This window comes from Mobula hypostoma, chromosome X1 (genome assembly GCF_963921235.1).
Source record: "Mobula hypostoma chromosome X1, sMobHyp1.1, whole genome shotgun sequence".
Lineage (NCBI taxonomy): Eukaryota > Metazoa > Chordata > Chondrichthyes > Myliobatiformes > Myliobatidae > Mobula > Mobula hypostoma.
This window is the reverse complement of record NC_086128.1, coordinates 39,165,540-39,289,244: the sequence shown is the minus strand read 5'-3', so window position 1 is coordinate 39,289,244 and position 123,705 is coordinate 39,165,540. Positions and strand designations below refer to the sequence as shown.

Here is a 123,705-nt window from a genome sequence, read left to right as displayed (position 1 = left end):
TTGATAGTTTCTAAAATAAGTGAAGAGAGAGGTGTGAATTTTTTAAAGCAGAAGCTGTGAAATGCTTCATTGAAGGAATAGTTGAAGGAAAAGGAATAAATATTTGAATTCAGCAGAAAATATAATTCATGGAGAGAGAAAGTGGGATGGGATGCATTTTGGGTGTCATTAAGTAGGGCAACACAGGCAGAGTGGGCCTAATGGCCTTCTCCTGTAAAATGTTGTTGCTCGCTTCTATTGTTTACATGATTTGTGTATTTTTCTCTGTCTCTGTGCATTGGGCATTGTTCTAACAATGCCCAGTTTAACAGTACCCTTCAACATTGCAAAATGTCACAGGAAGAGTTATCAAACTTTGATAGCAAGGGACACAAGGAGGAAACGGGAAAGGTGATAGAATCACAGAAAAATAATGGCACAGGAGACATTTCTGTAACTTTATGAGCTCATTAATTCCCCTATCTTGAGCAAAAGCCTACAGAAACGGTAGGCTTTAAACAGAATCATAAAGGAGATGAGAGAAACCAAGAGGTGAAGAGGTCTAGGAAAGGAATTCATGAAGTAAGGTAATTCACTAACAACTGGTAGAATGACTAATTCATGCACCACGTGACCTCTCAGTTTACCTCACCATTTAATAAGGTCATGGCTGATCCAACCGCCTATGATCAAATCTTTGCCATTGCCTTTCTGGATCTCCCATAATACTCGATTTCCCTGTATTCAGCTTTCAATACATTCAGTAACTTAGTTCCTACAATTCAGTGGAATAAGGGAATCCAAAGACCAACAACCCTGAGTCTAATGCAAGAACTGCTGGCTGAAACTGACCACCTCTCATGTGGAAGCAAGTCTTTGTGGTGGGTGTGCTTGGATGGAAGTGGGCAGAGATGGGGTACTGGAGGAGAAAAGAAATAGTAGAAACATTAAAGATTTTAAATCAAAGAGAAGCATTTTAAGATCTGAGTCATAGAGCCATACAGCATGGAAAAGGGGCCTTCAGCCCAACTGGTCCAAGTTAGCTAAGATTTGTTTTATTCAGAGCTACAGCATGGAATAGGCCCTTCAAGCTGCACATCCCAACAACCGCGATTTAACCCTAACCTAATCACAGGACAATTTACAATGACCAATTAACCTACTCGGTACGTCTTTGGACTGTGGGAAGAAATCGGTGGACCTGGAGAAAAGCCATCTATTCCATGGGGAGTTTGTATAGTTTGTATTAAACTCTGAACTCCAACCCCTCCCCCGAGCTGTAATAGCGTCGTGGTTAAGCTGCTAGTTCCACTTGCCCATGTTTGACGCATATCCCTCTAAATATTTCCTATCCATGTACCCGTCCAAATGTTGTTATTGTACCTACCTCAACCATATCTTCTGTCAGCCCCTACTGACCACTCTCTGTGTGGAAATAAAATTGTCTCTTGATTTCCTATGAAATCATTCCCCTCTCACCCTAACTCTATGCGCCTTAGTTCTTGATTCCCCAACCATTCGCCTTATCTATATGCCTCATGTTTTACACATCTTTATAGGATCACTCTTCACTCTCCTACACTGCAATGAATAGTCCTAGCTTCCCCAACCTCTCTCTATAAGCCAATCCCGTGAGTCTTGGACAGGGGTGCAATGCTGCCGGAGCTCACCAGAGTAAAAAAAAGTCAACATAAACAAGCAGGGAATTTAACAGCGGCCACATATTAAATAGAGGGAATTTTATGGAAGCGGGGTTTGGGGAGAGGAAGTGGTGGCTGGTGGGGTAAACATTAGGATATTTGATCGTTTTTGGTGAAATCCTGGAGCTGTGACTGTTTGTTATTTAGGTATTTGTGAAATTCCTCCTTGCTCGACCTGTTGTCCCAGCGTACCCTGCTGCAGCCTCCCGCAATTTCACAGATCCTCAGTCTCTCTCCAGCACTCGTTGTTTGTGCATTGTTCACCGAGAAAATAAAAACCTTAGATCGTTTGAAAAGTGGCATGTCGCTTGCCGAAGTGGGCCATAAGGTCGGTAAGATCACTGCATGGACTGAAAGAGCAACCTGGTACAAAAACTCTAGAAGCTCAAGAGGCAGTTGAAAAGGGGAAGTTTGGAGAAATTACCTTAACAAGCAACAACAAAATTGTCTCCATTAATTAGCTACAGTTTCTTACTAGTCTTATAAACAATTTGCAGCACTGTATGTTCATGGCAACATCCTTGAAAGGTTTTCAAACTTCTAAACCTCAAAGTATGTTTAAATCCCTGCTAAATGAAATGTGTGTCCTTGATAAAGATAACTGGCCTGGTGAAATACCGCCTAATTATAGAGAAACTGCAATATCACCTCCCTGTAAGAGGTTTAAGCTTTCTTCTTGCTCTATAATAAATGCCTTCGGAGATTATGTGGAGGATCGTGGATGTCGCATCCCCCAAGATTTATGCCCATTACTGAGATGTTCCTATTAGTACCGCTGACTATGAGAGAGGATTCAGTCACATGAACTTGATAATAACAACAACACAGTCAAGAATTCTCATAAATCATGTATCAGCACTTATGTTGTTAAACAACATGGACCTCCTCTAGTTCAGTGGAACCCTGAGCCGTATGTCACATCATGGCTGCGGTACCACAGATCAGCAGATGACACCAGGACAAGAGTTGCTTCAGACCCCCGAACACATATTATGCCTGATCCTTTGTGGAAATTATTGTGAAACTTCTCATTGGTGGCATTTGGAAAGTAGGTAATTACTTTTAAATTGGTAAAATACATGATTACCATCTTTTTCTTTACTTGCTTGATAATTATATTTAATAATTAGTGAGTGCAACCATGCAATAGTTTGTCATATTATTAAATTAAGTATTATATGTTTTATTGTACCAGTTATAGACTGAAATGTAGTGATAGGCTATAATCTTGTTAATGTCTTAAGTATCAGTATATTTCTGTGGAGCTCTGGAATTCATATATTTCTTTCATCTTGGTTTAGTGCTTGACATTATAAGAAGCCCTATTCAGATACATATGTCATACCCAATTTGTGTACCTGCTCATTACATAAATGGGGCAAGGAAGTTGCCCAGTACGTGAAATGAGCAGGTACACAAATTGATTGTGACATATATAGAGAGAGGATATAGGAAATAGCATTTTGTCAGCTCCGGCACCTAAACAATTAGCACTGCACCCCTGGTCTTGGAACATCATCGAGTTATTGCCATCCAAGGTCAGTGAGTATAGGGGTGAGAGGAAACGTTGTGATTTTGGAATTGGGGAGCACGTGAGCCATTCATCCCGGGATAACGAAATCACGTACGAAGTTCTTAACAGCAGTTCGGCTGAGGAAGGCGTAGAGACACACACATCCTTTCTGAGGTGCACTTCCATGCCCATCCTAAAACCACTAGGAGCCTAATCATCCAGGAACGTAAACAAGCACAGAGATCCCCGCCCTTTTCCACTGACACTATCAGTCGGAAACATCCAAATGGCATTCTCCTCCTCCCTTGGTGGCCACGCCACAAAGTTTGTTACGTTCTTGAAGGGGTTGCATAGAGCTTCGGTGTGTGGCGAATGTAGAGCTGAACGCCCGGCGGTTGGAGCGGGCTGCTGCAGCCTCGCATTTTCATTAGATGTAGTCCGTGGGATTGGTATGTGTGGCCTGCGCGCGTGTGTGTGTGGGTGACTGCGAGGGAAAGGCGTTGTTGTTGTGGCTGGCAAAGGCTGATTATCTCTTTTGGTATTTCTTTTCTTCCCCCGCCCCCAACCCTCTCTCTCGCCCATCCTTTGTATCTGACAGCGGGAGGTGCAGGAAGTTTGACAGCGGTAGGATTGCAAACAACATTTGTGGAAAATAAACCATCTCCCTGCGTGCAGCCTGTTCGGGAGCAACGCTGTCCCTAGTGCGACCAGCAGCAGCCACGGACCATGTCAGAGCACCGGCTGATGGTAGAGGAACTCAACGAGCTTCTAGCAAACGACAGTGGCTTTTACAGCCTCCCAGCGCAGCACTGCAATGAAGTTTACTCCAGAATATATGTGGGCAATGCGTAAGTATTTTATTTACTGCTTGCTGCACATTTGAGGCATCGCAACCACTCTCCCTCCCACTCTTAGTTTTCTCATTAGTAAATCGATTGTAGGTTCCATTGATCTGAATGAGATTGCTGATCACGCTTGCCGGCTGTTTTTTAAGCTTCTTTAAAACATCGTTTCTAGCCTTTGAGATATTAGTTGATTACTGGTAGTTGATAATTGATCCCAACGATTTGCTTACATTTTATCTGCTGTGTCTGTGGCCCTGTGAAATATGCGTGCGAATCTGTGTACGTATACAAAATACATTATATATGTACCATGCCTAGTAATTACGTAAATAAAAATGTGCATTAGATATAAATTATTGTAATTCTTTTAAAACGTGGTGTTAGAATTTTTAAAGTGCACGTAACCTTTTTTTCTGGATATCGAAGCTTCGACTTACCTCTGTGAAATGGATTTCTGGATTATACGAGAGGAGCAAAATTGTACGTCGTGTTTAGTTTACAGCCTGCCCTGTTGCTATCGAGGAACGGATGAAAGTTGCAACAATGTTGATTTTTTTTATACATATAATGAAGGTGTCAACTGATTTCACAGTCTAAATGCAGCCTCAGGCGAAGGTCCACCTGCAACCTTCAAATGCTATATTGCAAATAAAATGGCTGTGCAGTGAAACACAAGTTATCTAGTATGGTGAAGTCTTTACTAACTTTATTATGATCTTTTCAAAAAGGTGGTAGACGGCTAAGTCCAGGTCTATGTTCATTTCTCTGACCTGATGTTGACGCTATCGTTTTTCTCTCTTTCTTGGGTGATGTTCTTTGGGAGAAGAGAGGTTGTAAGGGGAGGTTGGTGATGGGATTGGTGTGCCTGGGCAGACCTGATTATTACTTGATGACCCTTTGAGAAAATATAGAGTGGTGGACTGAACACAGCCAGAACAGTCAAGTAACCTAGTCATTTATTGTAATGGTCCCGCTGGACTTCTAAAGGAAAAAGCAAGGTAATATTAGAACATTAATTCAACAAATCATAAATTTAATTGTGCACCTTGGCCTCAATACAGCTCTTGTTATGTGCACTACAAGTGAGGTTTTGGCTTGAAGTGTGCTTGCTAAGTGCAGATACAACATTTAGAATGTGCCACAGTAGCATAGCAGTCAGCATGGTGTGATTACAGCTCTGGGCATTCTGGAGTTCAGAGTTCAATTCTGGTGCTGTCTGTAAGGAGTTTGCAAGTTCTCCCTTGACCGCGCGTTTCCTCCGGGTGCTCCGGTTTCCTTAGACAGTCCAAAGATGTATCGGTTAGTAGGTTAATTGGTCACCGTGATTAAGCTAGTGTTAAATAGGCGTGTTGCTGGATGGTGCGGCTCGTTGGGCCGGAAAGGCCTGTTCTGCACTGTATCTCTAAATAAATCAATAAGGCTTTTGGAGAGGAATTCAGATTGGAAAAGTATCGGGGTATAGACCTGTTGCAAGCAAGTAGGATTAGCATAGATAGACATCATGGTTGGCATGAACGAGGCGGACCTAACGTCCTGTTTCTGTGCTGTGCTATGAGGGACATTCTCTCACAGTTTTCCATGTCCTGCGTTTGAACAACGGGTGAGAAAACCACACTGGGTTGACCTTGGGAAGAAGTTCATGAAGATCTGTCTATAAAGTACCCACTCTTTGGCCAAAACAGTATTTTCAAAAATGCCACAGGATTTGCATCAAAATAAGCACCATGCAGTGTTCTGTAAATTTTGTGACTTCTTTTGCAGTAATGGTTTTAAATAATAAAATAAACACAAGGTCAGTAACATGATTCTTGACCATTTAAGTGGGTAGTCTCTCAGCCGAGGTGTTATCTTCAGGAAGGACTGATGAAGTAAGCACAGTAACCACGTAATGATGTCAGATTATATTTAGCACACATAGAAGCAGTGTTAAAACAACTTTATTTTCCAAGTGCAAACAGTGTTCTTTTCTCATGCATTTCCTTAAGAAGATTTTTTTTGCCTATGAAACAGTTGTGAATTTGTCATCATTACTCATGCATTAAATCAATTTCTTTCAGAAGGTGCTTGGAATTTTGGTGATGTACTATATTTAATATATAGTCTAACAAGTTCCTGTGAGGATAGTGAAGAACTTCCAATTGAAATTGCTTTCAAGGTCTTAACAAGGTTAACATATGACAAACGTTTGGCAGCTTTGGGCCTGTACTTACTGGAATTTAGTGTGGGGATCTCAGACATCCCACCCCTCCCGGATGTTCTGGGAGTCTCCCGCATATTGATAGTGGCTCCCTGATGCCTGTAAGCTATATACAATATCCCGGAAATCGATTTTTGCAAGAGAGAGAGAGAGTGTGCGAGAGCACGCCATGGCAGAATGTTCCAAAAAAAGAAAATATAAAATGTACGTCACCCCAGACTACACTAAAGTGTACCCCTGCCTAATAGGAGTCAAAAATAACGACAGTGTTGCTCACTGCACTATTTGCAACAGTGACTTTTCTATTGCCCATGGTGGGTTAAGACTGTAAAAGACATGTTGAGGTGAATTTAACAGGTGTCATTTGTTCATTAGCATAGCTAACGTTATTTAAGCTAGCTGCTAAGGAGCTACTCTATTGCAGACATCCCACCTCTCCCGGAAGTTCCCGGAGTCTCCCGCAAACTGATGGCGTTACCTCCCTGAAATGAATTTTTGCAGGATAGGATGTCTGGGATCTTATTGAAACCTACTGAATGTTAAAAGGACTCGATAAAGTGGATGTGGAGAGGATGTTTCCTCTGGTGGGGGTACGGAAGATTTTTTTTTTAGCCAGAGAGTGGTGAATCTATGGAATGGTCTCCCACAGACTCTGGTGGAGGCCAAGTCCGTGGGTATATTTAAAGTGAAAATTGATAGTTTCCTGATTTGGTCAGGGCATCAAAGGTTATGGTGAGAAGGCAGATGTATAGAGTTGAATGGGATCCGGAATTAGCCATGATAGAATGGCAGAGCAGACTCGATGGGCTGAATGGCCTAATTCTGCTCCTATGTCTTTTGGTCTTAAGTGGTTGAATTTTCAGATAATTGCATAAAATTCGGCTCTGCCAATGGAAATCAAAGGCTTTCATAGAGTAAATGAAAATAAACCATTTCTTCTGGCTGGAGAATATGAAACAAAGGGGCAAATTATTAGCTCATTGTAATTGAGAAGCCATAGTGTCTGAACACAGAGTCAACACCAAGAAGTTCAAGTTCATTGTCATTTCAACTGTTTACACATATACTGTCAAATGAAGCAATGTTCCTCTGGACCAAGGTGCACAAAATAGTACTTAAGACTCACACACAACACATAAGGTAATATTACCACAAATAAATTAACAAATAATAAATATGTTCCAGAAGATTGACATTTAGCATCAGGTACATTTATGACACAAGTTAAAAAAGTAGGCAGTACTACTACTGGCGCTTCATACGTAATGAGAGGTAGTTGGTGGCAGAGAGTTCAGTAGTCTCATGGACTGGGGGAAGAAGCTGTTTCCCAGTTCTTGCCCTAATGCTGTGGTACCTCCTGCTTGATGGTAGGGGGTCAAAGAGATTGTAGGACAGATGGGAGGGATCCTTGACAATGCATACGCAGCGCTCCTGATAAATACCTTGAGTAAGTGGAAGGGAGAAAACAGAAAATACGTTTTTACACAGTGCTAAGTGGAAACCTGGAACCTTGTCCACAACATGCCATAGATGCTGTGTCAGTTGTAATCTGTGAAGGTGAAATAGGCACGTGGACAGATTTCTATAATGAGAGTGTAGCAAGGATTACGCATCGCAGGTGGAGTCATGATCTGATTGTAGAGTGGAGCAAATGAAAGAGTATAATTTATTTCAACAGAAAGTAACTCGTGTTAGTTTTGTGTGCAATTTATAACTCACAATACCATTTAATTTTGGATTTTGAGGTAAAACAAGACACTGGAGGGGACGTCGGTACATAGGAGACAAAATGTGTACAGATTGCAATTTATTTTAGCTGTAGCACAGCTGAATTACTGTGTCGGGTCGTCTTTCACAGAATAAAAATAGGCCCAAATGTCCTGGCGTCTGCAAATTATGTATAGGCATCTTCACACTATCTCTGACATTGGAGAAAAGCTGATATGAGGAATAACGGATAGTGACCGTTGTGAAAAGTTCCCCACCAGATTTCTTCATCAGAAACATTAATTGTGGTTGATATGGTGCGTCTGTCATTTACCTAGCCATGTTCTAACTCACTTTTGTATGTTACGGCATCATTGTTAATGAAGGATAGAATGAGATCTAAATAATCACATTTGCGCAGAAATTCTTTTGCCTCTGATAAAATACCAAAAAACTAGTTTACTTCGAAAACCCTATATTAATAGAATTCTGTCAGTAAACAGGTTTCACCTTTGGATCTTTCCATATACATACATTGGTTTGAGCTACAAATAATTATGTATTAAGGTGACTTGGTGACTTAATTACATACAGTGGAAAGTTAGAAGACAATAGAAGAATAGTTAGAAGAAATCTGTTCTTCATGAAGACTGGAAAACATAGATACAGAGCTTGAAGAACTTGTCTGCTTTCAACAAACTGATTTGGAGGGTATTATTGGTTGCTTGTTTGAGTTGGGTATGCATAGTTCATCACAAAGTGAGTCCAGTAGCTTGACCTTTGCTTTATCCCATAAACAGTAGCCTGTTTGATATGTACAAATGAATCCTTGGCATGTTTTTTCTAGGGCTCTTTATATCACACATAAAATCAGAAAATGAAAATGAGGGTTGGAACATGATTCTTGATGCCAATCAGTGTGATTCTGGAACTCTCAGTCCATTGGTGACCCGCATTCACTTCATTTCCCACAACCTGTGGGAAGGTGGCTTTCATTGACCGGGTTGCTGTTTATTCAAAAGGACATGCTGGATGAGTGGGTTACAGGCAAGAGTCTTTCATCTCACAACTTCTTCACAGAACTTAGCCTTAGCTTAAGAAACATGTTTCACCCTTGCACTTTTAAGTGACTTGGATAGTCAAACTTCTCATTGGAGAATGATACTTAGTGTACACTTCAAGGGGAAATAGAGATAGATTCACTGCTACAAAATTTTAATTGGTAAAATCAATGAAAACTGGCACTTTGAGGCAACGAGTCACAGAGAGGTACAGCATTGAAACAGCCCTTCAGCCCTTCGAGTGTATGCTTGAAATCTTTTGCTGCTGTAGCTGATCCACTTCAAGTTTTGACGTGTGTTCAGTGATGCTCTTCTGCACACCACTGTTGTAACGTGTGGTTATTTGAGTTACTGTCACCTTCTTGTCAGCTTGAACCAGTCTGGGCCATTCTCCTCTGACCTTTCTCATGAACAAGGCATTTTCGGCCAAAGAACTGCTGCTAACTGGACGTTCATACTCTTGTAGTTTTGCACAATTTTGTACAATATACAAACATAAACCTTTGGTAAAAGTCTCCAGAGACTGTTGTGCATGAAAATCCCAGAAGATCAGCAGTTTCTGAGATATTCAAACCACCCCTTCTGGCACCAACAATAATTCCACAGTCAAAGTCACTTAGATTACATTTCCTTCCCCATCCTGATGTTTGGTCTGAAATATAACTGAACCTCTTGACCATGACTGCATGCTTTTATGCCTTGAGTCGCTGCCACATGATTGGCTGATTAGATATTTCAAAGCAAATTTATTATCAAAGTACATTAACAAGCATTTACATTTCAAGCAGGTGTACAGGTGTACCTAATAAAGTGGCCACTGAATGTATACTGACCTTCAACCACCCATTTACACTAATGTAATTTCTTTATGTGGCAAGTAATCATTCTCGGATGCCTTGCTGAGATGGAACTCATAAACAAGAAGATTATTTCTGATGCTTTTTAAGTCATTTTATTTTTAGGACCACCTAAGAGTATTTGCATGTTGAAATATTCCTTTCAAGGTCATATGGTTTATTCTGCTCTTTATTACAATGATTTCAACATGAATTCATGTTTGTATGTATATCTTCTTTAGTACTGTTGCATTTATTACAGCTGAAATTTACTTCAAATTAAACAGTTCATTAGAAAGGAATGTAGTAGGATTTTAAAGTGTGGTCAGATTCATTTACTTATTAATAACAGTAATATGGCCCAAGTGAAATGCTACATCTGCCGGGAACATACACAGCTAATTATAGAAATCACGTCAGTTCACAGTGGCAGACAGCTGCTGGTTTGCTGCACTGTTTGTGAGAGCGCAGACCACTTGGTGAGCAGGCAGATCATCTCTGGAGAGGCTGTTAAACATGCCTGACTTTTCCGGACTCTTGCAGTTTTGCACAATTTTGTACAATTTGCAAATGTAAACCTTTGGAAAAAGTCTTGAAAAACATTGAATAATCACTCAGCATGTCACATTGCAGAGTAGTCCAGGGAAAAGCTGAGGTATGCTGTCATCAGACAGACTTCAGGCACCTCCTACCGTCTCAGAATCCAATGATTTTTAGAAAAAAAAATTCAAAAAAAATTTCACTTGCTGTTTGTCCTTATTGTACTTTTTAGTTATTGAAACAAAAGTAAGCTCCCTGTTAATGCAAGTGTAGAATGCTGCCTGTTGTATATTTGATCGAATGTGATCAGCTAAGACTGGCCACTCTGTTACTGTCTGTATCTTATATTTCCTCACAAAGCCATTGGGCCCATTGAGTCTGTGCCAGTTCACTAACCAATCCCATTTCCCCACTAGTTTTCACTGTAATCTATTTCTATAACAGAGTCAGAATCAGGTATATTATCACTGACATATGTTGTGAGTGTTTTGTGGTTGCAGTACAGTGCAAGACATGTAGCAAAAATTACTGTAAGTTAGAAAAAAATAAATAGTGCAAAAGAGGTAGTGTTTGTGGATCACTCAGAAATCTAATGGCATAGGGAAGGAAGCTGTTCCTAAAATGTTGAGTGTGGATCTTCAGGCTCTTGTCTCCTGATGATAGTAATGAGAAGAGGGCATGTCCAGTATGGTGATGTTCCTTAATGATGGAAGCCACCTCTGGAGAGGGTTGAGGCCATGAAACTGCTAAGCCAAGAACCCTCTTTTGATCCTGCACATTGTAGGCTCCATACCAGGCGGTGATGCAACCAGTCAGAATGGCTGTTTCACCATACATGCAAGAGTCCTCGGTGACATAACAGATCTCTCAAAACTCCGAATGAGGTACAGCTGCTGACGTGCTTTTCTCGTGATTCCATCAACGTATTCGGCCCAAGATAGATCCTCTGAGCTGTTGACCTCCCCCCCCCCCCCCCGCCTCCAGAACTTGAAACTTGAAGCTGCTCACCTTGCCACCTCTGACTCCTCAGTGAGGACTGGTGTGCATTCTCCTGGTTCCTCCTTCTTGAAATTCACATGCAATTTCTTGACTATGCTGACATTGAATGCAAAATTGTTATTGCACACCATTCAACTAGCTGATCTGTCTGTCTCACTCTTGTGTGCCTCCACATCACCGTCTGAGAGTCTGACAATAATAACGGTGTCATTTGGTGAACTTAGATGGCATTTGAACTGTAGTTAGTCACAAGTCATGAGTGCAGAGAGAGTAGAGTGGTGGGCTAAGCATGCACCCTGGATGTGTGCCTGTGTTGATTGTCGTCAAGAAGATGCTATTACTGATCTGCACTGACTGATCTCCCACCATCCACTTAGTAAGTGGTATTTTACAGTAGCTATATGAATAACTAGCATGCACTTCTTTGGGCTGTGGGAGGAAATTGAAGGACCCTTCAGAGTAAACATGCAGACTCCACGTAGACAGCACCAGCAATCAGGATGGAACTCAGGTGGCTGGAGCTGTGAAATAGCAGCTCTGGTAACTGCACCACTCTGCTGTCCTAACTTGAGGAGGTTGATAATTAATACTTTGCTTTTGTTTGCTTGCTTTGTGGCTGCCTGTAAGCAAATAAATCTCAAGGTGTATAATTTATACATTCTTTGAAAATAAATATACTTGAATCTTGAATCTTTTAATCTTCAAGCTCGTGTAGATGATAAGACCACGAGATATAGGAGCAGAATTAGGCCATTTAGCCCGTCGAGTCTGCTCTGTCATTTCATCATGGCTGATCCATTTCCCTCTTAGCCCCAATCTCCTGCTTTCTCCCCATTTCCCTTCATGCCCTGACTAATGAAGAATCTTATCAGTTTCTGCCTTAAATATACCCAATGTCTTGGCCTCCACAGTTGCCTGTGGCAATGAATTCCACAGATTGACCATTCTCTGGCTAAAGAAATTCCTCATCTCTGTTCTAACTGGACATCCCTCTATTCTGAGGCTGTGCCCTTCGCCATTATACTGCCCCAACATAAGAAACATCCTCTCCACCTCCATTCTATCGAGGCCTTGCAACACTCAAATGAGATTCCCCCCTAATTCTTCTGAATTCTATTGAGTACAGCTCAGAGCCATCAAACACTCCTCATGTGATAAGCCTTTCAATCTCAGAATCATTTTTGTGAACCTCCTTTGAACTCTTTCCAACCTTGGCACATCCTTTCTTAGATAAGGGGCCCAAAACTGCTCACAGTACTCGAAATGAGGCCTCACCAGTGCCTTATAAAGCCTCAACATTACATTCTTTCATTTATATTCTAGTCCTCTCGAAATGAATGCTAACATTGCACCTGCCTTCCTCACCACTAACTGAACCTGTAAATTAACTTTTAGAGAATCCTGCATGAGGACTCACAAGTCCTCAGGTTTTTGAATTTTCTTCTCCATTTAGAAAATAGTCTACGCTTTTATTTCTTCTACCAGAGCGCATAACCATACACTTCCCAACACTGTATTCTATCTGCCATTTCTTTGCCCATTCTCTTAATCTGTCTAAGTCCTTTCTGTAGTTTCTCTACTTCCTCAACACACCTGCCCCTCCACGTATCTTCATATTGTCCGCAGACTTGGCCACAGTGCAATCAAATCCGTCATCCAAATCATTGACATATAACTCAAAAAGAAGTTGTCCCAACACAAACCCCTGTGGAACACCACTAGTCACCGACAGCCAACCAGAAAAGGCCCCCTTTATTCCCACTCTTTGCCTCCCAATCAGCCAATGCTCTATCCAGGCTAATATCTTCCCGGTAACACTATGGGCTCTTAACTTGTTAAGGAGCCTCATGTGGCACTTTGTCAAAGGCCTTCTGAAAAACAAAGTACACAACATTCACTGATTCTCCCTTGTCTATCCTGCTTGTTATTTCTTCAAAGAATTCCAACAGATTTACCAGGCAAGATTTCCCCTGAAGGAAACCCATGCTGACTTTGGCCTATTTTATCATGTGCCTCCAAGTACCCTGAAACCACATCCTTAATAATTGACTCCAACATCTTCCCAACCACAGAGATTAGACTAACTGCCTTATAATTTCCTTTCTTTTGCCTCTTTCCCTTCTTGAAAAGTGGAGTGACATTTGAAATTTTCCTGTCCTCCAGATGAAGCCTCCTTTTGTTCACTACCAACAGAAAGAAAAGGCTCACACAGAAAATGCTGGAGAAACTCAGCAGGTCAGACAGCATCTATGGAGGGGAATAAACGGCCGATGCTGTGGCTCGGCCCGAAATGTCGACTGTTTATTCCCCTCCATAAATGCTGCCTGACCTGCTGGGTTTCTCCAGCTTTTTGTGTGTATTGCTTTGGATTTCCAGCATCTGCAGATTCTCTTGTGTTTAAGAAAAAAGCTCACTTTGGACTGAGAGATTGAAGACCTTCTGATGTCCTTGGTCTGTGTGTAAGCATAAGGTACTACCTGAAGAGGAGAAAGTTAAGGGACAAGAAAGTAGATGTACTAAGTAAATTCAGCATTACCATGGCTGAGTCCTCACCATCAAAGTCCTAGTGGTCACCATTAACCAACATCTTACCTGGATGAACCACATAAATACTGTGGTTAAAGAGCAAATCAGAAATCTGGAATCCTGTGGAAAGTGATTCACCTCCTGACACCCCAGTGTTTTTCCACCATTTGCACTCAACAAGTTAGAGTGTGATGAAAAGTGTTCCACTTGCCTGAATGAATTCAGTGGGGATAAAACTGAAGAAGCTCCACATTTCCAGGACATAGCAGCCCACCTCATTCACCACCCTGAATATTCATTCCCTCCGCCACTGAAGCAGAGTGGCTGTGGCATGTGCCAGTTACAAGACACATTTCAGCGACTCACCCAGACAACTTTAACAGCACCTCCCAAAACCTGCACCCTTCATCACCAAGGACTCGGGCAGATGACAGCACTACCATCTACATCTTGGTAAGTTGGTTTATTATTGTTGCATGTTCTGAGGTACAGTGAAAACTTAGGTTTGCATTCCGTCCTTGCAGATCATTTTATTACAACAGTGCATTGAGATAGTATAAGGGAAAAACAAAAGCAGAATAAAATGTTACAGTTACAGAGCATGTGCAGTGCTGGCAGACAATATAGTGCAAGGCCATAATGAGGTGAGGTCAAGAGTCCAGCTTATCACAATGGAGACTGGAGGCCATATACCATCTTGACTCAGAAATACAGTATGTTGACATTCCTTTATCTTATAAGGTCTAAATCCTGTAACCCCCATCTCAGAAGCACCATGAAGGACAGCAATAGTTCACCCCCATCCTTTCAAGGGCGTTTAGGCCTAGGCCAGAAGTGCCTAGGTCCTGAATAATCCGCAAGTTTAAAAAAAGACAAAGATTTATATTTGTTTCATACTTTTTAAAAACTATGGATTAGTTATTACCGAAATAGTCATGAAGGAGTTACATTCAATTTCTGTGGCGAATGTGTACAAATTATAGATTTATAATCAGGGATTCATATAAGTTACAATAGAAATCTTATACAAGGTGAAAAGTGAATGTAATAATTAAGATGTATTAATTAAAGGTAATAGTTGATACTGCAGAACTGAGCAAGTGATGTGCAGTATTTTTGATGATCTGCCTCTTCTGGGTGTACTTGTACTACTGGTTTAGTCAGTGGATCTTTTTACAGTTTGACTAATATGGTCATACTTAATTACCCTCCTTTTAATTGATAGGGTAAAATAATCTGAATTTCATGCTTTCATTTGGCAACAAAAGCTGTGATCGCTTGTCTGGGGAATATAAGGGCAGGGACAAGTTTGGTCAGTTCTCTGTTTTGCTTCCTGTGATGTTAAAGAAAAATCAGCATTATCAAAGTTCTAGCAAAGTTTGCCAAAATACTGTGTGTCTCTGGCATTTTGCTTTTATTATCAAGGTCTCACAAAAGGTTATCGGCCTGAAACACTGGCTGTTTCTTTTTCGACAGGTGCCGCCTAACATACTGAGTACAGTATTTCCAGAATCTGCTTTATATCTCAGGTTTTCAGCATCTGCAATTGTTTGCTTTTCAATTCTAGTTGAAACTCTGCCAAAGAGTAAAACCAAAATGAATGCATTTGAAGGGTTGGATTGATGCTGCAAACTGGGGAAATAATTATCCCAAGTTTACTTTGGTACTTCACTTTAGCTAACACACCATTTAGTAACTCTGTCCAAATTTTCCTGTCTCCCCCTACCCCCCCCCCCACTGCCCTTCAAAATTCCAAAGGGATCACTTCTGCTTGGACATTTTAGCTTTTTCATTACTACTGACACCCACTCTTGTTTCCCGTGGCACCTTTCTCCACAAATGCAGGAAATGTAAAATCTGGCTTTTACCTCTTCCTTTCCTGTCATCCAGGGCTACATTATAATGCTTTAAGGTGAGGCAGTGGTTCCTTGCTCCTATTAGGTAATGAGCTGCATTCAGCAGTCTTAAGTGGAGACAGAGATATATTTATTTAGCAATACAATGCAGAATAGGCCCTTCTGGCCCTCTGAGCCATGCCCAGCAACCCCCAACAAACCCGATTAGCCTTAACCAAATCAGAGACAATTTACAATGACCAATTAACCGACCCTGTACACCTTTGGAGTGTGGGCGGAAACTGGAGGACCCAGAGAAACCTATGCATTCCTTGGGGAGGATGTACAGACACTCCTCAGAATGGTGTCGGAATTGAACTCCAGACTTCGGTAAGCCCTGAGCTGTAATAGCATCGTGTTAACCACTACGCTATTGTAGCGCCAGAGGTAAAGTTGATGAAATTGATGAGCTCAGCAAGAGTGCCTGATGCAACGCCAATGCAGTCGTCAATGCAGCATAGAAAGAGTTGGGGAGCATTACTAGGGAAGTGGTACTCCATCTCTTGCCTTAACTCTGCAACGTAACCTTGTTTTCCTTCCAACCTTGCCCGGTTTTAATGAAATGTCATTGACTTTAAAGCTGTTTTACTTGCTGCAGATGCAGCCTGATATGTTGAATATTTGATTTGGCTTCAGATGTCTTGCATCTATAGTATTTGAATTAAAAAGCAAAAAGTTACAGATGTTATACCTGTGAAATAAACTCAGAAAATGTTCAAACTACTCTAAGCATTGGGCAGCATCAATGGAGAATGAGACTGAGTTAACGTTTCAAAATGATGGCCTTTTGAATGCACTGGGAAAACAGGCTTGCTTTAGGTTGCATTGAAGGGGGAAAGGGTCAGGTGAACAAAGAGAAATGTCTGTGATAGGTGGGGGAGCAATAAAAATATAATTCACTCATATTAGTGTCAAATGAGAGAGGGTGATGTTGGTTTGCTAAAGATTGCAAACAAGTTCAGAGAGAGAGAAAATAAAAGACGATGAAAATGCATTATACCAAATACCACTTCCTGAGAATCTCTAATTAAAGGAAATGCTGAGGATTCCAGCAAGTCATTAGGTGTTTTTTACCCCCCTCTCTCCATTTGGTCCTCTGAATGTTTCTAGTATTGTTTGCTTTTAGTAGTATTTTGGTTCTGTTTGTAATTCATCTTTACTTATTCCTGTAAATACTTGAGGCAGTAGAGTAAAATCTAGAGATACTGTTCAATGGTCTCTTGCTTCCAGCTGTTCCATCTTCTGCCCTATACAGTTGTCTGCTTAAAACATTCATCCCCACAACACAGGCCAGTTGGAGAGCCAAAGGACTCATTTCACAACTGGACGGTAATTGACTCTCGGTTAAACAGTACTTTCACATTTCTGCCATATTTTTTATAGCTAATTCTACGATGGGATTGTATAGGGCAAAAGGGAATGATTTCTATTATTGTAACTCTGGCAAATTCAATTAACTCCACTTCCATGCTCTTTACCCACAGCCCTGCAAATTTCTCCGTTTTAAGTGTTTATTCATTTCTCTTTCAAAAGTTTTTTTAAAAAAAGCAAAATGTAAACTGAATGGATTGTAAGTACCTAGCAGGTCAGGCAGCATCTGAGGATAGAGTTAACCTCAGGTCTTATCAGGAAGCCTTATGGAAGTTGCTCCTTTCACCCTTTCAAAACACATGGAAATAAAAATATTCCAAATGGGAAACACAATTTCAGTTAATGCTGCTATTATGGCAATTTGGAGTAAATTTTAATTAGTGTAGAATCCAATCCAGTGCAGTGGAATTAGCAAACATATGAGGCGGATATTTTGACTGTGGGGCAATTTTGTTTCACCTGTTAAGCCTGTCAGTAAATAATTTTTAAAGACAAAGTACTGTAGATTGGAACATGTACAACAAAACCAGAAAACTTTAGAATCTTTGCTGATCAAGTAGAAAAGACAACAACTTGCAGCAGTTCTGGAGCTTTGAGCAGGGGCCAATCAGTGCTTGGGCTTGATTGACAAGAACAAATTAAAGTAAGGCTGGAAAAGCAGAGTGGGCATTGTTGGAGTGGACAGAGTTAGAGTGGAGATTTTGAGGCTTCAGCTCTTTGAGGATTCAGTCAGAGATGGCAAAAAAAAAGCTGTAGGTGGAGGTTCTCTCCCCTCCCCTTTTTTACACTTGCTCAGTTAGAACAGCAGAGATGCCAGGCAGGGTAGTGGAATGCTCCTCTTGCAGGATGTAGGAAAACAGGGAGACCTCCAGTGTCTCCCTGCCTTCCTGTGAGAAGTGCATCCAGCTGCAGCTTCTAACACTCCACATTAAGGAGTTGGAGCTGGAACTGGATAAACTCCAGATCATTCGGGAGGCTGAGGGAGTGACAGATAGGACATATAGGAAGGTAGTTACACTGAAGGTGCAGGACACAGGAAACTGAGAGACAGTCAGAAAGGGGAAAGGGTTTAACAGCCATTGCAGAGTAACCCTGTGCCATCCCCCTCAACAACAGGTGCATCACTTTGAATACTGTCGGGGGGATGACCTAACAGGGGAAAGTCACAGCGGTCAGGTCTCTGGTACTGAATTTGACTTTGTGATTCAAAAGAGAAAGAAGGAGAAAAGGTGAGTTGTGGTGATAGGGGATTTTGTAGTTAAGGTGGGCAAGAACAAGATTCCTGGATGGTATGTTGCCTCCCGGATGCCAGGGTCCAGTATATTTTGGATCAAGTCTTCAGCATTCTTAAGTGGGAGGGTGAACAGCCAGAGGTCGTGGTCTGTGTAGGTACCAATGATATGGGTAGGACGAGTGACAAGGTTCTGCAAAGGAAGTTCCGGGAGTTAGGTGCTAAGTTAAAGGGCAGGACCTCCGCGGTTGTCATCTCAGGATTGCTACCCATGCCACGTGCTAGTGAGGCCAGAAATGGGAAGTTTACACTGTTTAACACATGGCTAAGGAGTTGGGGTAGGAGGGAGGGCATAGGATCTTTGGATCATTGGGGTCTCTTCCAGGGAAGGTGAGATCTGTACGGACATGATTGTTTACACCTAAACAGGAAGGTTTGCTAGTGCTGCACGATGGGATTTAAACTAGAGTTGTAGGGGGACGGGAACCAGAGTGCCAGAACAGTTCATGGAGAGGTTGTGGAGACAGATGCTGGTAAGACCCCCTGACAAAGTCAAGAATCAAAAGATTGAGCATGGTGTGGCTAGTATCCTGAGGTGCATGTATTTCAATTCAAAAAGTATCATAGGAAAGACAGTTGAGCTTCGGGTATAGATCAACACCTGGAATTATGACATTGTAGCCATTAGTGAGACTTGATTGTAGGAGGGGCAAGACTGGCGGCTCAATATTCTGGGGTTCCGTTGTTTTAGACGCAACAGAACTAAAGGAGTGGGCTGGCATTACTAGTCAGGGAAGATATCAAGGCAGTGCTTTGTCAGGCCAGACTGACAAATTCATCTAGTGAGACGTTATGGGTGGAGCTGAGAAATAAGAAAGGTATCCAAGCAACACACACAAAATGCTGGAGGAACTCATCAGACCAGGCAGTATCTAGAAAAAAAGTACAGTCAACATTTCGGGCTGAGACCCTTCGGCAGGACTGGAGAAAAAGAGCTGAGGAGTAGATTTAAAAGGTGGGGGAGGGGAGAGAGAAACACAAGGTGATAAGGGAAATGTGGAGAGGGAGGGATGAAGTAAAGAGCTGGGAAGTTGATTGGTGAAAGAGACAGAAGGCCATGGAAGAAAGAAAAGGGGGGAGGAGTGCCAGAGGGAGGCAATGGATGGGCAAGGAGATAAGGTGAGAGGGGAAAAAGGGGATGGGAAATGGTGGGGGTGGGGGAGTGGTGGCATTACTGGAAGTTCGAGAAATCGATGTTCATGCCAACAGGTTGGAGGCCACCCAAATGGAATATAAGGTGTTGTTCCTGCACCCTAAGTGTGGCCTCATCATGACAGTGGAGGGGGCCGTAGATTGACATAGGAATGGGAAGCGGAATTAAAATGGGTGGCCAATGGAAGATCCCGCTTTTTCTGGCAGATGATTCACAGGTACTTAACGAAGTCTCTCAATCTATGTTGGGTCTCGCCGATATTCAGGAGGCCACAGCAGGAGCACCGGACATCGAGCACTTAAGCTCCATCCATCAGAAAAAGTGGGATCTCCCAGTGACCACCCATTTTAGTTCCACTTCCCATTCCCATATGTCAATCCATGGCCTCCTCTACTGTTGCGATGAGGCCACGTTTAGGCTGGAGGCACAACTCCTTATATTCCGTCTGGGTAACCTCCAACCTGATGGCATGAGCATTGGTTTCTCGAACATCCGATAATGCCCCCCACTCCCCCTCTCCTTCACCATTTCCCATCTCCTTTTCCTTTTCTCACCTTATCTCCTGCCTGCCCATCCCTCTGGTGCTCCTCCCCCCCCCCCCTTTTCTTCCTTCCATGGCCTTCTGTTCTCTCCTTTTGGACTCTCTCTTCCCCAGCCCTGTATCTCTTTCACCACTCAACTTCCCAGCTCTTTACTTCATCCCTCCCCCTTCAAGTTTCACCTTTTACCTTGTGTTTCTCTCTCGACTCTCCAACCTTTTACATCTACTCCTCAGCTTTTTTTCTCCAGTCCTGCCAAAGGGTCTCTGCTCAAAACGTTGACTGTTTACTCTTTTCTATTGATGCTGCCTGGCCTGCTGAGTTCATCCAGCGTTTTGTGTGTGTTGCTTAACTTTACACATATTGACTGGGACTCCCATGCTGTAAAAGGAACAGGTGGGATAGAGTTTGACAAATGTGTTCAGGAAAGTTTCCTTCATCAGAATGTAAAGAGGAACACTTTGCATCCAGTAACCACAATGCCATTAGTTTCAAAGTAAATATGCAAAGAGATAGGTCTGGTCCATGGGTTGAGATTCTAAATTGGAGAAAGGCCAATTTTCATGGTGTCAGAAATGACCTGGCAAGTGTGGATTGGATCCAGCTGTTTTCTGGCAAAGGTGTACTTGGTAAGTGGGAGGCCTTCAGAAGCGAAATTTTGAGAATACAAAGCTTGTATGTGCCTGTCAGAATAAAACAAGTGTAGGGAACCTTGGTTTTCAAGAGATATTGAGGCCATGGTTCAGAGAAAGAGAATTGCATAACAGGTATAGGCAGGTAGGAACAAATGAGGTTCTTACAGAGTATAAGAAATGCAAGAGAATAGTTAAAGAAATCAGGAGGACTAAAAGAAGGCACGTGGTTGCTTAGTAGACAAGGTGAAAGAGAATCCTAAGGGATTCTACAGATATTTTAAGAGCAAAATGATTGTAAGGGACACAGTTGGTCCTCTGGAAGACCAAAATGGTAATCGAAAAGAGATGGGGAAGATCTTAAATAAATATTTTGTGTCTGTATTTACTGAGGAAGCAGACATAGAGTCTATAGAAGTGAGGCGAAGAGGTATCAACTTCATGGATCCTATACAGATTAGAGGAGGAGGTGTTTGCTGTCTTGAGGCAAATCAGGGTGGATAAATCACCAGGGCCTGACAAGGTGTTCCCTCGGACCCTTTGAGAGGCAAGTGCAGAAATTGCCAGGGCTCCTGCAAAGATATTTAAATCATCCTTAGTGACAGGTGAGGTACCAGGAGGATTGGAAGACAGCCAAAGTTGTGCCGCTGTTTAAAAAAGTTCTAAACAGAAACCAGGAAATTATAGACCTTTGTCGTACTTTGGTAGGATCAACCAGGGTGGGTCTTATACAGTGAGCGGTAGGACACTGAGGAGTGTGGTAGAACAAAGGGATCTGGGAATACAGGCCCATAATTTGTTGAAAGTGGTGTCACAGGTAGATAGGGTTGCAAAGAATGCTTTGCTACACTGAGCTTCGTAAATCAAAGTATTGAATACAGGAGATGGGATGTTATGTTGAAGCTGTATAAACATTGGCGGGGCCTAATTTGCAGTATTGTGTGCTGTTTTGGTCACCTAACTACAGGAAAGATGTGAAAAAAAGGTTGAAAGAGTACAGAGAAAAATTACAAGGATATTGCTGGGACTGGAGTACCTGAGTTATAAGGAACGATTGAATAGGTTAGGACTTTATTCCTTAGAACGTAGAAGATTGAGAGGAGATAGGGTAAATGCAAACAGACTTTTTCCACTGAGATTGGATGGAACTGCAGCCTGAGGTCATGGGTTAAGGATGAAAGGTGAAAAGTTTAAGGGAATATGAGGGGAAACTTCTTCACTCAGAGGGTGGTGAGAGTGTGGAATGAGCTGCTAGCACAAGTGGTGCTTGCGAGCTCGATTTCAACGTTTAAATGATGTTTGGATAGATACATGCATGGTGGGGGGTATGGAGGGCAGTGGTCCCAGTGCAGGTTGATCGGAGCAGGCGGTTTAAGTGGCTTCTGTATGGACTGGATGGGCCAAATGGCCTGTTTCTGTGTTCTACTTTTCTATGGCCTTGTGACTGTTAGTTTCTCAGCAAACCGAGCGGCATCTCTGGAGAAGGAACCCTAGCTGACGGTTCAGATCTGTGACCTCCAACATTAGTTTCAAAAACCTTTGAGAGTCTAAGGCTATTTTTTTAATCTTTTATTTTTCAGATTTGTTGCACAAAATCTTATGAGGTTAGAGCGATTGGGGATAACACATGTGTTGAACAGTGCAGAAGGCAACTCATTCATGCACGTTAACACCAGTGCGGAGTTCTACGCAGGGTCAGGGATAACATACCATGGAATTAGAGCCAACGACACAGAAGCATTTGACCTGAGTGCATATTTTGAAGAAGCTGCTGACTTCATTGACAAGGCCTTGGCACAAAAGGATGGTGAGTCAAAGTGTGTAGCTGAACTGTTACTATAGATAACTTGCTGTTTTATCTGTGAATTTGTCATCTCAATTGCACAACTTGTTGCCATATAAAGCATTAGGTTAATCTTTTTTTCAAAAGGAAAATCAAGCTTAGCTTAGTTTAGTTTCGATTAGAAAATCAAGCTTCCATGTAGGCTTACATCGAACTAATTGCTAATACAAGCCAGTTGTCCACCAAATTATTGATGTACTGTATGAAGTTACAACATATTGCCTCAAGAAATCCCTATCCATTATGGTAGCTAGGGAAAACTAAATAAATTAAATTTATTTAATTAAGTTATTTGTATAAAGAGTAGAATAAAAAGAAGTATCAGTTAAAAACCTGATATCTTGAGGGAGGTAATCCCTCTTTACTGCCCAGCATGGGTTAATTGTGACTCCAGATGGTTCATTAGAGACGGAGAGTCATACAGCACGGAAAAAACGCCATTCAGCCCACATGGTGCATGCCAATCAGGATTTCCATCTGAATTAGTCCCCCTTACCTGCATTGGCCCATATATCTCTATACCTTTCCTATCATGTCCCTTTCAAATGGTGTCATTGTACCTGCCTCAGTCATTTCCTGTGGCAGCTCATTCCATATACTGGCCACTATCTTGTAAGATGTCCCTCAGGTTGCTACTAAATTGCCCCTCCCCGCCTTAAACTTATGTCCTCTAGTTCATGATTCCTGACCCTGGGAAAAAGATTGTGGTAACCCCTAACTTATATAGCCAAGCAAGCGACTTAGTTTAAGAACAATTAGAGATGGGCACTTTATGCTCTGGAACAACAATAAATTTGTTCTTCATGTGTACTAACTGATTCAGAATCAAAAGTACTTTCACTTCCCGTCTTGCAAAAATCAAATTCCTTTGTTCTTCCTTGCAAATAATTTATTAATACTTGGCATTTTGGAGCAAGATTAATTGAGGGATTGAACTGAATTAAACAGAATATAAAACAGTATGGTGGCACTGAAATATCATTCATCTGTGTTATGCATTGACAACAAGTTGATATATCTGCAGAGTTCCAGTCTCAAAATGCTCTGTAATTTATGGTAATAGGAATAATTGAGTAATAGGGAAAAGGAAATTGGGAATCTGAAAGCTATAGGTCATCAGCAATTTATAATAAATACCATTAGGAGATAATGGAGATTGATGTTAGCTATTTAATTCTGAACTGTAACCTTGTAATGATCTCCACTTTCTGATGACCTGTTCAGCATTTCCTCTGGAAAAGATTAGGAGGTTGACGAATTCTGAAATACTGATCACAGAATGCAAGGGACCATTATTCATCTCTGTATGCTAAATTTAACTTACCTGAAAGTTATTTGATCTAATTTGCAGATAAAATACAAATGATATTTGGCAAAGGTACAGTGCAACATAAGAAATCAAAGAAGTTGAGGCCTATCAAGAGGCTTTGTTGATACACTAACACTGAACAACAATGCCATTCCCATAGTGCATTATAATGTGAGCTTATTTGTAGCACAAATATTTTCATGATGATATTGAAGTTCAAAGCCATATGGTACTTTTTGTTAAGGTGCAGTTTTGGGCTTGCAGGTAAGTTCTGGTAAGGCCACAAATAAAAACAGAAAACGCTGGAGATAATCAGCATTGTACAAGATCATGAACCTAAAACATGAGCCTTTTGTTTCTTACTCCACAGATCTTACATGCTTGTTGAGTGTTTCCAGAAATTTCTATTTTAATTTCAGATATATGCCACCTGCAGATTTTTGCATTTTGTTAAGACTTGCATTTTGTAAGCCTGAATGTTGGTTCAGTTGTCTAATATGCTTCAGAGGTCAATACTGTGAATTTGGGACCAATAAGCAAGGCAGTAAAATAGAAAATATGCTGGAAGATATGTGCACAGCACTTCCAACCTAAGAGATTAGCAGCTGCACATTTTAATGCCTCATTTCTCCTTGTACTCTGACGGTTCTGGTTTGCAAACTCTGAACCCCTGATTCATCCCTGGAAATTCAGTCCTATCCATTCAAGTAGAGGAAAGAGAGAGAGTACCACTGTATACCACTGATTAAACGGAGAGCAATTATAAATATTTTTATAACTTTGTTTTTATGACTTGCATTTTACCAGAGAAATCTGTAAATTATTGTTTCAAGTAAGGTCAACAAACGAATGCACCACAGATATTTCAGCTATCTGAATGAGACTTGCCTGTGATCTTTCCCTGTCAATGTTGAAGAAGTAATCTTACAAGTAAATATGCCTCAAATGATTAGATTAATGACTGGTCTCAATTAGGATGCAATGGGCCTATAAAGCCATTTATGTCATTGGAGAACATGTGAGGTTCAATATTTAATCTTCTAAGTGGTTTTGGAGCAGTGAGGTTATTTCTTTGCTTTTTCAGACCATTTTCTGTAGTTGCAGCGAGGTCACCATATTGGTAGCTTGGCTTGAAGATGTTGAGTTTTAAAGGAAAGCACTGCCATTCTTTTGTGCAGATCCATGCTAAGTGAACTGGAAAGTGATTTGGATTTGAAAAGTTTAAGGCAAAAGGCCAGCTGGGCTCATTTGGCAGGTAGTTTGGATATTATTCAAGCAATATTTTTGTTATTGATCACTGGTTAACTGCCAACACTTGGCACTTATTGACATTACCATTGCCATCAATATTCTGGGGCCACCATTAACAATCAGCTGGATCAGTGACATAACCACTGTGGTTACAATTCTTGTGATGTGTGACGAGCTTCTTGACATCACAAGGCCTTTCTACCATCTACAACGTACGAGTAAAGAGTGTGATGGAGTCGTTGCTACTTACCTGGATGAGCGTAGTGCCAGAAAATCTCAGGAAGCTCAACATCATCAAGGGCAAAGCAGCCTACTTGACTAACACCTTATTAACCATATTAAGTATTCATTCCCTCCACCTCAGGCACAGAGTGACTGCAGAGCGTACCATCTTCAAAATGAACTCCGGTTACTCGCACAAAGTACTCTAAGGTACGTCTCAGACTCACCATCAGAATTGAGAAGGGCTGCAGGTTCCTGTGATCTCCTCACCTTCAGGATCCCTCCAGAACTGCACAGTATCCTGACTTGGAAGTACATCCCTGGTCCTTCCACTGCATTTAAATCCTGGAACGCCCAACCCAGCAATGTTGAGGGCATGCTTCGTTGTGAGCTGCAGCAGTTCAAGGAAGTTGCTTATATCCACTTTATCAAGTGCATTTAGGGATATGCAATAAATGCTGCTTTTGCTAGCAATATCCAGGTCCTGAAAATGAACTAAAAATATTGTTTCTTACTCAGTTGATTGGTTTTGTTTACCCTTGAATGAACAATACTCGTACCAAACTAATATATACTGTTGTATGGTAATGGGGGAGAGGAGAGAAAGTACTCATGGTGCATTTGGTAGTTATGTATTAAAAGCAGGTCTTTTATTCAGAGTCCTTTAACTTGTAGAATTTTGCAAGATCACACACCATTAAACATGGTTTGACTCTGAAGTTCATGGGATTTAAACCATACACCAAGCTTGCAGAAATGCCAATCTTTTTGCACTTTCATTTTGTGCTCAATGGACTTTTTAATAACTCAGCTCCAGCAAGAAAAGGCATGAATTGATATAAAAAAATAAGGGTGACAGGAAAGATGTAGGACATTGAAAAGCAACTGAAAATGCACAAGAGCAGGTTCACCCTTCCAGCACAAACTGCAGATGCTGGAATCTGGAGTAACACACAAAGTGCTGGGGGAACTCAGTATCTATGGGAGGAAATGGAATCCAGATGAAGGGTTTTATCCTGGAACATTGACTGCCTATTTCCCACTGTAGATGCTGCCTGACCCGTTCCATTCCTCCAGTGTTATGTTTGACTGGCAGATGCTGATTTGTTCGCTTGCAGGGCATCAGCAGCTAATTGTACACTGTTCTTCCTCCCCAGGGCGAGTGTTTGTGCATTGCCGTGAAGGATACAGTCGTTCGCCTACTCTTGTAATTGCTTATCTCATGCTGCGACACAAAATGGATGTCAAAACGGCTCTGATAACCATCCGTCAGAAAAGGGAGATTGGGCCAAATGATGGATTCTTGCGCCAACTCTGTCAATTAAATGAAAAACTAGTTAAGGAGGGTAAACTTTAGTCTTAGCCAGTTTGGAAGTAGCCAGTGCCTGATGAGAATTAATAGATACCTGAGATTTCAGTGTACCAAATGTGTGTTGAATTTAGGGCTGGGATAAAGTTTCATTGTTTCAATAATTTCTTCAGTGGGATTGACTTACTTTGAAGGAATTTAGGAAAAGGTCAAGATAGCAGCGACCCAGCATTATGTTTAACACATAATTCCATTGTCTCCAAATGTAGTAGGACCCTTGGATTCGGGTTGATGCGTGTTGGTCTTTGGGATCATAGTTTTGGATTGTAATGCAGGAAAATTAATTTATTGTGCTCAGTTACTGTACCAAGTTACAGTTAATGATGTGAATCTGTTAGAAATATCCCAGTGTTTTAGTGCTCAGGTCTTGCAGTTAGCTCAATTAGTTGGGCTTGATGCAGTTATCAACTGAGTACTATAAGCAAACAAATTTTCCTACGTTTCAGTGGCTTTGTAATGGTGTACTTTATTGACCATAGTGCACCTTATAAAGGATGGGAAAGGTGCTATATAAATGTAACTCTCTTTCTGTCTTTCACCTTACTTGGTTGCTGCAATGTTTGACATTATTGACAAGTTAGCACATTGTAGATCAGTGTCAAACTCCATTTAATCATCCCCAGAACTGCAGATGTTACCTTTTCTTCCCTATTTTGGGGCGGACATGTTTTTGCTGTGTGAATTGATAAAAATCAAATTAATTATCCATACATCTTTATACAAGGGAGCTATTAGATAATTACACTTGTCTGTAAATGAAAGGCAAAAAACCTAAGGGTCCCAGAATTCTGTTTTTCTTTCCAAATAATGTGTCTGACCCGCTAAGTGTTTCCAGCATTTTCTGTTCTTATTGCTATTTGCCTTTAGTTCCTCTGAGGGGGTGAAAACTAATTAATATTTTGACTAACCCTTCAGAATCCTTCCTCTCAAATGATGCATACTTGCATGTGCCTAAGCACATGTTCCTCTGCATGGTAATAAAAACATTAATTTAATCAATACTGTGCAGGCAGTTTGTTCCCTTCGTCATGTTCTGTTAAAGTCCTCGAACTGAAATCATTGATCCTAATATCACTATAACAATCTTGTGAAAAATTATGTCCAAACCAGGAGTATTTGTAATATCGCTAACCCGGACCCCATTTGATGGTTTGTGAAGTATGACACTTAAGTTTGTTGGAGAATCTAATCCCTTTAACTATGGTAAAGCTCCACCAATATCTCAATATGCTACTTTGTCAGTTTTGGAAAGGTTTGTTTCCAGCATAGAATATTGTAAGAGTTGGTTAGAAGGGATACTTAATGGTCCTGCTGAAGAAAATTGAAGAAAAGCTTTGGTCCTGGCCATAGTTAACTAATTTGAATTTGCAAGTTGTTGTAATTATTTCTGTGTCTTCAAAGTGTACATTATTAAGACTGTAGCAATACGATGCCTTTCATATTGTCAGTTGTTCAAATACTTTATCATATAAACAGTGTTTTAATATTACCGGCATCATCTGAATCTCGCATGACCTAAACTACTTTACAGTGGCATGCAAAAGTTTGGACACCCCTGGTCAAAACTTCTGTTACTGTGAATAGTTAAGTGAATAGAAGATGAACTGATCTCCAAAAGTCATAAAGTTAAAGATGAAACATTCTTTTCAACGTTTTAAGCAAGATTAATTATTTTGTTTTGTACAATTTTAGAATGAAAAAAAAAGGAAAGGAGCACCATGCAAAAGTTTGGGCACCCCAAGAGATTTGAGCTCTCAGATAATTTTTACCAAGGTCTCAGACCTTAATTAGCTTGTTCACAGTCATCATTAGGAAAGGCCAGGTGATGCAAATTTCAAAGCTTTATAAATACCCTGACTCCTCAAACCTTGTCCCAACAATCAGCAGCCATGGGCTCCTCTAAGCAGCTGCCTAGCACTCTGTAATTAAAATAAATGATGCCCACAAAGCAGGAGAAGGCTATAAGAAGACAGCAAAGCGTTTTCAAGTAGCCGTTTCCTCAGTTCTTAATGTAATTAGGAAATGGCAGTTAACAGGAACGGTGGAAGTCAAGTTGAGGTCTGGAAGACCAAGAAAACTTTCCGAGAGAACTACTTGTAGGATTGCTAGAAAGGCAAATCAAAACCTTCGTTTGACTGCAAAAGACCTTCAGGAAGATTTAGCAGACTCTGGAGTGGTGGTGCACAGTTCTACTGTGCAGTGACACCTGCACAAATATGACCTTCATGGAAGAGTCATCAGAAGAAAACCTTTCCTGTGTCCTCACCACAAAATTCAGCGTCAGAAGTTTGCAAAGGAACATCTAAACAAGCGTGATGCATTTTGGAAACAAGTCCTGTGGACTGATGAAGTTAAAATAGAACTTTTTGGCTGCAATGAGCAAAGATATGTTTGGAGAAAAAAGGGTGCAGAATTTCATGAAAGGAACACCTCTCCAACTGTTAAGCACGGGGGTGTATCGATCTTGCCTTGGGCTTGTGTTGCAGCCAGTAGCATGGGGAATATTTCACTGGTAGAGCGAAGAATGCATTCAATTAAATACCAGCAAATTCTGGAAGCAAACATCACACCGTTGGTAAAAAAAACTGAAGGTGAAAAGAGGATGGCTTCTACCACAGGATAATGATGTTTCTGTAGCAGGCAATTTCTTTTTTACGAGGCCGATTTGCTAGCTCGATGCTCAACCCAGCATGGATGGAAAGCGTGCACAGGAGCCGGCTGGATTCGAACTTGGGACCTTCCGCACCAAAGTCCAGTGCTAATGCCACTACGCCACCAGCTAGCTTAATGATCCTAAACCCACCTCAAAATCCACAATGGACTACCTCAAGAGGCGCAAGCTGAAGGTTTTGCCATGGCCCTCACAGTCCCCCGACCTAAACATCATTGAAAATCAGTGGATAGACCTCAAAAGAGCAGTACATGCAAGACAGCCCAAGAATCTCACAGAACTGGAAGCCTTTTGCAAGGAAGAATGGGTGAAAATCCCCCAAACAAGAATTGAAAGACTCTTAGCTGGCTACAGTAAGCGTTTACAAGCTGTGATACTTGCCAAAGGGGGTGTTACTAAGTACTGACCATGCAGGATGCCAAAACTTTTGCTTTGGGCCCTTTTCCTTTTTTGTTATTTTGAAACTGTAAAAGATGGAAATAAAAAAATTTTCTTGCTTAGAATATTAAAGAAATGTGTCATCTTTAACTTTATGCCTTTTGGAAATCAGGTCATCTTTTACTCGCTCAGCTATCCACAGTAACAGAAATTTTGACCAGGGGTGCTCAAACTTTTGCATGCCATTGTATCACCTCCTGCTTTGCAGATCATATCGAAGCTCTGCTGCTTGTCTGCTTCAACCTCGTGCAAAACTGCTCAATGTACTTGGCTACCAGATGCACAGAGAAAATTAACTTCTATTGGGTTAACACGCTTGAAGTTCCAAAGGCATTTGGTATTGAAAACAAAGTAAGCTGTACATTTAACATTTGGTTGCTAAAATATATGTTTGCCCATTGACTACATGCGTACACGTAATCCCTAGTACAGCAGTGATCTGCATAAAATAGAAACTTTTTTGAGTTACCTCCCATGTACTTCACGCTTTCTTGGCCAATGGCAGGTGGGTACTGGAAATTAACTATAATAAGCACAAGCTGGGGAATGGAAGACTCCGCTTGAACTGACTAGCTAAAAACTCATGTTAGTTCATTCAAAATGTTGATTAAGGAGCACAGCAAGATGTAATTAGTTCATTAGGCTACCGATTGTAGCTGGTGCATAATCAATTTGGGAGATAAACCTCCAGAACCCATGTAACTGCACACCAGTATGCCCAATCATAGAAAGGAAATGAGAATAGTTTAGAAAATGATTTTACTTAGCTTCTGGTATTCATTATACTTAACTGTCATGTTTATATTCAATTCATATGAGGCTCTTCTTGGACCTCATTATAGCTGAAAATCCCATACGTTGGATTTCCAGTACATTGAGTCGAGTGACCAAGCAGCAAACAGCGTAAGTCTGGTTTGGGATCTTTGTTTTGTCTTCCAAAGATAGGTGACTGTCATGTTTACAACATATTCCCCTTGTTGCCCAAGAAGAGAAAGATGATTGATTCTTGCTGCTTGCAGAAATGAAAAAAATTGAAGATAATCACTTATAATATAAGTACAAATGTAAATGTTCTGGAACTTGGTACCCAGTTTTCCTGGCAGGCAATTGAATGCTGCCTATCGTTTACCACTTTGCATTTATGGTTTATTATGTATCTGAGATGATAGAGAAAAAATGAGTTAATGCTGCAGTAGTTAAAAATCTGGAGTAATCATACCCACAACTATGTAGGCACTATTGTATAGGAGCTTTTTGTGATTGTTCCTAATATTCAGATTTGTTGCCCAGTATAACCACCATTCTCCACCATACCGCAAAACCCTCACTCTCTTGATGGGCTGAAATGATTGTAATAAAGTTACAATGAGAATTGTAGTACAATTCAGCCATCATTGTATTACTTAACTTACCACTGGAAGAGAACATTGATGATCAAAGGAAATGTTAACAGAGACTAATGACAGGATATTTTGCCAAGAGAAGTGGCAAATATTTAGAGTATGGGTAAAAAATTTTCACTGTTTCTGAGTTTATATTATAAAGGTAGATTTTTTAGTGTTTGACAAAATTAGATTATTTTGATTATCAAAAATCTTCACAAGATTCACCCCTTTCATCTCAATATATTCAGCAAGTTGTAATTAGAAGTTTACAACCCATGTTGTAAGAGAATGTGAGATGAACGTGGCAGAACATCAACATCGGCCAGTACACTGTACTGCTCATTTCAGAACCTGGCATCAGAGTCGTTAAACAGGAAACTTACAGTAGGATTGCCATTTATTTCAGGGCTTTCACCAAGGCTAATGGCTTTTTTTTTATCGCCCAGTGTCCTTGCAATGCCATAGTAAATGGATGCTATAAATCTGGCATGTTATGGTAGGTTTCTCACTGCAGAGGCTCTCTAGTCCAAATAGATTTATGTTTTCAAAACCTGCACATTACGGACCGTATCAGCTTGCTTTGAAGCAGTCCTGAACAAATTCATAGAACCTCCTCTTTTTTGTGTTTCCATTCACTTTCATTTTAGTTTTAGTTCTACAGTGTGACATCTGTACCGTTGGAGAAGATAGGACTGGATGTTTAAGCTTTGCATTTGATATACTGTGTGGGTACTCTGCAATCTGCCAATTCAGAATTTCCTTAAATTAACTCTTTGGCTTGTCCTTCATTTTCTTTCATGTAAAATATATTATTTTGCTTATCAGTCTTTCTACCTGCACTTCAATTCTTCTGTAGTTTTACATCTCCATCATGCCACTGATGACACATTTTAAAGATATGAAAATTTAAAAAACTGCAGATGCAGACAATCTGAAATAAACTGAAAACATTGGAAACACTCAATAGGCCAGGCAGTATCTGTAGAAGGAGAGACGTACCTGAGACTTTGTTTCTCTTTCCATGGATGCCACTTGACCTGCTGAGTATTTCCATCAACAACTTCTCCTAGCTCCTTAGAACAAATGGAATTTGTTAGTATTAATTTGTGAACTGATTTTTACAATGGACTTCTGAAGATATTTCTTAAATTCTTTTGGTTAAAACTGAAAAATTCAATGACAGCTTAAAAGTTGCACTAATTACTTTTCAAATTTGACCTTAAATAATATCTTGTTCTTCTCAGTCACATGGAGAGAGAACAATTTGTGAAAAGTTGCTGGAGATTTTTTTTAAAAAGATGGTTTCCTAAAGTTGAAGTCTCTGAAGGGTGAACATACACACTGTTAGACTTCATGTTCCAGTCTTGGAGTTCCTTAAACCATGGAGAAATCTTAGGTAATTAGGAGAGATCTTGGTAAATAAAAGGGGCCAATATTATTTATTCAAGTTCCATTAGATGATCCCTGATTTTCAGTCCTACAATATGGTTATTCCTAAATTGTGAAATATGATGTTCTCCAGTATCTATGTGGCTATGTTTTCCACTTTAGCTGTTTTGCAAATGCCTACTTGACATTTAGATGCATTACGAGAAATAGTTTGTCTTTCCTGTAATGTCAATACTGTAACATTAAACTGACAAATATACTAAAGCTATTCTAAAAGCAAGATTTTCTGGAGGTTCTAAAACTGTAAGTAGTTATAAGGGTTGATCAACTTTATGAGAAAGCAGTTGGATTAAAATCTATACAGTATATTTCATGTTTTACTGCAGTTGACCTTGTGAAGGTGGTTGTTAATTCTTAAAAGGCCAATCACTGTCTGCATATCACACCTATGATAGTACAGTTTGCTCATGAGTATGGAAAGCAGTCAATCACAATCAAAAGAGATAATAGCATAACTTGCTGGGAATTACATATTTCTGTTAAAACAATTATAATATTAAGGAGAGAATATAATTTTATGAAGATTGCAGGTCAATTGCACATTAGGGGCAAAAATGTGTCTACTTGTATCATGATGTTTAGTGAAGACCAGATAACGTTGCCCATGAATATATGAACATAATAAATATATATATATATTAAAAACATAATATATATTACTTCGTTCCAGTATAAGGATACAAATTAGACACCTTGCTGCAGAAGGGGCTTAAATTCTAATTGAAATTCCCAACAGCATGCTATTGGGATGGTCTAATTATGGTCTGGTTTTGTCTTTCTCTTCCATAAAAATCATTCAAAATTACTGTAAATATTTTTAATGTCAAGAAATTCCTACGAAGTTAGAGAAAAGACTGATCACTTGTGTCAATTCTGCGGAGGGAGAGTCAAGCCCACAAGCATGCTCTGTCTTCCAGGTAGCTTTGTTTCCTCCCCTCCTGAACACCAAGTCCAATTAACAATGAAACTTATAATTTTAAATGAAGTAGCACATCTTCTTTGGGGCATGGTGTAGTTTATTTGCCAGTATTTTACATGAATGGTATAATTTTTCAGATTCATTTTCTTCCATAGTAGCTCAATTTACATTGATCTAGGCAGAAAATTATACTGAACCTCACAACTTAATTGACTGGTCTTCTGAACTTCAGTTTCTCTTGGAGACACAAGAGACTGTGGATAGTCCAGATGAAGGGTGTTGACCCGAAAGATCGACTGTCCATTTCCCTTAGTGGGTGCTGCTTGACCTCCATCACCTTGTGTGTTGTTTCAGTTTTTTCATTGTTTTACAAAGAATGGATGATCCAGTAAAAATGTGCTAACCTAAGTCCAGATTCTTTTCCCGTTCAGACTTGACCAGTGGAAAATTTATTCTATCTTTTTCACCGGAACTTCATTTTATACGGCGTATCCAGAGGATCTCTTGAGACACATCCAGCACACTTCAAGGGCTCTTCTGTTGGTGACAATTCTTAACTTGTACCTTTTTCATTAGCTTCAATTCCTTTTCCTTTGTGGAATCCTTCAAAGGCTGAGAGTCTTATACGTTGATTTTCGATAAATCTGAGAAAATCAAGAAAATAGTGCTTGGTTTAGGAGGAAGCAAGTTCAAGTGGCAGAGGTATAAAAAAAAATTAAACAATTCCCTTCCCTTCTAACAATAGTTTGTAAAGCTATTTGGAATAATCTCATCACATGAAGTATTTGCACAAGCTTGAATTACATGCATAACCCCAACACATAATTTCATAAATCCAAAGCACATGCATTGCACAAAAGAAATATTTTTGACAAGTATATTTTGGATAGAAATGCTAAATTATGTTATCTAAATCATGAAGGTTTTGATGTAAATGATTTGCCTGTGTAGTTGATGAGAAGATCTTCAAACTGGAGGCTTCCCTACCTAAAGTATGGTGACATTTCAGTATGCATGACCTGCTTTAATTGCACTTTATAAATGCAAATAGGGTGAATTTGTAATGTCATTGAAGATGTAGGCAGAGGTCCAGCTCACTAGGCTTTAATAATAGTCCATTAGACTATTAGTCCTCTAACAAAGATGGCGCTAATGAGACATGACAATGCTTTGCAGGCAGCAAACAAAGCAACTAACTATTCTATTAAATATACTTTTTTTGGGGGACTCTGATCACTGCAATCTGCAGCCTGTAATTTTCCTTTGGGAGTTGGGCTTTTGAACGGTCTACGACCTGGTGTTTTTGCACTATCCTGAAAGATTCATTAAAATGGACTCTTGAGAGTGGGGGTATGGCCGTGGCGGCCACTGTTGGAGTGGACTTCGGGCCCGATCGAAGTGGCAGGGCCTGGGCCCGAGAGCGAAAAATGAATTGATATTTAGCCAATTTAAGCACAGTGTCAGATTAAAAAGATCAAGGCGTCGAAGCCGAGGGTGAAGGATGAACCGGTGTTCAGCTCACCATTCCGTGAGGCTTTACTCGCCTCAGCACTGAACTGACTCTGCAGCTGTGATCAGTAGCCATCGACACTCGCCCCAGTGCTGAACTGGCTTTGCGGCTGTGGCCTGCAGCCATCGGGCTCCTGGATCTGCTGCAGCGCTAAACTCGCTCCATGTCTGTGGCCTCGCATTCGGGGACTCTGCAGTTCACGTTCCGTGTGTTAATTGCTTTTTTTTAATTGTTTGCACAACTTGTTCTTTTTCGCACGGTGGATGTTTGACAGTCTTTGTTGTGTGGATTCTATTGTGTTTTGTGGCTGCCTGCAAGAAGATGAATCTCAAGGTTGTATATGATATACATACTTTGATAATAAATGTACTTTGAAGTTTGAATTTACATCCAAACCAGATGCCAGTCATTGAACTGAAGGAGCCAAGGAATAGCTGTGGTGGAGTAGTTTTCAGTGACTATAATTGTTGAATATTGAGGTCTTAACACTTCATGAGGTAGCTAAAGTACAAGGCCTCTATATCTGATCAGGAGTACTAAGGACCATGAAAGGTGGTGAAAGGATGAGGTTTCATGTCAACATGCTGCATTTTCGTCCTTCCATTGTGGGACTCTGCAAGCCAAGAAGGCTGATAGGAATGTATCTTCTACAGGCTTTTGTTATCTTATAAAAAGTGAGAGTTTCCATCTTGAATGCAAGTGTCTTCTGTAAGCAGGAAGCATAGGCTATTTGTTGCAATATAAAAGTATATTTTAAAGAAACTAGGTTTATATGTTCCAGAGGCTTTACACTTAAGGAAATCCTGTATATATTTCAGAGTTCTGTATTTATTTCTGAATGTAAAAGAAATGTGTGTTTTGTCAAAAAACTGATATCTCTGGCAAATGTACTTGCCTTGAGATCTGTATTTTGTTTCTGTTCTACGTAATGTTTTTCTGTTTAAAAATAAAAAGGCAAAATTCTGGCTATTTGTTTCTCAGGTTTTGAATTCAGTAATGGAGTGGGAGGGGAAATATTTACTTTACACTACGTCTATTGTCTGTATTTGTATGAAAGTTAGGTTGGTGAGGGGATTTCACCTTCCTTTTACTACAAGCAAGCACCATTTTTATACATACATCTGAATTGAGGAAAAAAGTGATAAATACAAAATATCTCTCAATCAAATTTCTATATTTGTGAAATAAATTAAGTTCATGGGCTTCATTTTTGGACAAATCTATATAAGTAACTATAAGTTTTGAAATCCATTATCCTGATGGTAGTGATGGGTTCAGAGTAACAATTTCAAAGTATTTTCAACTATCATTTTCTTTAAGGAAATTATACTTGGAAAAGCAGGTTTTGATGAAAATTATTAAAACAATATTCATAAACAACAGGAATTCTGCAGATGCTGGAAATTCAAGCAACACACATAAAAGTTGCTGGTGAACGCAGCAGGCCAGGCAGCATCTCTAGGAAGAGGTGCAGTCGACGTTTCAGGCCGAGACCCTTCGTCAGGACTAACTGAAGGAAGAGTGAGTAGGGGATTTGAAAGTTGGAGGGGGGGGGGGAGATCCAAAATGATAGGAGAAGACAGGAGGGGGAGGGATGGAGCCAAGAGCTGGACAGGTGATAGGCAAAAGGGATACGAGAGGATCATGGGACAGGAGGTCCGGGAAGAAAGACGGAGGGGGGGGGGACCCACTCTGCTCCGTCTAGCGGAATTAGTCCTTACTCTTAATAATTTCTCCTTTGGCTCCTCCCACTTCCTCCAAACTAAAGGTATAGCTATGGGCACCCGTATGGGTCCTAGCTATGCCTGTCTTTTTGTTGGCTTTGTGGAACAATCTATGTTCCTTGCCTATTCTGGTATCTGTCCCGCACTTTTCCTTCGCTACGTTGACGACTGCATTGGCGCTGCTTCCTGCACGCATGCAGAGCTCGTTGACTTTATTAACTTTGCCTCCAACTTTCACCCTGCCCTCAAGTTTACCTGGTCCATTTCCGACACCTCCCTCCCCTTTCTAGATCTTTCTGTCTCTGTCTCTGGAGACAGCTTATCCACTGATGTCTACTATAAGCCTACTGACTCTCACAGCTATCTGGACTATTCCTCTTCTCACCCTGTCTCTTGGTCTCTTAAAAAAGGAGATGTCTTCCTTTTTTAAAGAAAGGGGCTTCCCTTCCTCCACTATCAACTCTGCTCTTAAACGCATCTCCCCCATTTCACGTACATCTGCTCTCACTCCATCCTCCCGCCACCCCACTAGGAATAGGGTTCCCCTGGTCCTCACCTACCACCCCACCAGCCTCCGGGTCCAACATATTATTCTCCGTAACTTCCGCCACCTCCAACGGGATCCCACCACTAAGCACATCTTTCCCTCCCCCCCCCTCTGCATTCCGCAGGGATCGCTCCCTACGCGACTCCCTTGTCCATTCGTCCCCCCTATCCCTCCCCACTGATCTCCCTCCTGGCACTTATCCGTGTAAGCGGAACAAATGCTACACATGCCCTTACACTTCCTCCCTTACCACCATTTAGGGCCCCAAACAGTCCTTCCAGGTGAGGCAACACTTCACCTGTGAGTTGGCTGGGGTGATATACTGCGTCCGGTGCTCCCGATGTGGCCTTCTATATATTGGCGAGACCCGACGCAGACTGGGAGATCATTTCGCTGAACACCTACGCTCTGTCCGCCAGAGAAAGCAGAATCTCCCAGTGGCCACACATTTTAATTCCACATCCCATTCCCATTCTGACATGTCTATCCACGGCCTCCTCTACTGTAAAGATGAAGCCACACTCAGGTTGGAGGAACAACACCTTGTATTCCGTCTGGGTAGCCTCCAACCTGATGGCATGAACATGGACTTCTCTAACTTCCACTAATGCCCCACCTCCCCCTCGTACCCCATCTGTTACTTATTTTTATACACACATTCTTTCTCTCACTCTCCTTTTTCTCCCTCTGTCCCTCTGACTATACCCCTTGCTCATCCTCTGGGTTCCCCCATCCCCCCCCCTTGTCTTTCTTCCCGGACCTCCTGTCCCATGATCCTCTCGTATCCCCTTTTGCCAATCACCTGTCCAGCTCTCGGCTCTATCCCTCCCCCTCCTGTCTTCTCCTATCATTTTGGATCTCCCCCTTCCCCTCCAACTTTCAAATCCCTTACTCACTCTTGCTTCAGTTAGTCCTGACAAAGGGTCTCAGCCTGAAACGTCGACTGCACCTCTTCCTAGAGATGCTGCCTGGCCTGCTGCGTTCACCAGCAACTTTTATGTGTGTTGCTAAAACAACATTCATGTTCATATTTCAACAAAACCATTTCATTAAAAATACTGATGATGAGTGAAGTTAATTATGAGTATGAGTGAAACTCATACTTAATTACCCTTGAGAAAATGGTGCCATGCTCTCTTCCTGAAGTTATTGCACTCCTGATGAAGGTACTCTCACAATCTGTTGGGTAGATAGTGTTCCAAGATTTCAATGCAGTGGGAGTGAAGGATAAGTAATTTATTTTGATATCAATTTGATTATCACTGACCTATATTGTGAAATATTTAGCTTTGTGGCAGCAATGCAGTGCAAGACATAAAAATTAAGTTACAAAAGTAAGTAAGTAGTGTAAAAGATGAACAAAGAGGTAGCGTTCATATGTTACAGGACCACGCAGAAATCTGATGACAGAGCGGAAGAAGCTGTTCTTAAAATGTTAAATGTGGGTCTTCAGGCTCCTATGCTTCCTTTCCGTTGGTAATAATGCTAAAAAGACATGCCCCGCATGGTAAGAGTCCTCGATGATGGATACTGCCTTCTTGAGGCACCGACGTCTTTGATGCTCTTGATGAAGTTGGCTGAGTCTACAACCCATTACAGTCTCTTGTGATCCTATGCATCAGAGCCTCCATATCAGACTGAGATGCAACCAGTTAGAATGCCCTCCACTGCATCTATAGCAGTTTGTAGGAATCTTTGGTGACGTACCTAATCTCTAATTCCAAGGCAGGATGATGTGCAGTTTGGAGGGGAGCCTGTAGGTGGTGATGTTTCCATGCAGCTGACACCTTTGTCCTTGGGAGAGGTTGGAAGGTACTGTATGAATAGCTTGGGCAAATGACTGTCGTATATTTTGTAGGAGGATCTTCCACTATTGCTTTCTAAAATGATCTGTGACAAATAACTGGAAAAATACTGTTATTGTTTATATTTAAAAAGTACAAAAACAAAAAATTGTTAATAGTCATTTATATAGTTAATGTCACACATCAGATATAAATCTACCCAGTGAAATCTGGGTGAAAAACCTATCACAGCACCATTCACACTGGGAACTTCACAGTGCAAAACAGTGGATGAGGTGAAGTTAAGATTCCTTAAGCAGTTCATCAAAAAAAGAATTATACTCTTTAAACTTTGGAAATTATATATTTGTAACACCTTGCAAGTCTTCGAAAGACATATGGGTTAGGGTTCGTAAGTTGTGGGCATGTTATGTTGGCACTGAAGCATGGTGACATTTGCGGGCTGCCCCCAGCACATCTTCAGACTGTGTTGGTCATTGTCACAAAAGATGCATTTCACTGTATATTTGACATACATGTCAAAATCATCTTTCCTTGTGTCTTCACACCTCTTCTATCTACACATTACTTTGCTATAGCTTTATTGCACTTTTTGAATCAACATAATGGGATGAAAAATTAAATAAATGTTCCTTTGCCTGCTTAATAAGTAGAAAAGTTTCTAGACTTAGTGAAGATAATAAGAAAACTACAGTGTTCTAATTTACATCAGAACTGACCATTGTGTCATTCTGATCCAGTTACTGTGGTTGTCTGCACAGTGACGTATGCACTTCAAAAGTAATTAATGGGTTGCAAAGTTCTCAACCGTCCTGCCACATAGATTAGTTTATTGTGGGTAGACAGAAATTCATTGTTCACATAAAAACAGCAGGAGTAGGCCATCTGGCCTGTCGAGCCTGTTTGACCATTCAATAAGATCGTGGCTGATCTGGCTATGGACTCATCTCCACCTACCTGCCTTTTCCCTATAACCCTTAATTCCCCTACTATGCAAAAAATCTATCCAGCCTTGTCTTAAATATTTTTTACTGAGCTTCATTGGGCAGAGAATTCCACAGGTTCACCACTCTCTGGGAAAAGCAGTTCCTCCTCATCTCCGTCCTAAATCTACTCCACCGAATCTTCAGGCTATGTCCCCTAGTTCTACACTCACCTGTCAGTGGAAACAACTTCCCTGCCTCTATCTTATCTATCCCTTTCATAATTGTATATGGTTCTATAAGATCTCCTCTCATCCTTCTGAATTCCAGCGAGCACAGTCCCAGGCAACTCAATCTCTCCTCATAGTCTAACCCCCTCATCTCTGGAATCAACCTGGTGAACCTCCTCTGCACCGACTCCGAAGACAGTATATCCTTCCTCAAGTAAGGAGACCAGAACTACATGCAGTACTCCAGGTGCAGCCTCACCAGCTCGTAGACTAAACAGTATATAATAATAATAAATATGATGACAACAAGCTAAAGTTTTTCTTTAATATTTAAACAATGGTATTCTTGCCTTGATGCAGAAATCAGACATGATTGTCTTTTTCTGATAAAATTCTCAAGAAGCATCTTTACATTTCAGACTACATAGTAGAGATGTAACATTTAAACAAGGCTGGTGAATCTGAATCCATCTTGCCTTGAAACTGACACATGGAGGTGAGTTCTGTCAGGCTTGGTTCAGGAAAAAATAATCTAGAAGCCATTTATTGAGAATAAGAACTGTTTTCTGCGTTGTCTGCACTCTCCCAATGATTTGAGAGCAGTCCACTCAATTATAACCCACAGCACTGAGGCTTCATATTTTCCATAAGACATAGGAGCAGAATTAGGCTATTCGGCCCACCGAGTCTGCTCCACCATTCAATCATGGCTGATTTATTATCTCTCTCAACCCCATTCTCCTGTCCTCCCCCTGAACCTTTGATGCCTTTACTCATCAAGAGCATATTAACCTCCATTTTAAACATACTCAATGACTTGGCCTTCACAGCTGTCTGTGGAAGTAAATTCCACAGATTCATCACCCTCTGGCTGAAGAAATTTCTTTTCATCTCTGTTCTAAAGGGACATCCTCATATTCTGAGGCTTTGTGCTCTGGTCATAGACGCTCTCATTATGCTCTAGACCTTACAATATTTTGTAGGTTTCAATGAGATCCTCATTCATTCTTCTAAAGTTCAGGCCCAAAGCCACCAAATGCTCCTCGTATGTTAACTCTTTCATTTATGGGATAATTTTTGTAAACCTCCTCTTGACGGTCTCCAAAGCCAGCACATCTTTTCCTAGACATGGGGCCCAAAACTGCTCACAGCACTCCAAATGTAGACTAACCAATGCTTTACAAAGTCAGATCCAAGGATCTCAATGTCTTATAAAGTCTTTTCTAAAAAGAGATGACCTCTCCCAAATGATCTGAGCCATTGGAGTTATATAATCAAAAAGAATGCTGACAATGAGTCTCAGCTGATTGAAAAAACAACATCTAGTTTAATTGCACCTGCCAGCACTGGATCGATTTGCATCACGTGTTGGCACGGATACCATGGAGCAAAGTGTCTGCTGCTGTGCTATTCTATGTTCCATATTCAGAGCTCTGAAGGACACAACACTTCAAGTACAAATTCAAGTACTATTTTGAAGATTTTCCCTGTAGAAGTGGGATGCAGAGGATTCATTGCTACTTCTACGACCAGTCTATTGAAGAAGATGGGGGTGAGGGGTCACTCCCTCCAACAAGCAATCAAGTCCTTGTCAAATACAGCAGAAGAAAGCAGCAATTGGATTTGAATTAAAAGGAGAGACAACAACTGGGCTGCAAGATGAAGACAGGAGGGTATGGAACTGAGAGGGGTGTATCTGGGACGCCAGGTAGCACCGTTGAGCCCTCTGGAGACATTGTGGGCTTATCAGCGAAACCTCAAAGAAGGAGGGTGCCCACCTGATGACCCCGATGACGTACCTACCCTCCCTCCTTGTCACCACTCCAAGCCCACTGCCAACATCGAGAGTGCCAACTTACCATAGGGATTGAAACATCAAGTCCTCGTAGCTCACTGATAGAGTCAGAGTCATATTACGTAGAAATAGATCTTTCAGCCCACTAGGTCCATGTCGACCTTTGTGCCCATCAACACTGATCATCTCATTAGGGTTTCCTCTGGGTGAATTATTTTTTTTTCAATTCACCTCTAATCTTCCGACACAATAAACCTGTGCTGCCTGCTTGTGGCTATACATATGCTTATTTACTCTATTTGAACCCATCCTAATTTCACAAAACCTCAGTCTGATTTGTTGCAAAGAAAATGATCCCAGTTTCTCCAATATTTTCTCTCTACTGTAATTTTCTAAATTTGGCAAGATCTTCTAAATCTCTTTTTGTAAGTTCTCTAGTGCAATCACATCACCTGCAACTTAGTTTCTTTTATATCTGACCCAACCCAAATCCAACATATATAGACAGATCCCTTTTGTCTCGGGCCAGGTAACCAGGACATGTAAATTCATTTCTAGGTCTAGATACTTTTGGCATCCCATGACACAAGGTATGTATTTTGAATATATTATTAGGCACCAGATGGCACTGCTGTCCACCTGATGAGCTGTTGGAAGTGATTTCATTTAATACTCTGTGTGTTCCCTAAATGTATGAAATCATTTTATTTCACAAAGAGAAAAGTTTCAAAAAGTTTATAATGCTGATGTGTCATTCAAAAACACAATACAGCAAGAATGAATGGTAGAAAAGAAAACAAGTGACAAAAGCAATATATCAATGGATAATCACCGATGTTCTTGAATGACTTCTCCCCTCCAGAACACATTTCCATCCTGCTCACAATTACAAGCTTGAATCCCTCCAGCATGATTTCCTCATAGAGTCCATCAAATTGTCCCAACTTAATTCATAATTGTCAACCTCTGAGATTATGGACTCTATACCTGCTCTATGCTCTTTGGTTCCACATTTACTATTTCAATTGTATCCATAGCTTGTCCACTAACAGTTTCTCTCTCACATACCGGCGCTGTTACCCCTGCAGTCTCTTACAGTTACACCTACAGTCTCCTCTTCCTTATCCACTGTTCTACTGGGTGCTGCGGCCCCCAGATTTGGGGTAGGCTTCAGAAACAGAATCAGGTTTGTTAGCACTGACATATGTCATGAAATTTGTTGTTTTGTGGCAACAGTACAGGCAAGGCATAAAAAAGATGACTATAAGTTACAACAAAAATAAATTAATTGTGCAAAAAAGGAACAATGAGGTAGTGTTCATGGCTTCATGGATGGCAGAGGGGAAGATTTTTCTGAATTGTTGTATTAGTGATACACAATGCCATCAAATGTTTCAACTCTTCCACTGATGCGGTGTTATCCTGATTTTCCCAGGATGCTGAACTGAATGTTGCCAGTTCGGGATTTATTATCTTTTCTCTCTAACCTTTGAACCTCACCACTACTCCATCCTGAATGCTTCATTCGAAGTTTGAGGAGATTTAGTATGTCACCAAAGACTAGCAAATTTCTACAATTTTGTGCTGTAGACCTCATTCTGAGTGGTTGCATCACCCCACAGCATGGAGGCGCCAATACCCAGCATCGGGAAAAGCTGCGGAGGATTGTAGATTCAGCCAGATCCATCGGGAGCACTCACCCTCCCACCATCGAGAACATCTTCAAAAAGCATCCATCATTAAGGATCTTCTCCATCCAGGCCATGCCCTCTCTTCTTTCCAGCCCTCAGGGAGGAGTTACAGGAGCCTGAAGATGCACACACCATGTTTTAGGAGCAGCTTCTTCCCACCTGCCATTAGATTTCTGAATAGTCCATGAACCATTAAACAGTACACCACTATTTTGCTCCCTTTTTGCATTAATTAATTAGTTTTAAAAATTGATTTCTTATTTTAGCATGATTTTTTTAAGTATTGCACTGTACTGCTGCAGCAAAACAACAAATGTCATGACATACAGTATGTCTGAGATAGTAAATCTGATTCTGAGTGAAGCTGATTATTCATTACTTCAACTCCTAGTTTGACGTTGAGCTGAATATCTGAGTCCACCCGCTTTCATGGTTAGAATGTGACATTTCTTCACTGCTTCAGCATGTCTGCTGTCAAAAGGCTCCACTTTGCTACTGCTGCATCCACTTCAACGCGTCCCTTTTTAGACCTCTCTCCTCTCCAAAATTGTGTCGTTCCTTTCCCAATACGCACAAAAATCCTGCTGAGAAACTCCCATTTCTTTTGCTCCACCACAGATCTTTATGGCTGTCCCACTTTGACTTGGCTACCAGTGGATATCCTTAATATTCCTACTGTTCCCTTCTTTTGCTTCACAGTCAACTTTACTCTAAACATACTATTGTGCAGAAGCTTGGACGTATTTCCACAGTGAAGGGAGAAATGCATGCTGTTTTGGGATTGATTGATATTGCAGGCAAATACGAGCAAATTTCTTGAAGGCACTTGTTGGTCATCATATAGAGACTGGAAGAGGTGATGATATTTTGCCAATGGATAGATAAGAAAGAGAGGCAGCTCCATTAAGCTAATCTCAGGGCTTATATCATTAGTTTTATTGAATCCTTAGAGTTGTATGCAATATCCAAAAATAAGTGACTGAATACATTGCTTTCAGGTGCTGGGGAGATTTATACGTAACAGAACCACAGCACAGAGCATATCCTGCTGCCGAGTTGGCTTAGTACTTAAGAGAAGTCTCATGTAAGTCCATAAAGCCTTATTACATTGAGATTCTCCATTGTATTTTGGCAGTCACTGATTCATAGGACCTGGCAGGGCATGAGTACTTTATCTGAGTGTGTATATTTTCAACATGAGCCTAGAAGATGAACATTGGAAACATTTAAACTTAGAGAATTTAGATGCCAAGAATGATATGTTTCTTTCTCTGATAAACGAACTGGTGTCCAGCAAGCGTCAATGGATAGCAATTAAGAACAGAAAACTGGCCAATGTCCCTTGCTGAGAGATGCTGAGGCAAACTGGAATATATGTTGTCTCAGCTGAGATCAATTAACACAGCACTGATTGGAAATGCAGTCCAGAACCTCCTGATCCTTGCGGTTAGCGGCACACTGATATAACCAAATTACTTATTTTGTTATCCTTTAGTGTTGGAAATGCACTGAGACATATTGCATATACCCCCATCTTTATTTATAACCTGTGTTTTATAACTTCTTTTGTAATTTTTAATAGATGTTCATCTCATGTAGCCTATTTGGCTGCATATTCCAGTCTGTTACTGTTAGGAGAGGATTACTGGAGCATTCAAAACAATTCGTTTTAACCTTAAATCGAGGGGGGGGGGATCCTCTACAAAACTGCAAATAGTTCTTGCAAAAATGACAGTGTTGTGTGAACATTTACCACTGTGAAGCTGGTGTCTGATACTGCTGACAAAGTAAAATTGACAACCAGAATCTACATTGGTATTTCCTTCACATATTTCAGGGTCATTCTCAGATTTGAGGTTAGATAGGCTATGATCTCCTTAGATCTCGTGTGTAAATATTTAATATTATCAATAGACTCTTTGCTGAAATGTGAGTTAAATAGTGACATTTGACTTGCCTAAAACTACTTTGTCTTTCAGTCTATTTATGTTTATTTAAGATAGTCAGTGTAATTGAGGCTGAGTTTGTTCCATTATTGGTTTATCCAACAAAACAATGTATTAAGTTTAACTTTAATACTTTTTGTGTGCACTTTATCTTTAATAATGATTTGCAGATTTTAGTGCTACCATGAGAGATGATAAATAAGTAAAGCAGTGACTGGAAATGAGAGTTTTCTGTGGGATAACAGAACATAAATAGCCAACCCATTTAAATTCCATCCCTTCCTAACAGTAACTCATTGAATCACGGCCTTTTAACTCAGCAAACTGCAAGGCTCATTCATCCTGAGCTGGCTGCCTGCTGCAAGGTCGTCTTTAATTTATTTAGAGGTGAAAAAGAAAGGATCTGTACAAAGGACAGTGTGATATGGCAGCAAGAAGCAAGTAGCGGTATTTTGCTCCATCTTGCAATGTAAACACATCCAAATTAAGTTAACTATTTGTTAGATTTGTCCATTAGCAGAAGTCCAGCCTTCTATCAGTAACTCCACTGGTCGCAGCAAGTGGAGAGAATCTGTGGAAGGGAGGAGGAAATGAAACAATGAAGAGTGACTAATCAGAAAGTCTTGAGGAATTTGTAACTCGAACAAACAAGCCAATGATCCAAAAAGTACATCCACAGGGCATATGGTATATGGTGATGGAGTTTAACTTGTCCCTGTTGTGAGAGAAAGGGCGATAGAGGTAGAGAGAGAGAGAGAGTGAGTTACCTAACCCAAGCCTGATATAACCTAACTACATGTGTTGGGCTCATGTTTAGTGGAGTGCATACTCTGCTCTGCTAAAACATTTGGGTGTGAGTCAGGCAATGCCATTCCATCCCCCTTCAGTACATTACCTGGGACACAATAGTTTGCGTAATGTTCCTATGTGTCCTCTGATCCTTATCATGGAGTAGTTCTTACAAACCAGCTGTACCATGAGCCGAAGAAGCCTTTGTCGAATGCAAGGGTGATTTAGATGCTTGGAGCACAGGCTCTGTTGAATGATTATCATTGCTCATACGTTAGCTGGCTCGTGTGGAGATGTTGCCCAGTGTGTAAACACTCACTCTCTTGCAGAGATGTGGTTGGGCTCAGGCACAGAAGCCTACCTGGCTTATAGAGTCATAAAGGACTGAAACAGGCCCTTCAGCCCAACTGATCCACACTGACCAAGAGGCCCCATTTGCTTGTGTTTAGCCCACATCCCTCTAAACCGTTCCTGTCCATGTACCTTTAAATGTTGACATTTCCTCTGGCAGCTCAAGCCATGTACATACCATCCTCTGCATGGAAAGAGTTTGCCTCTCAGGTTCCTATTATACCTTTCCTCTTTCACCTCAAGTTTCTCACTTCCTCTTGCCTATTTTTCCAAACCCTGCACTGATCAGTAGCAATGTATGCATAAGACATCTTGACCCTTTTTTTTCTACTATTGTCTCAGGGTCCGATCAGGTTATGAGTTCCTCGGTTCAGATTTGCCATAGTGGTGTGGGTAAGGACCAGGTTTTAATTTTATACTCCAGCAGGTGTCTTGTGTGAAATCAGAACTGAGCGAAACAGGGCAGAAACACTTTCCAAATTAATATCAAGTGAGCCCTGCTGAAATTGTATGGCCATCAAGCAGGAACAAAGTCAGGGTTGATATCAAAGCTCAAAGTTCGAAGTAAATTTATTTTCAAAGTACACGTATGTCACCATATACTATCCTGAGATTCATTTTCTTTCAGGCATACTCAGTACATACAAAGAAATACAATAGAATCAATGAAAAACTACACACAAACAGATGGACAAACAACCAATGTGAAAAAGAAGACAAACTGTGCAAATACAATAATAATAATTATTATTATTTAATAAACAAACAAATAAATAAATAATACTGAGTACATGAGCTGTTTGAGTCCAGCAAAGTGAATCCATAGATTGTGGAATCAGTTCAGTGTTGAGGTGAGTAAAGTTATCCACGCTGGTTCAGGGGCTTCACGGTTGAAGGGTAATAACTGTTCCTGAACCTGGTGATGTGGGACCTAAGGCTCCCATACCTTCTTCCTGATGGCAGCAGAGAGAGGAGAGCATGGCCTGGATGGTGGGGGTTCCTTGATGATGGATGCTGCTTTCTTGTGGCAACACTCCTTGTAGATGTACTCTCTAATGGGGAGGGCTTTTCCTGTGATGGACTGGGTAGTATCCACTACTTTGAGTAGGCTTTTCCGTTATGGACATTAGTGTTTCCATACCAGGCCATGATGCACTGGTCAGGTCCCTCTAAAGTGCACTGCCATCTTCCCATATGAAGTGAGGGAATGTGATTACTTCCCATTGAACCCCACAAGGACACCTGAGACAGTGACTTGCATGAAGTGGGTGAATAAACAATAATTGACAGCCCATCAGAGAGGTCCGTCAGCCGAACCACTTTTGTACAAGTTTCTAAAGTTCTTGTGTAGATGGAAGGGTTAATTACTGACTGATGCTAAGACTTTGACGTGCTATATTTTCACATGAAAATCTTGTTTTTTTTCCTCTGCGGGACATTTAAATGCAATCATCAATTGGTTATTATTTCAAAACGTTTAGGAAGTTGTTAAGAGGAGATTTGAGGGCTTCGTCACTGTTTATTTAACGAAACGTCGCCTAGGAGAGGAAAAGGAAGCGGCAAGGCTTTGTTAAAAAAAATACCATGCCTAAAAGTCCCAGGAGATTGTCCGGCGACTCTGCTTATCAACGTAAAGAGTTTGACCGAGATTTACAGAGCGAGAGTCACGCTTGAAATAGAGACTGAAATTAAAGTACAATATCTCCGCATTCTTTGGGGTGAAATGTTTACCTCAGATGAACGACGCCACAGCATTGGCTGCCATTATCACAATAGAAAAAGTTTAAGGCATGATTACTTGATCCAAACAATTACACAATTGTTGTTTCAGATTATACTGCCCTTGTGTTTTGAACCCTGCAATTAGTTCACTATTAAGACGGTAATTATACTCTTATTAGTGTGCAAACGTTATTTTAATACATATGTGATAAACAATTGAACTGTCATTAAGGGGATCTTAAACATTAAGTCGAATAACATGATAAATTTAAAATACAGCACAACAAAAAATTCTGCTGTGCGTCACCCCATGATGAGAGGGGAGGAATGGCATTAAAACTTGCCAATCGCACTGTCGCATTCAGAGGAACACGAGAGATTCAGTTCAGCAACAATTGTGTGCAATGCATGATGTATAGAAACCCGATTCTGAGCGTAAAGGTCTGAGCGAGAAACCGTATGTCTGTGAGTGATAGGATGAGTGATTAAGCAATCGTATATAAGAGAGGGAATAAGTGGGTGTGCATTTATGAGAATGTTTATGAGAGAATGAGCGAATGGAAGGACGTGTGTGTGTGTGTGCAGGAAGGTGGGAGTTGGCTACGAGTTTGTCCACAGAAGCAAGTAAATACAATCTGCCTTTTCCCTGCTAAATGCAATCTCAGGTTCACTTTCCCCGGAACCTCCATCCATTAATATATAAAATTAAATCCCCACCCCAATCACCTTGTCATTGCACATATAATTAAATGTAACTACAATTAACCGAATAATAAGCGCCAATTTCCTTGACTCGGGATAACGTTCACAACAATGTCTTCAAATGGGATCTGGGATTGTGGTTTGAACGATTCCTTAGGCTGTTTCTGCGCGTCCTTATTGTTTTAATGATGGGAGTTTTGGGAGGGGTTAGATTTGGAAATCCACGCCCGACTTTCATGTAAATGTTAAAGTTTGCAAATCTCCGCGCCGGGTCCCGCCTCTCAGTAAATGCCTGTCTGAAGATTGGTGTGAGAAAAGTCGACGTAACTCCTCTGCTCCGACGTTGAACACCGGTGGGGCTGCCTTATAAAAGAAGATGTTGAGGACTGTTTCTCCAGGTCAGGGTTTCATGCAGGATAATCATGGGGCTCCTTCAGCACCTCCAGCCCTGCCTGGTCGCCGCTTGCATCTCTACCCTATTACTCCGGGACAGTGTCAGTCTCCCTGAAGGCTGGGGGTCCCTGAAAAACGATGCAACCGAAATCATTCCCGAGTACTCAGAAATTTCCACCGAGATGAGGAATCACAGCGCCAATCAGGCGAAATACGGGGGCAGACGGCGATTCCACTCGTCGCCGATGCGGGGTAAGGATGCAATCTCTGAACTATTGAATCACTAAATATCTCTCGTTAGTTTCGTTGGTAAAATGGGATGGCGGGAGATCTAGTTCGTCCTATGAAAGAAAGTTTCTATGAAAATCCCAATCTGATTTTGTGTTTTGCATATCTAATGCAGTTACTCGTCTTTTCATCTGATCTGCCTATCCCGAAAGCCTCCCCCTTTCTTCAGGAATCCTGTGCCCGTGGTGTCCTTCACCTGAAGCGTCGACGAACACCGCAAGCCGTGTCTTATTAGTGATAACGCGTTGTGAACGTGTGCTAAGTCTGCTAAATGAAATGTGTTCCAAATGTTCTGCTGTAAAAGGGCACATTACTACTCTGCATGGACTTTATTCGCATTCCGAGAATTTTATTGTATTCAGTTAGGTCATTATATATCTCCAATTTATTCTTTAGTCTTGACTCACTGTAAGACTGTTTCCTGATGAGCTAAATGTCACGTCTCAATAAGCTAAATGTCACGTCTCAATTTCAAGATGCTTTGTAGAATTAATTATTCTGAACTACGGTGATTTTTCGTGACTTGAACAGATTTAGGTCCTAAGTGTTCACCTGTTCTTTCAATTATACAGTTTGAATTTAATACCTCTTTTCTAGCGGTACAACTGAGTAAAGAGCCAGGAAGGATAAGATGGAGAAGCATTGCACAAAATAATGGAATCACTTATGTAAACTAATATTATCCAGGTAGTCAAGAGGATTACACACGTGAAATTTGAAGGTGTTGCTAAGAGGGAAGGCCTCCTACACAACCAAAGATATTGAAGCTTGCTTCTCAGTAGCAATTTCCACTTTGTCAAAAAGGGATTTTTAAAAATTTTATTGACTATCTGAAACAGTTATTCTCAGCAAGTCTTTATGCAAATACACTTCACCATATTTGTTTAGGTAGCTTATGGATACCAGTATTTGTGTGGATTTCACTGGGGTCGATGGTGGGTATGTCCATCACAAAGCAGTGCTCAATAGATTTGTTTTTTTTGTTCTAAGGTTGAACAAGCTCAAATTGTAACCTAATCTGTTTAATTATGCAACTAGATATCAGTTTAGTAAGGCAACAGGCATTGCACCATGCCAAATTCAGACCCTTCCCAATCATGTCAGATGCCATCTTTTGTGGCATTCCTCTGGTGAAATGGTTGATGTAAATACAAATTATCACTAACTCTTTCTGACTCTCCACTGAATCGAATCTTCTAGAGAAGCCAGTGAAATCTCTTAAAATTCTTCCCCTCATGTCTCAGCAAGACATCATGGTGTGTTTTGTGAGGAAAGAGGCTTCCTGGCATCAGTTACAATGATTTCAGATGGAAATCCACATATAGATTTAGAGAAAATTTAAAAGATGCACAGATGTGATCAGGTCACCTGTCCACCTCTGCCCCTAGGTTCTTAAACAGAATGATCAAGCGCTAGAGACATCAGAGGAGCAGTTGTCTTAGGAGAGAAGGGGTGGAAGAGGAGGAAATGAGAACACAAGAAAGGAAATAGAAACCCTTGTTATATCGTATTTTTCATAACCTTGAGGCCTCCTAAAGCATGTTACAGTCAAAGAAGTATTTTTATATTAAAATCACCTGTGAAATGGAAGAGAAAAGGCAGTCAAATTTGTGCACAGCAAGCTTCCTCAAGCATTGTGCGTCAGTCATAAATAGCTGTCTCTGTTACAATGTCAAATGAAGAATGTGCATTGGTCAGAATGCTGGGGATGACTCTCTTGCTCTTTAAAATTGTGATCTACTAAATCCAACTCTGTCTCTTCGCCTCTCAATTTAACAGCTCTTAACTAAGGTGGCACTTCATACCAAATGGTATTCTTCCTGCATTGCATTGAGGTGTGAGCCTGGACTTTTATGTTTCCTTCTCTGGAAGGAGTAACAGAAAGGTTCAGCTGGCTAGAAGATGTTTGGAAAAGACCAAAGATTTTTTTGTTTGGATACAACTGTACATTGGAACCATTGTTATTTACATTTTTCATACCTCCCAGACTCTGTCTTCCCTGTTACTTGCTTCTGGGTATGTTTAACATTTCCAGTGCTTAGCTGGTTTTTCATCTGATTTAGCATTTTTTGAACAAAGAACTATTGAGGAACGTCAATTCTATCAAAATAATTAAACTTTTTTTAAAAAAACAAAAGTGTTAATTTTTTTATCAGTTCAGTTCTGATGGAAGATCATTATTAACTTTCTCTCTAAAGATGGTGCAGAGCATTTCTAGTAATTTTATTGCTCACATTTTTAACATCTGCATTATTTTATTTTTGTATACTTGTTATTAATGATTTGATCCATTCCTTTGCAATGCATGTAGTTGCCTGTGTTCTAATGCTAATTAGTCTGCTATGATCCTTTCTCTGTAGGTGCAATAGAGTTCAGTTGCAGAGAGCTGCGATCCACCAGGTACATATCAGATGGCACATGTCGTAGTGTGAAGCCAGTGAAGGAGCTGATTTGCTCTGGTCAGTGTATGCCAGCTCATCTCCTCCCTAACTCCATTGGCCGGGTCAGGTGGTGGAGCAGACATCAGAGCTCTGACTATCGGTGCGTACCAGCTCACACTCGCACCCAGCGTGTTCGACTCGAGTGCCAAAACCAGGAAACAAGGACCTACAAAATCCAAGTGGTGACTTCCTGCAAGTGCAAACGCTATTCCCGCCACCATAACCAGTCGGACAATAAGCAGTTTGGGAAAGATGCAGCTTTTAGGAGGAGAAAGAGCAAGAAGAAGGCAACACGGTCCAAAAGTAGAGGGATAAGCAACCACCATGATCATTCTGACTGATAGAACTTTATATCCAGTGTAATATTATGTTTCACTTTATGAAAGTTTATTATTGGACAGAAAGTCCATTATTGTTCCATTTTCTAAAGCACTTACTCTAAAGTGTGTATAGTTCAACATATAATCAAGATTCTTTTAAATAGTTGGGAACACTGCACTCCCTACTTGGTCTGGGATTAAATATATCCAAATTTGATGAAATATCCTGACCAAAATGTATTATAGGATATCCCACACAAAAATAGCGGAGTTCCCAACTTCCTATTGTAAAACTAATTGTCCATGTTTTATAGGGAACTTGTAAATGCTTGTCTGATATTTCCTCCAGTAGACTCTATAATTACCCTTTAGGATGACTTTTATGTGTGATAATATTTAATGTGGCATACATATTGGATCTGCTAACAGACACAGAACAATTTTCAGTTGTGCTTCATTTGAGCTTGTAACTGTTCTGATCAAATACCAGGATAACCAAAGTAAATGGGGTCCCTTAAATTAATATCATGAACAGTTACTTGTTGATCAGTTAAAATGGAAAGAGGTAACAATGCAACCTTTAGCATTCCTAATCTGGAAAAATAATCAAAATGCAGAAAATATTCATCAGGTTGATCAATCTACAGTGGAGAGAGAAACAGGGTCAACATTTTGAGTTGTTCACAACCCTGATAAATTAAAGTTGTCAACTATTCTGAATGTTTTGAGCTTTTTCTGTTTTTGTTTCAGACTTCCAGCATCTGCAACTTTGTTATACTATTCAGGTTAAAGTTATTTCAGTCTGTAAACAAGCCGCTTGAAGGGCAAAACATTTCTATCACTTAATGTTTTTACCTCAGTAATTTCACATTATCCATAATCAGCAGAGGCTAATGCAAATTCTAATTACCTTCCATCTTGCAAAGGGACACTGACAAGTTTGTAGTAACAAACAGCCAAAAATCGACTTTTAATTTCAGAGGGAGCCCCTGAAGTGTGTGTTAGAGTCTCACTCCTATTTCCAGGTTTCCCTGCCATCTGTGTTAATTCATGAATGCAGACAAAACCTGCTGACCACAAAGGCTATACTCCAGGGTGAAGAGTGAATAAATCATCAAGGAGCCATCTGTAAATTATTACTCATTTTAAGTTTGATTGTATATATTAGATATTTAGTATCAAAAGATTTTCACTACAATTTTTTTTGGGGGGGAAATAATCCCTAGATCCTGAAGTAAATCATGTTACCTACTAATGTCAGGGGAGCTAGGTGGAGGTAAAGCAATCTTTGGCCCTCCTGTGGCAAACCACCTTTGCTCTGTGATCAGCACAGATTTATTTTGATTGTGATTTTCCCCTTCCCTCCCACATTTATTGCATTCTCTGTACTTTGCTTCTTGTATCTACGATCTGAAACAATAAATGTTAAATTGCTGTAAATATTGCAGATATTATACTGCTCAGTTTAATTTAATATCACAACAGGGCATGAATCCACATGAGGCTATTTTGTGAACTTCTGCTTGAAATTTTTTTTTGTATGCAGTTCATTTGTTAAGTTTCCATGGTGTGATGAAATGGTACAGGAAACTATAGTAGCCTCCTAAATGGATTTTGAAATGTGGCAAAAGTGCATAGACACAAGTAATTGTTTTTTAATGATTGTATTTATTTTTCTCATTTAAATTATTTAAAGCACCATGTTTCATGTAGATGTATGAGAACTATTCTTGCCATGTAAAGTATTGTATTATTGCAGACTTTTAAATGTTGTCAAAATAAAGAAGATAAAGCATATACATGTTTCATGTGTCATTAGTATTATCAATTGCTTCAGGCAGATCCATTGCCATTGTCTGGCAAAAAATGGTACATTAAGCAACATCTTCTGGCTCTTGACTACTGTGTATTCAATATCTGCATAATCTTGCCCAAAAATAGAATTTCTTAATAAAATAGTTATGAGGCATAATGTTGCTGGCATTTAATGTACCATGTAAGTCAGTTATATTTGCCTACTATAATATTATTAAATATTGCTTGGGGCCTAAATTGCTGGAGTTTAGAATAAGTGGGGGATCTCATTGAAACCTACTGACTATTGAAAAGCCTAGCGTGGACTTGGAAAGGCTATCCCCAATAGTGGCAGAGTCTAGGACCAGAGGGCACAACCTCCGAATACAAGAATGTCCTTTTAGAACAGAGATGAGGAATTTCTATAGCTAGCGGGAGGTGAATCCGTGGAATTAATCGCCAGATGGCTGTGGAGGCCAAGTCATTGAGTATATTTAAAGCAGAGGTTGATAGATTCTTGATTAGTAAGGGCATCAAAGGTTACAGGGAGAAGGCAGGAAAATGGGGTTGAGATGGATAGTAAATCAGCCATGATTGAATGGCCCAGCAGATTTGATGGGCTGAATAGCCTAATTTTGCTTCTATTTCTCATAGTCTTATTATCATTGCCATATCACATGATATTTGTTATTTTGCACCAGTTCTGCGTACTTTTTTCTAAAACCTCTGAGATAGAGGACCAGAAGTTCTGGAAAGCTGTGCTGTCTGTGATCTACCAGTTGAACAGGACAGCACAGAGTGATCTGCAGATCTTTTTATATCTGGGTATGAGGATTTTAATGAGCCACCTCTTTTTCTGAGCCCTTTGATTATAGAGTGTTGAGTGAACAATTTGGAAGAAGTCTGAGTATTGTTCGCTCATAATTAAAGGATCATTCACTGGATCAGAAGATGGTCTTGAGGGATATCAAAGCAAAAACGAGGCATTCTAGCTCTTGACCTAATAGAGTTACTCATCTACATTCATCGCCTTTGACTGCAGCAGGAATAGATACTGTGTACTTTAATGGCGTCCCTCTTACTGTCCCCTGCTGTATGAACACCTTTGTGAATAAGGTACCCTTTGATGTTCACTCTGTTTGATTCACACCAATGCACTGGGTTCTCAAGAGTTTCACTTTTCTCCAACCCTGTGCATGCCCTTTTAAGTTCCTTCTATTTTTTCGGGGGGGGGGGGGCGGGTAGAGATGTAGTCAACATTTTTACATTCCACATCCCCCTATCAAATTCTGGTCTTCCTGTAGGCGGCTGTGGTCAGTGATTTTGCCCATGATACTGTAATTGGCCATATCAACAACAATGATGAGACAGAGTTCAGGAAAGAGATTGGAAACCTCACGTTATGGTGTCAGAGCAGCAACCTAGCCCTTAAAATCAACAAGGTGAAAGAGATAGCTGTTCATCTAAGGAAGTTGGGGAAGTGAACAGAAACTTGTCCTCATCTATGGAGCTGATTTAGAGATGACTAACAGCTGTAGGTTCCTGGGTATACATATCACCAGCAACCTCACCAGGTCCCTTTGCACTGATGCAGAGATCATGAAAGCATATCAGCATATTCAGGTTCTTAGGCATATGAGGATTCAGCACAACCACAAGGATTCTCTCAAACTTTTACAGATGTGCTATCAAAAGTATCCTGACAGGTTGCATCTCAGTCTGGTATGGCAACTGCTCTCTGGCCTGACAGAACCAACAGAGAGTAGTAAACACTGGCCCCTCCATCACTGACTTATCACTGTCTTCCATCCAGTCTAACTTCACCGGCTTTGCTCCAGGAAGGCCAACAGTATCGTCAAGGATGCCCGCTGCCCAGGTCATTCCCCTTTCTTTTTCCTACCTTCTGGGAGAAAATACAGGAGTTTGAAAGCAAAGATGTCTAATCTTAAAAATGGTTCTTCCCCAGTGCTATCAGACTTCAGAACCAATCACCTCTTTCACACCCTCTTCTGGATGATGCTGCCACATACTTACACTCTTAGCTTTACCTCCCTCAGTTGTTTTGCTGTTGCCACTTTAATGTTCTTTTTTGCTCTACTCGGATTGCACTATGACCTTCAAACTATTCTGCTATTTTGTGCTCATCATTGTACGTATTGTTGTATTTAATATTTCTTTGAGTGCTATTTATTCTGTGAGCTTCAAGTGAACAAGGGATTTCATTGCACCCTGGTGTATATGACAATAAACTAAATTAATCTATCTGCCTTGCAATAGGCTGAGGTGCATCCCTGATCATCCCAGAGTGTGAGTTCCATTGTGGTGAATTGGCGGCTTTTCTGAGGGGAAGCCAGTATAGACATTGATCACCACAGATTCTTTAAATTTCAAAATTAGATTTTATTCATGACAAAAAATATACAAAGGAAGAAAGAATGCAGAAAACAGCTGCATTTGTGGTTGGAATTCAGTAATGCAAACTTTATAGAGAAAACAAGACACAAATAAGCATTGCACCATTGCCGCTCATGTGGGTCCCTGAGGTAATACACTCTGTTTATTCAAATGGCTTCCCCATCCAACTCTGCCACTCCATGTGTGCTAGTGGAAGTAGCCTAGACAGTGGTCTTATTCCAGAGACTCAGCATTGGCTGCACTGGGCTTCAGTGTGCCCCCTCAGCATTTACTCCTACAGCCTGGACTGTGCCAGTTGGAAGCATTCCCTTACAGATATCTCGCTATGCTAGAAGGCCAACAAGTTTTGGACAGAGTAAAGGGTGTCCTTTATTGAGCTGATGACGTTCCAGAAGCACTTGATGTCTGTTTCAGCATGTGTCCCTGAGAACAGCACATAGATCAGAGAGACCTCTGTTTTGCAACTGCGGCGATGAACTGGGACACAGATCCCTGCATCTATCTCCACAACTTCTTAGTAGATCTGCAATCTGTAAAGAGGTGGGTAATTGTTTCTTCTCCACTGCAGCCGTCCTAAGGGCTGTGTACATTGGAAGTGATATGTTGACTGTAGAGCCATATCACCCCCAAGATCTAACTGGAAGGACACCTCTCACCACCAGCCAAGTGAGGTCTTGGTGCTTGTTGGCCAGATCTGGCAATGGAGCATTCTGCCAGATGATTTAGACTGTTTGCTCAAGGAAAAAATCTACAGAGTCCTCTGTGTCCCTGTCCTGCAGTGTCTGCAGTACATTCTGCGCTGACCACTTCCTGATGGACTTGTGGTCAAAGGTGTTTACTTGGAAGAACTCTTCCACAAAGGACAGATATTGTTCATTAAATGGGACAAGCCTACTTTCCTCAACATCAGGGACAGACAGAACATCAGCATGTAGTGAGTCTTGGTGCTCACATACTTTGGGTGCACACACCAACTGATACAGCCACATACAAAGGTGTTCATTAGGATGAAGGCAACATTGGGTATACTTTTGCTAACATTCTCTTGAGCCTTTCACATTGTGACCCATCAAATTCACTCCATTCTTGAACCCCCGATCAGTGCAGATGAATAAGTGGTTTAGTATTTGTAAAAGAAAGACCTGAATCTGTTCAGCACTCTTCACAAGCCTAGAACGTCCTAGTGCACCTTAAAGTCAAGTGAAGTCTTTTGATTGGTGTCACTTTAGTAATATAAGAATTGTAAGGGCCAAATTGGGCAGATAATGATCAGATAATCTGTTTTACAATTGTTGGTTATGGTATATTATTAACCAAAGTGTTGGGAAGAATTGCCTTCAAAAAAGGATAACTGAGAGGATAGACGGGGACATTGATTAATGTTTCACCTGAAAGACTTAACCTTTGACAGTATAGTGCTGCCTCAGTCCCACAAATATGTGCCTAATCATTATGCTTAAATCACTTCAATGTAATTTGAACTCACAAACATTTGACGTTGAGGCAAGAATACTGTCTAATGAATTTTAATTGCTCTGATAGCAAAGTACCTAAGAATTCACCTAGCATATATTTTATGATGGTTCCTTAAGGTTGTTATAGCTGGGACTGGTAATGGGGACAAGGTCCCACTACCTATTAAATGCTTCCAATGGTGTGTGCCTCAATTAGCCTCTGACAACCAAGTCCAGCTGCTGGCTTTCACGTGTGGCTTAGCTACTTAGCCTGGCTGAACCGTTTCTCCTGACAGGAGAACGGGCAAAGGTGGGTTACTGACACCTTAAAACCAGTCGCTTCCGGCAGATGGGGCTTGTCAGCTGTGGTTGGCAGCTCATCTTGAAGAAGGAAAACTTTGCTCTGAAACCTCTACTACCTTGCGGCTATATCTACTCATGGGGAAGGCTTTGGGAGTAAACCTCAAGGGAAAAATCCAAAGCTGAAGTTCCTAAGGCAGTCCTACGTTGAGTTCAACACTGACTGGCAACTCCTGCAACGCTGCTGGTGCCAAACTGTATTGGTCTCTGCCATTCCTTTGGGTTCATCAGATGGATGGAGAGGGCAATAGCTTGTTCTCCATGCTGTACTGCCCAGGCTTGAGTATCTAGATAGTTAGGACACAACATCCTTGGTCGACCCTGACCGATGGAGGCTTATTCATATTGTGAACAATTAAACAATTAAAAGGAAGAGATGGAATATCTCCATTCTTACTTTTAGTAAAGACCATGAGTGCCAAAGCCCGAGCTATCCTAAATGTTTATAACTACCTTCAACCACAGTTTCAGGTGAATGATCCACTTCAATGTTCATCTGAGATCTGAAATAATATAGAAGCCAAATTTGACCGAATTTTATTTCCTACTCCACGTCACGAAAGGACTGCTTTCATGAAATATGGTAAAGTTTATTCAATCATCAACAGTCCGGCTTAATTTCCTTGAGTCAAATAGCAACATAAGTACAATGGGTAACAGAGCAGACCAGAGACACAGTATATGAGGAGAGTGACTTCTTGCACCTCCTGAGGAAGATATCCCCCAATGCTGTTGCAGATGGAGTTGTGGGAATTAGAGCTGACTGAGATAGTGTAAATTCCTGTCCAGGATGATGTGTAACTCAGACAAGGACTTGCAGGTGGTGGTATTCCTGTGTTCCTTCTTTCTTTGTCATTAATTTACTTTGAACTTGGAACTTCCTCATTCTTGGTGCTGGAGGTTTTAGGTGTATGCAGTATTATTGGAATTTCCTGGATGAGTAATTGCAGAGTACTATGTATATACTACACACTGCAGCCATAATGGACCAGTGCGAGGGGGAAATGAATGCTTAGGATAGAAGAATTGGGGTGGGTAGGGGTTACCAATCAAATGGGATGCTTTGCCTTGTAGAGGGTAGAAATGCTTTAGGTTGTTAGAAGGTAAGTCACTCTCCTCATATACTGTGTCTCTGATCTGCTCTGTTACCCATTGTACTTATGTTGCTATTTGACTCAAACTTCTTAACAGTAGTGAGACCTTGTTGATGATCCAATACCACTGAATGCCCAGAGGTAATTGGTCAGACATTCCCTTCATGAAGATGATCATTGTTTGGCCCTGATGCAGGCATGGACTAATTTATTTGTTTTAAAGTTACAAATGTAATTATTAAATAACCCTAATATCAGAGCTTCAGATGAGGCAGCTGCTGTTGGTTGGGCCTCACTCTAAGGAATTAATGCAACAATATCCTGGGGCCAAGATGATGGGCCTTCAACAGCTTTGCTTGTTTGTGTGAGCCACAGAGTCATAGAGAACTACAGCACGGAACCAGGCCCTTAGGCCTATCTAGTCCATGCCAACCTGTTTTTTGCTGCCTAGTCCCATCCACCACACCCGGATATGACCTTCTATGCCCCTCTAATCCATACACCAATCCAAATGTCTCTTAAATGTTGCGATTGAATCCTTATCCACCACCTCCGCTTGCAGCTTGTTCCACACTCACACCACTCTCGAAGTGAAACAGCTTCCACTCAGGTTCCTTTTAAATATTTCACCTTTCACCTTAAACCTATGACCTCTAGTTCTACTCTCACCCAACCTGAGGGGAAAAGCCTGTTTGTATTTACCCTATGTATGCCCCTCATAATTTTGTGTACCTTGATAAAGATCTCCTACTCTCCACAGAATAAAGTCCTAACACAGTCAACCTTTCCCTGTAACTCATCCTGTGGAAAGAAGTTCCTATGATTTGCATTGATTTCCATTTTAACTAGGGCTCTGTGATGTCAAATTGCTTCAATATCAAGGACAGTGACTCTCACCTCACCTCTAGAGTGTGGTTCTTTTGTTCTTGTTTGTAATAGAATTGCTTCTCTGTGGATTGTCACCTTGTCGTGGTGGAGAAACTTGTGTGGTCCTGTGATCCCGAGAGCAATGCCGTCTGGAGCTATGCTCCTGGTAGGGTCACCCATGGCGGTAAGGTCGAAGGTGAGGTCCCTGACAAAGAACAATCCAAACAAGATCTCAACAGTGAAACAGGCGGACGAAGTTACTTCGAGCTCAACGGCTGTGAAGGCGGATGAAGGCTGCAACAAATCCATCAGCTCCAATCGTCGTGGTTTCCATGCCATTGGAATCAGCTGGTTGATTTGTGAAGTGTCGTGTGCTTCTTGGAGTGCAACATCAAGTACACGTTAAACAAATACACGCACAGGCATCTTCACTCTGTGGGCCACTTCTTCAGAACGAAGACCATCATCCTCGACCTCGAGGGATAGTCATGACGACGACGAATAGAATTGGGTCGACACCTCGATGTGTGCAAAACCAAGATAGAACACTGGTGACATTTGCTTCAGGACAAGCTACATCTTCAGCCAAGCTGCTCCCGTACAGCTGCAAAACCAGTATCGACCTGACCTGATGGAAAACTACTCAAGGACGTCCTGTCCATAGAAGTCAGAACAAATCTAATTAAGCCACTTATGACCCAAACAGTCTACTATCAATTATTAGCAAAGTGATGCATCATCAAAACCAAATGGATCTTCATCGGCAGTAACGCGTTCACCGAGTTCAGAATCAGCTTTATTACCACTGACATGGATATCACTGTCGTGGAATTTGTTGTTTTGTGGCCACAGTACAGAGCAGGATATAAAAAATATTACTATAAGTTACAATAAAATATAAATAGGCAAAAGAGGAATATTGAGGTAGTGTTCATAAGCTGTTCAGAAAACTGATGGCAGAGGGGCGGAAGCTGTTCCTAAAACATTGAGTGTTTGTCTTCAGGCTCCTGTATCTCCTCTGATGGTAGTAATGAGAAGGGGCATGTCCTCTATGGTGAGGGCCCCTAATAATGGAAGGCACATTCTTCAGGCACAGCCTCTTGGAGATGTCCCCAATGGTGAAGGCTGACGTCCATGGTAGAGCTGGCTGAGTCTACAGTCCTCTGCAGCCACTTTCAACCCTGTGTATTGGAGCCTTCATACCAGACAGTCATGCAGCCAGAATGCTCTCCACGGTACATCTGTAGAAATTTGCGAGCGTCTTTTGTGATATACCAAATCTCCTTGCAAAGAGTATACAGCTCCAGTAATCAGTGCAGATTTCATCCAAATACAAACAAAAGTTGAAGTCTAGAGGCGAGGTGAGAGTGACTGTGTTTGTTTTTATTATTAGGATATGTGTGCATTGGAAATTGCCATTGCCTTTGAGCCAAATAGTTTGCTGGATTATTTCAGAAGGTCATTTGAGAGTCACATATATGCCAGATCAGGCAAAGAAAACAAAATCTCATTCCCTAAAGTGGCATTAGTGAAACAGATGGGATTTTATAAGATTCCTGTGGTTTCATGGTCCTTTTAGGTTTTGCTAAAAGGAATTTTGATAAATTTAACTTTAATTTCCCAGATTGCTGTGGTAAAATTTAACTTCATTTCACCATATCTATAGAAGCAGTTCTGGCTTAGCAGTCTTGTCATACATCTACCATACCTCCACACTCTCTTTTGGCAAGACAGGAACCATCTACCATCAAGAATCCCATGGGGAAATGTCTGTGGTTATTGAAGACTAATCACCTCATTCCGAGTAAATGGCTTTCAAGGTTCCTCAGGGAAGTGTCCAAAGGTAAGAATTGGGTCATTTTGTTGATGACTATGTTTACAACTCCACAGTTAATGTAGCAATCTATATTGTATGTAGCAAGAGATGAAGCATATTCCAGAGTTAGTTGAATCAATGCTATACAAGTGAAGGTAGCAATGCAATCTTCTGAGCTCCTATTTATATTCAACTTCATTTCCTTTGCTTGATCCACCAGCACCAACATCCTGGGTCGTTATTGACCAGAAACCTGACTGGTCCAGCTACGGATATAGAATCTCTTGCTCGAACATGTCAAAGTCATATTTTTTGCTTGTCAAGTTTCTCACCTCCCAACTCCTCAACTTCCATCAAAAGAAACATGGGAAAGTGGGAACATGTGCTGCTTTTCTGTATTTGATCTGTGACCTAACTATGCAGAAGGATATTCTTCCATGTCCCTTATTGCCGTTAGTTTAAAAAAATCCATCCATTGCAAATTTAAAAAATAACAATTAGCATAAATTACTGTTTGCAGATAGATGTTTGTACTCAGCCTGTACTGTACGTGCTTCTCCAAATTCTCTCCTGAAAGGCCTGGCTTTGGTTTGAACACTATCTCTAGTTCCATTTTCTTCAAGCAGCAGAAATGGTTTCCCTTCATTTCCCTTGTAGTTTCCCTAATTACTTTAACACCATCACTTACACTTCTGAATTCCCTGGACAAATAATTTCTGCTCATATCTGCAACTATACCTGTTCTAATGCTGTAAGTTTTAACGTATTGCACTGTACCGCTGCTGCAAAAGAACAGATTTCACAACCTATGTCAGTGATAATAAACCTGACTCTGACTCTGATATCCTGCAAAGCAGACGACAACAAAACCTCAGCAAGTATATCCTGAGTCCCTGTTGGCCTATCAAAACCAGATGAGTAGTAGAATATACAGGGTTGTGGGAGAGTTGGTGGGAATGTGGGGAGAATAAAATGGCTTAGGTTAAGATTAGTGGAAAAATGCATGCTTGATGATCAGTTCACACTCCGTGGGTTGAAGAGCCTTTATCCATGCTGTATCTCTCTATAACTGAGCAACAATGAAGACGCTCTATGCAACGCAGGGTTGTGCAACGACATGCCATCAATCACTGAAGCAATGAGCTGACTCTTGGCTGCCCTGTAGTCTGGTCCAGCCATTGAAAAATCTTCATGGGAAACAGCCATGTCTTAAGGCCATAGCACACCACAGAGCTGAAATCTTTAAAAACCTCAGGCTTATCACCATGTGAAGAAAAACTGATGCCATGCTGATATAAAGTAAATCTTGTAAACAAATGTAATGATATGCCTTGTACTGCGAATGGTGAAATTTGAATGCTTCATCCCATATATTTGCAAATTTTATGATTAAGGTACAATATATTTTTGGAAAGAACTTTTGAAATCTTCTGACCGGATTAACCTTCACAATTCAGATATTTACTAATTCTCATCTCTTTCTCAGTTCCTTCATTTGTAGTAAAGAGTTGTTTAGCTCCAGGTTCCAACAAACAATATGTTAAACTTGCCTCTTTTGCTTTGGAGACGTAGGAAGATCTGATATCTTTTTCTATCATTTTCTCAATTTCAAATATCCAGTGTTTATAATCTTTGTTTCATGTTAACCATACAGTGAATATAATAAGATGGATAAAAAGAAGAATAAATACTTTAACATCCTGATTTTAATTAAGCAATTAACAAAATAGAAATATTTACAGCAAAAATCATGACACTCCAAATGTTAGTCAATTGACACATAGATCTTAACTAGTTAGATAAAGGCATTTTTTGTTTTAAAAATGTAAGTTTAAATCTTTCACTTTTATTCTGTGCTATCAGTGTCATGTTGCTGACAGCATGATTTCCTCTGCTTTGTTTAATCAAATGATAAAGAAGAGCTGATATCAATAAAAATGCCATTGCATTGACAGAAAACAGGACCTAATTCCTTCTATGGCACTATTTACTTAATGCTTTACATTAGAGTGATTGGTGACTTAATAACTGCTTTGGAAATATCTCCTTACATGATACCCAATATTGAAAACACATGTCTGGATAGGAGCTATGAATTACTATAGTTTTTCTATGTTATGGGATTCATATTTTCCAAGGTTGGAAGGTATGGAAAATTGGCTCTTCTTTGCAGAAACTATTTAATGTTCAAAGATTGCACAACGAATCACAAAAACATTCTCTACACTTGATAGGAGAAAAGCTAATCACTTCATCAACATACCAATGCAAGACAGTAAATGAAATCCATGTTAGCCTGAGTAAAATCTGTAGAGGCTTTAAAAGTATCACAAAGACCTGCAGGTTCATATCAAGCTGTTGTGTTCTTTTGTTTAGAAATAGATTTAGAATGAGCATTTTGAGGGCTCCAGTCAAACTGCATTTTATAGAATGCAAAGGTTATTCAATTGCACTTAAGTTTGCTTCCTTTAATGAGATACTTGAGCTAATGCTCAAGGCTATCTTTAAAATGGAAGTGTATTTCTGAAATGTGTACTTCATATGCGTGCGATGGAATAGGATCAAGTCCAGAAGATAGGTCTTCAGTGGTGAACATTCCGGAGCAATGGAATCAATTTCCACTCCAGCATAAAATTTTCTTTGGCTCCAAGAGCCAAACATAGAATTACCCCGATTGGCTCTTAATGATGTATTGAGCTCCTCTCAAATTCAGCTCAGAGTTGAAGTCATTCCTCCTGGGTGCTGACTCTACTAATCTTCCTGACAATTGCATTTCTCTGTGACTGAAGCTACTATGAAGGAGGCAGCCTTATACAGCATATGCAAGCATCTCAACAACGAACAAATGTTCAGTCTGAGGCATTGCAGTTCATTTGTGAGAAGTACACTGGGAATAAAGATTAAGGGGGAATTCAGTGTTGAGGTGACCTTTATGCCTTGGATCAGTATAGTAATGTTAGTAGATCAGTTTACTTTCTCTAATAGTTCACTCACTAATTGTATTTTGAAGAATCCCTGAAGCTTATGCCACATTTGTTTTTGGGAACTACAATTAAGAAATTTGTCTCAATTACAATTTTGACACTGTGGCTGACAGTGAGAAAGAGTGGTTTAGGCAGGTAAAGTGTATGGTAACCAAATTGGGGAGGGTGAACATGGCAAAGAAGTACACAATAAAGAGTCAAATACTTTTTTAAGTGTAAAGGAACAAAGGGACCTTTGGATGCATGTCCTGAAATCCCTGATGTTGAAATAAATAAGGTGGTTAAGAATGCATACAGGATTCTTGCCTTTATTGACTGAGTTAAAGAATACAAAAGGCAGGAAGTTTTGCTAGAAATATGTAAAATGTTGGTATAGGACACAGCTAGAATACTGTGTACTCTGAGATTTGTTAACACTAGAGAGAGTGCAAAGAAGATTTATAAAGATATTGTCAGGGCTGCAGAATTATAGTTATGAGCTGAGACCATCTAGGGAGTTGTTTATTTTTGTTTGAAACAAAGGAGTCTGAGGGGAGATTTAATTGTGGTAGATACAATTATGAAGGACTAAGGTAGTAAAATGAAAGCAGAGAGATCAGTAAACATGAGCAAAATTTTGAGTTAATTGGTTAAAGGATTAGATCACATAACTATAAGATATAATGTAGAAGCAGAGTTAGGCCATTCAGCCCATCAGGTCTGCTCTGCCATTTGATTGTGGCTGATTTATTTTCCCTCTCAACCCTATTCTTCTATTCCCTGTAAGCCCTGACACCCTGACTCATCAAGAACCTATCAATCTCACCTTTAAATATACCCAGTGACTTGACCTCCACAGCTGAATGTGGCAATGAATTTCACAGATTCATAACCCTTTGGCTAAAGAAATTCCTCCTCATTCTGTTCGAAAGCAATGTCCTTCTATTCTGAGGCTGAGTCCTATGGTCCAAGACTCTCCCACTATTGGAAGCATCCTCTCCCCATCCACCCTCCAACCGCTGCTACTGTGTGATCCAGAATCTCCAGAGGGGAAGGCCCCGAATCCTTGGCTTGTTGCTCGGCGGCCGGGAACGAGATCGAAGCGCTCAGCAGAGATGGTGCTTGGTGCTCGGTGTCAGAGGGCTGGTCGGAGGGTCAAAGTTTTCTGACGGACTCAAGAGTCGGCTGTGGTCGGGTGCTGCATCGGCAAGTTTGCAGTGCTGGAGGTTCATGGCAGGGAGAGTTTTTCTTCCTTCTACCATCGGCGTGAGATGATGGGCTATCGAGACTTTGAGACCTTTTTTTTACCATGCCCATAGTCTGCTCTTTATCGAATTACGGTATTGCTTTGCACTGTTGTAACCATATGTTATAATTATGTGGTTTTTGTCAGTTTTAGTCTTGGTCTGTCTTGTGTTTCTGTGATATCATACTAGAGGAACATTGTATCATTTCTTAATGGATGCATTACTAAATGACAATAAACGAGGATTGAGTGTCCTCATAATCTAATCTAATCTAATTTAGGCCTCTCAATATTCGATGGGCTTAAATGAGATTCCCCCTCATTCTTATAAAATAACATACAAGTGTGGCAGATAATTGGAAAGTTGAAACTTCATTAAATGGATTGCTTCTGCATGCACATATCGCGCACATTGCTCCATTTTCTGCATGTGCCTTTAAGAGCCTCTTAAACTCATCCATTGTACCTGCCCCACCATCACTCCTGGCCGCACATTCCAGACACCCAACACCGTGGAAAATAAAAACTGAACCACACACCTCCTTTTAACCCATCTCCTCTGAACATAGCTGCATATGCTCTAGTATTTGACATTTCGGCCCAGGATAAAAGATACTGACTGTACATCAATGCCTCTCAACTTTCTAAACTTGTATCACATCTCCCATCAGTTTCTGCTGTTACCAAGTTTGTCTTACATCCCTTTGTAGTGCATGCCCTCTGATCCGAGCAGCATTGTGGTAAACTTCTTCGGCACCCTCTCCAAAGCCTCCACATCCTTACTGTAACCGACAACCAGAAATGAATGCAATCATCCAGGTGTAGCCTCACCAGCTATATAACCCTGGCCATTCTCTCTTCTCCCCTCTCCCATTGGGCAGAAGATACAAAAAGCATGGAAGTATGGGCCAACAGACTGCTTCTGTTATAAGACTATTAACTAGTTCCCTCGAACAATACGATGGCCTTTTGACCTCACAATCTTCCTCATTATGACCTTGCACCTTATTGTCTGCCTGCACTGCACTCTCTCTGTAAATGTAACACCTATTCTACATTTTTGTTATTTTACCCTCATCCCAACTCAATCATTGTGTAATGATTTGATCTGTGTGAAGAGTTTGCAAGACCAGCTTTTCACTGTACCTTGGTACGTCTGACAATAATGAACTGATTCGGGTGGCATGGTGGGGTCGTGGTTAGCACGGTGCTACTGCAGCACTGACAGCCTGCTTTCAATCCCGCTGCTGTCTCTGGGGAGATTGTGTGACCGTGTGGTGTTCCTCGGGTTCCTCCCACATTCCAAAGATGCATGAGTCAGTAGCTTAATTGGTTACTTGAGGTTAATTGGGCGGCACAAGCTCGTAGGGCTGGAAGGGCCTGTCACTATGCTGTATCTTTAAATAAATAAATAACTCACTGGCTCTTGAACTCATTGCCTCAACTAAGAAAGGCAGGCATGCTGTAAGCCTTCTTTATCACGCTGTCGACCTGTGTAGCCGCTTTCGGGGGCTATGGTCTTGGACCACAAGTTCCCTCTGTGCATCACTGTGAAGGGTTATGCCATTAACCATGTACTTTCCATTCATATTTGATCTCCCAAAGTGCAACACTTCTTTTTTTTAAACTAAAATAAGCTTTATTCATAATAAAATAAATTTACAAGAATAAACACACAATAGCTTTTCATTCTTACATTCATAGACAACGCATCAAGTAGTCTTCAATTAAATTGCTTAAAATCAATAGGACTGTTGCCACTCATCTGGCTCCCTGGGATGGTACCCTCCTGCAATAATTGAGGAGCTTCCTCACACAACCCGGCCCCTCCCTGTCCAGTAGTGGAAGAGCCCTATACTGTGATCCTCCCCTACCAGGCCCTCGCGGTCGCTACACCAAGCGTCATTCCTGCAGCCTGGAATGTGCCAGTCAGCAGCATTCCTCCACAGACATCTCAGTGTGCTGGGAGACCAACAAGTTTCGGGCAGACCAAAGGGCATCTTTCACTGTGCTCATGATCTTCCAGCAGCACATGGTGTCTATCTCTGTGTGTGCCCCTGGGAATAGCTGGTAGATCAGAGAGCCTTCTGTTATGCAGCTGCTTGGGAAGAACCGTGTCACAGCCCTCTGCATCTTCCTCCATACCTTCTTTGCAAATCCAAAACCTGCAAAGAAGTGAATGACCACCTTGTCCCCGCTAAACCCGACTGGGGGAGGGGGGCAGTGTGCTGTGGGAGTGTTGTTCTAGGGTAGGGAGGAAGTATCTGACTGAGAGGGCCCCTCTCACAGACAGCCAGCAAGATCTTGGTGCTTGTTGGTGAGATCTGGCAATGAGGCTCTGTCAGATGGTCTGAACAGAGGGAACCACCTATCGAGTCCTTCTTCTGAAGTGTCAGCACGATGTTCCGTGCTGACCACTGCCTGTTGGACTTGTGGTCAAAGTTGTTGGTCTGGAAGAAATCTTCCACAAAGGACATAATGTGGCAAGCTCCAGCTGACAGCTCTCAAAGTGCAGCACTGCGCGCTTGCCCAGATTAAACTCCAAGTTAAGGAGAATGAAATAAATCTTACAAAAACTTACAAAACATTAGTGAGATTAAATTTTGAATAATGTACACTTTTGATCACTTACTGTATTTCAGAAAAATATTACAGTTGGAGGTAATTCAGTGATTATTTATTGGGATGTTTGCATGGATGGAAAGATCACCTCATAAGCAAAAGAATAGGATAAACCTGAAGAATGAGTGACAATCTTATTGCTGAAATACACAGAAGTCATTGTGGGGAGGGGGTAACAGAATAAAATTGACAAGCTAAATGCTGGAAGCTCATTTCCCCCCTTGGGAGAGCTTAGGATCAGCAGTCAATCTCAAAATGAAGTGACACCTATTTATGAAGTGAATGAGATGAGCAAGAATTTCTCGAAGGGTTGTGAATCTTTGGAATTCCTTCCCCAGAAAGCTGTGGAGGCTAAATCCTTAAATATATCGAATGCATTGAAAACTAACCACAGAGGGTATGAGGGTTGTATGGACATAAATTGGACAGGGCAAAGTCGGAACAGCAATGACCTGCTGAATGGCTGAGCAGACTTGTGGGTCTGCATGGCCATAAGACCATAAGGCAAAGGAGCAGAATCAGGCTATTTGATCCATCGAGGTTACTCTACCAGAAATAGATTCCAGGCATGCAGCACAACGTGCCCCTAACTGTTCAGCTGATGCATCACCAGTTTTTGATGTACTGCTGTGGGGTCACAGGGTCAATTCTGGGATTATATACTGTCACTGATGTATAAAAAATTGTTAAAGCTTAGTATAAGTCTGAAAAGATATAAATCAGTTTATGAAGGGATGGAAAGCTCATCAGTAATGAGCAAGGGAAGCCCGCGTGGAAATCGCCTATTGTAGTCCAGCCATTCCTACAAGAGGAGCTTGTCTTTAATTAACTTTACCCTTTCAAACGCAAACAATTCAGATTCAAAGTGGTGCTCTAAATTGTGCTGTTGTGAATGTTGTTTCATCCATCCCCGCCTCTCAGTCACCACCTTTCAAGGCAGAATAACCAAAAGGTTTTCTGTGACTAAATACCAACAATTAATGGCATCGAAAACTCTGAATGCCATCCATAACTCTAAAATTCCAGAAATGGCCCAAAAGTTCTTGTTTCTTATGGTCAAAAGCAATTGTTTTCAAACCTTGTTTTCAGCTGACCAAATGTTTCATCGACGTGACCAAATAATCTGTCTAGCCTATTGACCAGCGTTTAAAAGGAAACAAGTTGTAACCCATAATTTAAACAGTACTGCAACTACCCCAAGGGTAGTGATACCAGACGCCAACTTTGAAAAAAAAACGATGATTTGATTAAAGTCAACACGTGAAGGTTTTCAGGGTAGGTGGCCACTTGACTTACTGTGCCTGTGTTATTTCATTTAAGAGTCAGAATTCATAGAGTACTACAGCAGAGAAACAGGTCTCTTGGCCAAGCTAGTCTGTGCTCAACTACTAATCTGCCTAGTCCCGTCGAACTACACATGAACCATAGCCCTCTATGCGACTCCGATCGATGTATCTATCCAAATTTCTCTTAAAATTGCAATCAAACTTGCATCCACTACTTCTGCTGGCACCTTTGTGGTTCCTGTCCCACCTGGAAAATGGTGCCTCATATGCCAGGATGCTGATTATCAACTTCAGCTCAGTGTTTAATACAATCATCCCTCAGAACCTGGTGGGTAGACCGTCCACGTTGGGCCGCAACACCTCTCTCTGTAACAGGATCCTGGACTGCTGTCAGTCTGTGTCGGCAGGATCATCTCTAGCTCTACTCTAGAGCACCAGCTGAGGCATGACTGCCCTGATCGATCCAGTTCAAACTGAATCATCAAGTTCACTGATGACACAACAGTGGTTGGCCTCATCAATACCGAAGACGAGACAGTGTACAGAGAGGAGGTAGAGCACTGGTAGAATGGTACAAGCACAACAACCTGATTTTCAATGAGGACACGACCAAAGAGATGATTGTGGACTTTAGGAAGGTGCATATATGGTTCCTCCGTGGAGAAAGTTAGGAGCTCCAAGTTTCTGGGAGTGCACATAATGGATGATCTCACCTGGTTCCCCCAAAACCATCTCTTTGGTCAAGAGAGCACAGCAGCGACTCCACTTCCTGTGGAGCCTGAGGTGAGTGAGGCTACTCACCCCATTCTAACCAACTTTTACAGGAGAGCAAATGAACATATCCTGACCAGCTACATCACTGTTGTAGGAGAACTGCAAGGCATCTAACCACAACTCTCTGCAAAGGATTGCAAGGACTGCTGAGAGGATTATCGGGGTCCTTCTTCCACCCATGAGAGATATTTGTCAGGAGTGCTGTGTTTGCAGGGCCCTTAGCATTATCAATGATCCCTCCCATCTTTTTGACCCCTAACTATCAGGCAGGAGGTACGATAGCATTAGGACAAGGACTGTTAGGATGGGAAAGAGCTTCTTCCCCCAGGCCGTCAGATTACTGAACTTCCTGTCACCACCCAGGTCTCATCGCATTTGAAGCAACAGTGGTGTTATACTGTTTACTCTTTAGTTTGTGTCATTAATGCACCTTATTATTTGTTAATTTATTTGTGGTGATATTACTTTATGTGTTGTGTGTGAGTTATATGTACAATGTGTTGCACCTTGGTCTGGAGGAAGTTGTTTTGTTTGGTGGCATACATGTGTACAGTTGAATGACAATAAAATGGAACTTGAATTCCAACTTCTCCACCCTTTGAGTGAAGAAGTTCCCCCTCAAGTTTCCCTAAATATTTCACCTTTCACTCTTAACCTATAACCTCTAGTTTTAGTCTCATCCAACCTCAATGGAAAAAGCATTTTTCAAAAACCCCTTTTAGTCCAAGAATATGGAGCTTACATCCACTTCATCAATGTCATTTTCATCTAAGAGATTCAGTACCTTCATAGTTCTTTTATACTTAACTCCAGTTTTTGGAGTTCCTTGGAACTTACTTGCTGAAGAAGTGATGGAGGCAGAAGCCTTAAATTGATTTGGAAACCTCTTGATTTTTAAGCTGTGAAGAAGGAGTTAACCTGAAATTCACTTATAGACACAGGACACAGGATAGAAATGGACTCCTTCTGAGCCTTAAATGTTATGATATTTTGATCCTGTGATACTCTGGAATGAGATGGATCCCCATAATTACATATTCGCTCCCTGTAATTTCTTGAAATGGTGCAATATCACAACTTCTCTTTGTTTCTTTGGCTGCCACCTTCTTAATAAAATTGTGAAAGGGGTAGAAAAATTTCCACGTGGTTAGCATTTCAATAAACTCATTCGCTACATTCACTGTTCCCTTAAAAAAAGGCCAAAGCCCCCCCAATCTCTATGGCATTCCTTTTCCAATCACAGTTGGCATGGATCATTATGGGGTAGACTTATGACCAGAATTACAGGAAACAAACAAACTAATGAAGGCAAAAACCATGTTCCCAGAGCTTCTAATTATTAGTTACCCTGCAACAGCATCCACAATTTCATGAGTCTGGCTCCAATGTGACCACAGAAATAATTGGCAAAATTGTGTAATTGCAGCTAAAGTCATAACTGCTCACAATACACATACTGAAGATGCATTGCTTTTAGGGATTCAGGAGTCATGGGATTATGTGAATATTGGAGCCATTAATTCAAATGAGAACCAGTCTTCAGGGAAAAAATACTGTTCTAATGTAAGTTGCAAACAGTAATCAGTTTGAAATTAAAAGGACAAAACAGTGCTGTCTGCAGGGCACAAGGTACTCAAGAGATGTGGTTTGCAAACTCACATAACTGTGAGATGTTCCCATGGGCATCAGCCAACCATAAGAAGATGTTAATTGGTGAAATCAGGCATCAGACACTAGTTATATTAATTTTTTTGCCTTTGTGAAAGAGTTTAAGAACACTTCCAGACCACACTTAATATATTTCTTAGCACATCAGACATAGTCATATGCATACTTGCTTGGTCTAATAATGAACAGGATATTTGTGCACTTAGAGAATAAGTTGACACAACACTAATTTTAAGTATTTGGATTCTATGCCATCAGAAGCTTTTAGACAATCTGTGTGAATTACTTTATCCCAGCAAAGGCGTTGGAACATTTAGAGGAGTCTTTTCAATTATAGTGTGCTCCCATTATGTAATTCTATGGAACTATTCATTAGGTACAAAATATTGGTGTTAACAATGTTATTGTAGCTATTGAAATTGTATTGAATCACCTATTGTTATCTTTGTTTCTAAGAGTATAAACGTGTACTTTGAGCTTGGAAAGATTCAACAGAGAGGATCTGCCTGTTTTGGTGAATAAAGACCTTTGTAGCAACCAGCTTCAGTGTCTCTCATGGCTTAGTTCACAGTTACAATTCCCACCTAATGCAAAATGACAGCCTAATTTCTTGTACAGTAATCTTTCAACAGCAGGTACTTCAAATAATGCTTAGTGTCATAAATGTCAAAACAGCAAATGAGAACATAGAGATTGAAATTCTACGACCTGTCAGTTTGGCATAAACTATGAAGACCGATGATTAATATGATTCACGTTAATTATTCACCTGAAAGGCACTGGCAACAGGATAATTGGAATCTTAACTGGCTCAATTGAGCAAGCTTGCAAGGGTAGATTCAAAGCCAGTAACACTTTTTCTTATATATAATATAATTGAAAACCCTCTGCCATTTTAACTTAGATGAAGCAAGGGGTAGTGGGGAGTTTTTCACAAACCCAATTTAGCAAGGATGTCAATGGGAATGAAAAGAAGTCTTAAAACGTTTGTTTTCGATTATCAGTATTTTCAGTCTCCTTGTAGAGTATAACATAGAAATATAGAAAATAGAAACATAGAAAATAGGTGCAGGAGTAGGCCATTCGGCCCTTCGAGCCTGCACCGCCATTTATTATGATCATGGCTGATCATCCAACTCAGAGCCCCGCCCCAGCCTTCCCTCCATACCCCCTGACCCCCGTAGCTACAAGGGCCATATCTAACTCCCTCTTAAATATAGCCAATGAACTGGCCTCAACTGTTTCCTGTGGTAGAGAATTCCACAGATTCACCACTCTCTGTGCGAAGAAGTTTTTCCTAATATCGGTCCTAAAAGGCTTCCCCTCTATCCTCAAACTGTGGCCCCTCGTTCTGGCCTTCCCCAACATTGGGAACAATCTTCCTGCATCTAGCCTGTCCAATCCCTTTAGGATCTTATACGTTTCAATCAGATCCCCCCTCAATCTTCTAAATTCCAACGAGTACAAGCCCAGTTCATCCAGTCTTTCTTCATATGAAAGTCCTGCCATCCCAGGAATCAATCTGGTGAACCTTCTTTGTACTCCCTCTATGGCAAGAATGTCTTTCCTCAGATTAGGGGACCAAAACTGCACACAATACTCCAGGTGTGGTCTCACCAAGGCCTTGTACAACTGCAGTAGTACCTCCCTGCTCCTGTACTCGAATCCTCTCGCTATAAATAAAAGCATACCATTCACCTTTTTCACCGCCTGCTGTACCTGCATGCCCACTTTCAATGACTGGTGTATAATGACACCCAGGTCTCGTTGCAGCTCCCCTTTTCCTAATCGGCCACCATTCAGATAATAATCTGTTTTCCTATTTTTGCCACCAAAGTGGATAACGTCACATTTATCCACATTAAATTGCATCTGCCATGAATTTGCCCACTCACCCAACCTATCCAAGTCACCCTGCATCCTCTTAGCATCCTCCTCACAGCTAACACTGCCACCCAGCTTCGTGTCATCCGCATACTTGGAGATGCTGCATTTAATTCCCTCATCCAAGTCATTAATATATATTGTAAACAACTGGGGTCCCAGCACTGAGCCTTGCGGTACCCCACTAGTCACCGCCTGCCATTCTGAAAAGGTCCCATTTATTCCCACTCTTTGCTTCCTGTCTGCTAACCAATTCTCCACCCACACCAATACCTTACCCCCAATACCATGTGCTTTAAGTTTGCACACTAATCTCCTGCGTGGGACCTTGTCAAAAGCCTTTTGAAAATCCAAATATACCACATCCACTGGTTCTCCCCTATCCACTCTACTAGTTACATCCTCAAAAAATTCTATGAGATTCGTCAGACATGATTTTCCTTTCACAAATCCATGCTGACTTTGTCCGATCATTTCACCGCTTTCCAAATGTGCTGTTATCACATCCTTGATAACTGACTCCAGCAGTTTCCCCACCACCGACGTTAGGCTAACCGGTCTTTAATTCCCCGGTTTCTCTCTCCTTCCTTTTTTAAAAAGTGGAGTTACATTAGCCACCCTCCAATCCTCAGGAACTAGTCCAGAATCTAACGAGTTTTGAAAAATTATCACTAATGCATCCACTATTTCTTGGGCTACTTCCTTAAGCACTCTAGGATGCAGACCATCTGGCCCTGGGGATTTATCTGCCTTCAATCCCTTCAATTTACCTAACACCACTTCCCTACTAACATGTATTTCGCTCAGTTCCTCCATCTCACTGGACCCTCTGTCCCCTACTATTTCTGGAAGATTATTTATGTCCTCCTTAGTGAAGACAGAACCAAAGTAATTATTCAATTGGTCTGCCATGTCCTTGCTCCCCATAATCAATTCACTTGTTTCTGTCTGCAGGGGACCTACATTTGTCTTTACCAGTCTTTTCCTTTTTACATATCTATAAAAGCTTTTACAGTCTGTTTTTATGTTCCCTGCCAGTTTGCTCTCATAATCTTTTTTCCCCTTCCTAATTAAGCCCTTTGTCCTCCTCTGCTGAACTCTGAATTTCTCCCAGTCCTCAGGTGAGCCACTTTCTCTGGCTAATTTGTATACTTCTTCTTTGGAATTGATACTATCCCTAATTTCTCTTGTCAGCCACGGGTGCAATACCTTCCTTGATTTATTCTTTTGCCAAACTGGGATAAACAATTGTTGTAGTTCATCCATGCAACCTTTAAATGCTTGCCATTGCATATCCACCGTCAATCCTTTAAGTGTCATTTGCCAGTCTATCTTAGCTAATTCACGTCTCATACCTTCAAAGTTATCCCTCTTTAAATTCAGAACCTTTGTCTCTGAATTAACTATGTCACTCTCCATCTTAATGAAGAATTCCACCATATTATGGTCACTCTTACCCAAGGGGCCTCTCACGACAAGATTGCTAATTAACCCTTCCTCATTGCTCAAAACCCAGTCCAGAATAGCCTGCTCTCTAGTTGGTTCCTCGACATGTTGGTTCAAAAAACCATCCCGCATACATTCCAAGAAATCCTCTTCCTCAGCACCTTTACCAATTTGGTTCACCCAATCTACATGTAGATTGAAGTCACCCATTATAACTGCTGTTCCTTTATTGCACACATTTCTAATTTCCTGTTTAATACCATCTCCGACCTCACTACTACTGTTAGGTGGCCTGTACACAACTCCCACCAGCGTTTTCTGCCCCTTAGTGTTACGCAGCTCTACCCATATCGATTCCACATCTTCCCGGCTTATGTCCTTCCTTTCTATTGCGTTAATCTCTTCTTTAACCAGCAACGCCACCCCACCTCCCCTTCCTTCATGTCTATCCCCCCTGAATATTGAATATCCCTGAACGTTGAGCTCCCATCCCTGGTCACCCTGGAGCCATGTCTCTGTGATCCCAACAATATCATAATCATTAATAACAATCTGCACTTTCAATTCATCCACCTTATTACGAATGCTCCTTGCATTGACACACAAAGCCTGATAAAAAGAATTCAGTAAAATTTATTCAGGAAAGCTCTTCCTTCTAGTTAGGGTTTGCACATTTTGGGTGTTTACCTGTCTTTGTTTATGTGTTGCTTATCATTGATTCTATTGTTTCTTTGTATCTACTGTGAATGCCCACAAGAAAATTAATCTCCGAATCGTATATGGTGGCATACTGCACATGTGCTTTGATAATAACTTTACTTTAAACTTTAATAAATTTACTTTAAACTTTGAGCATTATTGAACATGGAGCTAGTCTAATTAGGAATGACTCAGAAGTTTTCAAGTGTCAAGTTTTAATTAGGGTTAGAGAATTTTAATACTAGTGCTGATCATCAGAATATCATAGACACATTGCTAAGGTCCAAACCTAATTTCTGGTGTGTGTGAGAACATGCACCAGCCCTCATTGAGGGGTCAGTGGCGGAGAGGATGAGCAACATTATGTCCCTAGGTGTCAACATTTCAGAGGATCTATCCTGGGCACAACACACCAATGCAATCGTGAAGCGGGTATGCCAGCAGCTCTACTTTGTAATAGGTTTGAGGAGATTTGCTATATCACTAAGGACTCTTTACAAATTTCTACAGATGTGCAGTGGAGAGCATTTTGATTGTTTGCATCACAGCTTGGTATGGCGTCTCCAGAGGGGCTGCAGAGGGTTGTAGAACTCAACCAGCTCCATCATGGGCATAACCCTTCCTACCTTCGAGTATCTTGAAGAGCTGGTGGGTCAAGAAGGCATCATCCATCATTAAGGATCCTCACTATCTAGGACATGTCCTCTTCTCATTACTACCATCAAGGAGGAGGTACAGGTAGAAACAAGAGAAAATCTGCAGATGCTGGAAATCCAAACAACACACACAAAATGCTGGAGGAACTCAACAGGCCAGGCAGTGTCTATGGAAAAGAGTACAGTTGATGTTTCGGGCCGAGACACTTCATCAAGACTAATGAAGGGCTTAGGCCTGAAACATCGGCTGTACTCTTTTCCATAGATGCTGCCTGGCTGACCTGCTGAGTTAGTCCAGCATTTTGTGTGAGGAGGTACAGGTACCCTGAAAACCCACACTCAACAATGATTTAAGAATAACTTCTTCCCCTCTGTCATCAGATTTTTAAACAATCCATGAACTCATGAACACCAGCTCATTATTTCTTTTCTTATGCATTGTTTATTTTGCAACTTCAAGTCATTTTATGTCTTTGCACTGTACTGCTGATGCTAAACAACAAATTTCATAACAGATTAGACAGTGATGGTAAATCTGATTCTGGTGTACTGTTGAGTAAAGCTCTGTACCAAGTGACTGATGCAAACGTTTCCCCTCTTTCATTTATCATGGAAACAGATGTCACTTAGTCCTTTACTGAGAAGACAAAAAACATTGTACTGTCAATTCTGCATCCATAATCATACCGCCAGTGCTTAAATATCCCCTCAGCACTGGTTCCAGTCATTGAGGAATTTGGTGGGTGACTAGTCCAGACAAAAAGACCATGAACTTCACTTCAGCTTTGAACTATTCAAAGACTCAAGTCTTGGATCATCTGAAATCACAACCAACCAAGAACCAAACAAAATACATAGATCTAATATCCACATGGACATAACTTTGGAATCTAATCCTGTTTCATAGCTTGCTTACAAACAAGCTCAACTTCAAAGCATTCTGAATATCAGTATTAAATATATAAGAGTTGAGAACAATAAAGAGAAATGACAGATGCATAAAAATATAAATTATTGTATATTTCAAGTGACTCAAAAATGGAAAAGTATATTAATGTAAATGAAATTAGATGGATCATCTTTTTTGATCACAGACAAGATAAGACTCTTGAGAATTCTTGCAATTAAGTCAAAAGCCATAGAGTGTATGTAGCAAAATGTAGGATGAAGCAATATTATTTTTGAAGTAATAATTAATTGTTAGAAGTTAATTGGAGCATTTAACAAATCAAACTTTAGTTGAATTTACTGTCATTGTGACAGGTTATCTCCTACAGGTGCATGTTTCTGGTATAAAGCACTAGAATAATAAATATTTTTAATGTTTACATTTTATATATACTGAAATTACATTTTGTGTTGGAGACACAAGAGCGACCTCAGATGCTGGAATCTGGAGCAAAAAGTTATCCAAGTAAAGTTCCATCTTGTCATTCAGATTGCAGAGTGCTTGGATTACGAAATGTATGCTCTAGCCATTTTTAGGATGAGGTGCTATTAAGGGTCTAAGAACCTTTTGTGTAATGAAATGAAACTGTGACCTGAAGCAAGAAGGGGAATGAGCACTTAATGACTGCCGACTTTCAAAATGGGTTAATGGGATGGTCATGCAAACGTACAAACTCCTTACAGACAGCGGCGGGAAATGAACCTGGGTCGCTGGCACTGTCGTGGCAGTTTGCTAACTGCTATGCTACCGTGCCACACCTTCTTACTGTTGCTTTGTCACCATGAATGTCAATGGTTGTGGAGGGGACAGTACTATATTTTTGGATGATGGAGTTCCACTTTTGTAAATAAACTTTAGTTGTCCTCAGAGAGACCAAGTATATTGGCTCCACGGTTGGTTGGTGAATCGCCACTAGGAAAGTCGATAGGAATGTGAGAAATAGAAAATGAAATTAGTGAATGCTTGATGGTCGGCATAGACATGATGGGATAAAAAGCCATGCATTTCTATGGCTCTCTAACTCTGTACGTTTGCTAAAGCTCTCCAGCAATGCTCCAAAGGTGATTAAATTCACCCTGTGTTTGACTGATGTGGGAATTTGGTTTGGTTAACAATGGTAAATTAATCTGGAAAATACATGGCTGAGTTTCCAGAAATGGCCTGGGAAAGGGCACGTTGTGCTTAAATTAAAGTCAATTTTAAATAACATATTGCTGGGAAAAAAAAACAAAACACTGTGACTGAATTGTTAGGACAAAATTCTCCCCCTGCATAAGTAGCTGGGTGAATGTGAAGTAATTGCAGCATCTACTTAACAAAGTAGTGCCTGGAATGTCAAAGACCCATTTGCCATTCTCACAAGTGTTAACACATGATGGGAAATCCTGTAATCACAACTTTTTCAGGATGCATGAGTATCTGAAAAGGTTCTGAAAAAGTAGTGGGGAACTCATCACCCAAAGCTCATGACCAATAGTTTGATGTGATTCTAGACTCAAAAACAACAGAAAATTAAATAGCTGCTTTGCACTTTGGAGAAAGTGATTTAAACCCTGAAAGAGTTGAAGATGATATATGGGACACAGATTATGTTGAAATCAGTTGTAAAAATAAAAGTCTTTCTAATAAAGCATTGATATTTATTTTTCAATTCATTTCTCAAGAATGTAGAATTAATCTGTCAATATTTTTTCAAAGGATTAAAAACTTTAGACTGATGCGGATGTTTCACTGTTTTTCATGAAGACACTTTCACTGACAAATATTCAAACATGTAGGGAGAGCATTTGTCATTGCCTGAACAAACAGATGAAGTAAGCGCCTGCCTAATAGTGAGATGCCCTGGAGAAATACAACTTCTAAGTATCTTTGGAATTCTATCGCAATTCATTCACTAGGCTTTTCTTGCTTGTTATGTACCTTACTTTAACTTTAAACTTAACACATACAACCAGTTCACACACAAAAGAAAGGCATCCTGGCTTGAACAATAGAATCAGAATCAAGTTTATCAAGTCCTGACGAAGGGTCTTGGCCTGAAACGTCGACTGAACCTCTTCCTAGAGATGCTGCCTGGCCTGCTGCGTTCACCAGCAACTTTTATGTGTGTTGCTTGAATTTCCAGCATCTGCAGAATTCCTCTTGTTCAAGTTTATTATTATTGACATAGGATGCGAAATTTGTTGTTTTGTGGCAGCAGTACAGTGAAAAGACAAAAAATTACTATATATTACACAATAAATAAATATTATAAAAAGTGATAATGAAATACTATTCCTGGGCCATTCAGAAATCTGATAGTGGAGAGGAAGAAGCTGCTCTTAAATCATTGAGTGTGGGCCTTCAGGCTCCTGCACCTCCTCCTCGATGGTAGTAACAAGAGAGCATTTCCCAGATGGTGAGGACCCGTGATGATGGATGCCAGCATTTTGACGGACCATCTCTTGAAGATGTCCTTGATGACGTGCAGGGTTGTGCCTATGATGGGTCTGGTTGAGTCTACGACCTTCTGCAGCCTCTTCAGATCCCATGCATTGGAGGTTGCATACCAGGCTGTGATGCAACCAGTCAGAGTACTCTCCACCTTACATCTATAAAATATAATATCACCTTTATTAATTATTAAAAGTCAAACAGATGAAGTTAAATTTTACTGGTTAGATATGCCATATTTAAATATATTTAGTGATTAAGTAATATGGTTAAATTACAGGAGAGGTACAGGAGGTACAGGAGACTGAAGATATGCACTTAATATATTAGGAACAGCATTCTCCCCTTCACCATCAGATTTCTGAATGGTCTGTGAGCCCATAAACACCATCTCGTTATTTGTCTTTTGCACATTTAACTACTTTTGGAACTTACAGCAATTTTTTATGTATTGCACTGTATGGCTGCCACAAAACAGCAAATTTCTTTACATACGTCAGTGGTAATAAGCTTGATTCTGATTCTGATTCTGATCTAGGAGAGAGACAGTAATCATAATCATAATCAGGTTTAATATCACTGACATATGTCATGAAATGTGTTGTTTGCAGCAGCAGTACAGTAGCAGTAACTATAGTACAGTTCCTCCTTTTCCCAACACTGGGACAGATTCCCATAATATTAGCCCCCTCTTTTCCACAGCATTGCTTCACTCATGCCTTTTCTTGCTTTGAATATTAAGGTTGTAGCTTTTAATTTAGCCCCCAACAACTGGAGTTCTCCAACAGGAGATCTTAACACATCTCTTTTGCATTTTGCTGGTGCCACCATTTCTCCGCATCCCTCCCCCCACCTCACACACACACTCTCTCTCCAATGTACATACTTTCTCAGCTACTGCCTCTGTATTACTTGCAAATGGCTGATAATGAATTAAAATATATATCTTCAGATTTGAAGCACTTGTAAAATATAGTTTTCATCCTGCGTGAATAATGCACAGGAGAAGTGAAATTCTGGTTTCCTTTTTTTTGAAGATTCAATTTTTTATTCCTGCACATGTGTACACCTGTTCGTTAATGCAAATATCTACTCAGCCAATCATGTGGCAGCTACTCAATGCATAAAAGCATGCAGACATGGTCAAGAGGTTCAGTTGTTGTTCAGACCAAACATCAGAATGTGAAAGAAATGTGATCTAAGTGACTTTGACCGTGGAATGACTGTTTGTTCCAGACAGGGTGGTTTGAGTATCTCAGAAACTGCTGATCTCCTGGGCTTTTCATGTACAACAGTCTCTAGATTTTACAGAGAATAGAACAAAAAACAAAAAAAAAACATCCAGTGAGTGGTAGTTCTGTGGGCGAGAACACCTTATTAATGAGAGAGGTCAGAGGAGAATGGCCAAATTGGTTCAAGCTGACAAAGGTTCAAAGTTCATTTATTATCAAAGCATGTATCCATATACAACTTTGAAATTTTTCTTCTCCAGATAGTGATGAAACAAAGAAGGAACATCAAAGTAATTCGGAGAGAAACATCAATCCCAGCCCCACCCCCATACAAAAAAGAACCGCACCCTCAAAAAACAACTCCTCCCTGGCATAAAAGAATCTAACAGAACACAACAGAACATCAACCCCCAAGCAACTTCCCCTTGCACAACAAAATGGAAAAGGAAGAGGCGATAAAAAACACAGGCTATAAAAACTATAAGCCTGAAAAAGTCCATAGTCCATAAGCACAAAAGTCCAATCCATAAATGGAGAACCACAATACCATCCTCCGATATCACTGACATTCATCGAAAGACAGGGACACCACATGAGGCAATGAGGCCTACCCGCCTGCCGCAGCAAGTCACAGAGTGACAGGCCACTTACAGACTCTGTCTCGGTGCGAAACTCTCACTCACCTTCTGCATTTGCCTTGAAATCTCAATCTTCCTCGATGCTTTGATTTCTGAGTAATGGATGCTTTAATCAGTGAAATGTTGAATGTTAGCTCACACTCCGTCTCGAAGTTTCTTCACATCGAGGCTGTCCGAGTACAAGCTTGCTTCCCGGAATCTTCCCGGAGACAGCAAAGCATTGGATCACTTAATCGATCTCCAAACTGTAAATCGCAGGCTTGAACAATCCCAGAAACACATTTAAGGTGAAACACAGACGTAAAAGAATTAAAAAAGACATTTTTGCGGGCTATCTGGAAGATGTTGACCGAGGGAGCGCTGCACGTTAGCTCCAACTTGCCAGGAAGGTGACAGTGACTCAAATAACCACACATTACAACAGTGGTGTGAAGAAGAGCATCTCTGTACATTCATTTTGTCGAACCTTGAAGTGGATAGGCTACAGCAGCAGAAGACCATGAATGTACATTTAGTGGTCACTTTATTAGGTACAGGAGGTAAAGTAGTCACTGAGTGTATATGCCAATATAGCAAGATAGACATCAAGTAAGCATTGCAGAACAATTGACATAACTGATGCATAGCAAGCATGCTTTTTGTACTACATTTGTGGCATGTATTTCTATTTCAGTTAGCACAGCGCTATTAGAGCTCAGGTGTTTGGAGTTCAATTCTGTTGTCATTCTGTAAGGAGTCTCTGTACGTGCTTCTCATGGAATGTATGGGTTTTGTCCACATCCTCTGGTTTCCTCACACAGTCCAAATGTGTACGGGTTATTTTAATTGGTCATTGTAAATTGTCCCATGATTAGGTTAGGGTTAATCGGGTTTGTCGGGGACGCTGGCCTGGCGTGGCTTGAAGGGCGGAAGGGCCTACTCTGCACTAAATAAAACAAAATAAAATATCCATGAATGGTGGATAAATATAGCAATCGTGATTGGCAATCTATTCTGTGCACCATTGATGCATAAAAGAACAAGTGGTTCAATTTTTATACTTTTGTTTTTCTCAGCATTTAATTTTGCCAAATGTCTTTACAGTACTTGAATCGGAAAAATAAAAAGAGTGCACTGAAGTTTGCATAAAACGCCAATTGCACTTATTCTCTATATTACTGCTTGTGATCAGAGAGACTGAATGCAATTCATTCATTGCTACCGAGCAAATATTGTTTATACCTCCCTTGGCTATTATTTTCATCCTTGTGAAGCTCCTCATGTCAAGTATTTTATACAGCATGTTCTGCCTAAAGTCAGTGATTAGTTGTCTTCTGCAAGGATCTGTTCTGGCACCACTGCTCCCTGTGATATTTATAACTGACTTGGATGAAGAAGTAGAAGAATGGGTTGGAAAATTAGCGGATAACCCAATGATTGGTGTTGCTGTGGATAGTGTAAAAGTTTGTTGTAGGTTAGGAGATGATATAGACAGGGTGCAGAGCTGGGCAGAGAAGTGGCAGATGGTGTTCAATCTGAAAAGTGCAAATTGATACACTTTGGAAGATTGAAGTTTAAGGTGGAGTACAAGGTCAATGGCAGGATTCTTAGCAGTGTGGAGGAACAGAGGGATCTTGGTGACTAAGTCCATAGATCCCTCAAAGTTGCTGCGTAACTTGATAAGATGGTTAAGAAGAAATACAGGATGTTGGCCTTCATTAGTCAGAGGATTGAGTTCAATAGCTGCATGGTAATGTTGTAGCTCTATAAAACTTGGAGAATTGTGTTGAGTTCTGGTCACCTCATTATAGGAAGGATGTGGATAATTTTGTGTGGGTTCAAAGGATATTTACCAGAATGCTGCCTGAAACCGTGAGCATGTCTTATGAGGAAGGGTTAAGCGAGCTGGGGCTTCTCTCTTTCAAGCAAAGGAGAATGACTTGATAGAGGTGTATATGGTTATGAGGTATCAAAAGAGAGGACAGCCAACACCTTTTTCCCAGGGTGGTAATGGCCAATACCAGAGGATGTCCATTGAGGTGAGTGAAGGAAAGCCTAGGGGAGTTGTCAGAAGTAGATTTTTACTTGGAGAGTCATAGGTGCCTGGAACACTCTGCTAAGGTTTGGTGCTAGAGTCTGATACAATGGATGCAATTGAAATAGTCTTAGATAGACACATGAATTTTAGAAACATAGAGGGTTGTGGGCTGGGTATGAAGGGAGTGTTAGATTGATCGTAGAGTAGATTTATAACAGGTGGGCACACAATGTGGGTTGTAAGGTCTATACTGTTGTCACAACCACGGATTCGGCGGAGCAGTAGATACGGCAATTGTGCTCGTGAATATGCATATGTTGGCTAATTATTATTTCATTGTGATAGTATTTAACTTCATTCGTTCCATCATAGTGCTTGTCGAGACTTGGTCACAGCAACACTTCACTGCCTGCATTCCACCTTCCCTGAGAAATTCAGCTGCTGAGCCAACTGAATCTGAAGGCTAACGGTATTCGCTTAATTCTTAGTTGTTCTTTTCAGCCACAGTGTAGGCTTCGTTTTCCATTTGGGAGCTTTAGTTAATGGCCTTGTTTGGCCTAGTGTTTATTGTTTTCTTTTCCTTGAACACTGTTCGCATTAAAGTCTGTGAACCATTGACCTGCTTCAGTGTCTCTCACTCCGCACTTGGGCCATGTCCGAACCCGGTGACAACTGTTCTATGTTCTTAACATCAGATGGAGTTGAGTACTCATGTAAAATATGTGGAAATGTATTTCTCTAACTAAAAGTTGGACTGCAAAATTCTTTGTTGTTTACATCGATAGCTCAATTAACATTACATTTGGCTTAATGGCTTTGGTTATGATTGCTTTTGTTACGGTGCAGATGTTTTTAATGTTTAAAATATTACTGATCTGTGAAATATGATGAAATGTAGCTGAGAAAGCAAATTGGACTTTCTTTAATTTTTCAGTAGCAGGGTGGCACTTCCTGTTGTACAGCAGTCCCCCACCCTACCCAGTACTGAACTAAGTACTGATTCGATTGTGTTTCTTTATATCTACTATGAATGCCCACAAGAAAATGAAGTTTAGGCTAATATATGGTAACATATGTGCACTTTGATTATAAATTTACTTTGAACTTGATCTTTGAAACATCATTTGAGGTTTTAAGCTCAAAATTCTGGACTGTAACTTGCAAATTAAGTAAATAGGTTACACTGTTGCAATATTAATGTTGGATTGAACAGCAAAATATGTTATATCTTTAATTTTGCATGTTATAACTTGCGTAAATGTTTGAAATGTAATCTGTCAAAAAGAAGAACAAACTGTGGAGTGTGTGGAGCTATTATTTTTATGTATTTTATTTGATAGAAATAATTTGCTGATCTTTTGCCTTCACAGTTGTCAGTGCTGGGGATTAACTTGTTAAAATTTTTGAATGTGTTCATACATCAAGCACACCCATGTCTCATATAGCAAGGTCACATCCTATAGCATATTAATCTAGATTTTCCCAGGTGGCTTGGTACAAACAAATTTATGTGTTGGTAAAACTTACTGAAATTGTTGCAAAATTTCATTGTCTGATTGCCGATATTATTGGGAAAAAAAAGAAACCTAGAACATCAAATTAAACTTTCTTGTGCTATTTATATAGATACAAGGGAAACACACAGGGACTGGAAAAGCTGGATTCTGATTTTCATACCATTCCTGTAGTAGCTCTGTGCATTCCCTAAGCTTCGTTTAACAAGTCTTGACCCCATACAAGGGGCGTATTCAAGGGCTTTCTGACAATACACTCTTTTGCAGCATATATATCAAAGTACTTGAGTATATTGGGAAAAAGCTTGGGCAATCAGCAGAACTAGTTAAAAGACAATTTACTAAGACTAATATTGACATTCAGAGATAGTGAAGGAGGCTTGATAACTGTGGCTGACCTTGAAGTGAAACCAAGCAACACAAGGCTTTTCTCCCAGATGAGCTCAATGCCTTTTTTGCTCGCTTCAACCATCAAAACGTGGAGGCAACTTCATGGACTCCCACAGCTCCCGATGACCCCATGTTTTCAGTCTCTGAGGCTGACGTGAATGAATCCTTCAGGAGGGTGAACCCACAGAAAGCATCCAGCCCAGATGAAGTACCTGGCCAAGTACTAAAATCCCATGCTGATCAGCTAGCTCGAGTGTTCACCGATATCTTTAACCTCTCACTTCAGCAGTCTGAGGTAACCGTGGAAGGGTTGTGGACAATTGTGGGAACTTATTCTGGTAAATTTATTTTTTGAGATGACTTTAATGTGCATGGTAGTTTGTTGGGCAGTAAGACTAGAGATGCTAATGGGATCGCAGTCGAGAAGCTTCTGGAAGAAAATGATGCAGTTTGTTACATGATGGAAGAGAGACGAGGATAAATATTGCCAAAGTTGGGGTTTCTTATCTGAACTTGACTCTACCTGCTTTACACAAGCTTCATTTATACCGGTGCCTAAGCAGAACGTGGAAACCTGTCTCAATGACTACCATCCAATAGAACCTACATCCATAGTGATAAGCAACATACATCAAAGTTGCTGATGAACACAGCAGGCCAAGCAGCATCTATAGGAAGAGGCGCAGTCGACGTTTCAGAAGTTGGTGAAGAAACATATCAATTCCTGCTTGAGAAGCAACTTGAATCCACTCCAATTTTCCCAACAGCACAACACATCCACAGTATTTGCCTCTTCTTGGCTCTTCACTCAACCCTAGAACATCCAGACAGCAAAGGTACATACATCAGGATGTCCTTTATCGACTACAGCTCAGCATTCAATGCCATCATCCATTCAAAACTAATCATTAAGCTTCAAGACCTTGGCCTCAATGTCTCCTTGTGCAATTGGATCCTCGATTTCCTGACTTGCAGACCCCAGTCAGTTTGGATTGGCAACAACATCTCCTCCACAATCTCCCATCAGAGCAGGTGCACCACAAGGCTGTGTGCTTAGCCCCCTGCTCTACTCACTTCATACTTATGACTGTGAGGCTAAGCACAGTTCCAACGCCATATTTAAGTTTGCTGATGACACTATTGTCATTAGTTAAATCAAAAGTGGTGATGAATCAGCTTATAGGAGGAATATTGAAAATCTAGTTGAGTCGTACCACAACAACAATCTCTTACTCAATGTCAACAAGACATAAGGAGCTGATGACTGACTTCAGGAGGAGGAAACTGGAGGTCCACGTGCCAGTCCTCATCGAGGGATCAGAGGTGGAGATGAACAGCAACTTTAAAATCCTCAGTGGTATCATCTCAGAGGATCTGTCCTGGGCCCAGTACGTAACTGCGGTTATGGAGAAAGTATGCCAGTGCTTCTACTTTCTTAGATGTTTGTAAAGATTCAGGAAACACCAATGCGCTTGAATGGAAAATCCTACAAAAAGTAGTGGATAAGGCCCAGTCCATCACGAGTAAAGCACTCCCCACCATTGAGCACATCTACATGGAGCGTTGTTGTAGAAAAGCAGCATCCATCATCAAGAACCCCTACCACCCAGGACACGTTCTCTTTTCACTGCTGCCATCAGGAAGAAGGTACAGGACCCTCAGGGCTCAGACCACCAGGTTCAGGAACAGTTATTACCCCTCAACCATCTGGCTCTTGAGCCAGTGGGGATGACTTCATTCAACCTTACTCGCTTGATCACTGAACTGTTCCCACAACCTATAGACTCACTTTCAAGGACTCTTCCTCTCATGTTCTCAATATTTATTGACTATTTATTATTATTATTTCCTTTTTTAAATTTTGTACTTGCACAGTTTGTCAGTTTGTCGTCTTTAGCACATTGTTATTTGCCTGTCCTGTTGGATGTGGTCTTTCTTTGATTCCATCGTGTTTCTTGGATTTACTGAGTATGCCCACCAGGAAACAAATCTAAGGTTGTATATGGTGGCATATAGGTACTTTGATAATAAAATTGCTTTGAACTTTGCATGAGATAGAGGATACCAAATTGATGGTTCACTAATTGACTTCAAACAGAAGTTCACTTAGGGAGCGATATAAACAAAATCAATTTTTACAATAGTTCGAAGTCAAAATCTATGCCAATCAGTCCCCTGCCCCCCAACACCATCAGCTCAGGTTTAATCAGCATGTTGACATTCTTTACTGTGCCAGGATACTTACATCTTTTTGGCTTGTAAGAACGTTTGAAATTGAGTTTATTGTCATAAGGACATGTATGTATGTACAGCTGTGATGAAAAACTTGCAGCAGCACCACAGGTAGATAGCATTAGACACACAACATTTACTTGCATTCTGGAAGCTCTGTATACTCATGACAAACTTGGAGCAGAGCTGATTTTGGGAATTGACCTCCTGACTTCAGTTACTCTTCTCAGCAACTTTCCCGGAAACTTCAAAGTTTCCAAGTTTCAACGTATACTTAATCTTAGAGTATGTATACAGTATACAACCTGAAATTCAGCCTCTTCACAAACGTCCATGAAACAAACAAACAAACCCCCATAGAATGATAGAAACATCAGAGCCCCAAAGACCACCCCCCCTCATTTTGCACAAGCAGCAGTAAAAGCATCAACCCCCACCTCCACGTCCACCTGCACCAGCTGAAACACCAATCCCTCCCCCACAGCCCCCACCATGCAAGCAGCAGCAGCAGCAGCATCAGAGTCCATTGATCCTGAGTCTATAAAACTGCAGTTCACAAAACAGCACTTCAGTATCTCAGACAGGCTCTCTCTCTCCATCGAAGGAGATGGAGTTTGCTACCGCAACAAGAGTGAAGACCAGCAACTTGCTGTTCCGATGTTACAATCTTCCATGTCGCTTCTCCAGGCCCCCCGTCATGAGGTCCAGGTCCAAAAGGCTCTCTCTTTCCATCAAAAGACAGAAAGAGAGGGAAGGGGATTGCTCAAGTACTGAGGCCTTCCTCCGACTGCAGCTGGCGATTAGCAAGCACACCGCCTGCCGTCTTGGTGTTCCAGTCTTCGTGTTTTCGTCCCTCATGACGCTTCAGTCGGTGAAATCAGTGAGGAACCGGGTTGCCACTCCTGACCTCCCAACCCCAACGGCACATGTCTTCTTAGAGACTGCGAAGTGCTAGACCGCACAGTCGGTCCGAAAACCCACCGCTTGCAAAGAACAGTAGCTTGGACTGTAGATTACGGTCTCTGACAGAACCACAACCACCTTGAAAAGAAAGACATAAGAGAAATAAGTGGTTTCATGGACAAACTGGAAGAAGTCACCTAGGTCTGCAGAATCCGTTGGCGCCATCGTTCCTTGCTCCTTCCACTAACTTGAACCAGACCTTGGGAGACTCCATCAGCTTAATAGTTCTATCTCCCAATGGCAGTGCCTATGTTACCGAAGGAATAGCGTAAAATCTGGCAAGGTTACCACTGTGTTCTGCCATGACTGCAGAAACACAGTACCTGTTTCCTAATATCATCCAAGTGAGTTCATTGAAGTTGACACTCATTCATTCCAAGTTCTCAGAGAACATGTGAGCAAAAGAAGATAACATTTTATGAAAGGTCACTGACGTGAAAAGTAACTCTGTTCTTTCTACTGACCCTGACCTGCTACCATTTCCAGAATATTCTATTACAATTTTTTTCTCTGGAGAACATGGCCCAGTTATAGAGGATATTTGCACAATTTTCTGAGAAGTGATTTATATTTAGAAATTGAGACAACACCCTAAGAATGATATATTTAATCACCTGATGTTCAAAGGTTTACGTCAAGATTGGTTTTGGATAGGGCACAGTACTACTTGGAAAATATATTGGGAACTATTGTTCTTGCTTCACCTCTAGCATTTGAGCAAGGCACTGGTGAATTTTTGACTTCTGTACTCCACCTTTTTAATCAGGTTCTATCATCTACAACCGTTTGTTGTCTCCAACTATCTCCTCCCTGCCTCTGTTGCTATTTCCACTCTACTCTCATCTGTCTGCCTCTCACACCTCTTCACCTGGGCCTACCTATCACCAGCCAGCACTTGCTCCATCCCTTTGCCTCACCTCTTAATACTGGACATCTCCCATCCATCTTTCAGTCTTCACCTGAAAGATTGACAATCTATTTCCCCACAAACGATGTTGCCTGATCCGTTGAGTTCCTCTAGCAGTTGTTGTTTGCTCCAGATTCCAGAGTCTGGTAACTCTGAATTTTTGACTACCTGACTTTCAGGTGAGCATGGCCTGCATTGGACCTGAATGAAATTTGCTTCAATGAACTGGTATCTCTGTTTGGTGGAAGGATACTTGTAAGCTATTGTGGACCTTAATCTTAGAACCTCACACACCTTCAATTAGTCATCAACAGCAACCAGTTAGAAGAGATGCAGTTGGTACCTAATCTTAACGGAGCAATCCTTTTGTCACCCAGTTGCAAAGAAAAACATAGATAAAGCATTTCCACTTCCTTCCGATATTATCAACAGGGCAATCCAAGGATATGCGTTATGGCAAAGAGATAATTACCCAATTTACTGCATGTCATGCCCAAAAACAATGGTAAGTATAATTGAAAGTTGGACTTACTGATCATTTGGGATAGTCAAAGTTCAGAGGTTGACGAGTTTGCCGGTCGAGACCCAGGGTCTGCGAGTCCGGTTCAGGGACTGGAGTTCGGAGACAAAATGTCTGCTAGCCTGTGAGCCTGGGGCCAAGGACTGGAAGCCCAGAGTGTCTGTGTGTGAAAGGGTGGGCGGGAGAGGGGCTTGTTTTGCTGTTCTTGCCTTGTTTTGTTCTATTATCATCATTGTTGCTGCTTGTGTTGTTCTGCTGAACATTGTGGGCACATTACAGTATGTGAATGTGGAGATCTGCCCGAAAAGTCCTAGGAGTAGCAACTATGTAAGGTGACCTACAAATCTGTGTTTACAGGTGAATGATACACAGATTGTACGTCTTTCTGTCTTAATGGCAGATACCATGACACACTGCCAGGTTTCAGTCACACAGAATTTAAGAATTTGAAGGATCTACCCAGAGCAAATCAAGCTCACATGCACCACTTGCGCTGGTACTTTGTTCACATTCTCATGGCCCTCTGAGCGAAGAAGTTTCCCCTCATGTTCCCTTTAAACATTTCACTTTTCCCTCTTAACCCATGACCTCTAGTTGTAGCCCCAACCACCCTCAGTGGAAAAAGCCTGCTTGCATTTACCCCATCTATGTCCCTCATCATTTTGTGTACCTCTATCAAATCTCCCCTCAGTCTTCTACATTCTAAGGAATAAAATCTGAACCTGTTCAATCTTTCCCTATAACTCAGGTCCTCCAGTCCTGGCAACATCCTTGTAATTTTTTTTCTGTACTCTTTCAACCTTATTTACATCGTTTCTGCAGGTAGGTGACTAAAACTGCAAACAATACTCCAAATCAGGCCTCACTAACATATTATACAACTTCAACATAACATGCCATCTTCTGTACTCAATACTTTGACTTACGAAGGCCAATGTGCCAAAAGCTTTCTTTATGACCCTATCTACCTGTGCCACCACCTTCAATGAATTATGGGCCTGTATTCCCCAATTCCTTTGTTCTACCACACTCCTCAGTGCCCCACCACTTATTATGTAAGCCCTACCCTGGTTAGTCTTACGAGGTGCAACAGCTCACACTTGCCTGCATTAAATTCCATCTGCCATTTCTTAGCTCATTTTTCCATGTGGTCCACATCCCACTGTAAGCTCTGATAGTCTTCCTTGCTGTCCACTACACACCCTGTCATGAGTCCTGCAGGTCTGTACATCTGTATTTGTTCATTGCTGCTATATCTGGAGATGTTAAACCCTTATGCTTTCAGTTTAATCTTGTCAAGTTTATTTTGACTGGCACGGGTTTTCTGCATACTGTGATTAAATAATCACACCTCTTTTGAGCTTATCGCGGGATCCTTGTGTTTTGAGAATGATTTGTCTCGCTGTGTCACTCAGTCAAGCCACCGATGTGTTTTCAAAATTCCTATGAATAAACTTTTATTTCTGTCTCAACATGGGAATCAGTTATTTCTTCACAACTTGGTTCAGATGCCTGTCAGCGCACACTGTGACAGTAAGATCCCGCGCCATAAATGGACCCAAGCAGAGGTTCAACAATAGCTTGGACATCAGTCAGCTGGAGACAAGGGTGCCTTCTATTCTTAATGTTTGTCCCGAGGCGACATTCCAAGTTTCCCGAGGCTGCCTCCCAAGTTTCTTGAGTCCACGTTCCAAATATCTGTGGTCTACAGTCAAGGTCATCAGGGTTTCCTGAGTCTCCCATGGCTGTCCAGGTTTCTGAGGACTCTTCCAGGCTTCTGGGGACTATTCCATGTTTCCGAGTTTGATTCCATGTTGCTAAGTTAAATGCAATTTTTCCAAGAAATATATGCAATCCTTCTGAGTTATATACAATGTTTCTGAGTTTACCAGTCCTGTCTCAAGAGCATCACGTCTGTATCCAGTTTACCAGCCCTACCTGGAGAGCATCAGGTCCATGTCAATTTTACCAGGCCTATCTCAATTTCCCCAGGGCTCTCTGAGCCATCAGCTGCGAGCCTTAGGGAGGGAGGTATTGGCAAGTGTCTTGCAGGTCTGTGCATCTGTATTTGTTAATTGTTGTCTTATCTGGAGTCGTTAAGCCCTTGTGCTTTCAGTTTAATCTTGTTAAGTTTCTTTTGATTGACATTGATTTTCTGTATACTGTGATTATTTATAACAGACTCGGCATTAGCGCTTATTGTGGAGCTCCTGTGTTTCGATAATGATTTACCTTGCAGAGTCACTCAGTCAAGCTACCGATGTTCAGTTGGAAATGCTGTGAATGAAGTCTTGTTTCTGCCTCAACATGGGAGCCTGTCATTCCTCCGCATCTGGGTTCAGTCAATTGTCAGCACACTCCGTGACACCCCCAATCTTGGTGTCATCCACAAATTTGCTGATCCAATTAACCACATTATCATCCAGATCGTTGATATAGATGACAAACAACAATGGACCTAGCACTGATCCCTGTGGCACACCACTAGTCTCAGACCTCCAGTCAGAGAGGCAACCATCTTCTACCAGTCCCTGGCTTCTCCCACAAAGCTAATGTCTAATCCAATTTACTACCTCATCCTGAATGCCAAGTGACTGAAACCTCCTGACCAGCCTCCCATGCTAGACCTTGTCAAATTCCATGTAGACAACATCCACTCACAACACACTGGAGGAATTCAGCAGCTCGGGCAGCATCCGTGGAAACGAATAGTCAACATTTCGTGTTGTGCATGTTGCTTTGACCCCAGCATCTGCAGAGAATTTTGTGTTTAAGACAATATCCACTGCTTTGCCCTTATCAACTTTCCTGGTGACTGCCTCAAAAAAACTCTATAAAATTGGTTAGACACAACCTTCCATGCATGAAGCCATGTTGACTATCCATAATCAGTCCATGTCTACATTAATACTCATATATCCAGTCCCTTATAATACCTTCCAATAACTTTACTACTACTGATGTCAGGCTCACCGGCCTATAATTTCTTGATTTATGCTTAGGGCCTTTTTTAAACAGAAGAACAACATTAATTAACCTCCAATCCTCTGGTACCTCCCCTGAAGCTAAGGGGCCCAAATCTACTCATAATACTCCAAATGAGGCCTCACCAGTGCTTTTATAAAGTTCCTGACAACTGGAACTTCCACCATACTGATAGTGTCTTCCACAGTGAGGACTGAGTTACATTATTCAGTTTGTCCACCATGCCCTTGTCCCCACTACAATCTCTCCAGCATCATTTTCCAGCGGTCTAATATCCACTCGCGCCTCTCTTTTACACTTTATGTATCTGAAGAAACTTTTGGTATCCTCTTTAATATTATTGGCTAGCTTACTTCCGTATTCCATCTTCACCTTCTTAATGACTTTTTTAGTTGCCTTCTGTTGGTATTTGTAAGTGTCTCAATCCTCTAACTTCCCATTAATTTTTGCTCTATTATATACCCTCTATTTGGATTTATGTTGGCTTTGACTTCTCTTGTTACCCACGGTTGTGTCATTTTGCCTTTAGAATACATCCTCCTGCCTCCTGCACTTCTTTCTAATGATTTATTTCGCTTTTTACCAACAGAGCAACACCACCCTCTCTGCCTTCCTGCCTGACCTTTCAACACAATGTATATCCTTGGATATTAAGCTCCCAGCTATATAATCTTCTTTCGGCCATGGCTCAGTGCTGCCTACAACATCATATATGCCAATCTGTAACTGTGTTACAAGTTCATCTACCTTATTCCATATACTGCATGCATTCAAATATAACACCTTCAATCCTGTATTCATTCTTTTCAATTTTGTCTGCCTTTTACGTTGCAACTCATCCTGTTGGCTGCAATTTTGCCCTACCATCTGCCTCTTCTTGTCTGGAGTCTCCTTACCTCTGTTTGTAAACCAACTACCTCATCTTTAGCACTATCACTCCAGTTCCCATCCACCTGCCAAGTTAGCTTAAACCCACCTGAACATCTCTAGCCAACCTGTCCACAAAGATATTGGAACCCCTCAGGTTCAGGTGTAACCTGTCCTTTTTGTACAGGTCACACCTTCTCCAGAAGAGGTCCATGTGATCCATAAATCTGAACCCCTGCCCCCTGCACCAGTTCCTCAGCCACGCATTCACCTGCCAAAACATTCTATTCTTACCCTCACTGGCACATGGCACAGGCAGCAATCCAGCTGAGGACCTTTTTCTCAGCTTTCTACCTAGCTCCCTAAAATCTCTCTTCAGGACCTCCTCGCTTTGTCTGCCTATGTCACTGGTGCCAATATGTATCAAGACTTGTGGCTGCTCACTCTCGCCCTTGAGAATGCCATGGACATGATCTAAGATGTCCCCGATCTTGGTACCAAGGAGGCAACATACCATCCAGGTGTCTCTATCGCGCCCACAGAACCTCAACTCTGTTCCTCTGATGAAAGGGTTCTCCCATCAATACTGCAGTCCTCTTCACCTCTCAGTTCTTCTGAGCCACAGCACCATACTCAGTGCCAGAGACCCGGTCACTATGGGCTTCCTCCTGGTAGGACATCCCCCCCTCAATAGTATCTAAAGTTGTGTACTTATTATTGAGGGAACGGCCACAGGTGTACTCCACGCTGCTTGTGCATCTACCTTCCTACTCCTGACAGTCACCCAGTTACATGTCTCCTGCAACCTAGGGGTGATTACCTCCCTGTAGCTCCTGTCTATCACCTCCTCATTCTCCCGTATGAGTCCAAGGTCATCAAGCTAGAGCCCCTGTTCCTTAATGCATTAATAGATTCTCACAGGAGCTGCAGCTCGGTGCACCTGGTGCAGATGTGGTTATCCAGGAGACTGGAGGACTCCCAGACCTCCCACATCCTACACAAAGTACAAAACACTGGCCCTGGAGTCATTCTCTCTAATCTACTATGCCCTAACAGATGAGGAATGAACAAATAGGACAGAGAGAGAGAGGGTGAGAGTGAGAGTGCGCGAGTGCAAGAGTGCGAGTGAGAGAGAGAGAGAGAGAGAGAGAGAGAGAGAGAGGAACTTACAAGACAATATACCTCACCCAAGCCCTGATCTCGCCTAAGCCTGATGAGTCAAAGCCTCTCTAAAGACTGGCACACTCCGAATGAATGGCCACTCCGCTGGCTCTTGAATTATTCTTATTGACCCTTTCTAATGAATCCCTCTTGCGGATTGCTTGCTGCTCAAGTCAGAAAAGCTGCCGTGAGACTCTTCAAACCTTCAAAATCTTGATCGCCTCCCTGATTAAAAAGTAGCTGTTTTCACGCACGCCTGGTGTGGATTTCATCCAGTTCCACCTCCAGCTCCTTAACACAGTGTGTTAGAAGCTGCAGCTGGATGCACTTTTTGCAGGTGATGTCATTAGGGACACATCCCACAAGAGGAGCATTCAACTATCATGCCTGGCATCTCTACTGTTCTAACTGTGGAACTACGAAGAAGGAAACAACACATGAACTGGATAAAACGTTTACCTGCAGCTTTTTTGCTTTCTCTCACTGAAGCCTCAAAGAACTAAAGCTTCAAATAGCCACTGCCTGCTCCAATAATGACCGCTCTGCCTGCTCCTGCTTTTATTTTTACTTTTTCTAGCCGGTCAATCCTGATTGTTGATTGGCTACTGTTTAAATGCCAAATTGCCACGAATCAAGGCCTTTTGTACTCAATCGGCAAACCTCAGTGAGCTACGTCTTCTCACGCTCCTGATCTCTGATTGGCTGCTATTCTGGGAGGGAATGGCTAGTTGAGGAGAGCTTGTGAAACTGGAATTAATGCAGTGCATGTAAATGTGATGTTGGTAGGTTTTTGGCACTAGAGGGAACCTGGGCATGATTATGAGGTGTTGGACAGATCTTGGACAAAGGTCGCAGCAATCTCTTCATTTTAAGGCCAATAATTACAAAAGCTACCGGCAGGATGTTGATTATTTTTCAATCTTCCTGGAAATAAACTACCTCGATTTAACCATCATTACTTGAAGGCTAAAGTTGCCTAATGCTGTGTAATAGACCTTTCTCCCTCGGAGGTTGCTTGACACATTGAATTCCTCCAGCAGAAGGTCTGTTGCTCCATATTCCAGCATTTGCATTCTGCTGGGTGTTGGAGATAATGCCTCGCAAATTGCCACAAACAAACGAAGTGGATTGAAATCCCACATCCACCCTAAATTGGATTTGAAACTTCCCTTAATGTTAATACTGATGCCATAGCAGTTAATGTTAAGAAGTAATTAATATTAATAAACACTAATATATGTGCATTTATTTGCATATTAATTAATTTAATTGAACATTACTGACAAATACAAAAACATAGGTGTAAAGAATTAGGTGCCATGCCACAGCAATATAGCAAATGTGGGTATCAAATGTTTTCACACATGTTGCCAAGATGCAGGACCTGTACTGCAGACTGAGTAATAGCCACTGGAGTCAAAAGCAATTCAACGCACATGAAAAATTTTGGGATACATCTGGGATACATGATGATGAACAACAGCAAGATAAATTGAGCTTATTTTATCATTAAATGTCGAAGTACCAGAGCTTGTTAACCTTACCATGGGAACGACTTAGGATCTGCTCCTGAGACAGTGAGGAAAAATGAGCTGAGCCTCAATTCACCCATCGTTCAATATTAGTGTTAGTCACAGGAGAATCTCATTCCCATAGTGTGTGGGAGTCAACTGACTGTGCATAGTCAATGGCCTCCCACGCACTGTCGGGATCAGATATTCCTTTGGGCCAGTTCTCCTGACAAAATCACTATTTAATCTGCAATTTAAGAAAAATGCTGCGTTCTGCTGAGATAAAAACAAAAAGTAAATATTAAAGAAGACAGTCTTCATGGAAAAAATAGCTTGACAATAAGCTAAATCCAATAACGGAGATGTGGGATTCTAATATATTCAATTTGACATTGAAGGTGAAATAGTTCTAAAGAGCTGAAATTTTATTTTGTCATTCTCTGGCTCTTCATTATTCTTTAAGTCCAGAAAATGGTGCACAAACAATGATCATCAAAGTTGCTGGTGAACGCAGCAGGCCAGGCAGCATCTCTAGGAAGAGATACAGTCGACGATTCAGGCCGAGACCCTTCGTCAGGACTGGCCAGGTCCAGCATCTGCAGAATTCCTCATGTTTGCACAAACAATGACCTTAGAAGAGTGACACACTGGCAAGTTAATGAGCAGGCGGTAAAATTCTTGAAACAAATATGCAGAGATATTAACAAGAAGTTTTTGAACAAAGTAGAAACATTGACCAGAAAGATGATTCATGGGAAGAAGCTCTGTGAAATCAAGAAGGAAAAGAAGTATAATCTATCCTTTAACTGACAGGCACAAATGTAAGTGCTGCCCTCAGGATGGCGTCGGTGGGGAAGAGATGGTCACCCAGTTCTATGTTGTGTGGAGAAAGGTGCAAGAGTCCTTATCTCAGTTCATTCCCAACAGCTGTGTAACAGGGGACTCTCTGATCTATGGGCAGTGTCCAGGGGCACACACCGAGACAGACATCAAGTGCTACTGGAAAATCATCAGCTCAGTAAAAGAAACTTGGCAGTCGTCAAACACAATGAATTTGTCTCTATGTGAATGCTGCAGACTGGTACATTCTGGCTGCAGGAGTACGTGCTGAGGGAATACATGCAGCCAACGCAAGGCTCTGAGGAGAAGGAGCACAGGCTAGGCTCCTCTCGCCCACTCATTTGGAAGGACTGTGTCAGAATGGGGAAGCCCCTCGAGCATTGAAATGGTGTACCACTTCAGGAGGCAACATTCGTGGCAATGAGGCTATGGTTTTAAAAAATCAGTTAACATTATTGAATGTATTGACCATGGACATTAAAAATTTTTTGCACTAATTTTTGATTTCAAATGAAGTTTTTTTTTAAATTGACTGATAACTTACAATTAAAAGGTTGATATATCTCAAAGAATTTGCTGTGGACATTTTGGCTTGAAAATTAGATGAAACCAAAAATGGCTCAATTTGTCAGGCTGAGTAAGAAATAAAATTCATATTAATAATCAACCATGGAGTGGGCGCTGGCTTTGTCCAGTCAGCTGTTTATCCTGCAGTTGATATTTTCTGTTTATTAGCTGTGTCTCATTTGGTAACACTTTTCTCGGCTGGGAAGCTGGAAGATCGAGTTCCATTGTAATGGTTTGGGTACAAAAATCAAAGCCAAGAATTCTGCACAGCACTGAAAGATTGAAGACACTTGCCTTTCAGCTGAGATGCTAAACTGAGCCCTGCTTGCTCTTTCAAGTGAAAGTAAAAGATCTCAAGGTACTATTACAAAGTAAAAACAAGGAGCTAACCTGGGGTTCCAGTCAATATTTAGTCCTGTCTCAATGTTAATACAAGAGATTATCTGGTCATTATCACATTGCTGCTTGCGTGTATTTGGTATTAACAAGCCGACAGCTGCATTTTCCACATAACAACAGGGATCACACTTCAAAATGATTTCATTGGCTGTGTTTTGGGATACCTGAGACCTGAAAAGTGCTATAAAATACTAATCTGTTTCACTTCATAGAAATCAATAATTTTTACAGTGGACGCAATTCCATTCTACGTGACAAAAGATATTTTCATACATCTTTCCTCAGCAGTAACAACATTGGTAAAGTTTGCAACAGGATGGGTTTTAATAGTTCAGAGTCTGAAGGTACCCTGTGCAAAATGAAGAAACAAGTAAGATGAACTGATAATCTTTCTTTCAGGAGTAAGAAGTTCCTTCCTTATCCATAAGATGATATTGATTAACAGTTTACAAATTATGTTTTAGAAAATCTGATTTAGCTCTCATATCAACGCCTTTAAATCTAGGGTGATGGTAAAATTAGAAGAGGTAGTATTAATACAATTCAATTATTTTAAGAATTAAGATTAGAGTAGAGAATTGTGTGAGGGCTGAAAATGTAAATCCACCTGAAGTGTGATGTTATAATTAAAGTTTGCAACCTATGTGTTTAGAGAAAGGGTAACACTAAGTTATCCCTCCAAATTTTAGGGGAAGAACTTTTTTCCATTGGAACGTTGCATCTTCTTTAGCAACAAAGTTCCTGTCAAAACTGGACAGGCTATTTAACCTCAATGTTATGCCAATCTTTTGGCCAATTTATACTAAGTGTCCTCCTGTGTGTTATCCATATCCCTCCATTCCCTTCACATTCATGTGTCTATCTAAAAAGCCTCCTGAACTTCGCCAAATAGCCTACCTCCACTACGTTAAATTAGATCACATTTATTTATTGAACACATGTATATTGAAACATACAGTGAATTGCATCATTTGCGTTAACTACCAACACTATCAGAGAGTGTGCTGGGGGCAGTCCATAAGTGTCGCCACATATTCTGGTGCCAACGTAGCATGCCCACGATGTTCAGCAGGAAAACATGCAGCCAACATACAAGCAACCCCTGGTAATCAATTTATGGCACCAACAACATCCTGTGTAAAAAAAGCTTGACCCTCATTTTGTTTTTTATCCCCCCCCAACAATAAATGCATGTTTGTTGGTATGGAGTCCCAAGACTTTGGAGTCAATACGGGGTGATGCATTGAGCTGGTATGGGTAGATAATAATAATAGAACACTATTGCCCAGGTTGAAATGTTGTCAATAATGGCACTCTGGAGCTGAGTGCTCGTATTTATCCATTTAAATGGGAGCAAGCCAGGGGTTCCATGTTTTAGGTGTCAAACATGGAAATATTGAACTTGTGGACATGCAGGATACCAAATCTGCCAGTTTACTTTGCCATAGTGTCCAACTAGAATTTCATTTTGCTATGACTCCCCAGCACGTCAGCCTCACAGAGACAGAATGCAGGATCCATGGCCAATGGGGATTGTGGGGAAGTGGATAATAAAGAGGAAGGTTATTTCCTTATTTTAATTCAATTTAATGTTTTAATCATTCAAGTGTTTTCAGTGTTTTAGATAAATTAAATTTTTAACAATCTCAAAGTTGCTTCGTTCTCAAATATTTTCATACTTTTTTGAATAACAAATTCATGTGGTGGCATTTGTAAAACTTCTCATCTTTCCATAGACCAAGGAGCAGAATTAGGCCATTTGGTTTATTGAGACTGCTCTGCCATTTCATTGTAGCTGATTTATTACCCCTCTCAACCCCATTCTCCTGCCTTCTCCTCACGACCTTTGACATCCTTACTAATCAAGAACCTATCAACCTCCGCTTTAAACATACCCAATAATTTTCCAGGCTGAAGAGTTGGAGTCAAGACTTTGCCTGATATAAAACGTAGTTGTTGATTGAGGACAATACCATAATGAGACTCATGGGTGAATGACTGTTCAGACCTTCACTCATAATGGATGACAGAACAGTCTTGGACAGTATAAATACCAATTTTTGCAGGGGAAACTTAAGAGAGAGAACATTAACAATAATATCTAATTAGGAACTTGAATTTATACAGTATTGCTCATATCCCAAAACACTTTAGTATCCGTGAAGTACTTTGGGAGTATGCACACTGCCTGAAGCAGTAATGTGATAATGAGCACATAATCTGTTTTGGAAATGTTGATTGAGTGATAAATATTAGCCATGACTTCAGGATGACTTCTGTGTTCTTCTTCAAAATAGTCCTGTGTGACCTTTGACATCCTCTTGAGAGAGCAGACAGAGCTTTCACTCAAATGAAACAAGGCACTTCTGACAGTTCAGCATTCCTTCAGACTCCTGGAATGTCAGCCTCAAATTTTGGGCTTGAGTTTCGGGAAAATGGGACTTAAACATGGAACTTTTCCAATCAGGGATGAGAATACTATTGATGAGGGCTAGCTGACAAACACTTTTTACAGATATCTGAAGTCATGTTGTGCAATGTTTTATTTTTGGATTCGTATGCTTGCCTCCCTCTTGTTTTGGAGCTCAGTGCTTTGTACGTTCAAACTTCAATGCCTGTCTAGACTTCTTTCCCGGTATTGCCAAAGACGCCTGCTGAATTCTTTAGGATGTAGAGTCAGATAAATAAGCCTCAAAGATTGAACTATGCTTTGATTTGAGATAACTAAAAAACAAAGTAGATAGGAAGAGTATTCATTTTTGGTAAGCAGTTAATTTAATATTAAGTATTGGCAAGCAGAAACAAGTACTATTTGTCCTTGATAAGCAAAAGAAATTCTTTGCTACGTAAATCTTGGGAGGGGAGGAAAGAGTGAATGAATGTCTGCTAACGTAGGTGGATTGATTAGCTAATGTTTATTGTTCTAATATCAAATCTAACGTACAAAATACTTTGTACTATATTTCATTACTTTGGGTTTCAAGCAGTCATCTGGGGAATAAGTAGCACAATGACTTTCTCATTTTTATCATTATATTTAATCTATATTTTATAAAAATCAGGAAATATGGACTGTCCTCAAACGTAACCAGTATCACATTCATAAGGAGTGACAGACAGTTTACCTTTAAACAAATATGGCCTACTTTAATGAAAGTTAACTGGCGAATTCTCATTGAAAGATTTGAATACATGTATTCTGGATGTCACAAACCGATACCCATGCTTGGACTATTCCTGTACTGACATGATCCATTTTTGCTCTTCATGTTTTTGGAAAGCATAAACCTGTGTTGGAAAATTTGCTCCTCCCTTTCCCTGCAACTTTCCCATAACTCACCAGAATTACTGTGCCTTTGCAATCCTACCTGTTTGATCATCCATGTATGTGGTAGAATCTGGGGTGAAATGATGATAACGTGGGGGAATAAAAACCATGGATTAGTGTAAGTGGGTGGTTGATGCTAGCGTGGACTCAGTGGACCTGTACTGTGACCCTTCCCCAGAATCACTGACATCCATACTGTGATATTTCATTCCTCTTCCATTCGCCACACTTTGATAGACAAATACTGAGACTGTATTCCCAACCCCAAAACCACTTCCTCCTCACTACCTGTTTTGAGATTGACTAGTCTGGAACATCATCTAACTCACAGACATTGGGGTTGCTGATCTCCAAAATCAGAAGGGCAGGGCTTGTAATTTCCTTTGTGTGCAACAATTAATGTTCATTCAACATCACTCTCTCCCTTGGCCGCTCTTACTGAAATATGAGTCAGACACTTTTTGCAAAGGGACTTGTGTTGCCATATGCACAATTTGCTGTTTTTTTGATGGGGGGAGGTGATGTTCCTGTTGCCATTTGTGCAATATTTTTCGTGTGTGGGGGTTGATAATCATGCTGCTGTTTGCGTGTTTTTCTTTGAATGGGTTCCATGGTTTTCTTTTTTTCGTGGCTCTCTGGAGAAGACAAATCTGAGTTGTGTGCTGCATACAACATATTTGATAATAAGTGCATCTTTGAACCTTTGAATATATTTTTGTAAACTCCCCAAAAGGGGAACCCACTGCTTACAGGATGGACACTGTAGACACCCCAAAGGGAGAACCTGCTCCAAGAAGAATCCAAGACTGAAGAGCTTGCAGATGGGTATCCTAACACTGATCCAAAAATGCCTCTGTAAAACACAAGTCAGAAGAGTGTGTTTCATGAGGGGACATACTAGTGGATTATCAAAAGTGCAAGAGTACATAGAGAATAGAGGAGTCCATCTCTTAGCAAAGTTGCAGTTCCAAGGGAGGATTATTTCTACTTCATAGGTGGTATGCATTCTTGGACCAATGATCATCAGCAATACAGTTACACAGCAACTGACAGAGCAAGCTCTGACTGCCATTGGGGCACAGTGCAAGGTCTTGGTGCAATAGGGAAGTTTTAGTCTGATCCCATCAGAGTTCGGCTAACTGTGAACCTGGACCCCAGAGTGAGCAGATGGCCATTTTCTGGAAACAGAGTGGTACCTCAGTAGACCTCACCATAGCCACTGGGGAGTAGTCACCTGCCTAATGGAAGGTGCTTTCCGTTGATGGCCGGAGTCTGTGGATTTTTGCATGAAGAAAGAGAGATCTGAATCACATTAGATCCGCATTGTCAGCCCAGTCTTGGGAGATTCCAGTAGCATTGCAATGATTGAAAGTCAATCTAGAATTCTTTTTTCCCACAACTTTCTCACTCAGGTCCATATTCAAAGTTAATATTCTCAGACCTTCTGCTGAAAATCCATTAATTCATCAAGAGAAAGGTGAATATATACACATTGGCAATACCATCTCACGAATGATTTCAATGAGAGATCTTATTTAAGCACCTTCTTGATGAGTTCAACAATCAGATCTCATTTCCCTTAGTTGCCCTGGAGCACACATCTGTGACTGCTTCTCAGAGGCAAACAGGCAAATAGAAATGTTGACCAGGAAGCTGAATATATAAATAAGTCTTATGACCTTGCCTCTAACTTTAATTAACCTCGTGTAGTTACTAATTATTCTACAAGTGAAAGGATCAACATTTGGCCATTATACTTCCATGTGGCATTAAAGAGATAATTGTAAGTGTCTTTAGGTGACTTCACATCAGCTGCAGTTTGTGAAATTGGCCGTGGCAACATATCAGTCAATTCAGTTACCTACTAGGCCTTTTTAATATCTCATTCTTTTTGATACCTGTATTCTGGTAATTTTAGAAGGGGCTGAGGGGATTGGACCTTCCTGAAGACTGATTGTACATACATCAAGTACAATACAGCAAAACTACAGGGTGAATGGAAACTAACATTTTAACCAATCATTACTAAGATCTCATTGTAGATTGACATCACGTTGAAGCTTTCATGTCATTCTTGCAATGGCTAGGTTTGGTTTGGTAAGCCTGATACAGAGATTTGAGGTCCCTGGAAAAAGGCTATACAAAGGGATAGATAAACCTTGTGTTTCTTTCAAAAAATATCTTTCAGTTTCCTTGTTTAGTGTGGTCCAACAGGAGAATGAAAGAACAGTGTACAATATTGGGGGTATGTTCTTTTATCAGTAACGCTGTTGTTGTGTTGTCTCAGGTATCTAAGAGTAACTGTAAACAGAAGTGTGTGATGAGAGCCAACTAGATTGGTTCCTTGACGACATGGCTTCCCTTCTCCATGTCACCATACCATTGGGATCTTCAACTTTCACAGCTGAGTTTCTTGAGGCTATTCCTCTCTGTTATCCTACTTCTCATCCTCACCTTCCTCTTCCTGATTCTCTTACATTTCCTTCAGCAACCTTCTTTTTAAGGTGAAAAAGAAGAGATTTAATGGGAATCTGAGGGGCAATATTTTCCACCCAGTGAGGTGCCAGACGAAGTGGTTGCATCAGGTATATTAACAGTATCTAAACGGTATTTGGACAGGTACATGGATAGGAAAGGTGTAGAAGGATATGGGCCAAACACTGGCAGATGTGATTACTTAGATGGGCATATTAATTGGCATAGACCAGTTGGGCCAAAGGGCTTTTTTCCATGTTCTATAACTCTTTGACTTCTCTTATATCAAGCCCTCAGGTGAGGAGACTGGGCACTTGTTTGCTGTGTGGGACATCAAGCAACAGACGAAAATGAAAGAAGATATCCTGCCTATAGGGTACTGAAGTGGAGAAGATTACAAAGTCTATTTTGTTGGGGAAGCCATTAGTGGTTTCCACTAATCTTCTTGTGATGGCCTCAATAGTACAGAGAAACCAGGGCAACTTCTTTGGTATTCAGACTCTGAACACACACAACTAACTCTGATGGCTGGTCCCATTAACAGATGTCTGTTCTCACAACCTATGAACTCATTTTCAAGGACTCTTAACATAGAAACATAGAAAATAGGTGCAGGAGTAGGCCATTCGGCCCTTCGAGCCTGCACCGCCATTTATTATGATCATGGCTGATCATCCAACTCAGAACCCTGCCCCAGCCTTCCCTCCATACCCCCTGACCCCCGTAGCCACAAGGGCCATATCTAACTCCCTCTTAAATATAGCCAATGAACTGGCCTCAACTGTTTCCTGTGGCAGAGAATTCCACAGATTCACCACTCTCTGTGTGAAGAAGTTTTTCCTAATCTCGGTCCTAAAAGGCTTCCCCTCTATCCTCAAACTGTGGCCCCTCGTTCTGGACTTCCCCAACATCGGGAACAATCTTCCTGCATCTAGCCTGTCCAATCCCTTTAGGATTTTATACGTTTCAATCAGATCCCCCCTCAATCTTCTAAATTCCAACGAGTACAAGCCCAGTTCATCCAGTCATCTCATGTTCTCGATATTTATTGCTTATTTATTTCTTATTATTATGTTGTTTTTTTATCTTTTTGTATGTTGTCTTTTGCATATTGGTTAGTTGTCCATCTTGTGTGCAATCTTTCATTGATTCTATTATGTTTCTTTGTATTTACTGTGAATGCCTGCAAGAAAATGAATCTTAGGAACTCTGAGCTGTGTTATTGCAAGTAGTTTCCAGGAGAATAGAGAACACTCCAAAAATGTACTCAAATCCCCATTGTAAATCAATAATCTTCACAAAACATTGGCATTTCTAGGTCCAACACTGGTCAAAATTGTGGAGAAGCTTCGGGGAAGACAGGAAGTTCTTTGAGTCTCTGTGATTTATGCAGAGGGAAGATTAGTAGAAGGGTTGTGCAAATGTTAGAAAATCCCTCCTCCAGAGCCATCAACCACCTCTGATCCTTACTGTAGCAGAAGCTGTGTGGATCCCACATCGGTTTCAAACTCCCACCGCAGAGCTAGAATGGATGCAAATGATCGTTGACCCTGAGAAACTACCTTACTAATAAGGAAGTCGTCCTGTACTGTAAAATCTCTCCAGTGTGGCTCCTGAAAGGTAATATCCTTGGAATGAAGGAGTCATGAGAGCTCACAAGGTATGTGACATTGATCACGAGTGATAAATATAGAAAATATTTTAAACTGGTCAGGTAGCATTAATGAAGAGAGGTACTGATGAAGTCTGACACAAGCAGGAAACCTTGACTATCTGGAAGTACTGAAATCTGTGTTGAGGCCCTGACGGATGTAACATGCTTAGATGGAAGATAACATACATTCCAGAGCACCTTTGTTCAGCCTGTAACGGTGCTCTGAGATTCCAGTTGCTTGACACTTTAATTTCCATCTCATGTTGAAGTGAGACTAAGGGTTCTTGATACCAAGCCAGCAGCTGACGTCAAGAAGTCCCAGTAAAACTGAAGTCAATAGACGTCAAGCAATTTACATAGAGGAAGATGGGTTTTTTTTTGAAGTTCAATCGTCTTACATTCAGGAAGTCACTTCAGTGCCATATATATCTACATTATCAATGACCTTCGTTTCATCATGAAGTCAGGATGGGAATATTAGTTGAGGACGATGTTCAGTTCTATTAAGCAGATGAAGCAACATGCACACAGTTAACCTTATGTGACAAAAATTCTATGCAATGACATAGGGTCAGAAGGTGTTGAATCATTGTGGATAGAGGTTAGGAACAGCAAGGGACTAATGGGAAGTATATACTGACCCCCAAACAGAAGTAAGGAGGAGGTCTACAAATTACAATGAGAGATAGAAAATGCATGCCAAAAGGGCAATTTTACATTATTAATGGGGGATTTCAATATGCAGGTAGATTGGGAAAATCAGGTTGGTGCTGGATTCCAGGTGGGGGAATTTCTAGAATGCCTATGAGATGGCTTTCTGGAGCAGCTTGTGGGTTGAGCCCAACAGGAGATCAGCTATTCTGGATTGGCTGTGATACAATGAACCAGAATTGATTAGAGAGCTTAAGGTAAAAGAACCCTTAGGGGGAGTGATCATAATATGATAGAATTCACCGTGAAATTTGAGGAGAAGCTAAAGACAGATGGATCAGTGTGACCGTGGAGTAAAGGGACTTACAGAGGCATGAAAGAAGAACACACATCAAAGTTGCTGGTGAATGCAGCAGGCCAGGCAGCATCTCTAGGAAAAGGTACAGTCGACGTTTCGGGCCAAGACCCTTCGTCAGGACTAACTGAAGGAAGAGCTAGTAAGAGAATTGAAAGAAGAAATGAAAGGGTTGGCTATTTTCTAAATAGAGAGAAAATACAAAACTCTGACGTGCTAAGGGACTTTGGAGTGCTTGTGCAGGATTCCCAAAAGATTAATTTGCAGGTTGAGCCTGTAGTGAGGAAGGCACATGCAATGTTATGATTTATTTCAGGAGGACTGGAATACAAAAACAAAGATGTAATGTTGAGACTTTATAAAGCACTGGTAAGGCCTCACTTGGAGTATTATGAGCAGTTTGGGACCCCTTATCTTAGAAAGGATATGCTGAAACTGGAGAGGGTTCAAAAGAGATACACTAAAATGATTCCAGAATTGAATGACTTGTCATATGAAGAGTATTTGATGGCTCTGGGCCTGTATTCACTAGAATTGAGAAGAATCGGGGTGAACTTAGTTGAAACCTATTGAATGGTGGAAAGCCTTGATAGAATGGATGTGGAGAGGATGTTTCCTATGGTGGACCAGAGGACACAGCCTCAGAATAGAGGGACATCCTTTTATTATAGAGATGAGGAGGAACTTCTCTATCCAGAGAATGGTGATTCTGTGGAATTCATTGCCACAGGCAGCAGTGGAGGTCAAGCCTTTATGTATACTTAAGGCAGAAATTGACAGATTCTTGACTGGTCAGGGCATGAAGCCATATGGGGGGCGGGGGAAGGCTGAAGATTGGGGCTGAGAGGAAAAATGGATCAGCCGTGATGAAATGGAAGGGCAGACTCAATGGGCCAAATAGTCTAATTCTGCGGCTACATCTTGTGGTCTTATGACCATTTCCAACAAGATAGAGGATGTGGAAATCTAAAAAACTGTAAATGCTGGAAATATAAAATAAAAACCAAAAATGCTGGAAACAGTCTTTCATCTGAAAAGTTAATTCTGTTTATCTTCTCACAGATGTGGCCTGACCCGCTGAGCATTTTCAGCATTGTGTGTTCTTATTCCGGAGCCTAATAAGTTACCCTTCTCATTTACTGGCATACCAGCATGAGGTGTCTTGCCCTTAACATCCTGGGAGTCAGCATTGATCATTTTACCAGCTACACAAATGTGGTGGCCACAGGGGAACATGAGAGATAGAATATCCTGTAGTAAATGACTCACCTCTTAATACCACAAAGCCTTTCTATGACCTACAAAGTCCAAGACAACAGTGTAATAGAGTATTCTCTGATTGCCTGGTTGAGTAAAGATTCACCATCCCTCAAGCTCAACTCCATCCAGTTCTTGGTCCACCACCCTAAACAAACATTCTCTATGCTGTTGGTGTCCAATTAACTGTAATAAATACCATCTATAAAATCCAATTACTTATGCAGCTCCCAAATCGATGAACACTGCCAGCAAGATGGACTACAGTGGGGGTTCCCAACATTTTTATGCCAATGGATCCTTACCATTAACCAAGGGGTCCACGAACACCAGGTTGGGACTCCCTGGACTAGAACAACTATTGCTTGGAAACAACCCTACTTGCAAGTCCTCTTCCAAATCAAATGCCATCCTAACTTGGAAATATTTCACTACTTTATCATTGTTGCTGAGTCTAACCCTTGAACTCCCTACCTAACAGCATTGTAGGAGTACTTCTGCCAGATTGGTTTAAGAAGGAGGTTAACCAACACCAACTGCTAAAGAGCATAGAGGAATTGCAATGAATGCTAGGCCTACCAATGACACTCAGGTCTAGAAATTTAATTTTTAAAAATCAAAGGCGAAAAATAGGAGAAGTTGATTTTTGATACAGTGGAGGCTCAAAAATCCCCAAGTGTTACTCCTTTAACTTTCTAGGCTGAATACATTATGTAAACTACAGTATAAAGGAGAGAGAAACTGGAAAAAGTTGTTTTGGTACTGTGGTATAGGGAGACTGGGAGTCGATAAACAATCTATAAGTATAGTTCAGGAACACACTTTATGAATTAAAAGTCAAAGAAACCAGTTTTGACCTCCACTGTAATTTTGAAACATATCAAGTGACTTTCAGACTTGTGTGTGTTGCACTATCAGATATGTTAATTATCCAGCAGTGACACTAAACCCTTGCACCTCCTGTTAGTTTTTCCAACATTTCTATATCTTATAGAAGTTTGACTGAAAGTTACAAGGCATATACTCAGATTATCAATCAAATAATTTAATATACAGTCCTACTTGCTCTTTGCCACTGTTTTGAAATCACAGTTCATTCCCTGCTATTTGCAAGAACTCAGATTTATTGAACCCCTTCTCTTAAATATTCCATATCCCACAATCTGCAAGCTTTTTGAAAAATTATGTAAACATTACCTCTTGATTTATCCCCTTTTCTTTTGTGATCTTTTCTAACTTCTGTAACGTCTTTGGCTTGTGTTGTTTAGTGTAAAAAGCATCCTTGAGAGCTTCACAGGAGTTCTGATTTCTCTTTCCCATTCCATGTTGTGAAGTTAATGGCTTATAAAATTATAAAATAAACACTTGGAATTCTTCCAAATTAGTGGGGAATTTAAAGATATGCGCAAGATTCTCTGCTAATGGATTTCTTGAGTTTTGTAGTTGCATTCAGCAATTCTATAAAAATCCCATTTCCAATCTTTTCCTCCCAAGTCCTGGAATCACCATGAATATTGCTTTTCATTGAGCCCTGTGTGGTTACGTCTCAGCTGAAGATTTCAAGCAAGCTGAAATATTAGCCCTTGGTATTAGAAACAGCTGACAGACTAATGGAAGAATTTTTTTCCTCCTAGTTTCAAATCAGGCCTATTGACAATGACGGAAAGGTTTCCCCAAGGCACAGCCTTCTCAACTTGCATATGTGCTGCTGTGGCAATGTGGATAACCTAATTAAGTTCATGGTGTTTTCATACACATAACTCAACCCTGCTATATCTGTTACCCACAATGCGATACTGCACATTAGCTACAACCAACATTAATTTGTACCTACTAACCTTTATCGCTAAAGTACTCATTTTTACAGGACTATTCTAACATCATCTGCAATATATTTGTCTTTTGTTCTTTATACTAATAGTCATTTTGTATTTGAGGTATACCTGTAACATACCAGAATTCTTAGCACTGTTGAATCTGTCACACCTATTTGCTGATTTACTTAAAGAATCATCACCAATAAACAAAAATTCATTCCTATTTGATAGAACTGAACCCAGTTGCATGGTGGTTGGCCTCTGAAACTCATTCTACTGATTTCAATAGAATCAATTTGTGCAGTGCTCTGATGCAATCATAAAGCATATTTGCCACTGTCAACTGCAATGAATATTCGCTTCCCAGGCCTCTTTCTCATGTTTTGCAAAGCTTGCTGCCAGAAAGCTTAAACTGGAGAGGAAGTTAGTCCTTCAGCAGGACAACGATCCAAAGCACACTGCCAGTGCAACCATGGAGTGGCTTCAAATGAAGGAAATTGATGTCCTTGAGTGGCCCTGGCAGAGTCCTGACCTTAACCCGATCGAAGACCTCTGGCAAGACCTCAAGATTGCTGTCCACCACCGTTCCCCAATTAACCGGGCACAGCTTGAGTAATTTTGCAAGGAGGAATGGACAAATCTTGCTCCACCACATTGTGCAAAGCTAATAGAAACTTATTCAAAGAACTACTGCTAGAGGTCGTTCAAATATATACTAAAGCAAAGGGGGGGGGTGAATACTTTTGCATTGCTGATATTACAGCTTTTGAATTTTTAGTTTTTCATGCTTTACAATTTTCCCTGTTTTTTAGGCTCGATTGTGAAAAAAGGAACATGTGATTCACAAGTAAAATTACTCAGCTAAATTGATCAAAACCCCTGGTTGGAATACTCATTTATGTGAACAAAGAGTTGGGGGCTGAATACTTTTTCAAGGCATTGTAGCTTTACAGCATTAATTGTGAACCATGAACATTAAGCTGAGACTTACTTAATCCAAGATGCTTTTATCTGGTGTTAAAAGGGTATCTGGGGAAATATATGTGTGTGAAGTTACCCAAGTGGTAGAAAACGAGTATAAATGTAGAGACCTGTTCAGGCTTATTAGGAGTGGTTGAAGAACTTCAGGAAGAATGATAGGAAGATGGGGAACTCAGGTCCTTTCCTCTTACTTCAATTTCTGGGATGGAAGACTCATTCATCTGCATCATTGGTATGTCTTTTCAGTTTATGAGAACTGTATCTGCGATTTGTAAATCCTTTATGTTTTAAAAATGGTTTGTAATTTAGAAATGTTTTATGGATAGAAATCATCTGTGAGTTTTAAATGTGTTTTAAGAACGTTGTTTGGATTTAAACATGTATCACTGAAAATAAATGAACTTTGTTTTAAACTACTTTGTTAGCTGGAAGTATCTTCTCCTTAGTAGGGAGAGGGGACCCACCTCTGGAATATTGGGGAGTGACAGCTAAACTCATGTAAACTAGGTAAGTAATTTGGTATTTGAAGATTGGGTAGTTATTGTATAATCTCCCTTTAGTGAAAGTAATATCTGATGGGACTTAAGGTTTGAATTTAGGACTTCACAGTCAGCAAACCCAATACCTTCACACAACCAGGAATGAATTTCTAAGCTACTGAACAATAGGCATTTGTAAGTTCAGCTGAAGCTATCAATGTAGCAATTGTTTGCTTGTTTGTGTGTATAGGATGAGCTGACAAGTTGCTGGCCAATCATCAATATTTGTCGATACCTAGAAAATAGGCTCCATGTTGGATAGAAATAGTTCCATCCAACATAGCTGACAGCTACCTATTAACAGCACGATATCACAATGCTCTGAAATCCAGACCTCCACTAGTAATTGTAGTATCAAGCACCCTAAATCTCTCATATACATAGTGACCTGATCCTGAAATCCGCAACTAACAAAAAGATGACAAGTCGCAGTAATACGTCAAAAGCCAGACCAGATCTTTTCAATCATTGCAATTTCTTGGTTGTAAATTGTTATAATTGGCCAAGGATAAATCTACTGATGTGTTGGATCCCAGCCTCCTCACCTTGTTTGAATGTAGTGTCCACACATCATTTCAAAGTAAAACACTTCTCTGAAATTTCTGAGTTAGGGATGGTAGGGATATTGGCGTGTGACACCCGTAGGACATACTGATCTGTCCAGGATCAGAATTAGAATCAGAATCAGAAACAAGATCAGGTTTGTTATCATTGAATGGCATGCAGTTTGCTGTTTTGTGGCAGCAGTACATTGCAATACATAAACTATGCTAAAAAATACGATAAGAAACATACATATTTTAAAAATCAAATAAGTAGAACAAAAATAGCAAGGTAGTGTTCATGGGTTAATTTCCCGTTGAGAAATCTGTCGGTGGAGGAGAAGAAGCTGTTCCTCAAACATTGAGTGTGTGCCTCAGGCTCCTGTACCTCCTCTTTGATGGCAGCAATGAGAAGAGCACATGCCCTGGGTGGTGGGGGTCCGCAATGATGGATAGTGCCTTTTTGAGGCATTACCTTTAGAAGATTTCTTCGACGCTGGGGAGGCGAGTGCCCGTGGTGGAACTGGCTGAGTTTGCAAACTTCTGCACCTTTTTCCAATCCTGTGCTGTGGCCCCACCATACCAGGTGGCGATGCAACCAGTTGGGATCTCTCCATGGTACCTCTATACAAATTTGGTAGAGTCTTTGGTGACATGCCACATGTGCTCCACAGGCATGCCTTCTTTGTAATTGCATCAATATGTTGCGGCCAGGACTTCTTCTTCAGGACAAAAAGTAACTATTTTGTCCTTCAACAGCAAAATGTAACATAGCACTATAGCTACAAGAAATATTAAATTGTGATCATAAACTCCAATCATTCAGTTTCACAAATGTATTCGAATATCTCTTACATGTTAAAGGTCAGCATGGAAGTCCATCTAAAATTATGGTGCAATTAATGGAAAGAAACACTCAAAAACTATTGACATTACACTGCATGCAAAGCTCATGTCCGCAGTCCGAGCAGGTAATTATTGTTCTTGAATTTTGCTCTAGATTTGAATTGAATTGAATTGAATTGACTTTATTACATACATCCTTCAAATACATGAGGAGTAAGAATCTTTATGTTATGTCTCCATTCAAATATGCAATGTGCAATTATAGTAATTTATAATAAATATTATGTACAACAGGATAGTCAATATAACATAGAAATACAGTAGCATTAGCATGAATTAATCAGTCTGATGGCCTGGTGGGGAAGAAGCTGTCCCGGAGCCTGTTGGTCCTGGCTTTTATGCTCCGATACCGTCTCCCGGATGGTATTTGTGCTTGGGGTGACTTGGGTCTCCAATGATCCTTTGGGCCTTTTTTACTCACCTGTCTTTGTAAATATCCTGAATAGTGGGAGGTTCACATCTACATATGTGCTGGGTTGTCCGCACCACTCTCTGCAGAGTCCTGTGATTGAGGTAAATACAGTCCCCATACGAGGCAGTGATGCAGCCAGTCAGGATGCTCTCAGTCATGCCCCTATAGAAAGTTCTTAGAATTTGGGGGGGCATACCAAACTTCTTCAACCATCTGAGGTGAAAGAGGCGTTGTTGTGCCTTTTCACCACACAGCCAGTATGTACAGACCACGTGAGATCCTCGGTGATGTTTATGCCGAGGAACTTAAAGATTGACATGGTTTTTATCTACATTAAGAAGATGTTCTGTACAATTGTCTGTATCTGTGTGGCAATATTAATGCTTTGTTGGAGGTTATCTTAAGGGCTAACCTTATCCAGTCTAGTGCTACGTGAACTAGATAAGAATCTGAACTTCAAAATTCAAACCAATCCATGATGTTATTTTTGATCTTGTAAGCTATTAGATAAAAGTTAAAACAATGGACAGCTAAACAGAGCAGTGAATTTATGAACTGCAGGGTAGTAAAGGATTTATATATAAGCCTTGAACATAATTTCAAGAAGTCAGAACAGGAGGTGGATGGACTGTAGCAATTATGCCAACTAGAAGGAAGAATCATCATAATGTAATCTTCTTTTGCATGTTTTCTTTTGCTTCCACGACCCAGTGAAGTACTGCTAGAACTTTGCAGCCTTGCTGTGGCGGGCCTGATGAAAATATCGCCAGGTTCCATAAACAATGTCTGATCCAAGGAGTTAGCTCAGAGTTAAGGCAGAAGTCTGAGTCCAGTGTTACCACACCAAGAAGTGTCCATTCTCCAGCATGAACACATATAAATACCAGCTTTCTTACTTGGTTTCTATTCAGCTGAATGAAGAAATTTTGAATGAACACACCTCCAAAATAACGCATTGAAACAGAAGAACCCTTTTCATGAAAAGACATCTTTATTCTCTTCTGGGATTAATATCATACAAAGATTTAAATTTGCCAGAGGTGCTTTAGTCAGAAAAATGTCACCCTGGCACTAACAAAGATTAATTGCTGCTTACATTCCAATAGCAGTTTAACCCTATTTTGTTTTAACAGCATGCTTAATTGCGTATCTTCCAAAGTGCCTTTGGATCCAAGTGCTGCAAATCCAGAGGCCTAAATTTATACATTTGACAAATGGTTTCTTTATTCAAGCTCATTGACAGATTTCAGCTCCAAGGAATAAGAGAACTAATCTCTATCAGGTGGCATTGTAATGGAAAGTCCTTAGTTATGTTGGGATTGGGTCAGGGAGCTTCTCAAAGACAGGTATCTGCAGCAATATTACATTCCCTTGGCACAGCACAGAGCTAGCCTGGATTTTGAGTGAGGTTTCGATCTGAAACACCGACATTTCCCTCTTCCCTCCCCCCTACCCCAAATGCTCTTTGACCTACTGAGTTACTCTAACAGATTGTTTGTTGCTCCAGATTCCAGCATCTGTAGTCTCTTGTGCCTCTCATGAAATAGGACTTGATCACACAGCCTTATGTCTCAGGGGTGAGATTTCTACCAGAGGAGCACTGATGACATTTTCCTGGATGAACTTAAGTGTGTTTTTTTTTTCCTTCAAATAACTTGCAAAACTTGAATTTGAATTGAGCACTCTTCTCCCCCAGATGCATCGTGCCTTTCCAACTTCTCTGACATTCTTTGAAACTGGTGAATCCAGCCAAAAATAATATCCCTTCTGTCTTTTTGACACTTCTGCTCAAAGTAACTTGAAAAAATATGTATGTATATTTATTTTGGAACTAGAACATGACGAGTAAACTCAGCTGTAATGCACTGAAATGATGCTGAAGGGCCATCTTAGAAACATACAGTATGGGAACAGGTCCTTTGACCCACCTGGTCAGTTCTAACCATTAACTTTACACTAATCCTACATTAAATCTAGTTTATTCTTCCCACCTCCTCATCAGCACCCTAACATTCTACCATGCACCGACACACTAGAGGTGATTTACAGTGACCAATTTAATCTACCAACCTGCATATCTTTGGGAAAATGGAGCATCCAGGGACACAAGCTCCACACAAACAGATCCCAAGGTCAGGATTGAACCCAGTGCTGCGAAACAGCAGCTCTACTAGCCACTGTGCACCAAACTTCTTGAACCATTACTTTTCAGATTCACGATCCTAAATTTGAGATTGTTTAATGTCACTTCCTGTACAGAAGTGTAAAGAAGAATGAAAAAATTGTTACTCCAGATCCGATGCAGCACAAAAAATATAAAGAGCACAAAAATAATTTTAAAAACACAATAGATACATGTATAAATACATAAAATGCCTTATATACATAGATTGTATGTCCATAAAGTGACACCAGGCACAGGACTGTCTGTACATTAAGTAACTGACAGAAAATGATAAAGTAGTGGTGGTTGGGAGTGTGGAGGGGTGGTTAGTTGGTGGAGGTGTTGATCGGCCTTACTACTTGGGGAATGGAACTGTTTATGAGTCTGGTAATCCTGGCATGGATGCTACGTAGCCTCCTCCCTGGTGGGAGTGATGAGGCCACCTCAGAATTTATTTATTTATTTAACGATACAGTACGGAGGCCTTTCCAGCCCTTCAAACTGAGGCAGCCCCGCAACCCACAACAACCCCAATTTAAACCTAACCTAATCATGGGACAATTGACGATGACCAATGAACCTACCCTTTGGACTGTGGGAGGAAACTGGAGCACCTGGGGAAAACCCAAGCATTCCACGGGGTGGACGTACAGACTCTTTACAGGGGATGTTGGAATTGAACTCTGAACTGCAATGCCCTGAGCTGTGATAGCCTCGCACTGACCGCCACGCTACCATGGTGACCCAGTCAGTCATATTAGTTCAGGACTGAAGTTGCATACATTCTGGAGTGGGTAAGCAAGGCAGATTGCTTTACTTGAAGAATGTTTTCGTGCCAATGAATTTTAAACTGATATCAGATTTTATTCAAGATATTTAAAACTTAGTACAAATTCTCAAATGGCCATGCTTGGTTAATGGAATACACATGGTGCTGAAAACATGGAGAAATTTCGCCATCCATGAGAGCATCATAAAACCATACAATAAATATATCTGTCAACATTATTATGGGTCAAAATCATAAATCACTTGCACGTTCTTGTATGAATAAACTATGATAAATACATGAAAATGAATGGAGGTTTGACAAGCTAAGATGTTGAACAAAGGTTGGGGATTGCTGTCACACTTAACATAGTTTCGATAAAGAAATCTTCATAGGTTTTTTTAAACATCCTTTGTTACATGAGTGTGTCAGCAAAATCCAGGCATCAAGGGGTGGTGTAATACATGGTCATTTGGTATTAACCACACATGCTGCGACTGGGTTTCAAACTTGGATAAACTTGGACATTCATTAATAATAGTTAATAAAAAACAGATCTCAGTCTCATGATTACATTACTAGAAATATCTAGGAGAAAATTGCTTGAATGTGACTTCGATTCAATGCAGTTCTACTTACATTATCATTGTATTGAATTTTATTAATTTAAACTGTATCATCCTGTAGTGAAAAAGAATCAGTAAGTGATTTGCTACATTACTGGCTCCACAATACAATAAAATGTACTTATAATTAATTTAGATTAGAATATTGATGATCAAAGCCTTGGTATACCTCTTTAATGTAGGCTACAATGTTACATGTTCGCTTGTTATGTGGCAGCAAATCTATTTATTTTAGTATTAGCTTCATGGTTAGTGCTTACTGCTTATCAAACATTAGCGAGAATTGGATCATCCAGTCATTAACACATCAGTGTCTGGGGGCGTTTGCTGTGCACAAGTGAATAGTGCTTCCAATCGGGACACTTTCATAGTATTAAATTTGTTGTGAAGCTTTATGAGATCTCATGAGATTATGAGAAGCAACATATAAATCTGAGTCCTGATGAAGGGTCTCGAGCCAAAACATTGACTGTTTATTAATTTCCATAATGCTGCCTGACCTGCTGAATTCCTCCAGCATTTTGTGTGTGTTGCTTTATATAAATCTAAGTGCTTTTTTAATAAACTATCAAGATTTCTATTCTGTTCTGCTAAAACATGGAAACCCTAAAAGCCTATGAATGAGTACAAATAATGGAAAGGATTTCTGAAAAATGGAAATTGTTTTAATTAAAAAAATAAGATCCCCTCCTCTTGAAACAATACCAAATTTCACTGACTATTGATTAAAAGGACATCACTTTTACATAAGAATATAAGAAATAGGTGCAGGAGTAGGCCATCGAGCCTGTCTGCCATTCAATAAGATCACGGCTGATCTGGCCATGGACTCATCTCCACCTATCTGCCTTTTCCCCATAACTCTTAATTCCCTTACTATGCAAAAAACTCTTAATTCCCCAACTGGGCCCAAAGAGGCTCTATCTTCCTCTCACCACAACCCTCCCCTCTCCACTGACACCACCAGCCTCCCCCCTCCCCCCTCTGATCCCAGCTCTCATCCATGCCGGGTCTCTACCATCCCCTCCGACCTTCAACTGTCGGAGGCAGAACGCTCTGTTCTCAGTAAGGGCCTCACGTTTGTCCCCCTTCGCCCACACCTCAGCGAGTTCCGTTTTCGCCATGACGCTGAACTCTTCTTCTGCCGGCTCTGTCTCCGAGCCTACTTCTTCAGCAAGGACTCTCCCACCCCCACCGATGACCCCTTCTCCCGTCTTCAACCCTCCTCCTCTTCATGGACACCCCGCTCTGGTCTTCTGCCTGCTCTGGATCTCTTTATCGCCATCTGCCAACGGGACATCAACTGTCTCGACTTCACCGCACCTTGTTCCCATTCCAACCTTACTCCTTCCGAACGCTCTGCTCTCCACTCCCTCCGCACTAATCCTAACCTTATTATTAAACCCGCTGATAAGGGGGGTGCTGTTGTAATCTGGCGTACTGACCTCTACCTTGCCGAGGCACAGCGACAACTCGCGGATACCTCCTCTTATTTATCCCTCGATCGTGACCCCACTAAGGAGCACCAGGCCATTGTCTCCCACACCATCACCGACTTTATCTGCTCAGGGGATCTCCCATCCACTGTTACTGCTACCAACCTTATAGTTCCCACACCCCGCACTTCCCGTTTCTACCTCCTACCCAAGATCCACAAACCTGCCTGTCCTGGTAGACCCATTGTCTCAGCTTGCTCCTGCCCCACCGAACTCATTTCTGCATACCTCGACATGGTTTTATCCCCCCTTGTTCAATCTCTTCCTACCTATGTTCGTGACACTTCTCATGCTCTGAAACTTTTTGATGATTTTAAGTTCCCTGGGCCCCACCTCTTTATTTTCACCATGGATGTCTAGTGCCTATATACTTCCATCCCCCATCAGGAAGGTCTCAAAGCTCTACGCTTCTTTTTGGATTCCAGGCCTAACCAGTTCCCCTCTACCACCACTCTGCTCCATCTAGCGGAATTAGTCCTTACTCTTAATAATTTCTCCTTTGGCTCCTCCCACTTCCTCCAAACTAAAGGTGTAGCCATGGGCACCCGTATGGGTCCGAGCTATGCCTGCCTTTTTGTTGGCTTTGTGGCACAATCTATGTTCCAAACCTATTCTGGAATCTGTCCCCCACTTTTCCTTCGCTACATCGACGACTGCATTGGCGCTGCTTCCTGCACGCATGCTGAGCTCGTTGACTTCATTAACTTTGCCTCCAACTTTCACCCTGCCCTCAAGTTTACCTGGTCCATTTCCGACACCTCCCTCCCCTTTCTAGATCTTTCTGTCTCTATCTCTGGAGACAGCTTATCTACTGATGTCTACTATAAGCCTACTGACTCTCATAGCTATCTGGACTATTCCTCTTCTCACCCTGTCTCTTGCAAAACTGCCATCCCCTTCTTGCAATTCCTCCATCTCCGCCGCATCTGCTCTCAGGATGAGGCTTTTCATTCCAGGATGAGGGAGATGTCCTCCTTTTTTAAAGAAAGGGGCTTCCCTTCCTCCACCATCAACTCTGCTCTCAAACGCATCTCCCCCATTTCACACACACATCTGCTCTCACTCCATCCTCCCACCACCCCACTAGGGACAGGGTTCCCCTTGTCCTCACCTACCATCCCACCAGCCTCCGGGTCCAACATATTATTCTCCGTAACTTCTGCCACCTCCAACGGGATCCCACCACTAAGCACGTCTTTCCCTCCCCTCCCTTCCTGCTTTCTGCAGGGATCGCTCCCTACGCGACTCCCTTGTCCATTCGTCTGCCCCATCCCTCCCCACCGATCTCCCTCCTGGCACTTATCCTTGTAAGCGGAACAAGTGCTACACATGCCCTTACACTTCCTCCCTCACCACCATTCAGGGCCCCAGACAGTCCTTCCAGGTGAGGCGACACTTCACCGGTGAGTTGGCTGGGGTGATATACTGCGTCCGGTGCTCCTGATGTGGCCTTTTATATATTGGCGAGACCCGACGCAGACCGGGAGATCGTTTTGCTGAACACCTACGCTCTGTCCACCAGAGAAAGCAGGATCTCCCAGCAGCCACACATTTTAATTCCACATCCCATTCCCATTCTGATATGTCTATCCACGGCCTCCTCTACCGTAAAGATGAAGCCACACTCAGGTTGGAGGAACAACATCTTATATTCCGTCTGGGTAGCCTCCAACCTGATGGCATGAACATTGACTTCTCAAACTTCTGCTAATGCCCCACCTCCCTCTCGTACCCCATCTGTTATTTATTTTTATACACACATTCTTTTTCTCTCTCTCCTTTTTCTCCCTCTGTTCCTCTCGCTATACCCCTTGCCCATCACCTGGGCTTTTTTCTCCCCTCCCCCTTTCTTTCTCCCTAGGCCTCCTGTCCCATGATCCTCTCATATCCCTTTTGCAAATCACCTGTCCAGCTCTTGGCTCCATCCCTCCCCCTACTGTCTTCTCCTATCATTTTGGATCTCCCCCTCTCCCTCCCACTTTCAAATCTCTTACTAGCTCTTCTTTCAGTTAGTCCTGACGAAGGGTTTCGGCCCTGAACCTCGACTGCACCTCTTCCTAGAGATGCTGCCTGGCCTGCTGCGTTCACCAGCAAATTTATGCGTGTTGCTTGAATTTCCAGCATTTGCAGATTTCCTTGTGTTTGCGTAATTCCCCTACTATCCATTTTTAAGTATGCCTTAAATGGAACTCTTCTCCTCTGTTTTATTTAATAGAAATCACTTTTGACAAAAGTTCAAAAGTATTCCTATTTTTTTCATGTATGTTTATACCTATCAATATCTGATAATTACCCCTAAGTGCTCACTAATTTGCCCAGCAGTCAAGTCTAGCAAACATGCACATGACTGGTATTTCAGATGTTATCTATACAAAATAGCAAGAACAGTTTATAGTTATCGTGTAAAAAAAACAGAAAAACTTTGGAAACACTCAACGGGTCAGCTAGTATCTGTAGAAAGAGAAACAGAGTTAATGTTTCAGGTCAAAAACCTTTCCTCAGAACTTCAAAGACCCTCTAAGTGTTTCCAGCAATTTCCGTGCTTGTTTTGGATTTCCAACGTCAGAAGTTTCTTTTTCATTTTCTTTTACAATTTCAATGAATTCTATTTATTTTAGTGTTATGCATTTCATGTACAAATCTTATGAAAAAAGTACCATTAATGAATTGCATCTGAAAAAATAAATAATATTTTCCATGAGATTCATTTGAAACTGATCAAAACATGACCATAGCAAATGGCAAAAAAAGACAGTAACATCATTGATAAAATATGTGTATAAATCCTCAGTGGAATTTTAGATCTTGGCAGAAACTATTGTAACAGAGTTTAAGCCTTTTAGAAGAAGCAGTGTTTCTGATCATAGATGAAACAAATTAATGAGATGGGATAAAGAATATTTCACCAACAAAGAAGAAAAGCTAAATAAATAACTTGAGCTGAAATTTGTGCATGGTGGTAGAAAGAGAATGATACTCAATCTATTAGATATAGCATTAGAAAATAAAGGTGGGTGCAATACATGATCTTAAATAACATACAACATTATTTATAGATTGGTACACTTGTTATTGATGGGTTTCAATAGGGTTAATTTGAAAAGTAAAATATTGATGTTCTTTATTATTGACTTACATCAATAGTCAGGAACATTAGTCTAGTTATTGATTACAGTTCTGCCTTCAATGCTAATATCCCAAGCAATTGCCAAATTCCGGATCCTGGGAGTTAATTCCTCCCTCTGCAACTGGATCCTTGTCTTCCTGACCAACAGACTGCAAATAGGATCAGCGGCAACACCTCCGCCACGATTATTCTAAACACTGCTGCTCCATGGGCTTGTGTCCTCAGCCCCCTCCTCTACTCCCTGTCCACTCATGATAGGGTGGCCAGGTTCTGCGATATCTCCAACTACAAGTTTGCAGCTGATACCACCGTGGTGGGCCACATTTCAAATAAAGATGAGTTGGAGTACAGGAAGGAAATAGAGAGCTTAGTGACGGTCATGGCAACAGCATTTCCCTCAAGGTCAACAAAAGAGTTAGTCATTGACTTCAGAAAGAGAGGCTGTACACATGCTCCTGACTACATCTATGCTGTTGAGGTTGAGAAGGTTGACAGCCTCAAGTTCCTTGGTGTCAACGTCACCAATAGCTTGTCCTGGTCCAACTACGTTGATGTTACTGCCAAGAAAGCTAAATAATGCCTCTACTTCCTTAGGAGGATAAAGAAATTCAGCATGTCCC

General features: G+C 41.0%; 1 protein-coding gene across 3 annotated transcripts; it reads left to right on the top strand.

Moving 5' to 3' along the window:
• The first annotated feature begins 3,505 nt into the window (after positions 1-3,505).
• Positions 3,506-54,608, top strand: dusp3a (dual specificity phosphatase 3a). Of its 3 annotated transcripts, none has more exons than XM_063037919.1 (4): positions 3,506-3,641; positions 3,791-4,040; positions 22,365-22,591; positions 52,417-54,608. In XM_063037919.1, the coding sequence occupies exons 2-4, from the start codon at positions 3,919-3,921 to the stop codon at positions 52,836-52,838; spliced, it is 771 nt and encodes a 256-aa protein (XP_062893989.1). In that variant the 5' UTR covers positions 3,506-3,641; positions 3,791-3,918; the 3' UTR covers positions 52,839-54,608. The 3 variants fall into 3 exon arrangements, with proteins under 3 accessions (XP_062893989.1, XP_062893991.1, XP_062893990.1); XM_063037921.1 differs by lacking the exon at positions 52,417-54,608 and adding an exon at positions 26,567-36,111; XM_063037920.1 differs by lacking the exons at positions 3,506-3,641; positions 3,791-4,040; positions 22,365-22,591 and adding an exon at positions 49,738-50,020.
• Positions 54,609-123,705: the final 69,097 nt, after the last annotated feature.

What these genes read in the sequence shown, in the direction of transcription:
- dusp3a (XM_063037919.1), top strand. Translation starts at nt 3,919, where the DNA reads ATGTCAGAGCACCGGCTGATGGTAGAGGAACTCAACGAGCTTCTAGCA. An exon ending in AGAATATATGTGGGCAATGC is followed by an intron (nt 4,041 to 22,364) that starts GTAAGTATTTTA and finishes TTTATTTTTCAG; the next exon opens with ATTTGTTGCACAAAATCTTA. An exon ending in GGCCTTGGCACAAAAGGATG is followed by an intron (nt 22,592 to 52,416) that starts GTGAGTCAAAGT and finishes CTTTCTCTGTAG; the next exon opens with GTGCAATAGAGTTCAGTTGC.